The following is a 144,179-nucleotide window of genomic DNA, read 5'->3' as shown; positions in this document are numbered from 1 at the left end:
CGCAAGGAGGGGATCTCTACTTCTAATGGGAGAACAGCCTCAGAGTCATAGACTAGAGAAAAAGGTGTGGTACCTATAGGAGTACAGATAGTAGTTCTATAGGCCCAAAGTGTTGGATTTATCTATAGATGCCAATCTCTCCCAAACTTATGAACTATATGACGCAAGATTTTCAGCAATATTTTGTTGGAGGCCTCAGCTTGGCCATTCCCTTGGGGATAGTAAATAGAGGACCAGTGTTATTTTTTGAAACTTTTTGTACAACTACCTTAGGTCCTTATTCTTGAACTGCCCTTCATTGTCTGTAACAATAGAGTATAGGATACCATATTGGCAAATGATGTGATCTAGTATAAATAGTGCAACATGTTTTCCTATAGTAGCAGATAATGGTACAGCTTCAACCCATTTAGTGAAATACTTTGTTGCTATAATGATGAATTTATGACCGCTAGATGAGTTTGGATGAATCTTTCCTGCCAAGTCAAAGGCCCATTCCTGAAATGGCCAATATGTCACAGAAGGGATTAATTCTTGCCCAGGAGCATGTATCAAGTTTGCATGGAGCTGACATTTCTGACAGGACTTCACATAGTGAACAGCATCAGCTTGCATGGTGGGCTAGTAATAACCCATCCTAAGCAATTTTTGAGCAAGTGCAAGGCCATTAGAATGTGCCCCACAAATGCCTTTGTGGACTTTGGCAAGAGCCTTTTCAGACTCTTCTAGCTCTAAACACCTAAGCAGCATTCCATCTAGACCCTTTCTATACAAGTCACCAAAGACCAGTGTGTAATGTGAAGCATTACGGAGGAGTTGGCATTTTTGGTTGTGTGTGAGGGTTTTAGGGATAACCTGATCACATAGGTAGGAGAAGATAGTTGCATAGCAAGAGGAATCGTGACCTAAAATAGTGTAGATCACCTAGGTATCCAAGGAATCATAGGTGGGATGACGTAGTTCTTCCACCAGGAACTCAAATCATGATTCATGTTCTTGTAGTTGGAGGATAGATGCTAAGGTGGCCATAGCATCAGCAACCTTGTTTTCTGCTCTGGGAATCTGTTGGAATGTTACAAAGGTAAAATAACTCCTTAGAGCATCTATCAATTTTTTATAAGGAATCAACTTGTCATCTTTTGTCTGATATTCATTGTTCACTTGATTCACAATAAGTTGAGAATCACCATAGATGTGTAGTTTAGTTATCTACCATTCAAGAGCCATTTTGATCCCATTTGTTAAAGCTTCATATTCTGCCATGTTGTTTGTACAAGGGAACAAGATTTTGTAGGATTTGGGAATCATATATCCATGAGGGGAAACAAACAAGATACCTGCTCTAGCTCCATTTTGAGTATGAGACCCATTAAAAAACATTTTCCATGTTCTCTTAGTGATGTACATGATTGAGGCATCTAGAAACTCAATTTGTATAGGTGTTGTATCTTTAAGTGGAAAGTTAGCCAACTGGTCAGCTATGACCTGCCCTTTGATTTGCTTGCATTCAACATAATGATTGTCAAATTCAGAAAGAATCATCAACCATTTAGCAAGATGACCAGTGAGTGTAGCTTTACTTAATAGATATTTCAAAGGATCTATCTTAGCAATCAAGTGAATTGTATGTGCCAACATATGAAGTTAGATTTTTTGGGAAGCAAATATTACAGCAAGGCATGTCTTTTCTATATTTGTATAGTTTATTTCATAGGCCACCAAAGTTTGACTAACATAGTATATGGCTCTTTCTTTACCCATCTCATCAATTTGGGCTAGAAGTGCTCCTAAAGAAGAATCTGTAGCTGAAATATACATAATAAAAGGTTTTCCTAGGATGCTTGGCATCAAAACTAGAGTTTTTGCTAAGTAGCCTTTGAGTTGATCTAAACTCTGTTGAGAGTCACTTTCCCAAATATGGGCAAATCCTTTATGCAGATTTTTATTTAAAGCTTGAGCCTTATCAACCAATTGAGAGATAAATCTTCTTATGGATTGTATACATCCTTGTAGACTTCTAAGTTGATAGATATTCTTTGGGGGAGGCATATCCATGATAGCTTGGACCTTTTTAGGATCAACCTCAATGCCTTTTGCTGAAATGATATAACCTAGCAATTTCCTAGAAGTGACACCAAAGGCACATTTTTTTGGATTCAGCCTAAGTTGAAATTGTTCCATATGGTCCAATATTAGACTAAGGTCTCCAAGATGTGTGTCTCATTTTTTAGATTTAGCCAGTGTGTCATCAACATAATCTTCCATATTTTTATGCATCATATCATGGAAGATGGTTGTCATTGCTCTTTGATATGTAGCACCAGCATTTTTAAGCCCAAAAGGCATGACATTCCAACAAAATGTACCCCATGCGCATGTAATAGCTATCTTTTCTTGGTCTGCGGGAGCTATCTTGATTTGGTTATACCCAGAAAATCCATCCATGAGAGAGTACATCTCATAACCCGTAGTCATGTCCACTATCATATTGATATTTGGTAGTGAAAAGTCATCCTCGGGACATGCTTTATTGAGGTCTATAAAATTAGTACAAAATTGGATGGATTTTTCATGCTTAGAGATAGGTACAATTTTGGAAATCCATTCTACATAATCAATGGCTCTGATAAAGTTTGCACTTAATAGTTTTTCCAATTTTGCCTTGACCAGTAGGGCCACATGTGGATGCATTTTTCTCAACTTTTGTTTGATAGGCTTCACATCTGAGGAGATCGATAATTGATGCATGATGAGATCTGTATCAACCCTTGGCATATCAAAGTATGTCCATGCAAAGTTGATCTTCTTGTCTTGGAAAAATTGATCAAACTGTGTCTTTTCCTCATTTGACAAGGATTGAGCTACATGAATAATCTTAGGACATTCTTCTATACCCAAGTTGATAGGTTGCATAGGTTCAATGAGAATTGAAGATGTTTCTTGGAAATAGCTTGGCAAGCTACCAAGTACCTCATTTGCAGGTGCCTTAGAGAAGTTTTCACCATTAGATACGTCTTTATTTTTACTTTTTTGGGGATCAGACACTGTCACAATGTGGTTTTCGCCATTTGACTTCTTATTTTTTCTTTTAATTTTTTGACTAAGGTACTTGATATCTAATTCCATCATGTTAACCGTGGGTTCGCTGATGAGTTCAATGGTATTCAGGTAACAAGTGAGCTCATAATCATTTTGGAAAGATCGTATTTTAGGTCTTTGATTTTGGAGAGACCAATCTATGAGATCTAGGTGAACTAGCAAGAGTGAGGCAGAAGTTTCGATGTGATTGATATGGAAGGAGTCATCTCTGGTGACTTGTGAATTCGAGCCTATAAAAAATTTTGCAAAGGAGTCCTACTCAGGAATAGACCTAGAGGGACTAGTGTGACCCATTGAGACATGTTGTGAGTCAAACTCATCCGACCCTATACTAGACCATTCAACTACACTTGGTTGGGTTACATAGGCATGAATTACATCCACCCCTAGCTCGCAAGAAGTGTCTGATAGACTTTCCCACTCATACTCACGAGAATCTGTACTCTGATCCCTAGCTATGAGAAGAGCAATATTTTTTCTAATTCATCCTCTGTTCATGTCCTCAGTAGTAGATTCTATTGGTTCTTGTTGTTGGGAAGTGGAAGCTTCCTCATCATTATTAGTGGTCAATATTTCTTTTCTCCAAAGGAGGGAAATGAGAGGGAAAAAGTCTTTATCTCGTGAAGTAGTAGCAATCAGGGAGGTTCATCATCCTCTGATTCACTAGATATGGGTAGTCTTGGCCACATGTTGGTATGTCATTTTCTAGCCCAAAGCCTAAACTAGCAATGTCTTGAGTATCATGACCTTAAGTGTGACTTAAAGGTTCAACTAGACCATTCTTATGACCAGTTAAGGACCCATGGCCTTGATAGCCCATTTTTGTCAAAAAATTTATAGCCTTTGCCATATCTTTTAGGAGAAATAGGAGTAGTCATGGTAACTTCTTTGTCTTCCTCTCCTCTGTAAATCCAGTCTTTAATGGCTTGTTCTTCCTTTTCTACCTCTAGAGGTATTGATGACTGCACAAAAGTGCCAAAAATTTTCATAGTAGAAGTGGAAGGCTTCTTTGTGATAGTTGGTTTCCCATAAGACCGAGGAGAAATTAGAAGAGTAGCAATAAAGTCTAGAGTGTACTCACCCATACCAAGGCTCATCATTTTTAGTTTTTATTCACACTCTGTAAAGGACAGTGCTAGTTCATGTGAAGAGCGGTTGTGTGGAACAAGCATTTCAATAGCAGACAATGTGTTGATGGACATTAAGTTTTCATCAGGAAAAACTATCTCGGTACCATTGAATGGGAACTTGATATACTGATGGTAAGTAGAGGGCACTGCTTGCATGTCGTGAATCCATGGTCACCCCAACAACAAGTTATATGCAAGAGGTATATCTAGGACTTGGAAGACAATATTTTTTTCCACTAGACCAAATCAGATTGGTAGTATAATTAAACTCTTAGAAGGTCATTCAACCTCATCATAGGCTTTTATGGTGATTTTGCGTCTAGGATCAATGGAAAATTCTAACATGTCTTACTATTGTATCACATTGAATGAGATAATATTTAATCCTGCACCATTGTCTATCAGAACTCAATGGACGTGAGAATGGAAGATTTGAACTTTGACATGGAGAGAAAGGTTATGGGGATGACTAAGAGCTTGATCATCTTCTTCAAAAAAGGAAAGATAGTGAGGTGTGGAGATGTGGTTCACCATAGCTTTCTCAAGGATATCCTTGTGGAGAGGTGACAAATCTAACAACTCAAAAATGAAAATTTGTGCAGGGGTCTTTTGTAGTTGATTGACAAGGTCATACATCAAGGTAGAGATAGTTGATGAACTATTTGTCTTAGGACTTGGTTGCTTAGAAACATTGGCTCCTCTAAGGACAACTTTTGGATGGCTTCTAGTATCAGCATTCAATTTATCACCATGAGATGAAGGAGTAGCCCCTCTAAGTATGATCAAGGGTTCATGTTTAGTAGAATCTTGTGTTTCAATAGAACCAACACCTCTTAAGATAATTTTTGGTCTTTCATCATTAGTACCATAATCATCATATCTAGGCCTCATCATATTGACATTCTCACAAACAGGTTCAAGCATAGCAATGAGATTGTCAGTATGAGCATACGTATAGTTGATTTTAGCATCATGATTCTTCATTCCCACATTCATGTTGGTGTTTGAACTTTCTCTTTGATTATATTTAGGTAAAGGTTCCTTGAAAGCCTTACGATGAGCCCATCCACAACAATCTTCTCATCCTCGATGAGATCTTGAATAATGTCCTTTAGTTTAAAAAAATTGTCAATTGTATGGCCTTTGTTTCTATGATGGTTGCAATAATCACCATCTCTCCACCAAGGAGGTTTAACAGTGGGATCATATGCTCTAGAGTTGTCAGGTAATGTGATGATCCCACATGCAAGTAGGGTTTTGAGGATAATCTCATATGAATCTCCAAGAGGACTCAAGACATGCTTGGGTTTTTTTACAAGCTTGGCCTTGTTAGAATATTTTTTGGTAGATACCCCTTGTTCCTATGTTGCAAGTAGAGTGGTAGCCAAGTTGAAAATGAGTTCTTTAGTCTGCAGAATGTCCACAACACCATCATTTACTACATACTTGTTCTTATTCCAAGATTTATTCTTATCTTTCCAATTACCATTAGATTTATCCTTGATAATAGTAATCTCACTCTTCTTAATGGAAACATCTTCTATATGAAAAGCACTTTCAATCATATCATTAAAAGTGACGTAGATTTGTTTTCTCAAGTCATAATGTAATTCTGGAATGATACTAGACACAAAGATATCAATCTTCTCATGTTCAGGTAGTTGTCATGGGTAATTTGAATATATCTTTCTCCACCTTTGTAAATAAGTAACAAAATATTCTCCCACTTTTTGTTTCATGTTGCACAAGTCTAGCATAGTTATAGGATGTGAGATGTTATAAGAATAATGTTGGATAAATCATTTCACTAGCTCATCAAAAGATTTAAGAGGAGGTGTGATCTTGGTGAACCACTCCATGGCTTGACCATTTAAGCTTCTTGGAAATAATCACATGAGGTATGTATCATCAATTATAAAGTCCATACTAAGTGCATAGAATTGTCTTATATGGTCGTCTCCATTACCATCGTACTTATCATACTTCAGGATGTCAACATCTCTTGGGAATGGTATCATGTATAAATTCTTATCAAATGGAAACTCACATATCAACTCTATAGTTAAAGAGGTCTTAGGTTTCCCCTCTTCTTTCTTTAATTTGGACATTTGTATTTCCAAGTCTTGTATTCTTTGCATAGCCACTTCAAGGGGAGTGGGCTCCCTCTTTTGAACTAGATTTTTTACATCAAAATTAGGTGGTAGCTTGACTCCTTTGGAAGCAAGATGCATGAAGTATTGATCACCATTTTGTTCTAGTGACTTGAGCATCAATTTTTGAAGGAAATCATCTTGTTGAAAATTTATGAGATCTTCATTGGTTATCTCCATGTCTATATCACTCTCATGGTGGGACTTATGGGATTCATGTCCATTTTGAGATGATTTAGGAGGTGATACAAAACCACCATGATGTGACCGTGGAGTTATGGAGGGAGAATTACCCCCATCATTACCATGATTACCAAAAAGATTTATGTTTTCATTATTTCAAAGCTCACTAGTACTCGGCCCTCCAAAAATGTTGGCATTAAATCTTGTGGCAAAGAGAGAAGCTTGTTCATCCATATAAGCCTTTTTCTCTCTCTCTCATCATTGTAACCTTTCATTGTTTGCAAACAAAAATTCAAGTCATCGATTCCTTTCCTCCCTACTCATTGTGAGAGACACACTATTTTTTGACCTAATAGTAGTGAGAGGAGTGTCTCAAGTTCTGCCAAACTAGTTCATAGAGTGGTTATCCCCCTCTACATCAAAAATAGTTTGAGAATCAAAGTTTTGTTTGCACAAGCATCTAGTATGAAAGGATAACTCCATAAAGCTAAAGGAAGGGTGGTTTCCTTGGTTAATTTGCAATCTAGTTGTAACTAGCATGTAAAAAACACAATGCTCAACTAATAGGACAACACAAGATCACTAGAATTCCACACTAAGAAGAGAAAAATGTTCATTTAATGTAGGAATTAAGCATAGTAGTGAGAACGGCATCCAAGCAATTTATGACACCAAGGACTCGAGCCAAAGGAGCAGCAAGATAGCCATGTAGCCAAGAAGGCAAGTGGAAAAACATGTGAACAATTTCTCAACTTAAGTGTGTAATCTATGCATCAAGGAAGTACTTTCAGCTTAAATTGGCTTAGGACACACTGATTATGAACTAGAGTGATAGGAAATGCCTTAAGATAGCCTCTTACAGAATTTAGACCAATTATAGTGAGGACTCAGGATGACAATTTATTAGCAAAATATTGCAGATGACACTTTTCTCAATGGAAGGGCTTACACTTAGTAGCCACGTGATAGTCTTAGGTATTGCTAAAAGATATTGTGAATGGTACTTTTCCCATAGGTTATTTTATTTTTTTGTGTCCAAACACAAAGTAACACTAAGCAGTAATCAACAAGCATTTGGTTTGAAAATAGTAGGGGTAATTACATGTCTTAATCAGTTGAACAAGGGACAAAGCAACCTTGCCAATACATAGTTGTGATATTTGAAAACAATGAAAGCCTATGAATGCTATCATTGTGTTTGATGTTCAAGAACATTTACATAGGTCATTCACAATTGAAAAGATATGCCAAGTAGGTCTACCTAAAGGTCACGACTCATTACTCAACAACTTGGCCCATGCTAAGTGCCCTCAAGGGACATAAATGGTGAGTGTAAAATCTTGGGGAGATCCAGGTAACCCACTAGGATCAACCTTGCACCAAGAAGTTGAGTGGGTAAATATGGTAGCTACTAGCCTAGGGTGTTTAGAAAGGATTTCCATTAATAGCACTCCTCTTATCCCTGATATAGGACCCCTCCCCTTATGGTGAGTAACCAATCTCATGACCACAAGAGTACCTTAAGAATTCCTCCCTAGTGATCTCCTCATGGTTGAAATCCCACAAGTGATCACACTAGGTCAGATAAGTGCTATGTCTACCAAGGTTTTGTGTCCTTGATAGCCTTGAGTTTATAATGGGTCAGAATAGCCGGGTTCGCTTGTCCCCACTTGGGTCATTCCTCTTGGTTGCCCAAGAGCAGGCCCGCTAATAGATCTTAACTGTAAAAAATTGGATCCACTTTCAAGGGTCAAGATTTTTTATTCACCTCAAGGGTTAAGAGCATACTCTCCTATCTTGATCGTTTCTCCCAAACACGCCAAAAAGATTCAATTATTCCCTTGCTTTTGAAAATTCAAAGGTGGGTCAAGATTTTTGATTCACCACAAGGGTGAAGAGCATACTCTACTATCACCAAAGAACCTCAATCATAGGTTTAATGTGCCTAGGAAATGAAAACAACTAGTAAAGTGTCGCACATGAAAGTGAATTAACCCTCCTAACTTAGGCTAGATTTCAAAAATGAATGCCACAATTTAAGCAAAGAACAAAAGTTTAGGCTTACCTTGTTCGAAGCTAGCAAAGGCTAGGCGCATTTTTAAGGTCTTCACCTTCTTTTTTTATTTTTTCATCTTTGACATGTGCTCTGCAAGAAATGTTTAACAAATTCGTTTAAGAGTTTTTTTCTTTGGCATGTGTTCCTTTTTTTTGTTGATTTGCTTTGCGCTTAACGAGCAAGTAATGAGAAAATCCCTACAGAACAATATGGGTTAGGGCATAGTTACCAAATAAGATTGGAAACACAAAGTGGTTAGTTTCCTCAAACATTCAATTTATCCATTTTCACCAAGTGTATGCAAGGAATTGCAAGCTAATCACAAAATTATCTCTTTTTCACTCTTTGTTTTTGACTAGTCAACAAGATTCGATTTATTTCTCATAATTTTGGCTTAAAAAATAAATGTAAAAAAAAGAGACTCCTAATAAAAATGAGAGAGGTTTCTAAAAATGTAAGAATTTCAGTTGTATCTTCTCATTTTCTCATGTGGGACCCACTTTGTCAAAATAGACCATTTTTAGTAAATCGACTATTTGAGCATTGATATGACATAGAAATTAAAAATTCAAAGAAACAACCCCATCTATAATTTTCATACTTATCCAAAAATATAGATTTTATTGAAAAATTCACTAATTTTCACCCAAAATTGCATTTTTGTGAAAAAAAAAAAGAAATCATTACAAATCATGCAAATCAATGTGAATAAGTCTGAATTTTGGACTAGAGACTCTCTAGACTATCACCACCCTCCAAAAAAATATTTAGATTTTTATGACAAACGTTTTGGAAGATATGAGTAAATCTTTCAAATTTCTATTATTTTAATCCTCAACCAGTTTGCACGAGAGTTAGCCTTAATAACAAAATGAGAATCAAGTGAAAAACCAATTGATTAGATCTAATGAGTTGTTGTAAAAATCATAAATGAGAATGCAACTAACATTTAAACAAGAAAAATGGAGCTAGAAACTTGGTTTCTACCCCACAGTGGGCGCCAAAAATGTACACTATATTTTGTGTAACACTCTAAACCCTTCTATCCAAGGTATTCCATGAAATTGGAATGCTTAGATGCCGGCTTAGAGCTCCCTATCCATAGAATGCAAGAAGTTAGGATTTGAATATGCAAGCTCTTAGTTGACCCTTAGAAATGTGCTTCTTGCTAGTAAACCATGAAATAGGAGGTTCTTTTAGAGACGAGATGCAAGAGTGAAAATGTCCACCAAATATGCCTCAATGATGCAATGTAAGATGAAAACTAAGCTAAGATGAGAATGCAAAGTGCAACTACTCTAAGCATGGATGAGAGTATTACAAACCAACTATTAAGCTATGTGAGATAGAATTATTGCAAAATGGAAACTAGACTAGCATGCAAATATGAATCTAAGCTAAAATGCTATGGTATCAAGGAATGAAGACAAGAAAATGAAGTTCTCCACAAAGCTCCAATAAACCTGTTAGAAAACTTGTAGCATAACAATATTCAAGAGTGTGTTTTCCATATGAGAAGAGAGCCATCTTTTTAAAGAAAATTGGATGGTTGAGATCAAAAGACAAGAAATGGCTAATCAAGGGTGGAGAATAATCTTTGCCTAATTTTTAACATTAAAATGTGCTTAGTGAAAATAAAAGGCTCCACTCATAGAAAATTATGCATTTTTGTAGAAAATGATTGTGTTTTGTCAAAATGGGAGGCTCTCAACACATGGAAAATTACACCTTCATGTGTAGACAAAAATATTGTCAAAATGAGAGGCTCTCAACACATGAAAAATTACACCTTCATGCGTAGACAAACATATTGTCAAAATAGGAGGCTCTACACATGAAAAATTACACCTTCATGTGTAGACAAAATGATTTAGCCAAAATAGAAGGCTCATTTGTAGACAAAAATGCATTTCTTTTATTTATGAAATAAGAAATGTGTGTATGGATTTTTGAGAATCATATTTGAATTAAAAGGGAGCAAATTCTTTTAATCAAATATGTATTTAAAATATTATGGTCAAACTATAGGTTAAAATCAAATAAATTGATTTTACCTTATTTTTGAAAGTTTGTGATCAAACACTTGGTAACATTAGCAATAAATGCTACAAGGGGGTTTATGGTCTAGGTAACCATTTTTAGGTGATTACAATAATCACCTTGCCCTTCAACTTCTGAGGTGTTACCATCTTTTGTGCATCTTTCTCCAAGTTGGGTTTTACATTAGCCTCAATAATAACAATCTTTTTTTGCTTTGTTTCCTTAGGATTTGCAATGACTAGTTCCTTTCCTTTTCCTTTTTCATCCTTTTCAAATTTACCTAAGCCTTCTCCTTCTTCTTTATTGTCACCCTCAACACTCTTCCTTTTTTGTTTCTTTTATGCCTTGGGCGTGCTAGATTCAACAATAATCTCAGTAATACTATTTCATATGTGCCAAATTGCTCATCACCTACATATATCTCTTCATCCAAAAGTATAGTCATTACTATAGTAACCTCATCTACATTTACTTCATAAGGCATCAGCCTTAGCCATGCTATTTTTAGTAAAACTTTTTGCACATGCATAAAATTTGTATCTACAACAAAACATATCTCATCATAATACTTGTCAATGACTGACTTATGAATTCTCATTTGGTTTCTCATATTTATTCTAAACTCTTCAAAATAGTTATCAATTATTGCTTCAAAATTTTCTCCCAGCCTATTGATTATATCATTTATATCTACTCCATGGTAGGTCGGTTCCTATACCATACAATTGTTGTAATAGTAGGGAAAGAATTCTTAATGTATAAAAATATACAAACTATTAAAGATCCAAACTTACAAGAGGTATTCTTTACTTTTCTTATCACCTCTAAATTCTCTCTAAGTTGATGAAGTTGTAACTTGGAAAGGTCATAGGTATGATCCTTCTTTACAATCTTGTAGCCCAAATCCACTACTACACATGGTACACTATTTAGCCTGCTCGATTGATAAACCTTGTGTGCAATGACAAAAACAAAAAATAAAACTAATGGGTCCTTAATTCCATCAATTGGCATTCATTGACCATTCCATTTTTTCTTTGGTTAGATTTTCAATTTCTTTCTTTGTTGCACTCCTTATACTATTCGGTCGATCCAAGGTAGGGTACCTAGTTACCCAATGAATGATGGCTTTGTTAATCTTAATTGGCCCACCTTCTAACCATGCTTTCATGTTGTGAATGTGAACAATCGCAATCTTTATCCATTGGATCTTGAAAACCTTTGGAAAACCTAGGGCATGGGTAAGCCCTTTATCGGCAATGACTTTTTATTCATCTTTCAAGATTCCATTCAAACACAACTTCTCATAAGCTACCCTACTCTCAAAGTCTCCTATCACTCTGAATATGTAAAGGTAACAGGATCTTATATCCTGGATAGTCAATACCCTAGGCTAAATTAAAAATAATGCTCCAATGTCATCTTCAGTCTTTTCAATATTCACAAATTTTTTGAGACTTGGTGGAGGGCTTTGATCATTCCTAACAATTTGTGCATTATTGTGCTCCAACATTTCACTTCCTAATGCAATATTGAACTAGGGGTTTTTAATACCAAGTCTTTTTACAATATCTTCTCTGAACAATCAAATTGGCACTGAGAGTATTACTTACTTTTTTTGAAAAATATTCTAATGCTTGGATGTGATCTCTTGTTCCAATTTATTTTAAATCTCTCATGAGCTCTATAATCACTTGGTGAATGAAAATGAATGCCCAAATTTGATAAATACCCTCAAAAAAAATTAGGTTTTCAATTAATATCTTCATACTTGGTAGGCTTATGATAGTTGGCTTAGTCTTCATACTTGCTCGGTCAAGGTTACCTTACTCAACCAACACTAATTCATTCGATCAATCTGCCTTGATCACTTTGTCTATATTGAAAATCTCAGTTAATATAGATTGTATCTTTATTCCTTAGTACTCTATGTGGTAAATCATTTTCATTTTATTTCCCTTCTATGGATCTATTCTCAATGCATCTTTACTTATGTTGATATGAACTTTTGGCATATCTATGTTAGGAATTGATGTAAAATATATCATTGAATATACAGCTCCTACATACTTTCTTTATTTAGTTGGATGTGGTGTGATCACCTGATCCATTTGATTGGGTGATCTTAGCTTCACTTGCTCCACTACTTCCAGCTCTCACTATCTCTATCCATGTTTTCTTCCCTTCAACTTTTTCTTTTCCATTATTTGGTGTTGGTGCTCTAGTTCTATAGTTTCTTCTTATTTATCCAACTTTGAGACAATTAAAACATATTATTTCTCCATTCAACCACATCTTGTAATTTCCTATAAAATGTGTCTTGACGCAATTCTCCACAATAGTGACAACTATACCATGTATTGTAATCTTAATTGTAGGAATTGCATTTTCTTGATGCATGAACCTACTTCTCGAATGTCCACTTAGGTTTTATCTTGAAATTTCACTCATGAGCTCTATGCCCATACTTTTGGCAGTTGTAACAAAGACCTTGAAATTTAGGTACATTTTTGGTTGAGTCATTTCTCTTTGATCTACATTCATATGTTTGATGTCCTATTTTCTTGTAATAAAAATAATTCCTAGTAAATCTAGGTTTAGGAATTTGCATACCATTTTTGTTCCTACAGATGTTGGTTGTATTACCAAGTTTGACATAGTGATGACATGTAGGCTTGGATTTTTCATTTCTTTATTTTTCACTCTTCAATGATACTCCTTCTTCAATAGATGAAAAATGCTTGTTGTATCCTAGTCCAGAAGTGTCTTTCATTGATATGGTGATCTTATTAATTCTTTAAAGTACTTTGTAGCTTCACTTGGTTTGTTCATTCTTTCTAGGATTTCCTTTTCACTTTTCAATTCATTTCTCAGTTGTTCATTTTGTAGCCTTAAACTTTTGATTTCCATGTCCTTTTTGTTTGTTTCCTTAGTTAAAATCATCATTTGATTTATCATGTGCATCTGGTGGTTTGTGATCTTTTGTAATTCAAATGTTCTTTCTTCAAGTTTGATAACCATCTATCTTTTGTCTTCTTTGGCCATGATTTTAGCTTCCATTGTTTTCTTCTTTTGCTCCATTACCTCACATAGTACAACTGATTGAGTTTCCTTTTCTCTCTTTATATGTTTTATTTCTTTCCTTAGAGCAGAATTCTTCTTGAGTAATTGTTTTAATGCTTCATTGTTGATGCTAGTGTTTCCACTGTTAAGTAGTCCTTTTGTGTTAACTTCTTTGTATTGTGAGTCATTTTTCTAAATAACTATCTCTTTCCTTCTTTTCAAGGATTTCCTTAACTCTTCTTTTGTTGCTTCTAATTGTTGCAATATGATATGAATTTCAATCATCTAATTCTCAATGATTTTTATGATCTTATATACTTCCATCTCCATAATCAAATCCTCTCAAGTTATTAGGCTTCCTGAAAAAGAATTGTGCTATGATACCAATTGTTGGAAGGATTAATGGGAAACAAGATACTGAGAGGGGTGGGGGGGTGAACAAAGATCTTAAACTTTTACTAATAAAACCAAATCACTAAATTCACATCTAACATATCTCATATCTTAACTAAAAAACATAATCATCCATGAAAACTTCAACACATAACACAATGATTTGGTGACCTAGAAACACTTCAATGTGAAGGTAAACCTGGGGTGGGGATGAAATCCACAAACCTTTATTGTTGCAACAATAAAGTTAACATGATAGGGTTACAATGTTTGATCATAAAATATGATCTACCATATGAGAGGTCTTCTCCATTTAAATATTTAGAGACTATTAGGTATCACCTTGTTAAATGATTTTACACTTACAATAAAGTAAGGACTTTGCTATGAGGTTTACATAGATCTATTAAGATCACTATATTAAGAGATTTACCTTGATTCAATTAACTAGAACTAATTCAGTACTTGATCCTCAGTTTTCTCTGTAGTCTAGTTTTCAATCTCCTCTTTGCAATGTCTATGATATGATCTCCTAATCTGATATCTCTATTCATTCATTCACTTCTTTGATTGCCCTTGTCTAAACTAATTCCAAACTTAGCCTTTATGCTCTATATTTTCTTTGGTCACTCATGCACTTGCAAAATTTGTACACTATTTCTTGCTTGTATGCTCACACATGTTGGAGTTCTTTCTGGGTAAGGAACATATCAAGTAAGTTTAAACTTAATACTAGGAAGCATAAGATAGGGACAAGCCTAAGGATCAGCTAAATCCTATAATCAGCGGGGCTAAATCTTAGTTTTGGGCTAACATTAACAAAGTCATCAAGACTCACTTCACTTTAGGCACTGCAAGGCTAGGGCGGGAAAACCTTAGAGACTGACCTTCTTAATTGATATTCTTCTTATCATGACTATCCCTTATAGTAGAGATGGTCTATGTTCTTCTATGATTTGTTCATAAATTTCTTGATCACAATAGCTTACTACAACCAAAAAGTAAATGCAAATAAGCAATGACCAACACTTTTAGTTTTTTAATAAATAAAAAGGTAAATTGATTTTGTTTGTTTGTTATGTATTTCCTACAATTAGGTGAATCATCAACCTGTTCTTCAACTTTAAAATGACCAGTGTCTTATCCATGGGTATATAGAGTCAAAATCAGCAAACTTGGACCTATTTAATCTACTTGTAATTAAATTTTTCAACAATGAGCTCTAAATTTAATTCTTACCATATCCTTTTTATAAACCCTAAACCCTATCAATTACATAGAGCGATTATCTAATTCTTTGAATCAGCAACAATCAGTAAGAGATATACAATTTGTGTGAATTGCACTAAATTGAATGAAACTTGTTCATTTCAATCTCAAGATTATAGATATATAAGAAAGGAGACAAAACACAAAGACAAAAATATATATAGGGAAAATCCTTCTTATATTGATTTCCTCTGAAGTTGCTTACAAAACTAATAGACACTCGATGAATACTCAAAAACAAACCATTGATACTAGATATTCACTATATGTATTCAAGTATCCAAGAAATGATTACATTCACAAGATTACAGAAAATAATGGATGGAACTTTAAAAAGACATAAGTGTGTGCTAAAAAATGTGACCTATTGAGAGCATGAATCAACAAGCAAACATTAGTTCAAATCAAAACATGTCACAAGAATTCATCAAAATGAAGAAAAACTAAACTAATGCTTGCATGATTTTTGCAACTCTAAGCAGCCAACAAAACCAATCTTCAAGCCACCTCTACAACTCAACAAAGGCACCCATAAGAGGCCTTGTTAGTGTGTTAAGATGGAGGGTATGTTTGGTGTGCTCTCCCAAACACAACAATGGAGTGAATCTCTTGAGGGAATGTGCAAATGTGAGTGATGATGCAATATGAACCCTAAACTATATGAGATGAAGAACACTTCAAGAAATGGCTATGGAGAAAGCCATACTTCAAAGCATTCAATGATGAAAATATGAAATGTAACCAATAAACTAACTAGATATGTAAGCTAAGCTAAGATGTAAATGAAATGGAGATGAGAAAATGAATGTAAACTAAACCAATAATGCAAATGCAAAGCTAAACCAGCTACCAAATGGTTAGTATTCACTTAGAAATCTCTATGAAAATTCAAACTACAATGAAAACCCTAGCATGAAAACTCAAGACTCAAAATGACATGGTAACAATGCAATAATGATAGATCCAAATGTTTGAGACAAGCCCTCTATTTAGAGGCTTCAGGGAGGGCTTGGTGAGGTGGCATCCATGTAGATGCCACATAAGGTGACATGCAAGCCATGCAAATGGTCAAGAATTCAAAGTTTGCTCACACATGTGTGAGAAAACTTGAGAAGAAGAGTGGGAGACAAAAGAGTGCAAAGGGGAGTGTGTGGGCATGCCATCTCACACATGTGTGAGCATACTCTTAGGCTAATTAGGGGGATTAGGAAGAAGATTAGAAATGATTAAGTGGGATTAGACAAGAAGTAGGTTTAAGAGGATGAAAATTATGGTTATAGGCTAGGCTCTAGGTTAGGCTTAAGATTAAATTAAATGAAATTTAATTTAATCATGGTTTTAGAGGAAATAATAGGATGTGAGGATTAAATAAATAAAATTTATTTAAAAGGGAATGATGGAGGATCATGTGTTAAATTAATTTAACACATTAAGGTTAGGAGTATTTAAATTAAATTTAAATGCTTAGGAGAATGAACTCATTTAATTAAAATAATTTAATTAAATAAGTAGAAGAATGTGAGCAATATAATTAATTATGATGTCACAGGCAATATTAAAATTAATTAATATAGTGTTTAGGGACGATTTTAAGCATCTACAATAAGAATAATAAAAATCTACAAATAGTCAACCTCAACTCCACATCTTGGAAATCCATTTATAGGATTACAACAAGCTACAAAAGGGAGGAGGACACATGTCATAACAAGAATGGATATAAAAGGTGGCAAGATAGTAATAAAGATATACAACAAATTCTCACATTTTCGCTCAGAAAAAAGATGAAGTAGTTGAGAAAGTTAGCAAGTGAAAATTTATGTCATGCTCTTTGACTTTACTCCCCTTTGTCTTTTACTATTCTTAGTGAGTAATATCTCAGCTACTTCATGTTGGCAGGGCCTTGATCTCTCCCACTGCTTCCCAAACATAAATCTCTCTTTTTGTGGACCACTCCATAGTTTTAACCTCTTCTAAGTCCTGAGTGGCCTTAGTCCACCTGGCATCCAATATGGCTTTAGATTCAACAAAAAACTTGTTCAAGTCTACTTCTACCTTAAAAAGGGAATCAATTTATTTTACTATATGGGACATCAAAAGTATCTTCAAAAATTTCCACTATGGCCTCCTGAGTAATAATGGCACCAAAGGAATTAGACCATTCCTACCAATCTATCATTGTATTACTAGTGTCCAAAATTGATGGTATACAGGGTTCTATTCCCTAAGATAAGACTTTTAATTTTCCTTGTATAATCTATAATTTATTAGTGAAGAAACCAATCAATTCCTTAACTATCTCCAAGCCCTCCTTCACTGTGATTATCTTGTCAATCAAATCTAGCTTTTTAGCCATTAGTACAATGAGCCTCTCCAATAATTGTGTATATGGACCCCATAGATTAAATGTGAGTGATAGCCATAAAGTGTCTCATTGAAAAAATGCTCAGCACTCTATAAAGAAATATAAAAACTATGAGCTTGTTGTGGCATGTTCTTCAAAGTTTCAACCCTGTGGCTCAACAAGCTCTTAAGGATAGCTATCCTCACCTCATCTTCTTGCTAAGTAGATGGAGCATCAATACTCATTCTCCTTGGTTCTAATGTATCGTCTTCCCCAAAATTATCTATTTTGTTGGGGCTTCAATTGTGTTCATGGTTGGTTGTTGTTGATATTCCTATTCAAGTTCCTATCCTACAACAACCATGTGCTCTGCCTGTACAAGTTGCTCTTTGAGAAATGCAACCTCATTTTCAAGTGCTTGGACCTTAGCCTCAATCTCTACAATCCTCTCCTTATACACATGGCTCTTCCTAAGCTCATCTTCATAGAGCTTTCTTACATCAATATAATCATGTATGGACTTAGAAAGCCTAGTCTCCATCTCCTCTACCTTGGCCTCATTCATAAATGAAAAATGTTTCATGGCCTTAGAAATTTTTGTGTCAAGGGTACCTTATAGAGTACATACAATCATATTACCCTACTCAATTCTTTGAACATCCATTATCTTTGGTTTTTTTGATGATCAAGCCATGCTCCAAACTACTAGAGATTTGGTGTCTATATTAAAACTCATTCCTCTCTATAGTCCATCAGCACCAAATGCCTCATATGAGATGACATTCTCTTGCCTCCTTTCCTAGTCGAGCATAAATTTTTTCTCCAAATCCCATCTAGGCACTAACAACATGCCACTCCTCTATAAAACATCTCTTGCCTCCTCTAGAGTCGTGTTTTCCGTCTCAGGATCATAGGCTTGTAGTTTCTCTACCAGTTCTAGCTTCTGCATATCTGATTCTCCTAGCTTCATCTTCAGCACCAGCTCACTCTATTTTATCTTGTATAGGAAACTCTTGAACTAATTAGATTTGATGAATTCATCATCTTCTAGGAACTGTTGGGCCTAGATGATCCTATCATCTAGACTTGCTGCTACTAGTTCTATGTCAGTGAGTGTATTCTTAGCTGCATTAATCCTATCTTGGAGATGATTTTGCCTTAAGTTGGCAAAATACTGAATATTACCAGGTAAGATCTACAAAATCCTCTATTTTACCTCTGATGGGATATGGACAACTTTCTATCTTTTGTTCCCCTTTGTGACCCATGATGCTTTAAGGGCATCATCTTCTTCTATTTCTAGGTGACATCAAGTTCAAGGTTGTTTAGGTATACCCTTTCTTCCTCCCCTATAGGTTCTTTAGGCATCTTGGCCATAATCTCAGTATGGTCAATCACCATCTTCCTAATCCTCTAAGGATAGGGGACATCCATATAGAATCCCATAAATTCGGGATCAGCCCTCTTCATTTATCTTTCCACCCTTAAGACAAAATCTAGTTTTGCTAGCCTATCAGCTACCTCACCCTCTGCAACTATGTTTGAAATAACATCCTCATGGGATAATTCCTTGGTGCTAGCCAATACATAATTCCTTATCTCCTTTAGGGTGATCCTTATCCAGTTTTCAAGATCATAAATTCTATAAGGACCAGTTGACAAATAGTGGTGGTGGAGGAAGGCATGTATCTGATCAAGGGCCTCTTTTCCAATTGTAAAATCCCCCACCCTAAAACATCTACACAAGAAAGTGCCTTTATGCACTTTGGGTCATAGATACTCCCTATTGACCATAAATAACTGCCATATGAACTCCATTATATCCAACCTACGAGGAATAAATTTTGGTAATTTATGGGGTGGTTGAGGACAACCATAGACTCTCATCAAAGAAAAAGTTGGAAATAAGAAAATTTTGCCATAATTATGATCTAATCTTTTACTCTCACGAAGCAGGGTGGGTCTTAAAAGGCCTTTTAAAATCTCAAGTGCCCTAAGGTAACCTGGATCTAGCATTTTCATTATTACAACACTAAGATTATCAAATAATAAAATAGAATTTAAAAAATGATAATTATTGTCCCATACCCGTGTCCATAGCTAAACTAGTAGATCTCCATTTGCATCAGAAGTATGGTCAATGAAATAAAAACTTACATACCCTACTGATGGAGGCATGATCCAAGACCAAAATGAACACAAAAATGAAAGGGGAATATTATTATCAGAAGGGTTACAATGTTATCAGATTTTGGAGAAAACCCTTCTTGCAATACCTTCTCCCAAACTCCACCAAAAAATTGCCTTTACAATGCCAGAAATTTCCTTAAGTAAACCAAACTAGGTTTAAAGTTAGAAATAAATTTTAGAATATGAAATTTGGAATCCATCACCAAAATAGAAGGTTCTAAAAAACATGTCAAAAGTTAGTGTAAAATTAGAAGAATCTAGAAATGATAGTCCAACTTCCAAGAGGCATAACTTTTGATCTTGGACTATACATTTCCAGAAAGCTCTCGAAGTTCTCTATAGCCCTATGAATCATATTTTATTGTTTCCCATTTTTTGGGCCCATACAAGGCCATTTAGTCTCTCAAATCTGACTTTGAAGTGCTCTTAGGAGGTCTCCAAGCAACTTAAAACTGTAATAACTTTCAAACCATAAAGCCTTTTGACCTAATTCTTTTTTTGGAGTGCTTTAAATTACAAATATAATCATCCCTCCAAATTACACCCTCAAACTCATTACAATTATGGCTCAATTTTTTTAAAAAACCTATTTTCTACATTGGCACATATCCCAAGGTGCTCAAAAACTCTAACCCATAAAACCAATAGTGGAGCTATGAGAGTTGGAATCTTTATTTGACCCAAATGGGTATCTAAAAATGAAAAAAATTTAAACAAAAACTAACAGTAAACATATTTTTGGGTGATATAGGATTTGCCTTACACTACTAGATGCTCCTACATCAGCTACATTCTTGTAGAGGATCAGGTGCATCGGCAGTGAATAGTGATAGAACTTGAAATCTTTAAATTCTCCACTCTGAGCCTTGGAAATGTTTTCTTTCATCACCTCCAAAATGTGTTCAACATAGTCATACTCCCCCCCATGGTAGGAGTCTTGCACATCTCTAGAAATAATGAATTTAGCTCCATATTCCATGTTAGTTCCATCCTTACCAATCACCTTGTGGACACCATAAACTATCTTTACAAAGTATTTTTTAAATTTGTCCAAAGGCATTATTTTTTTCCTACTTTCTTAGGGTAATCAACCACATTCTTCAAATCCATGGGAATATGTTATAGCATAGACTTCCCAATGTAGGCCTTAGTATTTTCCTCAAACTTCCTCTACAAATCCTTCAAATCTACAAGTTGGCCCATGGCTCCATCCAATCCAAAAGATTCAATGAATGATTCATGGTCAAGTGTACACAGAATAGTTCCATATTTCCTATGGAAAGATTTGGTGGCTGGATTGTAGCAATGAAATAGGGCCTTCATCAAGTCCTTATCCACAAAAACTTCTAGGAATATCAATTTGTCTAGGTTCTTCTTCCATGGATTACACATAGGAATGTTCTTCTCTTTGTTATGGTGGAAGTATCTAAAAAATTTAGAACCAAAGATACTAGGGCATACATCATCTCTGCAAAGAGCATACAAGTCAACAAAGGCATGGTTTTCTGCAACCTTGGAGTTAAAGGAACCAAGGAAAAGCTTAATCCATTCTTCCAGTAACCTAAGGTTTCCTTCATCATGATTTTCCCACCTTAGAAGTCAAAGTCTCTACAACCCCCCCATCCGATGCTTGAATTTCTTCAACCTCTTTATCAGACGTCTTGATAATATTTTGGCAAAAACATAGTATGGACTTCAATCTCAGACTCTGAAAACAATTATCTGTATACATTGAAAGCTTTACAACTGCTCAAAATCTCTTTCTGTGTAAATGGTGAACTATAATTGGTAAATATGAAAGCCTTTATAACTCAATGTATACTATCAACGTTCATCTTTGCATTGATTTTTAGTATGCTTGAAACATAAGATTAGCTTATTCTATCACCTTAGGGGAGCATCGCCATTACTATCTAGCAATGCACTTTTTGTACCATATTAAACTATTATTGATCAAGAATTTCAATGTTGTTTCCAGCTTAGAAAAGTGATTAGCATGTTATATGTTTGAGTTATGGTCTATGATCTTACAATCACCATTGAAGAAAATGAGTCCTCGTATTATCTTATTAATGAAGAAATAGTTCCCTGATGTTACGAAACCTTGAAAAAACCCTTGTCAAACAATTGTGAACCAATGTAAAAACCCCCTATGATCTTACAACATATTAGTTACCATGGCATCAGAGCTGATTGTTGAATCCTTTATGATCTTACAGCAAGTAGCTCATATTGAAATGGTGTAGCATCTTATGTCAACCCACTTTACCCTATGATCTCATGATTACAATCATCTATCACTTTGTAACATCTCAATTTACCCTTTAAACTCATACAATTCTATGAGAAACTATTACCTTTCTCTACCGTAGCATCGCCAACTTTGTCTTTTACATTTACAATCTTATGATCGTGGCCTTTTTGTAGCATCAGAGCATTTTATCTGTTAGCCTAAGATCTTATGATAAATTGTCTATAATAATATCAAAGGTCGCATAATATTGCATAAAAATTTATGTAGCATAAAATTTTGGCCCCACCAATACAACTGAGCATCCACCTGGTGTGTGTTTCATGGTTGTTCAATCAAAATTGGGCACTTTTCATCTACCTAACAGTGTACTATCACTTTTCCCTATCATTTATCACCTTATATTCCTACAATCATAAGTGTCCCATAGCATCACAACATCAAAAATTTATCTTCATGACCTTACAATGCACATAGCTTCTTAACATCGTAGCACCTTCTTTCTTGGTCTTTGATGTCCCACTCAAATTCCTTGTCATAACATCATAGAAGAAAAATTGGAAACTATTCTACCCAACATACTATCAGATGATGCAAAGGGAAATGTAAGATTGAGGATCTTAACTTTCTCATCTGTGATGTTATGGCACATCACTTATCTTAAGATCGGGAAGCTGAAAACACTTCAATGTGGTCCTTCACTAACCCCTTCATCATAACATCATAGAAGACGATGTAAAAGATAAGTAAAATCTTGCACAGCTATAAAACCTAGGGTTAGGGCTAGATTCTAATTTGTTATGAATATTTCTAGTAATATTGGATGGAAACAAAACCCTAGGGCACCAAATTTTACACTTGGGGCAAAATGAAAAATAATTGGACTGGGGAAAAAACCATGTTAGGGCTTTTCTCTGTAAATGAAAAACTGATAACATATAAACCCTAACATCACAACACTCCTTTTAGAACATTTTCACCATAGATTTTGCAAGATTTAAAATAAGTGAAAATAAGGGCTACCAACACACACACACTATGATTCTAGGGTTAGAATCCTCTTTAAATATATGTTCTTCAAAAGTTCTATAAAATGGTTTGCAATCCATCTCCTTATGTCATTTCCATCTAATTGCTTGATTTTCATTCTTTGGGATCATTACCTTCTATAATGATGCATAACCATCATCTTAGTTGGCTCTACAATTATTGAATGTGATATAGAAGTTAGCCAAAATTATTTACATATGTGTTTGTGCTATTACAAACTCATATGACAAGATTGAATTGTTTTGCATCTTTTGACACTCAGTAATAGTGAATCATTCATACTGTCACTAGGGTTCTATATACATGTTTTTTAGGCAATGATTAACTTTTTTTTAAAAGGAAAAAGTGGCAAGCCACTATAATATTTTATTAATCTGATTCAATGAGGTCAACTGGGAAAGAATCAGTGAAGAAAACCCAACATCGTCCCTAATGTATACATAGTTTTAGATATTTTGAAAAAATAATTACAAAGGGTGAATCAAGTACCATCCATCAGTACATCTATAACTGAATATCACCTTCCTTCAAACTGGTATACATGAGCATGATCTAGCAAACTTATCTTCTTGAATTAATTTTTTGAGGGCAGTATGTTTCTCAATTATGGATAAAGGGTGAAGTGATGAAATCAACAACCCATCACAACCCAAATTCGAAAGAAAATTCGCAACATTGTTTCCTTCCCTATAGGTGTGTGAAATACAAACATCAAAGCACTTATCTAGGAGCCTCCAAATTTGAATAAGAATATATTTTAACTTCCAAGAGAAGGTAGTCCTATGAATACAAGCATTAATAATGACAGAGGAGTCCCCTTCAATATGTAGCAACCAAAAATTACCTTGTTTTGCTAAAATAAGACCAGCTAACAGAGCTTGTGCCTCTTCCATGAAATTTGTATTAATAGGCAAAGGGGATACTGTAATTGCCACAACATCTCCATCTAAATTTTTGATACATGCACCAAAACCAGAAGGGCCAGGATTACCTCTTAATGCACCATCAAAATTCAATTTCCAATATCCCTCATCTGGAGGCCTCCATCCTGTTTGTTTACGGGATGATGAAGAAGTGGAAGAATTACCAATTTTCCAACCATTTGGAATGAATAAATGTTTCCATCTTTGAATAATTTGAGAGTCCCAAGAAGTAACAATAGGATTAAATGTTGTCTTTTGCAAACTTGAATTTGTCACCTTGGAGATAGATCTTGCAATTCCCTCCAAAACAATTTCTAAGGAATGGCTCTCTTTTCTAAAAATGTGTTTGTTACATTTCCACCAAATAGCCCAAACAACCAATGTCAAGATACATTTCCAAAGGTTTGCAAATAATGATTTGGGATAAAGGACTGGCCAAGCTTGAAAAAGATCCCACATATTATTTTGGAGGAGTACTATAGTGCAACTTATTCAAGACAAAACTCCAGCATTGATAAGCAAATGAGCATGAGACAAAAAGATGATCCACTGATTCTTCACACTCATCACAAAAAACATAGTTAAAAGAGGAGGCAATGTGCAATCTAGCCAATCTATCACTGGTCAAAATCCTATGTTTTAGTGCAAGCCAAGTGAAACAACCTGCCTTTGGAAGTACAATATGATTCCAACAAAATGAAAATGCCCTACAGGTAACTTTATGTGAAACATTTTGCTGCAAAATTTTATAACCCTCTTTTACTGAATAATTTCCATCCTTAGCTAGAGCCCATAAAATCCTATCTTGAGATCCAGAAAAGAAGACTTGCCTGGAAGACAAAATATCTTTGAATTGTCTAATTTCCTGAGATGAAAGTGGTAAAATTGTTGGATCCTTCCAAAACACTTTCCCTAAAAGTTCACAAACATATGCCACATACTAATAAAGTTGAGTACCCTAGTGTAGTTCTGACACTTCAATAATATTCAGAGAAATCAAATTATTGGAAAGTGGAATTTGAACATTCCAAGAATCTCTCCAAAAGTTAACTTTAGTGCCATCATTAACTTCCCAAGAAACATAATTAACCACAATATTACGAGAAGTTGTCATGAAATCCCATATAACTGAACCTTTAGGAGGATCCAAAATAGAGAGAATTCTAGAAGGATCATTATTATCCAAATGCTTTTGTTGCATAATTTTGCACCAAGTGGATTGAGGTTTAGTGTACATTTGCCAAACCAATTTCCCACCAAATGCTTCATTTCTTTTAGTATGGTCATGCACACCTGCCCCTCCTACTGATGGAATCTATGACATGTCCTACAATGAAATAAGTGAGATCTTATGAGAATCATCCATATTACCTATCCATAAGAAGCCCTTAATCATTTTCTGAATTTGAACTAGAATTTTGGGGGGAGCTTTAAGAATAGCAAAAAAGTAATTTGGAATTGCAGCTAATACTGATTTAATCAGCAAGACTTTCCCAGCCAAGGATAACCATCTAACTTTCGAAGCAGTGATTCTACTCTAAATACATTGAATGACAGAGTCCCAATATGAAGATTTATTTGAACCCATAAAGAAAGGGATGCCCAAATAGATAGAAGGTAATAAATCTTCTGAGAAACCCAATATTTGTTTAATTTTATCATAAATCACTTTGTTTGTGTTAAAAAAATAGATTTTTGATTTCTGAGCATTAATGGCTTGACCTGACACTGCTGAATATAGATTGAGAACATGAAGAATATGCCTAGCTTCCTAAACATTTGACAATCCAAATAAAAGTATATCATCTGCAAATAGAGAATGTGTTATAGCAATATTTGTACCCAAAATAAGCACGCCATGCCAATTACTGAGCTTATGTTGATGTGAAATGGTCCTGCTAAAGGCTTCAGCCATAATGATGAAAAGAACTGGGGATAGGGGGTCTCCTTGCCTAATCCCTTGAGTAGAAGAGAAGAAGCCCGTCGGTTTACCATTTATTAATATTGAAAACCAAGCACCCGAAATACATGCCTTAATCCATTTGCACCAATTCTTTGAAAAACCCATTTTGGAAAGCACTTGCAGCAAAAATTTCCAACAAACCTTGTCATAAGCTTTCATCATATCAAGTTTTATTACAAAATTTGAGGAATGATTTGAATTTATAGAATGTAGAACCTCATGCGCCACTATAGCCCCTTCCATAGTTTTCCTTCCTGGAACAAATCCACCTTGTTCAGGAGAAATAATGTGAGGGATAATATGTTGCATTCGAAGATATATGGCTTTAGTTATAATCTTGTATGACAAATTACATAGTGAAATTGGCCTAAAATCTGCAAATGTTTGAGAATCCTTGATCTTTGGAATAATTGAGATATTTATGGTATTAAAATATTTAATCATGGTTTTGCACCTTCTTGATTCTTCAATAGCTGCCAATAAATCCCATCCAATGATATCCCAACAACTTTGATAAAATATAGTAGTGAAACCATCCAAGCCTGGGGCTTTATCTGAAGGAAAAGAAAAAATGACCTTGCAAATTTCTTGAATAGTGAAAGGTGCCATCAACATGTCATTATCTTGAGATGAAATCATATTTGGAATTAAATCAAGAAGTTCATTCATTTGTGAGTTAGAAGGAGAAGGCATGCTATTAGGTGCAAGGAGATACTTAAAAAACTTCACCCCTTCATTCTGAATAATATTTTCATTAGTAATAAGATCACCTGAAATAGCATCTTTGATCTGAAATATTGAATTGTTAACTCTCTTTTGTTTAGCTGAAACATGAAAAAAAATTGTATTTTTATCTCCATCTTGAAGCCATAGCTCTCTAGACTTTTGTCTCCAATAAGTTTCCTCTCTTGCACATAACTCATCCCAATCTTGCTAAAGATTCTTTTGAGAAACATATGTATCTTCATTCATACCATTTTGAATGATATGATTATATACATCTTCTAGTTGTTGTTTGACTGCTGATGAGAAAACACATTTTTAAATACATGCTGATTCCAAATTCTGATTTGAGACTTGACATATTTCAACTTCATAGCAAATTGATGTATTTTAAATCTATCCACATGAGGAGCCTCATTCCACCAATGTTGAACATTCTTCAAAAAAATTGGATGACGAAGCCACATATTTTCAAATTTGAAGGATGAATGGAATTGATTTTCACTGCTTTTGTCTTTGTAATTGAGAGTTAAAGATATAGGGAAATGATCAGATCCTGGTGATGAGAGAATATCTGAAGAAATATCTGAGCAACTCAATTTCCAGTCAAGTGATGAAAGAAATCTATCAAGACAAGCAGTGATATGTGCAAATCTAGCCCTTTTATTTGTCCACGTAAAAGATCCATTCCTTGGGTGAATATCCATGAGATTGTTATTATCCACAAAACAATTAAAATCTTGTAGAGTTTTTGGAGGCAGAATGATACCTCCTTTTTTTTCTACCTAAGATAATAAAGCATTAAAATCACCTCCTATAACTACTTGTTGTAGTTCTTGAATCTGAATAGAATGAGTGATAGTTTCCCACAAACATGCTTTATCTTGAGATGAAGAAGGTCCACAGACATTGATCAAAATAAATGATACGTCAAATGCAGATATATGCAGCATCTGCCAATTATTATCTTGTTGGATGAGCTGTACATTAACTCTGAGAGGATTCCAAAGTGTAGCAAGACCCCCAGAAGCTCCTATTCCATGAGCATGAAAGATTTCCATTTTTTCCATTTTGCTACTGTTTTGTCAAAATTATCTTGAGATAACTTGGTTTCCTGAAGCAAAATAATATCTGCTTGCATAGAATCAACCACTTGTTTAATTCTATGCCTTTTTTCAGAGGCATTGATACCCCTTACATTCCATGAGTTGATTTTCATTGTGGACAAGAAGAACATCGTGTTCTCCTTGTCGATCTTTTAGAAACAATAAAACTACTATCCAATGTTGTTTGGATACCAGCAGCAATCTTAGTCTTAGTCTTAGAACCCTTTGGCCTGCCTCTAGACTTAGGAGTTTTTATATTGGAAACCACTTTGGATGGAGTCTGTAAAATTGATAATGGTTGAATCTTGAAATTGTCTTGACCTTCAATAATAGTAGCATCATCCTACAAGGGCTGCACTTGCTCATGTTGATAATAGGGATCTTGAGAAATCAAATCAGTAGATTTTTGTATTTGCTGATAGATAATCATTTCTAGCCCGATAGAGTCTTCTAGAGATACTAATTCACCTGCAGCACCATTAAACTGAGATACTTGGACAAACTTGCTTTTGCTATTAGGGATCTGACCCAGAACCACTTTATTTCAAAATTGAAAATCTCTAAGCAATTTATCAATCAACAAGCAAGATATATTCCTCATCATGAATAGCTTCTTCTCTTGCAATACAAAAAATGATTGAATTGGCAATTTCAGTAATAATTTGATCACAAATAAAGCTCAATATTACAGGAGAAGGTTGAATAGATAAGTGTCGAATAGGCCATGTTAATAAGGAGAAACTCTTATTTTGGAAGGTAATCGATTGCAATTAATTTGGAACCAATAAATGATGAAATTTAGGCAAAATGGATAACCTTGGGGTCACATCAATAGGAGAATCCAAATCATCAACCGGAGCATCCAACAAAAATAACTTAGATCTATAAAAAGCCTGCTGGAAGAAAACCATGATCCAAAACATTTGTTGAAAGTTAATCATATTCATATGGTTGAATGCAAATGGGATTTGCATACCTAGCCCATTGTGCAAATAATTGTGTTCACATGGCATTAATTGATGATCCTTAGGCAGAAATTCTGACATACATTGAACATCCTAATTGTAAACTTTTTGAGAATAGTTATTTGGATCAGAGCAATGATTTGAACATACTGCTAAGACATCCACATGCCCTGTTTGGCACATATTGTTGAAATGACCAAGATTATCTTGAAATTTATTGACTACACTTGCATCCTGGATTATAACTGACTGTGACCAATTTACCCATTTAGATATGAGAGATATAGAAGAGGGATAAGATTTGTGCATATCAATCAGCAGACAAACTCTAGCTTCCAAATGTGGGCATTCAAAAGGAATAAGATCATGTTTTAAGAAAATACCCAACTTATTAGCTATAATTTCAATGATCTCTAGGTCATGATATTCCAGTGGCAAGTGAGGAAAAGAAATCCAATGAGGAAAAATTGAATATATATATCATGAGGATTAAAATTTGGAACCCCAAACATAGTATATAATCCAACTCCATGACAAAACCAACCTTTTTGATTATGAACAACATCTCTCTTTATTTTGGTGGTAAAAATGGCAATAAAACATTTGGATTCTCGATCAATGTAGAAAATATCCTTGAGACCAGACCAAGAATCAAATGCCCATTTCTTAATATCCAAAAACAACAAGGAAGAAGAAGAAAACTTACCAATGAGAGCTGATTGACGAAGCATATCAATTGAATGTTGTAACATGTGACAAGGGAAACTGACATGCAATTGATTGAGATCATGTTTAGGATTATGTGGAACTTGATCGACATTACTCTGACATTGATCAACATTACTTGGAACTTTCTTTCGCCAAACCTTTTTTGGAATCAAGGGGGCTCATGTGTTGACATTCAGAAACATCTTAGAGTTTGTACCCATCTTGTTTTGATTCAAACTATCTTGAAAATGATTTGAAGAATCAAAAGGATCTCCTTCACAGATATCAAATATGGGTTGCTTATTAATAAGCCTATGATTAAGTTTTCTGTGTGCCATGGATGGATGATATCTTTTGGATTAAAACCTCTTAACTTTCTCAAAAGTGGATGGTTTTGTCCAAAGCTTGGAAGTTACATTAACTTATCATTGTACTCAATTCCAATTGAATTGCTCAGCTTGTACATGTGTTTGGTCTCAACTAAATACTTGGCAATTGCTGACGTGCTCAGTATGAGATTTGTATACTTGACATTTAATAGATAAATCGGTCACAGTGATGATCAGGTAACCTTTCCTAGTAAATGACTAAGTATTTAGACACTAACAGACAACATAGGCTTAGAGATCAAGATAAACATCAAAATTGATGCCCTTTTTCTATGCAAATCCTTTTACAACTAATTTGGCTTTAAATATTTTCTTACATCCATCCTCTCCTTATAACCTATAAAGTCATTTATTATGTAAAGTCATTTTACCTATAGGAAACTTACATAAATCCCAAGTCTATTTTTTTACGAAGGAGTTCATTTCTTTTGTCATTGTAGAGTCACACTAAATCGTTGTATCCACTTGCACAACTTCATCATAACATTCAAGTTCACCAGCATCTATTAATAAAATAGAATACAAAGAGGAAAAAAATATTTTTGGAAGTCTACTTAGCATTTTTTATCATCTAACATTCACTAGGGTGTTTAGTATTTTTTGTTGCAGTTGTTGGAAAGCATGAGGGAATACTAGAGCATCATCCTATTGAGTATCATCCAACACTAATAATCATTTTCTTTCTTCTCATGTTATAAAAATAGAGCTTTGCACAACACTTTCTCATTGAGTATGACATCCCTTCTTCTTAAATTTTATGATTATAAAAATCCCAAAGCCTATAACCAAGTTCATCTTTAGCATATCCAACAAATACAAATTTCTTTGATTTATCTTTCATCTTGGTTCTATTTTCAGAATCTATATGTGTAAATGCTTCACAACTAGAAGGTTTTGAGAAAAGAATAACTCACCTTCTTTATAGTTCATTCATCCTCTGGAATACCACAACCCAAAAGAGTAGAGGGACCTCTATTGATCAGATATATAGTAGTATTGATATCCTCTACCAATATTTTTAAGGCCAGCCCAACATGCAACCTCATGCTCCTTGCACGCTCCATTATTGTCATGTTCATGTGTTCAACCACTCCATTTTGTTGTGGAATCCTTGGAATAATTTTCTTCCTACTAATACCATTAGTTGAACAATAATCTTTAAATTCATCATTGCAATACTCACCATTATTATCATATCTAAGACATTTTATCCTTTTACCAGTCTCATTTTCAACCAAGCATTTCCATTTCTTAAAAGTTACAAACACATCATATTTTTGTCTAAGGAAATAAACCCATACTTTCCTAATTAAATCATCAATAAATGAAACATAATAATAAGAGCCATCAAGGGAAGATACCTAAGCCAATTTCTATACATCAGTATACACAAGCTCTAATTTCTCATTTCTCTTTTCCTTCCCACTCTTCACAAAACTAACTCTCTTTTGTTTCTCATACACACAATTCTCATTGAAGTCCATATTGACACATTTCAAACTTGGTAAAAATTTGTTTGAATGAAGTAATTTCATACCTTTCTCACTCATGTGCCTGAGTCTGTTGTATCATGGTGTTGTATTAGAATCTACAACATCTATTTTTTATCCCTACTCAACTACAGCAATTATTCCTGAACATTCATTTTTCTCTAAAATGATTAAAGTAAAAGGAAAAAAATGACATGTACAAAGATATAAGGTGCCTACTTTCACACCTTTTTATACTACTAAGGAACCTTTTGAAACCTTCCATTTTTTATCATTAAAAGTATCTACACAAACTTTATCACTTAGTTTCCCTATTAAAATTAAATTCTTACTCAATCTTGGAACATGTCTTACTTCTTGTAGTATCCAATGATTCATATTCTACAACTTAATATTAATTTTTCCTTTTCCAAAAAATATCATCGGGTTCATTATACCCCAAATAAAAAAGCCCAAAATTCCCATGGACATAGTCAAGAAAATAACCTCTATGGGGAGTAGCATGAAATGAAACCCCTGAATCTAAAACCCATGAATCATCAACACTTTCTAAAGAAAGAAGAAAACCATCCTCTTTGGATTTATTACTTACCACATTTGCCTCTTTGTTTCCTTCTTGTTTATCTCCTTCATTGTTCTTATGAGTCTAGTAATATTTCTTCTTATGCCCTAGTTTCCCATAGTACTAGCAATCTCTTGGTCCACTAGATTGAGACCTCTTTTCCTTTTATTTTCCTCTTGATTTCCCACAATTTTTAGAATTATTTTCTCTCTCATTCGATCTACCTCTTCCTTGTTTATTCAAAACACTTCTTGATGTAGATCGAACTAAGATTTTTATATGAGTTTCCTCTCTCATAATAACACCAATCACATCATCAAATTTTAAGGTGTTAAATACATAAACAAAATTACTCATAGCCATTACCAAGCCATTCCAACTTTTAAGCAAAGAACACAAAATCAAGAGATCCCTATTCTCTTCATCAAAATTAATATTTAAAGAAGATAATTAATCGATAATTATATTAAACTCATTTAGATGATCTACAATAGATCTTCCTTCTTCCATCTTCATATTAAATAAATACTTCATGAGAAATACCTTGTTTGAATTGGAGGGATTTTTATATAGCTTCATTGGGGTTTGCATCAAATCTTTCATTGTCATATCTTTTGTAATATTAAATACCATAGTTTGTGCCAAACATAAAAGAATACTTACAAGTGCCTTTTGGTCCAAAATATCCTACTCCCTATCTATTATAGTGATCAGTTTCTTGGATTTTCCCAGGAATGGCTGCCATAAATCCTTTTGATAAATATAGTCCTCCTTTTTTTATTTTTCACAATTGAAATCTATTCCCATTAAACTTATCAATCTTTAGCTTACCCTTGTCTATCATCACTTCCACTCAATTGTGAGGCCTTCCTATAGAGGATAACTGAAAATGATTTTACTTTGATACAACTTGTTAGGATTAATGAGACATAAATAACAATTAAATGCAAACATATCCAATATTAGAAAATAATAATGCACACACAAGACACACATATTTTACGTGGTTCACCCAATCCCTAAGATACATCTACCAAACAACGAGTCAAGTATTTTTATTATCTAGTGATAACAACCTAATTACAATCTATAATCCCTTACAACTCAATACCACTATAAGAAGCTACTATCATGTCATCACACACTATGAAATCTCAAACCCTAAGCCATTTTATACAAAATGTTTTTCGATTAAAATTTAAGGCTAGAATAATTACAACATGTTGGCACGCAAAAAAAACCAATAAAATAGTTGAACTAGGTACCAAGGTATTATGGTGAGTGTACAGTACTATCCTGATTAATCACTATAAACTAACAAGATTGAGAGAGAGAGAGAGAGAGGGAGAGAGATGAGTGGGAAGAGAGAGAGAGGGTGATTAGGAGGTATAACTAGAGAGTGGAAAGGGATATAGAGAGGGGAGGAGATACCTATATTTTGTATAGGAGAGGGATTCAAATCTCAAATCCCACCCAATTCCTTTGGATAAGAATCATCTAACAAGACTTATATATCATTGCATAGGAGGAATTTTCCCAATTGAAATCCCAATCCAGGCCAATCAATGTGTCCTAAAGGATCTAGGGTCTATGGATCTCAAGAAAACTCTCCAAATGATAAGTAGGCATTTGGAGGGGCTAATGATTGTTTAAATTATGATGACAACATCTATAATAGAAAGGATAGTATCTTAATAATCAGAAACAATTATAGTGAGATTCATTGGATGGAGTGTCAAAATTTGGTGCTTATTGCATTATGGAATGGACCATATTCAAGTGATCCTAATCTAGCAAAATGGTCAGAAGACTTTTGCGGGGAACAAGTATCTCTATTGTATACAAGCATTCAATATATCTTCAATATAAAATTAATTCTATTAGGGATGGATTTTTTTTAGTGTCTTTATGTTTTTTATAAAGGATTCAATGTTAAATTTTTCAAATGGGAGCTAATTTTAGTTAGTCATCGATAAATAAAATATGATCTCTAACCTGGGTGTACATGTCATGAGCCATGATTAATGTATTCTTTCTTTATAAATAATATTCTTATATTTTTTATTTTTTAAAGTTAATATCTTAAATACATCATTATGATAATACTATTGTTAAATTATATCATTCAATAGCATAAAAATTATAATTAATAGTATTAAGGTTAAACTAATGGTCACCGAGCAAAGGTGTTGATCATTCATCTCTCATAATTATATTACGAATATTTTACTAATACAAAATACACTAATCAATTAAATACTATCACTCTTATGTATTATATTACAAATATCCTTACCATAAACTATAAATACTTTTCAAATAAATATAGTATAATTTTATAAGCTATACTAAAAGCAATAAATAAACATAAATCTAATTAACAACATAACAATGATAAAACATATATATTGGGGCACGACTTCTCACTTACGTCTACTCTAAACAATATTTATTAGGGTTAGGTTTAATTGCGAAAGGCATAAAAAAAAGTGCAAGTGGAGAAACAGGAAACAAAATTATTATTATATATATATATATATATATATATATATATATATATATATATTCCATGTGTGCATGAATACCCATCCAAAGGTTCAGATAGCCTCGAGCCAAAGTATAGTTGTTGCATCAAGGTACCATCAGATACCCATGGTCTCTATATCAGCCAGGTACCCTCAATCTCCACATAAAAAGATTGGATGTTAGGTCTTGTCCACATTACATCTGAGGACGCAGGCAAATATATCTTTAGGTATGAATAATATATTTATTTCCCTTTCAAATATAGATTCATCCAATGCAATACTTAAGGGGATAGATGTAATTAAATCTATCTGCAGTCCATGGACTAATATACTTTTAGTTATGAATATATATATTCATTCAATTCTATACTTAAGAATATAGATGTAGTTAAATGGAAAGTGATTAATGAAATTAAATTAAAAATGATTCATATGAGTTTCTTACATAGAGGAATAAACATTGAATCATATTGGAAATTTCATTAAGAGTAAATACATCATACAAGTCTTTATATATATATATATATATTTTTTTTTTTTTTTTTTTTTTACTTTTTCTTTTTTCTTTTTTTCTTTTTTTTTTAAATTTATTTATTTATTTATTTATACACAAATATAGATGTAAATATATGGAATGTAAAAACTAGATATATATATTGAATTAAGGGATACATGTATAATATATAAGGATACATTAATTAGGAACATATTCTCATTATAGTTCATAGGGTCTATTTCTCATCCACATTATGATATTTTAAGGTAGGGAGTTTGTGGAGGGAGAGGTGGAGTAATTTAGGGCACATGACGGATATCCTCCAGGGAACTGCTTGTAGTCTGTTTCACACACCCTTTGGCACTATAAGTCTTCCATCTTATGATGATCATAATAAGGAGAGAGAAAGATTCATGTGCCCTATATGAAGAAATCTTCCAGATGATTATGTTCATTGCATTAAACACTCATCTCCTCAAAAACCTTAATAATAATGATGGTCATAGGTTGCTAAATATTAGATGATTCCCTAACCTATGCCTAAATTTTGGATTTTTAGGTTAAGGGGTTAAAAAGGGAACATCACAAGTGGTATTGGGGCATGATCTTGCCATCCTGAAAAAATAGTAAATGAAGGGAGAAAAAATGAGCGAACAATTATCTAATGAACTTTGGAATATTATGGAACAGACAAATCAAACTCTAGTAGAGCAAATAGAGAGATCAAACCAAGCATTGCAAAACATGGGAAATTCCATAAACAATCTAAAAAACAATAATTCTGGTGGAAGAGACATAAGTTCAAACCACTCAGAAAATAATGGAGCTTCATCATCCTAGGTGCCCAAACCCCCTTTCTTACCTAGGGAGGACCCCTCGATGGAAGGAGAGGGACAAACAACCAATAATATTATTGAGAACACAAGAGCTTATGCTAGCATTGAACCAAAAATTAGAGAGCTAATAACATTTAGAAAAATTTGTGAAGCCAACAGGAAAGAAACTCCTAGGAGAGAAAGAAGACATCAAAATCAAGATTTTAACAGCAAAGTAAATAATGTAACACTTCCAAATTTTGATGGATCAAGAAAGTCCACTGCACGCGCTTGGCTACAAAAATTGAACACTTATCTTACCCTTAGCCCAATGACAAAAGAAGATGCACTTCAATTTGCAATTCTTCACTTAGAGGGCATGACACACAATTGGTGGCACCATGGCCTTGTTACTCAAGGGCACCAAAATATCACTTCTTAATCCTCTCAAAAACTCATTAAGATATTTGATAGAAGGCATCCCTAAGAGAATTTTGAGAAATTGACTCAAATAAGGCAACAAGGAACAGTGGAGGATTATATTAAAGAATTCTAAAAGAGTTCAGACCAAGTCACAAGAGTAGATGATGACCATTCCACCTACTTGTTCATAGAAGGATTAAAAGACTCATTAAAGTTTCTAGTAAATGCCCTAAAGCCTTCATCCTTAGACGATGCTTTTGAAATAGCTCTAAGACTAGAGATCTCAACCACAAATAACAAATCATGGAATAAGCCAAACACAAAATCTCACAAAAAAGATAAATTATACAAAAATTTTGTACCTACAAAAGAACAAGAGGAGCTAAAGAAAAAGAATTTATGCTTCAAATGCCAAGAACCATGGGGGCCAGGCCATAGTTGCAACCAAAAGAGAAATCCTTGTCACAATTGCAGTGGAGACTAGGTACCAGGACATAAATGTAAAAAGAGAGATCGCCTCCAAAGAATGGAAGAGGATCCTAAGGAAGAAAATAGCAACAAAAAGGAAAAATATAAAAAAAGTGATGAAGAAGAGGAAGAAGGAGAAGAATATGGAGTGATAGCCACTATTACTCAACCCTCTAAGCATCAAGTCTTAAGAATTAGGAGCACTCTTAATGGACAGAAAGTCATTGCACTGGTTGATAATGGAACATCCCATAACTACATTGATGAAAAACTAGTTAATAAAATGAAGTTAAAAACTGAAAGGTTCAAGGGATTTACTGTTGTTCAAGCCACTGGATCATTGGTATGATGTACAAAGGTGATTACACAACAAGGAATCACATTAGGAAGAAAACACACCATTAGAGAGGGCATGCATGTGGTTCCACTAGATTCAGTTATAATTTTGGGGGCTTCATGGATATTTTCTTTGGGATGATTTAAGTTTGACCTTCCAAACTTGAAGATCCATTTTGATCACAACGGGGAAGAAATAATATTGGAAGGAATGCCTGATAGTTCTACGAAACTAGTTTCATGCAAAAGAATAGAAAGAATATTACGGCATGGTCAAGGAGAGTGGTTTGCACAATGCTTAGTACTAAACAAATATACTCCACAAGAATCAGCCATCCATATAGATATTGAGCCCATTATTAAGAAACATCGAAGAGCATTTGAAGAAATTCCACCAGGATTACCACCCAAAAGAGGATTTGAACACATTATAGAATTGAAAAAAGATGCTAAACCAGTGATTACCACCCCTTACTGACATCCTAAAAAATATAAAGATGAAATTGAAAAATCCATCCAAGAACTCCTAGCAATGGGACATATTCAACCTAGTTCAAGTCATTTTGCATCACCATTGGTACTTGTGAAAGAGAAGGATGGGACAATGAGGATGTGTATAGATTATCAAGCACTAAATAAGAAAACTATTAAAAATCGCTATCCCATTCCTAGGGTGAATGAACTCATAGATGAACTTCATGGAGCAATGCATTTTTCTAAGATTGATTTACGATCAGGATACCATCAAATTAGAATGAGAAAGGAGGATATTTCCAAGATGACATTTAGATGTCATTATGGACATTTCAAGTTTCTAGTTCTACCCTTTGGCCTCACTAATGCCCCGGCCACTTTCCAATCATGCATGAATCATATCTTTTGGAAATAACTTAGGAAATTTCTCCTTATTTTCTTTGATGACCTCTTTATCTATAGTAGGTCATGGTCGGAGCACCTCCAACACATTGAAGAAGTCCTAAACATATTAGAATCTAAATCCTTATTTGTTTGGGTTAGAAGAAATTCTCTACCTGGGTCATAAAATTAGTGCCAAGGGTGTACGCATGGATGAAGAAAAAGTTAAAGCAATAAGGGAACAGCCAAAACCCAAGACCCTAACTCAACTTAGGGGATTTTTGGGCTTATGCAGCTACTACAGACAATTTGTAAAGAATTTTTCCAAGATAGCATCCCCTTTGACAGACTTAACAAAAAGGGAGAAATTTTGGATGGAATGGGGCAGCACATGAAGCTTTTGAAGAGTTAAATAAAAACATGAGCTCTTGCCCAGTTTTAGGTATTCCAAATTTTACACTACCTTTTGAATTACAGTGTGATGCTTCTGGTGAAGGAATTGAGGCAGTACTAATTCAAAACAAACATCCTATTGCTTTCAAGAGCAAAAAAAATTCAAAGATAGAAAGGCACTACTCAATCTATGATAAGGAAATGTTGGCTATCATGCACACATTGGAAAAATTTAGACAATACCTAGTATGTGGAAGGTTCAATGTTAAGACAGACCATAATAGCTTAAGGTTCTTCACGAATCAAAAAGACCTTAATTATCGCCAGCAGAAATGGGTAAGCAAGATCCAAGCCTATAATTTGATATTGAGTATGTCAAAGGAACCAATAATGTGGTAGCAAATGCTTTATCTCAATAAGGCCAATTGAACACCCTTACTAGTATCACAGGTGATTGGAAAAATGATATTGTTGCAGAATATGCTAAGGACCCAAGAACTAATGAGATCATGGAGGGAAATATAACCAATGATGAATTAAAAATAATTGAAGAATTCATACTATACAGGGGAAGAATACTGCTTACAACAAATTCCAAGGTTAAAGGAAAAATTATGAAGGAATACCACAACAACCCTTTATCTGGACACACTGGGTTCTACAAGACTTACAAGAAGATAAGAAAGAGGTACTCTTTGAAAGGCCAAAAGAAGGACATTATGAAATATGTCCAAGAATGTATCACATGCCAAAAGAATAAGTCTGAATAGAACCACCCATCTGGTTTATTACAACCATTACCCATTCCAAACCAAAAGAGGGAAAGTGTTTCCATGGATTTCATTACAGGGTTACCAAGAGTGCAAGAAAGAGATTCCATCTTTGTAGTGGTAGATAGGTTGACCAAATATGCACATTTCTTTCCAATGTCCATACATTATAAGGCACCACAGATAGCAGAGTTATTCTTCAAAGAAATTTTTAGGCTACATGGGTTACCAAAAAATAATATTAATGATAGGGATAACAAGTTTCTTAGCCTATTTTGGCAAGAACTTTTCCAATTAGCAGGAACTGAGTTGACTCCCAGCACTAGTTATCATCCCCAGACGGACGGACAAACCAAAATTGTTAATAAATGGATAGAAGGTTATCTCAGAAACTATATGACAGGATACCAAAATGCATGGATCAAATGGTTATTCTTAGGAGAATACTACTATAATAACACCCATCACATGTCCATTTGGATGAGTTCGTTTAAAGCATTATATGGATATGAGGCCACTACATTCAGAGATCTGATTATTCAAGAAGGCAAGGTACCAGTAGCCAAGGATTTCATCCAACAAAACATTGATATTATGAAAACTCTAAAGGATAATCTCCACCATGCTCAAAACCAATAGAAGATATATGCTGGTCAAAAGCGAGTGGAAAGGACATCTGAAGTTGGAGATATGGTATTCTTAAGATTATGGCCCTACAAACAATCTTCACTCAAGGTCAACAGAGCAAAGAAATTAAAACCACGTTTCTATGGACCATATTGGATCTTAAGAAGGGTAGGTGAAGTAGCCTACGAGATAGAATACTCAAGAATAGTAGGATTCACAATATCTTTCATGTATCCAGATTAAAGAAAGTCCTCAGGAAACATATAAGCCCTTGTGTTGATTTGCTGCCACTAGATAATGAAGAAAAACTCATCTTAGAACCTGAGGTTATTCTTGAAATGCGTGACAAGAAACTAAGGAATAGGACTATTCCATAACACTTAGTGAAATGGAAAAATTTACCCCTAGAAGATGCTACATGGGTGGGAGAAGAAGTCATTTCTCACTCAACATTGCTTGAGGACAAGCAAATTCAGGAAGGGTGAATTGTCATGAGCCATGATTAATGTATTCTTTCTTTATTAAACATGTGCTTATATTTGTTCTATTATTTGAGTTAATATCTTAAATACATCATTGTAATAACACTATTGTTAAATTATATCAATCAATAGCATAAAAATTATAATTAATAGTATTAAGGTTAAACTAATGGTCACCGAGAAAAGGTGTTGATCATTCATCTCTCAAAATTATATTACAAATATTTTATTAATAAAAAGTACACTAATCAATTAAATACTATTGCTCTTATGTATTATATTACAAATATCCTTACCATAAACTGTAAATACTTTTCAAATAAATATAATATAATTTTATAAGCTATACTAAAAGCAATAAATAAACATAAATCTAATTAAGAACATAACAATGATAAAACATATATATTGGGGCATGACTTTTCACTCATGTATGCTTTAAACAATATTTATTATGATTAGGTTTAACTGTGAAAGGCATAAAAAAAAGTGCAGGCAAAAAAATAGGAAACAAAATTATTATTATTATTATTATTATTATTATTATTATTATTATTATTATTATTATTATTATATATTCCATGTGTGCGTGAAGACCCGTGCGCAAAGGTTAAGATAGCCTCAGGCCAAAGTACAACCGCTGCATCAAGGTACCATTAGATACCCACGGTCTCTGCGTCAGCCAGGTACCCTCAATCTCCATGTAAAAAGATTAGATGCCAGGTCCTATCCACATTACATCCGAGGATGCAAGCAGATATATCTTTAGGTATGAATAATATATTTATTTCCCTTTCAAATATATATTCATCCAATGCAATACTTAAGGGGATAGATGTAATTAAATATGTTCACAGTCTGCGGACTAATATACTTTTAGGTATGAATATATATATTCATTCAATTCTATATTCGTTCAATCCTATATTTAAGAATATAGATGTAGTTAAATGGAAAGCAAGTAATGAAATTAAATAAAAAGTGATTCATATGAGTTTCTTACATAGAGGAATAAACATTGAATCATATTGAAAATTTCATTATGAGTAAATACATGATACAAGTCTTTTAATATGTATGTGTATATATATACATATATATATGTATACATATATATATATACATATATATGTATATAGATATGTATATGTATATATATGTATATGTATATATATGTATATGTATATATATGTATATATATATATATATATATATATATACATATATACATACATATATATACATATATATATACATATATATATCTATATACATATATATATATACATATATATATACATATATATATACATATATATATATGTATATATACATGTATATATGTATATATATGTATATATATGTATGTATATATATACATATATATATACATATATATATACATATATATATATATATGTATATGTATGTATATATACATACATATATGTATATGTATGTATATATACATACATATACATATATATATATGTATATGTATGTATATATACATACATATACATATATATGTATATGTATATGTATGTATATATATATGTGTGTGTATATGTATGTATATATATATGTATATGTATGTATGTATGTATATATACACAAATATAGATGTAAATATATGAAATGTAAAAACTAGATATATATATATAGAATTAAGGGATACATGTATAATATATAAGGATACATTCATTAGGAACATATTCTCATTATAGTTCATAGGGTCTATTTCTTGTCCACATTACAATATCTTAAGGTAGGGAGTTTGTGGAGGGAGAGGCGGAGTAATTTCGGGCACATGACAGATATCCTCTAGGGAACTGCTTGTAGTTTATTTCACGTGCCCTTTGGCACTATAAGTCTTCCATATTATGATGATCGTAATAAGGAGAGAGAAAGATTCATGTGCCCTATATGAAGAAATCTTCCAGATGATTATGTTCATTGGATTAAACACTCATCTCCTCAAACACCTTAATAATAATGATGGTCATAGGTTGCTAAATATTGGATGATTCCCTAACCTATGCCTAAATTTTGGATTTTTAGGTCAAGGGATTAAAAAGGGAACATCAGAGTACATTAAATCTTTACCAGCAAAACTAGTTCATTTCCAAATCTTAAAACGTATATGTTCTTCCATAGGTGAACTCATAGGAATCAAATACAATTATTTAAATTCCAATGACATCAAATTTAATTAATTCAGAAGTAGGAAAAAATATTTTAAGCCTATTAAAATTATCACAAACCAATCTATTTATAATATAAAATTTGAAAAATATGAGGGATGTATCCAAGAAATAATCATGATGGAATCTAATAGGACAACAATCACAAGGTTTGTTGAAAGGAACAAAAATCTTAAACATGTCTTTCCATCAATCTAAAAAATGAATAAGCCTCAACAAGAAAATCATTAACTAATAACTTGGATCATCAAAATCACCAGCAATAGAGAAGGAAGAAAAGAACAATTTAAGTATGCAAAAAAATAATGTTGCTAGTATAATATGCCACCTAGAAATGGACATAAAAGATGGAGAGATAGTGGCAAAAGATATGGAGAAAATAATCATTAACAAGGATATCGCCCAATCAAAGGAGAAACAAACAAACAAGAATCAAATAGAGGACAAATAACTCTTCTCAAGAGATTGCTATGAATATAGTGGGAAGCAATAGTGTTGAGAAAAATATAAACAGATTAAAAAAATTTGAAATTTGTATACAAAAAAATATATTTATAAAATATATTAGAGAAAGTATGATCATTCACAACAAGTTGATGCAAGATACAATGTTTATAATGATATTAGTGATCAGATAATCCTATGGGGAAAAGCCCATAAAGAGAACTTCCAGGCACTTGGTTTAACTAAGATGGAAGATAATTGTTCTGAACAAAATAAGAAAGATGAAATAGATAATATTAGTTCCCAGCCACAGAAGACATACAAAATATTGAAACAAGCAAGTATAGATCCAAACTAGCCTTTAAACTCAAAGGAGAGACTAAATGAGAATCATGAAAATAGATAGGATGGATCAAATAATGAAGAGGAAATTAATATCCCAGAACCTAAAACTTGGACATATAAGATAACTAAATATCAAAGTGGATAAATATTTGAACATGAGAATAATAAACTACTAGTGGTAGTAGTAGTAGTAGTAGTAGTAGTAGTAGTAGATATTGGCTTGGTAGGGTGTATCAACAAGGATCAAGAAGAAACTTTTCATAATGAAATAACAATAAAGACTCCCAATCTGAATGATTTAGGATACCTCAAGTTGACACCAATCTCATAAAAGTATTCAAAAGATATCATTCATCTCATAAAAGTATTCAAAAGATATCATTCCTAATGACACGAGGATGAAAATAGAGATGCTAAGAGGGAAAAGAATAACACACAAAAGACCAAAAGAGAGATAATAAGCTAGGGTTTATAACAAAAGATTAGTATATAAGATATCAATCAAATGTTAGAAAATGTAGAAATAGAGAATGTAGGAAAAGAAAATATAGAAATAGAAAGGCAACAAGATAACTAGACTACTAATTTTAAAATTAAAATAATTAGAAGCTATATAAGTTCTAGAAAATGCCACTAGGAAGTAGACATTTCCTCAAAGAAGAAAATATGATTGGTAAACAATATGGAAGAGAAGGGAAAAAAGAGAAAAAGTTTACTTCGAATCAAAGAGTGAAATTAGAACAAAAGATGTTCAAAACCAATTAATAGAAGCTGAGGAAACAACATTGAACAAAGTAAATATAGAAAATCGACTATAATTCCCCATTCCTTTGGATGAAGTTGACCTAGATGAAGAATTTTTCCCTGAGGATCTGAACATTGAAGAAGAAGATGAAGAAAGTGAAGAAGTGATGAAATAAAATGATGGTTAATTCAAAGAATCATGAAAATGGATGAGGAAGAATTTAAAGATAAGGAAATAGAGGATAATATATAAAAAACACAATTTAAAAGATACTAAGGGAAATAGTGAATCAATATTAGATAAAATCACAGTCTTACTCTCTTCAATAGGAATAGGGAAAGATAAGAAATCGAATTAAAAAAAAAAACAAGAGTATAATAATGTAAAAAAAAGGAAATGAAATAGAATTCACCCTCCCAATAAAAAGCAAAGAAAAGAGTAGGTAATTGTAGATATATTCCTATTGAGGTGGAGACAATTTTTAAGCAATTTGAATTGATAAATCAAGAAGAAATGCCAGATAAATGGTTCTTGGATAATCTAGATAGGAAGAAAGCAAGAAATTTTCAAAATTGGGAGGAGTTTGGTATCCAGAAATTAGAAGAATTTCAGGAAGATAGAGATAAAATAAATGGTGAAATACTAAAATTAAGAAAACAATAGGTAGAGAAATGGATGGGTTTAATAGAGGATTTAGTAAAAAAATTATGAAAGAATGGGAAAAAGAACATTCAGATAAAATGGAAGATGAATCTATTGTTGCAAGTGTACATAATACTAGTAAAAATCTAGATAATCTTAGTATTTTAGCAAACTTACAAGGTTTAGAACATCTAACATGTGGAAGACAAAGTAGAAAAAGAAGAAGAAAATCCTTATTTGAGCTTAGAGAAGCTAAGGGATTGGCTAGCAACCCAAAAAAAAGAGTTCCATTCTTATGAATGTAAGGGGAAGTTTTTTCCAACATAACCATGAAGCTAACTACATAGAATATTAGGGGCCTAAATGCCCCTAAAAAAAATTACTTACTCAAGCACAATTTAACATTACTTGAATCAGATATAGTATTAATAGAAGAATTGAAACTTAACAAAGAAGAAGAAGAAGAAAAATTTAGTAGAAAACTAGGTTCTTGGAAAACGGAACTAGTTTCTTCAGTAGGGGCCTCGGTTGGGACTGGTATTATATGAGACCCTAAGAGGGTAGATTTCATTCCACTTGTATCTAACAAGAATTGGATGTGGGGTAGAGTAAAAATCTTCAAAAGTGAAATTCAATTCCTACTTATTAATGTGTATGAGCCAAGACCATCAATGAATAAGAAAGAAATTTGGAATGAGATTACCAATTATTTAGATGCTAATACACAAGAAACTATTTTTATTTGGGGAGATTTTAATATAATTCTATATTCAAGAAAAATAGTAGGTGCACCTGGGTAAGGCCATAATAATGGCTCCCACTTTCCATCATGAAGAAATCATATGGAAAGTGCAAAAATCATTTCCTAGGGGCTTTGAATGAGGCGTACACTTTGAACAAGGCCAATAAGAGACCAAAAGTGGGCCAAAGGGGTTCATTCAAACCCCCTTGGGGCCACCCAAAATACTCCTAGGGGGATTCAAATGAATCCCACTTCGTATGAAACCTCTTTAAGGGCTTCATTTGAAGGTCCCAAAATATAAATTTTTACAAACTTCGTAGACTTTTTATCAAATTTTTCACTTTTGAGGGCTCAAACAAGGGATAAACAAGTCCATTTTCTGATACTAAATATATCACATTATTGTGCTCTTAATAAGATTTCTAATGACTATACTTTTAATATACATTGTGTTTATTGTGGTTTTTTTTGGTAATTTTATTAAATATAAGTTGTTTAGCCATTTCATAAATCTTTTTTTGAAGCTTTGAAAAAAATAGAAAATGGAAGAAAATAACTTTTTTTAAATATGTTCATCAAAGGTATGTCTATTACCTTTCTAGCAAAACAAGGAAAAATCCATTTTGATTTATACAAAATAAATGATATCGATCAAAATCAACCTATGTCTAATTTATCATTGGCATCAGTTTATCATCGAATAAAATCTACAATTGTTAACAAAATTGAATGAAACCAACTAAAGTTGCTAGGTGTTCATGTTACCATTCTAGCCTTGAAAGAATTTTTTCATTATCATTTTTCTTTTTTAAATGTTGATCAAAACAACCATCACTCTTTAAAAATGTTGATTTTCATATATACCACTTCTCGAAGGAGAAAGAAAAAGTGGACTTCAATCAATTCAAAAAATAAAATAAAAAATACTTTTAGAAACTAGAAAAAAAATTCTACAAATCTCTAGTTTACATCGTCTTCAAATTCTTTATAGTTTTTTAGTAATAATCATATATGAAAGTGAGTTTTTTTAAACAAATATTTGTTTTAGTGTCAAAGTTGGCCAAAAAGTGGGAACTATTATTGCGGGTCCACTTACCTACAACCATTAACTAGGTTATGTTAGATTTCAAAGTATGGTTCACAAAAGATAACCTTATTAACATTCCAATGTCTAATGGAGTCTTCACATGGAATAATAGATGAGCTAGCTTTCGTAATATAACAAAAAGATTGGATAGATTTATATTTAAAGGAAAATTAATCTCTTTTCAATATAGTAATTTTCCCTAATGCAAGATCTAATCACTATCTGGTTAGACAAGAAATAGGTGAATCACTAAAACCATCAAGAAATCCATTTAAGTGTGAAAACATGTGGTTTCTAGATAAACATTTTCTCAATAATATAAATCAATGGTAGCATGAAGAGAAATGTGAAGGATCAAGATGTTTTGTTTTATATCAAAGTTGAAATCATTAAGAAGAAAAAAATTTAAATGGAATAAAGATCATTTTAATGATATTTTTAAAGAAAATTTAGAGAATAAAGAAGAATTGAAAAAACTAAATGAAGAAATCATAAAGGTAGGAATGGATAATGATAAATATATCAAAGAAAAAGAATTAATGGCTAAACAAGGAAAAAGAAGAAATATTTTAGAAACAAAAATCAAGAGAAACATGGTTGTTAGGAGACAGAAATACAAAAAAAAAAAAAAAAAAAATCATAACAATACTATCAATAGAGGAAATATTAATAGAAAAACAAAAATCAAGGATAATGCAAGAAGGGTAATTGAAAACCCAAATGAGATAGCTAAAACCTTTGTCAATTATTATACTGAAATCCTTAATAATTTTGAATCATAAAATTTAATAGCTCAAAATAAGATGTTAGAATCTATTCCTAAAATAATAACTACAAAAGATAGTAGGAACTTAAATAAGAAATTTACCAAAGAAATTAAAGATGTCCTCGTTAAACTTAAACCCTGATAAATCTTCAAGCCCTGGTGACTTTCAGGCTTCGTTCTTTCAAAAATGTTGGGATATTCTCGGAGTAGACCTTTGGGAGGCTATTAAAGCAACTAGAAATTCTCGATCTCTACTAACTGAAATTAACAATACATCCTAGCTTTAATTTCAAAGAAAAATGAACATATGGATCCAAGAGATTTTAGGACTTTAGTTTTATGTAATACATGGTATAAAGTAAATTCCACCAAGATAACTCAAACGAGGTGGGGGAGATAAATCAATTATCCAACTAATAAAACATTTATCAACCTTATTAATCATTAACCATGTAAGAAATATAACCAGTAACCATAAGAAGATATCATTGGAAATTTGGCTAAGGTATATTTTTGATGATGTCATTTATGGAGAATATTTTTAGTATGAAGATAGCAGATTTTGAAGATTTAGTTAAGGCATTCATACTTAGAAAAGTATCTAAGTATCATATAGTTTATCTTGTAGAACAGATAGAATTTTGCCAAAACAATTTGCTGAGGAACAATTTGCTGAGGTGCATTGGACATGTGAAAAGTTAGGTATGGGTACATCAGACTGTAAGGGACACATGGTCAAGTTTGCATGTTATTGCAGTCAGTACGGAATGAGTTATGGGAAAATTGTCAATTATAGTGTAGTGTACATGAAGAATAGAGCATGTCAAGGAATTAAATATTTTGGGTTAAGGAATGATTTTGTTTACTTAAATAATTACTTAACTAATTAGGGACGACAACCTAGATGTTAACCCTAAGAGGGAAAGAGTTAGTAATATATTTTGTAAAGTGTGTAAAAGGTTGAAATACGACTGAACAAGAATATTATAATTGTAAAGGTAAATAAGAAGATTGCAATATGTGAAGTTTAGAGAAGTTTTGAATTATGATATAATAATATTTTGAGATGTGAATTCTAATGTATAATCAAAGGTATGTGAGTTTTGTGATGAGAAGCTAAAGCTATATCAGATATTGAAGATATCATATAACAACTCCTAACAAGGTTGAGGCTTCTAGCAAGGGCTAAGTCCTCTAATAAGGACCAAGACACTATATGCATTTAATAGACTCATAATATGATCAATATCTTTAACCAGATACTTTTAATTGGTGGATCATTTTGTGGGTACCATCCACACCATGGTTTTCCCTTGGCTAGGGTTTCCTAGTTAAAAAAATATGGTGTTATGGGTTCTCTTACTGCGTGATTATGTATCTATTCAACATTTCAGCACCCCCCCACCCTCCCCCTCAATATTTTGTATTTCTAACAATTGGTATCAGATAATAGTTACTTAGAAGAGGCTTAATAGCTTGAGTAAGATCCCTATGGATATGGAATAGTTATAGAAGTACTTAGAAGAAGCTCTTAAGCATATTGATTTTCTCACTAAAGAAAGAGATAACTTGAAAGAAAGATATGTAGATGCAAAAGATTATATTAGAAAGCCGAAAGACAAGATTGATCATCTCAAATCCAAAAAGGAGCCTAAAGATCAAATTAAGGATAGTTATGAAGTTTCAAGACTGAATAAATAAAATAAGATCTTGAAACATGAACTGGAGATCATTGAACTGAAATTGAGCTTAAAGAAAGATGATAGCAAAATTGAGTCAGATTTGAAAACTGATTATGCAAATCTAAGATCCCATCTTACAAAAGTTACATCTAAACTTGACTCTACCAAGTTGTAATATGAAGAACATGAGAATTACAACACTATTGTGAAAGGAGAGCTAACCCAGACTAAGAAACAATTAGAGAAGTTATATTCCAATAGTAGTGAGAAAATTGATAAGAAAATATAATTGTAGAGACCTTCTTATGATAAGACTAGTCTTGAATATTTTATTGGAGAAAACTTAGCTAAAAAATCTAAAGCTAGAAAGGAACCTAGTCTTGAAATTCATCATCATATACAAGAGAAAGAAGAACTAAACAAGGTTGAGCCAAATCAATATGATAATTAACCTAAGGAGATTGAACAAGTTGATCAACCTAAGAAAACTGAATTACCCAAGGAAGTAAGGTATGAATTAAAATGTAAATGCTTTACATGTAATTAAATTGGTCATATGAAAAAGGAATGCACAGGTAATCCATTTAAACATGTTACTAATTTTTACTATTATAATTATCATGGTTTTGGTCATAGAGAAGACAATTATAGGAAACCTAAAATTGATGTTAATAATAGCAATAGTAAAATGATTGGAGGTACTAAACCTATAGGAGAAATAAGGAGATATAATGAAGCAACAAATGGAACAAGGAACAACATTGTATGTTATAAATGCAACAACTTTGGACATATAGCCAAAAATTGTAGAGCACCTATAAACTAGCGTGGACCCATAATTGGAAACAATGCACCAGTATGATAGTTATGTAATAAATTTAGTCATATAGAAAGATTTTGCAAAATGAACTTAAGGAACAATACAAGGAATCCAAATTTTAGAAGGCAAATAGAAATGCCAAAAGGAATGGTAGCAACAATGACTATCAGAAAGAGAGCTTAAAGGAACATGTAGAAGAAATCAAAGAGGAGGACCAAAGATCCATTTAGTTCACATATAGTATTAAAAGAACAACCATTTGATACACCTGATGAAAGACTGAAGTCAACAATTGTATTTCATTCATCCTATTTGAATTAAGTACCTTTCTATTAAAGATCAAGTATCAAAAAGATGTAAGTGATGATAGAGTGCGTTAAGGTTTGCATAGTTAGTATTAGGTATAACATGATGATGTGAACCCATTGTTAAGAGTGAAAATGATTTGGAGATTGTATGTGAGTTCATAAAAGAAATTGAGTTTCCTAGTAACTAGAAAAAGGTTTTTGGTGATTGTGTACTTACCTAATTAATGCAGCGATAAATTGGAAGTAATTTAAGGTTGGAAATCAATTGATTGAGTACCATTCGAATGTGTAAGAGTTAAGGAATTTCTTTGGAGAAAGTTTAAGGAAAATTGAAAGAGTTCTCAAGTGGAAACAAAAGAAACCCTAGTTCTATGAAATTGAGGTATTTAAAAAAAAATTGAAAGCTTTGTCTATGAATTTGAATTTAGAATTTTTGGTAAACATGGATAGGAGTTTGATCCACAATGTTGAAGATGAGGCTACACCAAAGATCAATATTAATTCCATCAAAGCCTTAGAGGAAGACCCCTACAGTAGAGTTTTTTGTTATTCCAGACAGAGTATTACATTTGGAGAATGTAGAAAGCTATCTAAAAACCAAATTTGAAATTATTGGTAAGGGAAGAATATCAAAAGAATTTGATCATATCTACAACAAGGACATGAGTTTTAAGAATGGTTATGAATACCTAGAATAGAATGAAATGATTAAGATCCTATTTTCACAAGACTTTGACAATAAAGATTGGGCAAGGTTCATATTGAGTAGGATTCCTGATGGGATTTTCTAGTTAGGAGATAATCTGGTAGAAATATCAGCTAACCTAATTCATGAATTGATTGGATTATATAATGAAGGATGGATCCCAGTCAGTGAAAAAGATGTTAAGAAACTTGTGTTAGAAAACACCAAGTCTAAGAAAAATAGGAGAGGCATTGTGATAAGCAAGATAAAATAGCATGATGTAAGATTTATATGCAGAATTATGGCATCCAAGAAATGTGCTAGTTCCAAAGATGATGACATGGAAAAAGGATTCATTCATGTAATCTATAAAACGTGTGTGAAAGAGTTAAGGTCAATATGTAATAAACAACTTGGAAAGGATAAAGAGAGTAAAGAATAATCAATTCAAATTTAGATCACTGATCATTTATATGTTTTTACATTTGATTAAGAGATTTCTATTCCTATTTGGACTAAGTTGATTAAAAATGACAATAGCACAACTGAGAAGATAACTAATGTATATATAAGGCATCTGGTTAATAGGATTGATAGTAGTGTAGATCTTATTGTGAAACCATTCCAAGAAGAGATGAGACAAAGATGTAGAATCTCACCTTTACTTGTGAGGAAACTCAAGAATGATATATGTTACATGTTTGATACTAATTTTACTTACATAGAACCAATTGAACCAAGAATGACTTATGTTGAACCACTTGATTATGAGGTTACTGAGGAGAAAGTAGAGGGATATATAGAATTAATTCTAAAATCAGCTAGAGATGATGAATTTAATAGGTTTGGAACCTATGAAGAAATTAAGAAAACAACTACTTAAGCTTAGCTTAAGAAATCTTCAAATGAGAAGGTAGAGGATACAATGAGGAAAATCATGGAGGAAGCCCGAATGACCCTAGAAGAAGTAGTAGTACCAAGACAAACTATTACTAGAATCAGGCAAAGTGGTTAGGAAGGAATTATGTATGTGACACCACTTGCAACAATTGAACCATTAGAAGACATAATAGTTGTAGAACAACAAGAAGATACATCAACAATACCATATATTGCAGTTTCTCAAGTACAACCTATTATTGTATGACCAGTACTAAAGGATAAGAGTGAAGAGGGGGTCAATATAAAAAAAAAAGTACAAATTACAACCCCTCCTAGCACCAGAATGTCAACTAGATTGAATGAGGTAAAACAAGAATCAACTGAGCCATAACCTATGAAGAGGACTAAGAAGATGGCCAACAGACCAGGAAAGAGAAGAAAAACCTTACAGGTATTTGAGTTAGATTAATCTAAAAAAGAAGAGGAAGAGGAAACCTAGGACAAGCCTATTGAGAAGGTTGAAGTAGAAGCAAAGAAAACTTTGGCTAAGAAACCTTGGAAACCCAGAGTAGAAAATATTAGTGTGTAGATCATTAACAATAGAAATTTTGTATAGTTGAATAAGTATTATAGTTTGTATACCACTATGCATAGATTGAAACTAGAGAATGTTGTACTTAGGCACATGCTCCTAGAAAATAAAATATTGGAGGGTATACAAAAGGATATTCCATAGGACTTATACAATAGACTAATTAATAGAAGAATAAGAGTAGTAGAGGAGGATAAGAAAATTAGAGAAAAATATTATTTTTCAGTTGTCTTGTTGGTTTCTCAAACTCCCCTAGCCTCAAGAGAAGACTACAAAGGGGCTAAGAGTAAAGGAGGCCAAAAATCCAAAAGCACTAAAGCCAAAGAAGAAGTTGTTGTAGATATCCAATCAACATTGGTGGAGAAATTTTCTCGTAGCAAAAGAGTGAAAAGGAGAACAATATGTTTTCCTTGTCAACAATGAAGATACTCTCATGGAATGTTAGGGGCCTCAGTGCCCTTGACAATCAAAATAGAATCAAGAAAAAACTTAATTCTTCGCATGCAGATGTAGTTTTACTATAAGAAACAAAATTATCTCAAAAGAAATTCTCTAAAATTGCCTCTAATTGGTCAATTTGGTAGTCAACACATATACAAAAAATTGGAGCTTTGGGTGGGCTCACAGTATTGTGGAATCCAAAATCTATGCAATCGTACCTCATTGAGAAAACTAACAATTGGCATCTTACGCATATGCAACACTTCCACCTGTCCTTTTTTATCCTCAATGTTTATAGCCCAACACCTACTGTTGAAAAAAGAAACCTATCACTGGCCCTGTCCAACATCCTGCAACATCATCTTGATGACAATATTATCCTTGGGGGAGACTTTAATGTTATCCTCTCCATTAATGATAAATCTTAAGGTATTTCCCCTCCCCATAGACCTATGCTAGATTTTGGTTCCTTCATGGGAGATAATAACTTGCTAGACATTGTCCCCTAGAATGGTTTGTTCACTTGGACTAATAGATGCACTGGTTTTCTTCAAAAAATAGTGAGACTGGATCAATTTCTCATTTCCCAAAATTGAAAACTTCTTGATTTTACCATTCAATCTAAAAGCTTGCAACTGTCAGGATCAAACCACTTCCCCATTCAACTTCAAATTTCTTTCAATCAAGATAAAGCCATGCATAAGCACAAACCATCCTTCAAGCTTGAGAGCATGTGGCTTAGGCATCCATAGATTCTTTCCCTATTAAAACTCTAGTGGTTGAACTCACCCCCTGAAGGTGGGACTAGAATGTTCAAATTTCACAAAAAGATACAATTTTTCAAGTCTCAATTGAAGGTTTGGAACAAGGTGGTTTTTAAGAATGTGTTTGAGAAAAAAAGATTGTGGAGTAGTAGCTTATAGAGATAAACAATCAGATCATTCAACATGGCCTCGATCAAGCCTCTTTTCAGAGACAAAAGGAATTATAGGATGAATGGGAGGAATTATGCACAGGGGAGGAGGAATATTAGTGCCAAAAATCAAGATAATTATGGCTTTCTCAAGGGGATAAGAACACAAAAAAATTCTATTTGTCTATTAAATAGAGAAGGGCATCTAACTCCATTTTTATAATTCAGAATTTGGTGTCAAATGAGGAAATCGCTGATCCTTTGGGAATTGAAAGGGAAGGGCTCAAATTCTACAAAAACCTTCTAGATTCCCCATCTCCCCATTCCACTACGCTCGCACAAAAATTGGAACTTCTTGATGTTATCCCTTCTCTAATTTAAAACCAAGATAATCAACATTTGTTGGCCCCTTTCACCATTTCAGAGCTCCATAAGGCACTTTTCTCCATGTCAGCTGATAAGGCTCCTAGCTGAGATGGTTTCACACCTCTCTTTTACCAAAGATGTTAAGATTTTATTTTCTACCAATGGTAGAAGAGTCTCAAAAAAGTGGTGCCATGCTTAAACATTTTAATACCACTAACATTGCCCTTATACCAAATTCCAAAGATTCCTCTTCATTTGCAAATTTCTGTCCAATATCACTTTGCAATACTATCTACAAGATCATCACAAAGGTTATATACTTCAAAGTGCAAGTTTTGATTGAGAAGATCATATCTCTAGAGAAATATGGATTTGTTCCCCATAAATAGACTATGGAGGGGGCATTGGTTGTGCATGAAACCCTTCACTCTATTAATGCAGAACAAACTCTAGCTACTATAATCAAACTAGAATTGACAAAAGCATATGAAAAATTAAACTAGGATTTTCACTTCAAAGTACTACAGAGCTTTGGTTAATGGTGCAAATGGATTAGAGCATGTATTTCTAGGGCTTCCTTCTCTATCATCATCAATGGTTCCCTAGCTGAGTTCTTTGTTCTTCACAAGGAGTTAGAAAGGGAGATCCCCTCTCCCCTTTTCTATTTATCATAATGGTTGAGGCATTTAGTAGAATTATCAACACCAAAAAAGAGAAAAACCTGTGGCAAGATATTAGAATTGTTCGCATGTCTATTTCAATCACTCACTCCCTTTTTGTTGATGACTCATTATTGTTTGGTAGGTCTAATCTGCAAGAGATTAAATAGATTAAATTAGTCTTGAACCTATAAACATCCATATCAGGGCAATGCATTAATTCTAAAAAAATCAAAGTTGTTTATCCTCAATACTCCCAAGAAATTAGTGCTAGCATAATATCTATTCTTGGCTTTACTTTTGATGTTCTTTCATCCTCATATCTTGGTACCCCATTCTTCATGGGTTCTAACAAACTTTCATATTAGAATCCAATAGTGGAAAGGATCAAGAGAAGAATCTTAGCTTGGAAAGTTTGATGGTTGTCATTGTAAGGAAGAATTCTACTCATTAAATTTGTTCTTGCAATTATCCCAAACTATTTCATTTCCATTCTCCAAGCTTCTAGATCTATCATTCATCAATTAACAAAAATAATTAGAGCATTTATGTCGTCAAGTAACAGGACAAGTAAAACAAAGATTCTACTAATCTCCATCCAAGAGATGGCCCTCCATATGATGAAGGTGGCGCAGGGCTTCATGACTTGTCCTTTTGAAATAAAGCTTTTCATGGCAAGTTAATCTAGCATATGCTTTCTAGGCCCCACAATAAATGGTGTAAAATCCTACAAGAGAAATACCTAGACTCCCATGATCCCACATGGATCATGAAAGCTCTAGATCCACCTAAAGGTTCAGTGATTTGGGAGTTCATGATTTCTTCAAGGGATATCATCACCAAGTGTGTCTCATGGGAGGTTCAAAATGGAAATAGAGTGGACTTCTAGGACGATTCTTCAAATGGGTTGCCACCACTCAACCTCAATGAAAAATTGTTAGACATTGTTGCTTCAATTAAAAACTAGTGTGGTAATTCATTAGCCAACTATATCTCTAGTGTTGATCATTATACGGGTAAAGTTACATGGAAGGATACTGCAGATCTGACTATCCCCCAACCCCAAAAAATCCTCCTAAAAGATATCCTCATGAAGAGGGTTGTTTATCTATCCAACAATGAAGATTTCATATTTTGGGCTCCCTCACCAGATGGAAATTATACTATCAAAAGGGGTTACAAGGATCCTCAACCCATGGCTAATATCAAAAACAAACATAGAGCTTATTCCCTCTAGTGGAACAAAGTCATCCTCCCCAAAGCTGGTTGTTTTGCATGGTTGGCACTGAGAAAAAGGATATTAACCAGTGATAGATTATGTCATCTAAGTATTACACAACCATTCTAGTGTGTTCTCTGTAATACAGTGATGGAATCAATGGATCATTTATTTCTTTAATGCTCATTTGCTAGAGAATGTTGGACCTTTGTAATGCAAAAACTAAAAGTTTCTTTTCCCTTGCCTCTATCCCTTTGGGATCTATTCCAATCATGGCCAACTCTCTTTTCAAGATGATGCAGGAGCATCCAGAGGTATAAGGGCAATCCTGTGTCACCCAAAAAAATGTACTTAGACTTAGTTTTTGTTTCATCTGTTTTCATTTCTAGATACCCATTTGGGTCAAATAAAGGTTCCAACTCTCACAGTTCCACTATCAGTGTTCTAGGATAGAGTATTTGAACACCTTGGGATACATGTAAATGCCAAAAAAAATAGGAGTAAGTAATTGAGCCATCATTTTGGTGAACTAGGAGGTGTAAATTGGCCAGATGAATGTAATTGCAATTTAGAGTATTCTAGAAAAAGAATCATGTCAAAAGGCCCCACGGTTTGAAATTTATCGCAGTTTTTTAGTTTTTGGAGACCTCCTAAGAATGCTTCAAAGTCAGGTTAGGGGCATTAAATGACCTCAAAAAGGGCCGAAAAATGGGGTATGAGCGAAGCTGGTCCATAGGGCTATAGAACGCTTCGAGAGCTTTTCGAAAATGTAAACAGTTCGTCAATCAAAGCTACGGCTCAAAAGTTATGCCTCTCGAAAGTTTGGTTACCGTTTTTGGATTCTTCTAGATTTGCACCAACTTCTAACGCAGCTTCTGGAGCCTTCTACTTGGTCGGTGGATACCTACTAGCACTTTCTAGAATGTACTCCTAATCCTTAACCCTCCAGGGTCTATTTAAGGACATTTTTGGCATTGTAAAAGGTAGTTCATAGTGGAATTTGAGAGGAGGTACCAAAAGGAGAAATTATCTCCAGTCTTGTGCTATTGTAAGCCCTTAGGGCATGTTTTGAAGTCTATTTTCTCTGTACTGAATGTACTAGCTTATTTTCAAAGTTAATACAATTTCCCTTTTTCTGTTGTGTCCATTCTATGCTTGGGTTGTGTCTCCATCACAAGATCATTATTCTCCTCTATTTGGATGTGTGCACTAGCAGCTATCTTGTGGTCAATTTGGTGGGAGAGAAATAAGTGCACCTTCAGATAGCAATTCTTACAAATCAAATATGTCCTGACCTTGCTTGACAAATCTCTTTCTAAAATGGTCAATGTTGTTGCTCAAAGACTTGAAGGTAAGCATGCTTATACGAATTGGGATTCAAAACTCATTCAAGTGTGGAAGAGCCTCAAATTCCCATCTTTCCCCTTTCCTATCATTCATCACTCTGAGGCTTCTCTAAGATCATCCATCAGATGGTCTCCTCCTCTTAAATCTCAGTTTAAAATAAACTTTGATGGGGTGTCTAGAGATAACCTAGGGAGATTAGGGATTGGTATATGCATTAGAAATTATGTGGGAGATGTGACATCTTTAATATATTCCCTACTTCCCCTAATACAAATAACATTGTTGAGGCACTAGCTCTATTACAAGGTTTGGTTATTGGCAAAAAACTTGGTCTTGAACATGTTCACATCGAAGGTGATTCTTTTGTTGTCATAAATGCATGCATCTTGAAGAAGCTCCCGAATAGAAAGCTATCTTATATCTTCAATCAAATTTGGTCATTGTTGCATTCATTTGAAGAATGCTATATATCACATACACACATAGAAGGTAACAAACTTGCAAACTACTTGGCTAATTTGGGGTGTGATAATGTCATCATCAACACTTCTCTCTCCTCTCCCTTGGTTGAGTACTACCCACCCCTCTTCCATATTATTAACTCCAAGCGAGTTCAACTCTAAATTTATCCTGAGGTTGTAAGACTCATATAAAGCACTTGATTCATGGAAGCTTGTAAGTTTATTGACAGAAATATATGTTGTACCTCATTGATGCCTTTATTCATATTATCATAGTATGAATGATTTCTTTGCACTTCAGTTTGGGAAGTATAAAATGGAGCATGCATGTCATGATGTGTTATTTATTATCCAAGTCAAAGTGACAAAATTGGTTGAATACAAATCCTCTTCCATTGCAACTATAATAGTGTTATGTGTAGTTGAGGGTCCTATTTTCCACCATTGGTTCAGACATGTGAAGATTGGTTGGGAGTTACATTTAATCCATGAGGCTATGTTGATGAACTTTCCCACAATTATACAAGTCAATTATGTTTTCAACAGGATTCCCTTCAACTGCATTCTTTCATTGCAATGCTCTTGATATAGGGTCATGTCTATGTTGCTGGAACAACAGGTAGACAAGTGTTGCTTGGCCCTTTTATAGTGGCCTATGTCATATGAATACTTCTTTTTTATTTTACTTTTTTCACTTTGTATCTTAGTGATGATATGGGGTTTTCTTTTTTTATTCTTTCCCAATTGAACTCTTGAATCATATTTTTATTTTTAATATATTTGTGGCCTGCCACATTCACCCCAAAAAAATTAGAAAAAATCATAACAAAAAAATATGTGAGGTTAACAGTGATGACGACATAGATAGAATAATGAAAGGCATTAAACCTTTGTTGAGAAACAAAAGAAGAGCAATTTCGTTGATGGGTGAAAACTATGAAGAGGTGAATAAAGAGACTGGGTCAACAATTGTGACATTCATGACATCTACACCCATCATTTCACATCCTAGTAGAGCTTTAGGGGGGGGGGGGATCCATGTGACAAAAGTAAAGAAAACACCAACAGAGTCCACACAGTAAAGAAGACATCAGACTCTACAGCAGTGGCAACATTCATGACCAAGTCAACTCAGCAAGTATCCATTGGTATTGATAACATGTAGGTGGACAGTACAAAGATCACTTTAGATACTTTATAGGATCCATTCAAAGACTATAGCACTAATGTTGGCAAATTTGGTGAGCTACACTACCTTTGAGAAGGAATAAGAAGAAGAAAGGAAAAAGAAAAAGGAAGAAGAAAATAAGAAAAAGAAGGAAGAAAAAGATAAGAAGAAGAAAGAAGAAGAAGATAAAAAGAGGAAGAAAGAGGAAGAAATATTAGAAGCAGAAAAGAAAAAGAAACTTGAAAAAGAAGGCTTGAGGTTTTTTCCCAAGAATGCAAGTGCATATTGCATCCATTTCACTTCCCTCCTTTCCATGCAAATGCAGCACATCTTTATGTATTCCACCAATTCATTTCAAAGCATATTGCATGCATTTCCTTCATATGCAATTACATATTGAGAGTAATTACATGTAATCTCATTCTCCATCCTCAATTACATATAATTCCATCGTTTATATGCATTTACATATAAATCCATTTCTCAAACCCACTTACATGTAATCTCATTTTTTAACCTAATTACATGATTACATCAAGCCAAGATTACATGTAAATCACTTTACATGTAATTGCATTCGGAGAATCAGACTTTGGTAGAAGGTCACTCTTTATACACCAAATTTATCATTTGCACACATCAATATGCATTGCAACTTGGATTCTTGGCCATACCCACAAAAACCCATCATTGCCCACATGCAATCCATCCTCAAGAGCCCAATTTTGACCCTTTTTCCCAAATACATATGCTTTCTGGTTCATTTCTAGCTATCATATGTGTTCCATAAGTATCTACTTCATACTTTGAACACTCATCCCTCATGAAATTGTCATTGTAACTCAAATCCCAAAGTTTTCATGGATCTGATTTCATTGAAAGATGTTTTCATCTTCATGTTGCAACACACTCTTCAAGATATGTTAGAACTTCTTCAAAGAACAAAGACATCCCATCGAGAAGATATGCTTTGATCCTCAAGAAGTAGTAATTTTTTGGTCTCCATTTTTCCAATGGTTATCTGAGAACCTAAGTTTGTTTGGGAATGCACCAAGCACTTTTCTTTTTAAAAAAAGAGTTAAAGTTGCTAATAGAAAGTTGTTCTGAGTTTACATTCAGACACCATCAAGAAGGTTTTTGAAGTGTCAAAGATTCTAGAATGTGCCAATCTACAAAGGAGAATTCACAACAACTGTCGAACAAGGAAAAGCTTGATCACATCAAGTTTTCAAATGACAACTAGAAACTCATCAAAGTGGATGCAACGATGCATAATATAGGAATCCCCGATCCTACAAGAATCACCAAGTATAAGGCCCGTCAGAACAATCCCTAGGATTATTTCAATTCTCTTTCATCTTCTTCCTTCTTTAGCTTTCATATTTATACTTGGAGAGAATGAATTGTATGAAAACATGTAATTACATGTAATTTGATTTCATGTCCTCATGACATGCAATCCAATAATACTTCTCACCTAGTTTTATCAAGTCAAAGTTGGTTGAGTTGCTCCCACTTTTTCCTCTATTTTTTTCTCAACTCCTTTTCCCATATAAACAAGTGCCCTCTCATTGTAAAAATCATATTTTGTTGTATGCAAGAAAGCTCTACCAAACTTGTGCAAGAATAACTTTGATTATGTATTACCAATTTGGGAGAAAAGTGAATAAAAGAAGCAATTGGATTTGAATTTTTTACTAGAAGTAATTGTGATAGAGAAAACTAGAAGCTTTGACTATAATTTGTGCCTATTGCCTTTGGTTCATGTTATTATTGTGTGTTCAATAATAGAGCATAGTGAGTTAAGAAGCAATCAGGGTCGAAGCTTTGACTGGAAGTGGTTGTGGTAAGGCATAGACTAGAAGCTTTGGCTGTAGCTTATGTTACCATCTCAAATTGACAAAAAATAGTTATAATTTCCCAAGTTCTGGAAGTCTTTGCTCCCCAATGGTAGAGTTTTTTCTTATAGAATAGATCAAAACAAAAAATGAGTTATAGAATATAGATCATCTACTTCTAGAAGTCTTTGCACCCCAACGGTAGTGATTTTTCTAATAAATTGGCCAAAAAAGACTTAGAGCCAAATTAGTATGCTTTCAATCTGCCTTTGAGTTGGTGTTAGTTTATCAATATCACCATTTCTAGCAACTAGATAGAAGTGTAGTTAGAGATTTCATCTTGTCCATTACTCGCTCCGTGGATAAGTGATTCCTTTCCTAAAAGTTAAGAGGAAAGAATATTGGTAACACCCCTTACGAATCTCTTAACTTCTTGCTTACCTTGAGTTGATCCAAAGAACGGTGAGAAGGGGGAGCCTTCCCTTTAAGGCAGGAGAGACTTTATCTCATACACTATGGCTAGTCATCTTATTTTGTGACTGAATTTTTAAAAAATTGTCGGTTATAAAATATCCACCCAACAGTTGATACCTATTGGAGTTCTGTCAGCTTCTGAAACTCTTTCTATTAGGCCAGAAGGACCTAAAATCATCTTTTTTTTTTGGTTTGTTTTGTTCATGTTTCACTCCATTTTGCTCAGGAGTTTTGTCCAAAAATTAGCAGAGCTCAAGCAGGTCTTCCCTTGATAAGTAGGAGATAATTTTCATATCAAGTCAAATTGTGATATTGCTATCATGATTAAATTGTGTAATTTTTTAGTCAAACTCATTGACCCCTGTTTCATGAGTAGTGATTCAACATGAATCCATCTCTCATGAGAATAAATAGAACACTTAACACTCATTGGATCTAGGTGATGCTCACAGAGGTGAACCATCAAGACTTTAGGGGGCTTTCTAATGAATGGTTCATAAGGCACAAAACTTGGTGAAGGTTTTACAAATGGGGTTGCAAGAGGAGTGGGTTTAACCATGGAGGGAACTTCGTAGTAAAGCACGCTCAAACTAGAGTAGTACTGGGATGGGTGACCTCCTGAGAAGTCCCGGTCCTTCACCTCTATGAGCATCACTTAGGTCCAATGAGTGCTAAGTGTTCCATTTATTCTCATGAGAGATGGATTCATGTTGAATCACTACTCATGAAACATGGGTCAATGAGTTTGACTCAAAAACTACACAGTTAAATCCTAATAGCAATATCACATGTCTTCCTTTTTTCATTCAGGCCCGAGATTGCCCCTTTTGGATCAATCTTTGGATTTTTTTAGATTTCTTTTTGTATCACTTCCTAATTCTAGTCCAACCCTTCTCGTTGCTTTGTTTGTTAATTACTTTATGCCTATCAGGATCCCTCCATGGTGGTGGGAAAGCATTATCTTTAGGCATCAAACAATTTTCAAAGTTTTTTCACAAAATTTGCTTTTCATTTGGTATGTGAACTGCAAAGATCCTTGCTAGGGCTTCAAATTGATTTTGAGAGTGGAGAGGCATTGAAATGGTATTGTATACTGAGTTGTATGTTGCCTTCCCATACTTCATATGAATAAAATGGTTTACTTATTTTGCATGTTTCAGTTCATTCGCATTACCAAAGTTTCTATTTTTCACTGTATTATCATAGGAGAGCACCATTTTTATAAATTGCTAAATTTTAACATAAATTAGAGAGTAGACAAATTTTAACATAAATTAGAGAGTAGACTAATTTTATTATTAAGATCTTTACAAAATAATTTTTTTAATCACTAAATTTCATATTAAATTCAATATAATAAATTTTATTAAATTATTAAACAATCAAATACTCTTAATATATTCAATTTTTCTATCTATCTATCTATTTATCTGTCTATCTATCTATATCGCTAAATTTTAACTTATATTAAAAAGTAGACTAATTTTATTATTAAGAACTTTATAAAATAAGTTTTTTAATTGCTAAATTTCATATTAAATTCAATATAATAAATTTTATTAAAATTACACATAAATATTGTTAAACAATCAAATACTCTTAATATCTATCTATCTATCTATCTATCTATCTATCTTTGTTATTCCAATTAAGCATACCTTCTAAAACATTTTTCCAGATCCAACATGATTTTACATCATGAAAAGGGGACATCTCCACCCCATCCTTTTTTTTGAAAATTCACAGAAGACTTAGGAGAAACTCAAGGACATCGGACAAAAAAGATGAGATAGGCAACATTAGGACTTAAACAAGTGTCCCTTAATGTCAAGTATTTGATGAATAATTATAGTTATAATATTAAATATAATTTAAGGACAATAGTAAACAATTTTTTAAAGATATGATAATTTAATAATAATATATATATATATGGATTATTTCATCTAAATAAAATATTGTTTTATTATTATTATTTTTAGATTTTTAGATTTAGTAAATGTACTATATTTTCATTAAAACCCTTATTTAATACAAATTTCTCAAAAAATTGTGTATAAGAAGAAAATTAATTTTAGTAGTTTAGGAACTTAAAAAATGTGCATATATACTTTACAAAGAAATTATTTTTTTTTTAAAATGAAAACACACTTTGTTGTAATTGGTTAATATAGTTTATTTTATACTATAAAAAAATATTTTTCTTTTATAAAATTCTGTTTTTAAAATTTTAAAGTGGACCCCTCTTTCATATCTAATTAATAATGAATATTGTTACAATCATGCTACATGCTCAAAATCATATATGTCAAAACCTAGATTGATTTTTATTATTATTTGTTGTAATTAATTATTATTGTGTATTAAGCTTGAGTAAATTTGAACCCGACACCCCCGCGAAAGAGGCTCATAAGTTACCATTGTGTTGTAGGCTCTTGCCTATATTAGAGTTTATATTTAATTAGATATATCTTTAAAAAATTATTTTGCTTTATTTTATAAATTTTTATTCAAATTTAATAAATATATTCTATAAATGTATATTTCAAATAATGTAATTATAAGTGTCAAATGTTGAACTTTAACTTGTTTGATTTTAATTTTAATACTAATATGTGAAATGACGCTTGTTTAATTTACATCAATATATTTAAATCAAGTTTTAATTTATTGAATATTTTGTTTTAAAGTTTAAAATAATTAAATTTGTTTTCATTTAAACGATGTTTAGTTAATGTATTAAATATCAGATATTATCTTGTTTTTTATTCTACATATTGTAATATGGCTCCCAACAAATCAACTTCAGAGTAATGAAAACACGTGACTCATAATGGTCCTAATAAAGCTCATTATAACTTGTGTCCAAAAGTTATTACTAGATTTATAACAAGGGTCATGGATCATATGTTTGGTGTTTTGGGGGGTAAAGGTGGAGGTGTTATTGCATGTCCAAGTGTGACCCAAGAGCTCAGAGCTATTTTAGAGAAAGGGCATTCGTCTTCTATTGCTGAAAAGATGAAGAAGGCACAAAATAAACAAAGAATTGAAGATGATGTCTCTACATTCACATATATACCCTCATCTTCATGTCTACCTCAAGTTGTAAAGGCATCAAAAGAGAGGTGGAACATTGAAAAACTTTGGGAAACCATGTGAGAAAGAATGAGTGGATGATTTATTAGCAAATTTATTCTATACAATTACGATTCCATTCAATGTAGCAAGAAATCCACTTTTTTGTGCTAAATTTCAAAAGGCTGGAGAGTTTGGCATAGAATACATACCTCTCTTCTGAGGCTTTCAGAACAACTCTCTTGGAGAGATTAAAAGATAGTCACTAAAAAATTAGTTGTGGTCAAAGCCTCTTGGAACGCAACATGTTGCACAATATTGAGTGATGGATGGTCAGATATATGTCAAATGTCATTGATCAATGTTTTAGTGGCTTGTCTTGAAGGAGTTATCTTCTTGAAGGTTATTGACACTATGAATCAAAAAAAAAATTGAACATATATTTCAAATATTAAAGGAAGCAATTCTTGAAGTAGGGATTGAAAATGTGGTTCAAGTGGTTATAGTGCAACAAATTGTGTGGGAGCTGAGAAGCTGATTGTAGAGAAGTACTCGCAAATTTATTGGAGTCCATGTGCAGGTCATTGTTTGGATTTGTTGCTTCATGACTTGGGGAAATTCCCTTAGATACATGAAGCAATTCATAGACAAAGAAAAGTTGCAAATTTCATACGAAATCGTCATTTCACATTGAGTTTGTATAGGCAACATGCATCTATGGAGTTGTTGAGACCTTGTGATATAAGATTTGCTTCATTTTAAATCACTTTGAAAAGAGTGGTTGAAGAGAAATCAACATTGAAATCTGTAATTTGCTCCAATGAGTGGGAAAATTCTACACTCTTTAAAAGTTTTAAGAGGAAGATTATAGAGCAAATTGCTTTAAATAACAACTTTTGGGAAAGTTGGGCAAATGTTTTAAATATATGCGAGCCAATTGTTGATGTGTTATGTATGGTTGATGGTGACACTCCTTGTCTTGGAATGCTTTATGAAAACATGGACCATTGCAAGAAAGTTATTCATAAAAGACTAAATAATGTGGAAGCAGAGTTCATAGAGATATGAGAGATTCTTAATTTCAAATGGAGAATTATGCACACTCCTTTACTTGCAACAACTTGTTATTTGGGGCCTAAACTACTTCACATTGATAGAGAAGGTGATGCTGAAATTATGGCAATGTTTATGAAGCCATTATGCACACTCCTTTACTTGCAACAACTTGCTATTTGGAGACTAAACTACTTCACATTGATAGAGAAGGTGATACTAAAATTATGGCAATGTTTATGAAGCCATTAGTTTATTTGAACTAGATCCATCAATTGCATCTCTAATTAGAGAACAATGTTTGAAATACAAGAAAGTGGAAAGGATGTTTGGAATAGGAGTAACCAAATATGATATGACATGAGATGAGGTATCTGGTTATAGAAGGTGGATGAGCTATGAGACAAAAACTCTTGAACTTTAGCAATTTGTGATTTGAATATTGAGTCAAGGAGAAAGTTTGTCAGCTTGTGAGAGAAATCAGAGTTGCTTTGACCACATCCATTCCAAAAGAGGAACATGTTGTTGTCTAGAAAATTGAGAGATCTTGTCTATGTTCACGGCTATTTAAAATTGCTCATGAACAAATCAACAAATGAATCATCTTTACAAAAACGAGCTTTAGAAGACATAGCAATACCAAATGCAAATGAGCCCGACTGTTTTGATGAGGAATTGGGTAGTGATACTAATGATGATGCTACACCATCTGAGTCAAGTGCTCTTGATGACTTGAGTTTTTTTTTTCTTTTTTACTTGATGGAGGGTTCAGGCCTACAAGGCAACCCAGCAAGGTACGAGGCCTATGAGCTACCAACTAGCAAAGGTCACCATTGAAACGATTTAGGAACTCGATACAAACCCACTCATACCTGAAACCTCTTCAGCTTAGAGCCAAGGATTGAAGGGCATCTATGCCATCAAAATCACCCAAGGCACGATCCTAACCCAATCCCTTATGGTGTCAAAGTCTTTCATTCAACAAGACTTGATCCCTAGTGGGCTCTTTGTGAGCCATTCAACTTCACCAGTAGACCAAGTGCCCACTGACTGACTTAGAGCTTTTTTGAAGTTATGAAGTCTTTTAACTTTTAAGTTTTGATTGTAACTTTGCAAATAAAACACATCTTTGCTATTGTGATTTCACATATTTCTTATGTTTTATACTTTATGAATGTGTCATCATGATTATAAAGTTGTCAAATCTATCTAGCAATTTTAACTACTTTGATAATTTATGGGATATATTGTATATATTTAAAAATAATTAAAATTATATAGGCGAATTTAATTCAATTTTTACTCGGCCTAAACTTCATTCAAATTTTATACTTACGGAACTTGAATTTGAATTCGAACCTTGTGACTTAGAGTTTGACTATTGAAATGTAGTTTATTAAGGTTCTATTATTTTTAAATGGCATCTAAATTTGAATTTGAACCTTGTGACTTAGAGTTTGACTATTGAAATGTTGTATGTTAAGGTTTTATTATTTTTTAATGACATCCTTTATCCATGTTTTCTTATGAATGTAATGTATAGATGCTAAATTTTCTATATATTTGAAAATTTCCCCAATATTTATGTAGCCATCCCCTTGATCATCCTCTTGTGGCTCCCAAAGTTGAGGGGAAAAAACATTAAATTAAATTGTTGTCCGGTAGGCTGAAAAATTCAATAAGCTCAAAAACTTTTCAACTATTATAAGCACATTATTATCTTTGCAAAACCTTTGGAAATATTGTATTTCCTTATTAATAGTTTGTGTTTCCATATAAAAGAAAAAAAAATTCACATATTTGTTATTTTCTATTTTATTTTTTTAAATCGATAAACGGCCGAGGCCTTGATTAATTTTGTTAATATATTAAACAAAATACAATAGCTTAAATCTGTTCAAATGGGCATAGTAGGAAATGGGCATGGTAAGAAAGAACGGAAAAGAAAACCTCCAATCTAATCCAAGACAAGCGTCCTATATTATTACCTAAAATGAGCTCACATATTTTTGAGCTACACCATTTTTAAACAAAAAAAAATTGGTCCTAATTTTTTTTTTTTCTTTCCCAAAAATCTGTCCATGCACTAGCTGTTTATTTACAAAAATTGGATTTGCCAGTTAATAAGTCTTTAAAAGAACTAATTTGAAAAATTGAGAAAAAACTTATAAAAATACATATATTAATACAGTTTATCCTCATTCAGAGCTTATAGTCCTAGATTTTTTAAATAGATTAATTAGCCAACTATTCCATACTTTTCTTGAGTGTGTCTTCCATGACTTGCATCCTCGTAGTTATGAGGTGGATTGCAGCATTGGCTGAAGAAAATGCTCCGTGAAAGCTCTCTTTAAAAGAGAACGTCTCCAAGTCTCTTACCATCTGCAGCAAAATCTCACCTATATCTGCTTGCTTCTCCATCAAACAGTGGTAATAGACTCTAGAACAACGCTTACTGATTTCTTCATTAGCAATCTCAGGGCAGTACTCATCATCCAGCCATTTACGTAAAGCAATCCTCAACCACTCAGATTCCTGATTAGCATGCAAGCAAACCAGTACTAAGACAAATCAATACATACTGATGAATTCAAACTGATTCAACATAGCCACATTTAAACAACATGATAAATTCTTGAGAAAGAACAATTTTGAGTGCATTTCCTGCCACTAGCATGTTTGGACTGGAGAAAGGCTGCTTTTTTGCAATTTACAGGATTTATTACCAACAAGCCATAATCAATTAGCTGCTTACATTGCATTTGCATCTGACAAATCTATGCGAAGAAAAGGTAGTTCTACAATCAAAAAACACATATTCCTCAACGAGAAGACTGCCCCGATTATAGCCATTTACAGGCTCCTATTACCAACAAGCCATATTGTCTTAAGTATTTGATTTAAATAAATCTACCTCAAGTATACACAGTCTGTGATTAAAAGCGTCAATTAGCTGCTTAAATTATATTTGCACCTGACAAATCTATGCAAAGATAAGATAGTTCTAAAATTGAAAACCACATATTCCTTAACAAAAAGGTTCTTAAGATTATTCATTATAGCCTCTCTTCATTCTCTCGAAGATGTTAACAGGGCAACACAATCACCCAGCATATTGTATGTCAAATCAAAATAAGACTACCTCAATTTATTCAATTAATATTAGAACACTACTAGACTGTAACTATCTGGCCATACTCAACATAAAACGGTTTTGCTATGATAAACTTGCAACACTTCTGACTAGCAACAGTACATGACAAGATCCTTTATATTCTATTAAGTTTCCCAGTTCAAGCTATAATCGTTTACATACAGGATTGAAATTCATACTTCCAAATAAATACACCCACGTGTAATCTATGATCAATATCTATATACTACGATCACATTAACTTTAATTCAAACAGAAAAATAAATACAACCACATGTAATCGATGATCACATTAACTTTAATTCAAACAAATATAACTACACCCACATGTAATCTATGATCAATATCTATATGCTATGACCACATTAACTTCAGATTTTAATTGAAACAGAAAGTTTGATCTATGTTTCTGCAGAATGTAATTTGAATCAGTACTTTCCAGTCTAAATTGGATGAATGTTGAAAAGTCAGTAACTAACATTATAATGATTCCTGTCTGAATCATTTGATCTTTAAAATCAAGGCTGCTCATGCTAGCAGATAAATTATCCCAAAACCAACAAGTTTTTTTAAATTTTCTTCTTACGACTGAATTTTGTCAAAAAATGTGTTATTTTTTACCCAAAACTATTGGAAAGTCAAGACACCTACGGATGCATTCCAAACATCTAATGTACTCTCAAATTACATGGAGGAATTTAGAGCCCCAACCTTCTTTCTGATTGTCCTTAATTTCTTCTTTTGATTTGACCAACTCTAAGATAAGAGACTAAATTTCATCCTTCGGCCTGTCTAACATTACTTCGGCCTGTCTAACATTACATGTTTATTTTGCAACTCTTCCATGTGACATTCCTGATATCATTTAAACTTAAATCATTTTTTTATGTTTTCAATCTTCTAAGAAAGAATGCTGAACTTCCTACCTTCAGCCCAAATCATCAAGCTCGAGATATAAATTTAAACTTGAAACTATACAATCATCCATATATCCCTTTTCAACCAATCTCTAACATCAATATCAATGTTTTCCACAAAAACCAGTTACATCCATGATTCTCATTTTAATTTAAATGAGGTTAGCACTTCAAGAAAAAATGCCTTCAAGTTGTGTTCTTCCTTTCCCAACTCAAAACATAACAAATGAGTGGGCAAGTAGATCTGAAAATTACTTCGGTGCAAGAAATCATGTTTGATTTTCTTAACCAGAATGAAAGATACTATATGTTATTTGGTTTTTACATCTCAAAAATCCATTAATAGCATATTCAAGTGGTCAACTTTGCATGAAAATATCTCCCTTGATATTGCTCAGATACACCAGTGTAACCACATTCCAAAAGGCTATTGAATAGTACTTTCTAATGACAGTGTATTCACCTCAGAGTGGCCCGTGTGATAGAAGACAGATTTGCAATTCAGGCTTTTCTCTTAGAAAATCAATATTATGTACCTTCAAAGTTCAAACCTCCTTTCTCCCACTTTTGCCAAAATCACTGCTCTAATAGCAATGTTGCAGTCCAAACATCCAAAATTAATGCAAAACACAACTTTATGCACAATAGATGTATAAGAGGTAATTGGCTCTAATGCTCGATATATTCAGAAATACAAGGATAAATAGAAATACCCTTACCTTAAACTATTCCGTGAGTTATTACACCAAAGCATCCCCCTTCTATGAAATCTTGAACTGTGACATGAATATACTCAATAGAAGCAATGGATAACTAATTTATCTATTTATTTTATACAGACTCATTATTTGTTGAGAAGGCTTTACAAACTTTCAATTAGCGAATGCAATGAGCAAGAGTAAATCTCATTTCAAATCATAGAAGTCTATAAATGTGGGTAACCTTTTCATCAAAGCGAACTAAATTTATTTAATCAATTTATTGCCTAGTCATGTGTGCCATATGTCAAGTATCTATACCCATTACTATAATAATCCAACGTTACCAGGTTATTGGGGTACTGTGCCGATATCCAAACCAAATTTGTACGAGGCAGAGTTTCCAGACTGAATGGTACCAAACCCACAGCCAAAAAGAGGGAAAATTATTTATTTAAATGAAAAAAATTTGATGAGTAGAAATTAAACTCTAGTCTAAACTAAACTAACCCTAAAAGGTGACTATTGAGTCACCAACAACACAAAACAAAAGTAAAAACTGCTCTTTGTATTCCTCACTCACCCAAAGCTCCATTTCTATCCATTGCTCTAGGTTTGATATAGAGTCCGGGCAAGTGAAGAATGAATGGTAGGAATGGAGATTGAGCTTTCCTTTTGTTTTCTATGATTTCTATGTTGTTAGTGACTTGATAGTTACTTTTTATGGTTAGTTTAGGTCAAATTAGGATTCACTTTATTTCTTTTTTTGTTACTTATGTTTGTAAAAAGAATGGGAAACAGCAAAAGCCAAGTTAAAAAATCAGTGAAACTGCTGACCCAAACCACAATCAGCGACTTAGAACAGCACAATGCCCTGAGTTGGATAACACCACATCCAATTATGTCCTAAAATCCAACTTGTCCTAGCGTACACAACTCAGAAACAAGTAAAATTATTAGAGAGAGAATATCCTAAAAGAGATGATTACCGACTTCAAGAGAGGTCTGTTTTGAAAAAAAGATGTTCCAAGACATCCTGCAGCCTAAAACCCCAGCAGAAGTTCTCTCTACAAAGAGAAAAAGAGAACCTTCAAAACAACAACTAAAATGAGATTCTCTAGGGGATAATAGATAAAAAGATTCCACCAATGTCATTTCTCAGTCATCGACAGAAAGAAAGTAGCAGAAAATATGGGGAGCTTGAACCAAAAGAATTTCCAATTTTGAAACAAGATGCTGCAAGTGATTATATGTTTGGGCACTACATTTGTCAAGGAAATTTATCACATAAAGCAGAGACGGTCAAAATAAACATCATTTCTGTTTAATATTGAATACTTATGATAAATTCATTTTAATCATTTTTTTAAAAATTGCATGTGTATCAAGAAATATCCTATACTTCTGTACACACTAAAATTGGTAACATCTATGAACTAAAACTGGCATCCCCTCTGCCTGTGCCACATCCTCCATTTGAATGTGCCTAAAGCTCCTAACCACTGGGCCATTGACCATACAGCTACAAGTAGTTGCACTGGAGTTGAGGCTAACCATCTGAATTGAAAAATGAAAAAACTAGACAAATTAGTTGCTAACTTGATTCTATTCAAATTTCAATTTGTAAACATTAAAAAGTTCTCAAGAGTTCAAAAATATTACATAGGAAAAAGACTGTTTATGATCTCTCTTACATTTATATTGCACTACAGTCTCCTTTCTATACATTGTGATAATCTGTATGCAAAACAAGGATCTTGCATGTACTAAAGTTATGCTCCACCAAGCTTCTAGGAGAAGGGAAAACATGTTTGGAACATATTTTTAGAGGCCATTTTAGGATGACAGTTGATGGCTCAATAAAAATAGGGAAAGTTTTAAAACTGAAGGAAATTTTTGAACATTCATATGATAAGATTCAAAAGGCATTTATCCTATACAGTATAGAATCCTTAATACACAATATTAGAGTTGAATTGAGATTTCACATGAGAATGAACACAAAGTAATATATTCTGAAATTCAAAATTTAATTGCTTCCGTAATTCACTATCAATGTGTGTACGATATAAGATTTATAAAAAAAATGCCAAAAGGCTGCAGTTTGAACTACAAAATGGCAATGTCACAAATGCCTATTGATAAAAAGTATGAGCTGTCCCTAACCAGCATTTGCCAACAATGTATCAAATTTAGAGTTCAACTTTGCCACTATGAGGAAATAGTAAATACCTCATCCAATTGCACTCCAATCAATACCTCTTGTGCCTTCTCATCAATCTAGGTGGCATTTTCAATATCAACATCCCACCATAAACCTAGAGTCTGTGATACTTTGGAGTCTAATGACCCTGAATTCACAAAGCACAATGTCTGGCCACCATGTAATGCCTACCCCTAGTTTACTTTTCAGATTGTATTGCCGGATTCTTTTAGGCCATTTTTGCGATTATGTTTTATGATTAGCGGTACTTGGTTACCTGATTTGACTAGATGTATTTCATATTCAGTTGATATATGTGTTGAGTTACTTAGTTAGTTCACGTGTTCATGATTATTATTTTGATAATGATACATGTATGTTCATATAATGATTTCAGTTATTCCATGATGATAGTTAGATGGATGAATTTTATGCAGTTTCTATGGTTACTTACCCCATACTTGCATGTGTATGGTGTACTTGTGTGTTTTACTTTATGACTGACATTTCTGATATGGTTGAGGGAGGGAGTCATAGTCACCTGCTAGTCGGGATCTACACAATGCACCACTCCCCGCCATTGCCTGTTTAGTTTAGATTATATGTGTATGTACATGCTCGGATTTTATGTAGATTGTAGGTACCAGGCATCAACTTCCCTGAATTGCCAGGATGAGCATGCCCTATCACAGTGTCTCAATGGTAAAAAAGAGGAGATAATTCTTGAATCCAAATCCTAACCCTAAGCCAATTGTCCTAGAAAGTAGGATAAGTGTCTGAGTTGTTTACCTTTCCGAATTCGTCAAGTGACGTGAATTCGTGATTTTGACCCTAGAGTTTGAATCTATGCTCTGTTCTTTATGATGGGTTTTCATATTTAGTCCTATGGGCCTATTGTGATTATAGAAAAGGTATATTTAGAACAACCTGAAGGATTTGAAACTCATAACTCTAAAGTCTTTGTTTGCAAGCTCAAGAAAGTTTTATATGGGCTTAAACAGGCTCCAAGGGCATGGTATGAAAGAATTGATAAGTATCTCTCTAGTTTAGGATTCTCCAAGAATGAAGCTGATTCAAATCTCTATTATAAAAAGGATAAAGATGATCTGATAATTTACTAACAACAAGTGATGATCATCTTATAGATCAATGCAAGAAAGATCTAATCAGAGAATTTGAAATGATAGATTTAGGACTCCTTCATTACTTCCTAGGACTGGAAGTATGGCAGAACTCTGACAGCATCATATTTAATCAAGGAAAGTATACATTAGACATCTTGAAGAGATTTGGATTGTGGAACTACAAACCTATGTCTTCTCCTATGAAGACTAATCTACATAAACTTAAGGAAGCAGCAGCAGAATCACCCTCATAGATTCTACTCTTTACAGACAAATGATTGGGTCTCTTATGTACTTGGTAAATACAAGACCTGATATTTGTTATGTTGTTAATGCTTTAAGTTAGTTTATGTGTGAGCCAAACGAGATTCACCCAGTTGTAGTCAAACACATCATAAGATACTTACAAGGCACTCTTAACCTTGGGCTCAAGTATGAGAAAGTTGACTTGGACTTACATGGGTACACAAGCTTAGATTGGGCTGGAAGTGTTACTGATAGGAAAAGCACTTCAAGATAGTGTTTCAGTTTAGGCTCAGCGATGATATCTTGGATATGCAGAAAGTAGGCATCAGTAGCGCAGAATTCCACAGAAGTTGAATACATCGCCACAAGAATAGCCTCTCGGGAGGCAATTTGGCTTAGAAAGTTACTTGTGGGATTATTTGGTCAACCCATGAATCCTACTATTATTCATTGTGATCATCAAAGTTCCATCAAGTTTTCTGTGAATCCAGTTTTTCATGACAGATCCAAGCATATTGAAATTCCTTACCATTATGTAAGAGATATGTTAGATAGGAATACTGTAACATCCAAATTTTCAGGTCTTAATTAATAACTAACATACTCAAAGAAATACAGTTATCACTTCATCATCATAGGAAGTCAATTAAATCAATTTCGTTCATATTAAAGGGATTGACAGTTAAAATCAGTTAAACAAAATTTCTTAACTAAAAACTTGAAACACCATCAAATGAAATTACTACAGAAATTGAAATCCACATACCATGGAAATTGAGGTCAAATTCAAAACTAGGGGTGCTTCTGCAACCACCCGAGTTAGTCCACAAATACCTCTATAACAATATCACGAAACGACTTCTATCCAACATTGTTAAATCAAAATCAAATGACGATTATCATTAAATACCACTTTATAAAATTTGGGGCATCACTTACCACTGTAATCATTAGGGCATCGATTACCATTGGAATCTTTTAGGGCTTCTGATACCATTGTTTCAAATAGGGCTTCCAATACCATGGATTCAATTAGGGCTTCCGATACCACTGATTCAATAGGGCTTATGATACCACGGATTAAATTAGGGCTCCTAATACCACTATATCATTTAGGGTTGCAGTCATCACTCAATCAATATCAGATTTTTTTTCCTTCAGATTACTTAACTGTGATAGTAACTCAAGATTAGAAAATTATACTTATATTCGATATTCATATAAATGAAAAAAAACAGTCCATAAATTTATCTCTTGCATCTAGGTGTAACGATGAAATAACTCAATTAATCTTACCTTCTTGTATATTAATCATAAAAGTGATAATACATGTTTCTGATAACCAATTGAATGTATGACTTATCTTTGTCCGATGCACGTCCGATAACTTATGGAGAGGTGAAACATTGTCAGGGGCTTAACCACCCAACCTCGGACCAAATCTTATCCCCACACAATCTCTAAGGAGAAAGGCCCTCCCTGCCCGAAACAGACAGGGGTCATCTTGCCATCCACTGGGCATCTTGGTATTTTAACATACAACTTGGTAGCAGGAGATCATAATTCATGCATGAGCTATTGATTAATCCATATTAAAAATGATAAACGTTGTTATGTCATGATTGATACTGATTCATGTTATTGATGATTCCTTTTTCTCACCTCATCACCCATCTCCTTCGCTACACAGTTGGGTGAGTCCCAGGTGTTCAGAACTCTCAGAACAACCGGTTCTGTCAAATATACAAGAAAATTACATGCATCCAACATTTCACAATCAGTGATGTTCTTAAAGGATTCCAGAATTTGTTTCTAATTTCTAGTGGCATAATTACTTATGGATCCATACCATGTTTACTTGACTTCCACTTGCCAGGAACAAGGTTAAATTCAAAGGTGGTCAATTTGTAAATGTCAAACTAAATATCATCATGATAAATATTGAGAATTGCTGCTATGAATTTCAATGTTATTGAACTTTTTAATTCAAGTTTTATTGCATTCAGAAAACTCCCTGCAAGAGTTACTATTTAACTCTTTTTATGATGATTCTAGAAAACTATGAAAGTTCTGAAGAAAATCATTATCAATTACATTAATTATACAGCAAAGCTTATAACGTGATCCTGAACAAGAAGGAACTTTTCTGAGTCTAGCCGACTGCTATAGAAAATCAAATATAACCTGCAATCTATTGTTGTGGAGTTCATGAAAGCCATCTACAAGTATTCATATAATGATTCCAATTTTATTATCAATCTCTCTTGACCTAGCCGACTAAGGATGGATACTCAATCAGAAAAGAAAAGAGTTGGAACATATTTGATTTATTCTCTGACCTATCATTATGTACTGATTGAAAATAGAAATTATACTCAATGAAAAACGAATCAGGAATTACAATGCTTCTATGGTTTCCAATCTTGGAATGAGAAATCCGACTACAGTCGACTTATTCTTGAAAGAGAAAGAAAATAGAATCAAAACCTGTGACCTGGGAAAAAAATCTGGCTCTTCCTGCCCTGGAAGGAACTCCCGTTCACCCATTAACTTGAGACTTATTTGCAGATTTCTTTCACTGGCGAATTAAGGGAAACTCAAGGCAATACTGGTTGATGAAAATCGGAATGATTGTTCAACTGAAAAAGGTTATACTCGGCTTGAAAAAGCAGAAGCAATGCAGGAAGAAAAAGAGTTGTCTCAAACATGATACATGATACTCTTTTTAGTGGTCAGCCGTGACCCTTTGGCTACCATCGGTTTCAAGATAATAAACTATTCGAATTCCAAGATGACCATTCGAATACATCATAAATTCAAATTTAAAGATAAGAAAAATAAAAAGGTTGGAAGAGAAGTTGGAAAGATTGAAAAACAATTCGAATTGCCAAATATTAAATTGATTAAGAGAAAGAATATTAAAATGGAAAGAATAGAATTGGAAGATAATAATTCCATTATTATTAAATTTCAAACTTTATAATTCAAATGCTATTATATTTCAAATATTATTATTATAATCTTATATTTATAAATGTAAATATAAACATCACTTTAGTAAATTATTAAAATATAATGATGCCAAATAATTTTTATATTTATATGCATGTATATAAATATTTATTAAAATAATATGATGAAAAATAAATTAAAAAGTAAAATCCTTTGAGATACATTTCATATTTTAACCCAATTATTTTCTGAATTTATTTATTTAAATAGCTCATGTGGGTCCCACAGATGTATCCTATTTCAAGTCGCCAGGTCCTCAACCCATTTGCTCAGTGATGGTGATGCCCTGCCTAATTCTTTTCTGACAATGCTTCCACCCCTTTTGATGTGTTTTCATTTCACCAGATTATAACAAATTAAACTGCCAACTGACTTCATGTGAACCTCACCGGCTATATTTCATATTAGGTAAAAAATTGGGATGTAACAAATACTGTAAAATTAGAATACATTTGCACTGCAAATCAGACAACAGATATTCTTACCAAACCTCTCTCGAGTGAAGATAGATCACTTTAGGAAAAGATTTGGTATGGTTGAATTATAATACATTTGTATTCTTTAATTATTAATGAAATTATTTTGACTTAAAAATTTTACTGTCAGGCTATTGACTACTATGGGCTCCACCATTTGTATTCATTATTTAAGAGGTGACGATCTCTAATATAATGAACACTTGTATAAAAGACATTATGAGAAATGACGATCTCTTAAATAATGCACTAACCAGTAGAGAACTACTGTTAGATTTGGATGAGTTCGAGATCACATTGTGATATAGACATTTCTATGCCTATGAGTCACAACCTGGATAAAGGAAGAATTTAATCATTCTCCAAATTTTATCCTATGAACTGGTAGATCTTAACTCAGGATCATATTGTGATATAGGCCTGCCAGTACCTATGAGTCACAACTCGGATAAAAGAAGAATTTAATCATTCTCCAGATTTTATCCTGTATGTTGCATTTCATGCAATACTGCTATCACTAGTATAAGTGATAAGTCATATCACAGGTATAGTAATATGACATAGTATCATTTGTTCAATGATACCACATGCTTAGAAGATTCATATAGATATAGAGTATCAATCTATGCTTATTCATCTTGATGATGCTAGATATGTTATCTCTCAGTATGATTATCAAGTTAAGAGGGAGTGTTAATTCTGTAACTCTGGTAATCATGACTGATCTGAACTACAGATCATACAGATCCTGTAATGCATGAATATCCTTAGTCAGATTTTCCTCTTTAATAACCTTAGATGATTAACCTTATCGGCAGCCTCCTTAGGAGCATTTAGTAATGTTCTTTTGCATGATTGTTGTTAGTATAATTACTAACTAATTATGTTTTCTAGGAGATGTCGATCATGGAATATAATCAATAGTTTATTCATAAGGGCCAACCTAGAAAGAGACATGTCCTTTGAAAGGACATGCCTCTTGGGTGCAATATAAGTATGAGGTAAGAATGAGGTTAGAGAACACACAATACACAACCAAGTCTGCTCCTGTACATTACTGCCTTATGCAATTTATTGCAGGGATAAAAAGATTTCCAGAATAGTTCTTATACTATTGGTAACACTTCATACAAGTCTGATATATAAAAGATCATCTTCAGCAAGTAGATTAAAGGCATGGTAAAGTTTGGTTGTTCAAAATTTGCAGAAATTTTACAATTTCAAGGACAATATTCATTCTCCTACAATCGTACAACCTAAATCAGGCCATGAAATATGTGTGGTCATTTCCAGATCAGAATTATCAGCAGATCAGTTGTGAGCTTCATGGAAACGACAGTGCTTTATGACAAATCAAATTGATGCACTTTGAGAGTTGTCAGATGGCAGGGTGATCTTGTTTGCAAGCCAGGCGAAGGAGTTAGAGATTTCTCCATATTTGTTTTTAGTAATTATCAGCATTGCAAATAAAACTTATTGGGACTACCTACATAGCTGGGAGTTAATCTTATTGTGTTTTATCTACAAAAACCTTTTTCTGGGAGTAAGAACTGGATTCCTGGTATGCCTACTCCTGTTGTGGTGATTTATTTCTCTCATTTTGAAGAGATGAATTACTCTTCATAATAAATCAGAATTCTGATATTTCTAATCACTCCTTTATATTTTTGCATTTCAAGTTCAAAAAACCATATTTATTTGCGTACCATGCCTGGCAAAATTCAAACTACCATTGGCATTGAAACTTAAAACCCAAACTCCTTCCAAACAACACAAAACATCTCCAATCAGCAACCAAACAAACCAGAAAAATTAGATCAGATTTGATTGGGGATCTTCCACTGGTAACGGCAACCAAACAAACCCTTGATGGAATGTACAGATGTGGATAATATATTTCTACCCTTTATTTGAATAATATAGAGTTTATTACGAGCAACAGTCAGATTCAGAGATCTGCAATGATCATTTTTGGACTGAATGACTGCTATCCCACACCAAGGCAGCAAACTAAACATTTAATCTTCAGACCACATTGTCTTCATTCACATGTCCAATTGAGGTCTGTAGAGTTCAGTGTCACATGCCTGAAAGAGGATATTTGATATTTCCAAATGACAGAAATCACCATCCATCCTATGCCTGCTCACAATATCAAACTCAGCATTCCAACAATCCTTCACTTCCCACATTGCCATTAGAAAGAGAATATAGCAGAAATGGAAATGTATTGCAGCATTATGCATTGCCTAGCTGGAAGCTACGAGAAGAACCATGAACTTCACTACATTTTGCAAAATATTATCATCACATCCAATTTGGTACTCCATTCAACCCACATTAAATACCTTTAGCACTCCAATTATGGTAACTGGCATTGAGATAATAAATCACGCAGCAGTTGTGAATAGCAAATGCCATCCATTCCCAAACCAATCATCAAAGATAAACTTCTGAAATTTATGTTTGGCCAAAGACTTCATACCTTTCACTACTCTTCAGTCCTCAACTCCAACATGAGATATCTTAATGAAAGCTCCAACAAACTAGCTAGGGCAGATAAGTTGCACTACCAAATCTAGTTACCCTTAGGGTTTTCGTCCTGGGGTTGCCAACCCCAAAGAATCCCTCCAAAAATCCAAAAGGAAGAAAATAATTGAATCATATGAAAATGAGCCTTAAAATGTTCTTTTATAATAACCCCTAGGAACCACTAAAACTTTTTGAATTTCCCACTCTCTTAACATTTTATAAATAATCTGGAAATAAAATGAATTTACTAATCTCCTTTAATATTCCACTTAAGTCACTTTATAAAACTTTATCAAATAGATTAAACAATATAACTCATATAGTATGCTCCATCCAATAATATTATAGAATTCCCTTTTAGTTGACTTTAGCCTACGAGAATAAAATAGGCAATTGGTTGCTTCAGATTACTCCTCAGGAAGGGACATTACAATCCTCCCTTCCCAAGTAACAACAAAAGCAGAAATTATGACTTTGTCCAAGACCTTATGTTGATTCTTCATCGAGGTTTCTATTGATTCACATTTCTCTAAAATAGATTTAAAATTGGAATTGATTTGAATTGGACAAATTTTTAATCTCTTGGTTAGAAAGTGAGCCAAAGTCTGGAGCACTTGGGCATTCTTCTAATTGAGGCTTTGAGGTTGTGACCTGATCTCTCTTTCTTTGCCTTTTTCACTTTGATTCTCCTCATCCTCCTCAAAACAATCCTTCTCTTCTCGCACCTTCTCACCGCTTCTATGTGCACCTATGTGTGCAACCCTATTGGGGGCAATTCCAGATACATGTGGTGTCCCTTGTTCAAACAAATTAAGCATAACTTTTTCATTAAAATTACATCTCAGCTTCATATAATTTAGGATTCCACAACCTGCCCATATTTCTCCATTTTGTATTCAAGAAAGATACACCATTTTGAGTGTACTTCCATCTTTGTTCTTTATCTTTGGACTGTGAATGAAAGCTTCACATCCAAACAGCATCAAATGATTGTATGAAATCCTCTTACCCTGCCACACCTACTCAGAAATTCAAAAATCCAACCGAGATGATGGACCTCAATTAATTAAACATACTATTGTATTTATTGCCTCTGTCCAGAATTCATTTCCCAAACTTGCAGTTGAGAGCATGCATGCTACAAGCTCTTTCAAATATTGTCCTAGTCAAACTCTAGACTATTTTCTTGTGGTGAAAACAGAACAATTTTTACACATTCTCAACACAGAATTAATCTGTGGAACATAATTCACCACCATTATCCATCTTCAAACACTTAATTTTATTTCCAAATTGGTGTTCAACAAATGCTTTAAAATTCCTAAATTTGTCACAAACTTCAGCCTTTTTATTTAACATATACACTCAAAACCTTCCCAGTGCAGTCATTTAGAAAAGTAACAAAATAACTAAGCCCACCAATTGAGTTTCTTCTTCTGATGTTACTTGGTAGAAAATATGGTCCTAATCTGTTTATAATATATAGTACATACAATGCTCACACATCTCCAAATCCACCAACTATGGCCTCAAAAGTTGATGTTTTTTGTGCAAAATCTCAAGACCTTGCTTGCTCATGGGACCAAGCCTCTTGTGCCAAACTTTGTGTCATTGTTTGCAACTACTATGGAAGCTCCTACTTCAGTGTGACTTTTTAGCACATACAAAGTGCCTAATATGCTGCCCCTATCAATTACTAAGGCTACCTTTGTCACCTTCAGTGTACTTGATTCGAAAGTAACTTTACATCCTTGAACCCAGCTAAAATCAATTATCTTTTGACTTGAGGGACACATCTAACATCCCGTAGTAGCCATCTATGTGACATATCTAACATCCTGTAGCAACCATCTATGGGACATATCTAACCTCCCGTAGCAGCCATCTATCTTCAGTTTTTAGTTTAAACAAAAAATCCCCTTTGCCAATAATATCACAAGAATTATTATCACCAAGAATAATCTTACCAAAATAAACACTTTCATAGCTTTTGAAATACTTTGTGCATGAAGTGACATGAAATGATGCTTCCAAATCAAGCACACAAACATCAGTTGTAGAATCTCCTATTGTTAGAAAAGGAGCACTTACACCTTATTCATATTTTGAATTTGCTTCATTTTTCTTCATGATTTTAAGCCATCTTAAATGACCAGTGATTTCTTTTGATGTAGCATTGCTGGTCATAGCAAACCCTATCCCTACCTCTTGACATCACACTTTTCTTTTAAATGTGATCTCCCCCTGCTGCCAATTGTCAAGGCATCGCCTGACGAAGCTCCTTGATTCTTCCTACTAATATCCGCACTAAGAAGAGTCTCAACAACATCATCCAATTTTAATGCACTTCCCTTCTTGCTGGACACTGAGTTGCTAATTGCCAAACTACTACTTCTCAGCTATCAGGTAGAGAGCAAAGTAACAAAATGGCCTTGATTTCATCATCCAAGCTTATGCTCAAAGTGTTAAATCCTAATAACTTGATCATATTAATGTTCTGATTTTTCAGATTAGACAGATCTAAAATGCATGAAATTTCCTTTATACATGGCTTCATAATAAATACATCTCCCTAGAGCAGATCGGCGATTTACTAGGCATATTTATGTCTTGTATTTGACTATTGTAGTTAATGAATCGTTAACTCTTAGTTAATGCATAAGAGTGCCGATTTATGGAGTAAATTAAATGTGTTCTATGGAGGGCCGACCTAGAAAGGGTCATGTCCTTTGTAAGGACATGTCCCTTGGGTTCACTATAAGGGAGAGGCAAGGATGTGATAGAAGACACATTTTACACCCAAGTCTGCTCTTCTAGCACTACTACATTGAGTCATTTTATATCAGGATTAAAACAATTTCTAGAATTATACACCATTCTCCAAGAACATTTAATATTCTGTCCAAAATACCTAAGGACCATTTCCAGCAAGGTTGAAGGTAATATATCAGTATTATTTTATCAGAATTTGTTGAAAACTTACATGGTATCAGAGCTTTGGTAGTCGAACCCTAGCTCTGCAAATTGATAATCAGAATTAAAACATATATAAGCAAACATCCTTCTACCTAAATGGCCAATGCAAGATAGATAGATAGATAAAATTTTAACGTCCACGAGGCCAAAAATAGCCTATGGGACAGCAAGACAACTCAAGCAGACTTAAGTAGCGCTGTTCGCCTCTTGTGTAGACTAATGATGAGCCCCCCCAATTGCTCAATGTACTCTTCGTTGAACAGGTTATGCCAAGAACTGTCACATATAGTATCCGCAAACTTATCCCTGCTATCCTTGTAGGCCTCACATTCTAGAATAAAGTGCTGTTCAGTTTCCACTTTCCCAGAATTGCAAAATCTGCAAATTCTCTCTTCCCAAGCCTCCTTTGGCCTCTTCCAACGCCCGGTCTCACAACGAAGTTGGTGAGAGTTGGTTCTCAGCTGAGCAATAAGAATTTTAGCTCTCCAAGAAATGTTGGCTCCTATGTACACTTTTTCGAGTTGATCACAAGTGGGGTTGAACTCATTTATATAATATAGTTTCTTCCTCCCAATCTCGCTTCCCCAATTTCTCTTGTAGAATTTCTCCATAACAAAGACCTTTATTTCTTTATTACTTGTGGGGCACATATTGAAATGAATATTCCATTTATTCATCCACTTGATGTTTTGTTGCATCCATGTCCTTTTTCGCTTACATAGTGTGTCACTAAAGACAACTTTCGGCCATCTATCCTCTTCCATTTTTTCGATTCTTTTTAGATAGCTTAAAAGGCGAACCATAGCAAGTGCCTCAATAGGCGCAGCCCCCATTTCACTTAGCATGATGTCATATGGAACAGTGCTTTTAATTTTAAACTTGCTTGTAAACAAGCGCTTTTGGATTCCTTCGATTTGTTTCATGAAAATTCAGAATTATGATGACTCTTGAAGACAATGATGTAATACAATTTGTTGATAAAGAATCCAAGCAACCTGATGCTGATCCTCATAAAACTATCTAGATTAAAGAAAATAGGAAAGCCATGAAAATCATATTAGATGGAGTTAAAAATGAAATAGTACCTAACAAACAACATTTAATATGATCAGTGCATTATTAAATGCATATGAGGTTAACAACGCAACTAGAACCCTTGCACTAAAAAGGCAACTAAATCATATAAAAATAAGGAAGAGACAATCTATGAATTCATACTTCCTAAGGGTGGCTAGTCTAAGAGATGAACTTGCAAGTATAGGGACCATAATTGAAGACAAAGAGCTGTCACTTATGGCTATAGATGGGTTACCGGAGTCATGAAAAACATTCTCACAAGGAGTAAATGCTTGAGACAAGCTCTCAGACTTCAACAAACTTAAAGGAGAGTACCTTCAAGAAGAATCTAGGCAACTTAAGAAAGGACTAAAATCGAAAACTAGAGTTAAAGAACTTCATGTTCTCAATACAAATTCCTACAAAGGAAAGAAGAAACACTTTAAGAAGGCCCCTCAAGGAAATAACAAATCCAAGAGGGACATATCTAAAGTCAAATGCTTCAAATGTGAGAAACTTGGACATTATAAGTCAGACTGCCTGAAGAATACAAAACAGCATGTAAATTTCACAAAAGTAATTAGGACAAAAGAAGACTATGATATTGAAAATTATGCACTGTATTCAACGCTATCAAATGAAGTATCAAGGAAAGCATGGGTAATTGATAGTGGGTAATCTCGACACATTACAGGATACAAAGAAGTACTAGACTCAATATCAGAAGAAGTTAATGATGAAGTTACCATAGGTGATAATTCCACTCATTCTGTCAAAGGAATTGGGAACTGCACCTTGAAACTGAAGTTGGGTATTTCTCTTCATCTCAAAAAAGTACTCTATGTACCAGAAATCAAGAGGAATCTAATCTCTATTACAGCACTTGAAGATGATGGACATAAGGTTGCATTCATGGACAGTAATGTAATGACCTGGTCTAAGAACCCTTTATTTAAGAAATCAAAGTTGATTGGTCAAAGAAAGGGATACTTCTACGAATTAAATATTGAACCTATTCAAGCCTTAATCCATGAAGTTGTTGATATAAACGAAGTATGGCATAGAAGGTTAGGGCACCTAAACTTCAAAGCCTTATCGACTATGGAGAAGAGGGTTACTAGTTTACCTAAATTAAATAAAGATCATTCAAGCATATGCAAAGGATGTACACTAGGTAAGAACACCAAGAGTCCATTTCAAAATAGCACTAGAAAAACTAACAATGTTTTATAATTAATCCACTCAGATTTATGTGGACCTATGCCTGTTCCTTCTCTTGGAGGATTTTTGTACTATGTACTCTTTATGGATGACTTCTCTAGGAAGACATGGATTTACTTCTTGAAATGTAAAGAATCAAAAGAAATCCTTAAAAGATTTAAAGAATTAAAATCCTTATCTGAAAATTTATCAGGACAAAAAATTAAAACTCTTAGGACTGATAATGGAGGGGAGTATGCTTCAAATTTGTTTACGAATTTTTGTAAAGAAGTAGGGATTAAGAGGGAGTGTACTATTCCTTTAAACCCTCAACAAAATAGGGTAGCAGAAAGAAAGATTAGGACAATTGTGGAAGCTACAAGAGCTATGCTACTTGACCAAAATTTAGGATCCTATCTTTGGGCAAAAGCCACATCTACTGCTGTCTATATTCAAAACAGATGCCCTCACTCCCACCTCGGAGATAAAACTCCTGAGAAAGTCTTCTCTAATTTTAAACCAAATATCAGTCATCTTAAAATATTTGGGTGTCATGTTTATATTCATATTCCTAAAGAGAAAAGAACTAAACTTGAAACTTCAAGCAGAAGAGGTATTTTTGTTGGATACAGTGAAACATTCAATGCATATAGAATTTACATAAATGTTCAAAAAAACATTGAACTTAGTAGGGATGTAATATTTAAAGAAGATTTAGCATTCAAAAGAGCCCTAAGTTATGAAGATCCTTCACATATATCTAGTTCTGAAGAAAATCATGAACCTGCATTTCAGAGGGAGAACATTGAAGAAGTTGAATGTGAAATTCAAAATCTTAATCTTGAGGAAGCTCAAAATCCTAAGAAAAGAACACTTTGGGCTATTAAGACTGTAGAGGAAGCACAAGACTTCGTTGCACCATCTGGAACCTTCAGAGAAAGCAAAAGACCCAAAAGATTCTCTAGTTATGCTGCAAACATGAGTGATTTATCTAAATCAAAACCAACTAATGTTTCAAATGCTATTAAACATACAACTTGGAAGGATGCTATGACAGAAGAATATTAATCCATTATTAAGAATGATGTTTGGGAAATTGTTCCAAGGCCTAAGGGAAAATCTATTGTTTCTTCTAGATGGATATTTATAATCAATCATGTTGTTGACGATAGCATTGAACAATAAAAGGCCAGATTCATAGCTCGAGGATTCTCTCAAGAGGGAATTGATTATAAAGAAACCTTTGCTCCAGTTGCCAGATACACCTCTATAAGAGCAATTCTAGCTATTGCAATATCGAAGGGATGGAAAGTACATCAAATGGATGTGAAAACAGCATTTTTGAATGGAAAGATTACTGGAGAGGTATATTTGGAACAACCTGAAGGATTTGAAAATCATAACCCTAAAGTCTTGTTTGCAGACTCAAGAAAGCTCTCTATGGGCTTAAATAGGCTCCAAGGGCATGATATGAAGGAATTGATAAGTATCTCACCAGTTTAGGATTCTCCAAAAATGAAGCTGATCAAAATCTCTATTATAAAAAGGATAAAGATGAGATGATAATTTTAATTCTGTGTTGATGATTTACTAATAATAGGTGATCATGATGTTATAGATCAATGCAAGAAAGATCTAATCAGAGAATTTGAGATGAAAGATTTAGACTCCTTCATTACTTCCTAGGATTGAAAGTATGGCAGAACTCTAATAGCATCATACTTAATCAAGGAAAGTATACATTAGCCATCTTGAAGAGATTTGGAATGTGGAACTCCAAACCTATGTCTTTTCCAATGGAGACTAATCCATAGACAAACTTAAGGAAGAAGCAACAGCAGAATCACCCTCCATAAATTCTACTCTTTACAGACAAATGCTTGACTCTCTTATGTACTTGGTAAATATAACACTTGATATTTGCTATGTTGTTAATGCCTTAAGTCAGTTTATGTGTGAGCCAAAGGAGATTCACCTGGTTGCAGTAAAACACATTATGAGATACTTGCAACGCACTCTTAACCTTGGGCTCAAGCATGAGAAAATTGACTTGGACTTGCATGGATTCACAGACTCGGATTGGGCTAGAAGTGTTACTGATAGGAAAAGCACTTCAGGATGTTGTTTCAGTTTAGGCTCAGCGATGATATCATGGATAGGCAAAAAGCACGCATGAGTAGCACAGTGTTCCACAGAAGTTGAATACATTGCAGTTGCAATGGCTTCTCGGGAAGCAGTTTGGCATATAAAGTTACTTGTGTGTCAACCCATGAATCCCACTATCATTCATTGTGATAATCAGAGTTGTATCAAGCTTTCTGTGAATCCAATTTTTCATTACAGATCCAAGCATATTGAAATTCCTTACCATTATGTAAGAGACGTGGTAGACAAGAATACTATCAAGTTAAGATACATTTGTACTGCAAATCAGGCAGCAGATATTCTTACCAAATCTCTCTCTCGAGTGAAGATAGATCACTTCAGAAAAGGACTTGGTATGGTTGAACTATAACTCATTTGTATTCTTTGATTGTTAATAAAATAATTTTGTGTTAAATTTGTATTGTCAGGCTATTGACTATTATGGGCTTCAGCATTTGTGTTTATTATCTAAAGAGGTGACGATCTTTGTGATAATAAATAGACATTATATGAGATGACAATCTCTGAGATAATATTCTATAACAGTACGAAACTATTGGCAGATCTGGATGAATTAATTGTCATACTGTGTTATAGACATTTCTATGGCTATGAGTCACAATTTGGATAAAGGAAGAATTCAATCATTCTCCGGATTTTATCCTATGTACTGGCAAATCTTAATTCAAGATCATATTGTGTTATAGGCTTGTCAATGCCTATGAGTCACAATTTTTATAAAGGAAGAATTTTATCATTCTCTGGATTTTATCCTGTGTATTGCATTACATTGAATACTATTATCACAAGTATTAGTGATAATCTATATTATAGGTTTAGTAATATGACAAAATATCATGTGTACCATGATACTACATGCATGGAAGAATCAGATAGATATAGAGTACAAATCTATGCTTAAAAATGTTGCTAGATATGTTTCTGTCATTTATATTATCAAGTTAAGAGGGAGTGTTAAATCTAGATAACTTGATCATATTAATGTTCTGATTTTTTAGATTAGACAGATCTAAAATGCATGAAATTTCCTTTATATATGGCCTCATAATAAATACATCTGCCTAAAGCAGATCGGCAATTTGCTAGACATATTTATGTCTTGTATTTGACTATTGTAGTTAACGAATAGTTAACAATTAGTTAATGCATAAGAGCGCCGATTTATGGAGGAGTAAATTAAATGTGTTTTATGGAGGGCCGACCTAGAAAGGGTCATGTCCTTACAAAGGACATGTCCCTTGGGTTCACTATAAAGGAGAGGCAAGGATGTGGATAGAAGACACATTTTACACCCAAGTCTACTCTTCTAGCATTACAACATTGAGCAATTTTATATCAGGATTAAAACGATTTCCAGAATTATACACCTTTCTCCAAGAATGTTTAATATTCTGTCCAGAATATGTAAGGACCATTTCCAGCAAGGTTGAAGATAATATATCAGTATTATTTCATCAGAATTTGCAAAAAACTTACACAAAGAAATTAATTGGTTGACCAATGATTTAAATTTGTTTAAATAGTTTGACACAACTTCACCTTCCTTAATCTTCTTGTATAACTTTTCTTTTGATGTCTTCTGCATTGCAACATTGTTGTTGAACAACACATTGTTGGACAGAGAGAATAATGGTTGCCACTGCATTCTGGTCCAAATTCTCCCACTCCTTTTCAGACATCACAATTGGCTTCTTTGCTTTTCCTTCAAGCATTATTCTACAGTCATTTTGAACTAGCAGACACACTATGTATAGCTTCCACTTTTCTCAATTTCTCCACAATTTTCCTACAACTTCTTCTTCACTCTGTTACCAATTGTTGAGTTGAGAAATAGATTGAATATTTAAATTATACAAAACAACAATATGAAAAACAGAGACAATCAAAATATAGACATAATTGTTGGGTATATGTGAAGCCCAACAGCTTCATTATTTTTATTATCATATTTTACTATTGTTTCCCTTCAAATTGTTATGACTCTTCAATTCTTGAGAGTCTCTATAAATATATGTAATTGGAGGCTTATTGACATTGTATTCAACAAGCTAAAGCTACAGCTGTGATGTAAAGACGGGTTCTAATTAATAGAAATTCCCCTAATCAGTGTGGATGTAGTCACAAATTATGGTGAACCGCAATAAACACTTAGTATCAAAGCAAGGTAGAGTTGTTGGGAGCGATTTCAGTGGTTAAAATTCCAGAGTCGTGGAAGAATTGAAGGTGCAGAAATTCTATGGACAGAATTTTGGTTTGTGGGAAGTACAGTTACAATCGTTGCTGATTAAGCAAGAACTTGCACTTGGAATTGGGGAAAAACAAAGAAGCCAACTTCAATGAAAGATGAAGAGTGGGAAACTCTTCATGAAAAGGCAAAGGCAACAATCTTTCTCTTGTTGTTCCAAAATGTTTTGTTCACTATATTGATGAGAACACAACAAAAGTTGTTTGGGACAAGCTCAAAGCCATGTATGAAATGGCATCAGCAACAAACAAATTTTCATCATGAAGAAGCTCTATAAGCTCAAGATGAGGGAAGGAACCACTATGTCCAATCACATCAACGAACTGAACACATTATTATGTCAAGCCAATTAGGTTGGTGTGCCTCAAAATGATGAGAACAAGGTTGTTCTCTTGTAATGTTCTTTACGCGATAGCTGGTATGTTGTGGTGATAGCAGTAAGCACTTAGGTTTCCGGTAAGAACAAGTTGGTTTATGGTAATGCAGTAGCTACTCTTCTGAACAAGGATATGAGGAGAAATAATAAAGAATCCTCATCCAGTGAAACTTTAATGGGTAAGTACTGAGAATAGAGGTAGGAGCCACAATAGAGGCAGAAATAATCATCATAGAAGATCCAAATCAGCTAGGCGTTCCAAGTCAAAGAAGAGAAAAGGAGATTGCTGGTTTTGTGGCAAAGTTGGCCATGTCAGAAAGATTGTAGAAACTACAAGAAAGCACAAGAAAGAGTGTGGGACAATGATGCAAACATAGGCTATGACAAAGATGATAGTGTCTTGATACTATCAACAAGTGAGACTACTTTAGCCTCTTGGGTATTGAACTTTGGCGCTTCATTTCATGCCTCCCCACACGTAAAATACTTCACAAACTATCAAGAAGGTAAGTATGGAAAGGTATATTTAGGAGATAATAAAGCATGCAAAATTATTGGCATAGGTGATATTTTGTTGTCATTGAAAGGTGGTAAATGGTTGTTGAAAACTATGCATCATGTTCCAAAGTTGAAAATAAATCTGATTTCCGCAAGTCAGCTCTACACAAGGTTTTCTTATGCCTTTAACAGACACATGGAAAGTTACAAAAGGATCTATTGTAATTGCAAAAGTAGACAAAATTGGTAGTTTATACACTATAGAAAATATCGTTGAAGTGGGAGAAGCCATGACAGTTGTGGATAGTAATTCTTAACTATGGCATCAAAGACTTGGTCACATGAGCAAGAAAGGCCTTGATGTTATGCATAAAAGGGAACAATTACCAGGGCTGGAAACTATTGATTTACAATTTTGCCAACATTGCCTTTATGGAAAATAGAACAGGTCAACTTCTTGAAGTCTGGTCATGATAAGAAAAGCACACCCTTAGTGCTGGTCTACTCCAATATATTCGGACCCACCGAGGTAACCTCCATTGGAGGAGCAAATTACTTTGTAACATTTCTTCACGATTGCACAATAAAGGTGTGGATTTATATGTTGCATAAAAAGTCTGATGTATTCAATAAGTTTGAGATTTTCAAAGCATCAGCTGAAAATCAGATTGGTCATAAGAACAAATCTTTGCAAACTGATAACGGCGGTGAGTTTTGTTCACTAGAGTTTGATTCATTTTGTGCGGATAACGGCATCCATAGAATAAAGATTGTTCCTTTCACTCCTCAAGAAAATGGAGCAGCTGAGAGGATGAATTGAACAATTCTTGAGATAGCTCGATGTATGCTCTCTAATGCTGGTTTGGGCAAAGAATTCTTGGCAGAGGCATGTAATACAATAGTTTACTTGATCAATTGAAGTCCCTCATCTTGATTGGGTTTTGGCATATAGGAGGAAGAATGGTTGGGTAAGAGAGTTTCTTATTCTCACATCCAGGTACTTGGATGTGAAACATATGTTCATGTTCCCAAAGAAAAGAGGACAAAGCTTGATCCAAAATCTCAAAGAGGCATATTTGTGGGTTATGGAGAAGACCAATTTGGTTTTAGAATTTGGGATCCAATTGAAAAGAAAATCATAAGGAGCAGAGACGTAGTCTTTAATGAAAAGATGTTTCCAACATTTAATACAGAAGAAAAAACGGCAAGTGAATATGTTCCCTTCTCCATTTTTTACAACAATAATAGTAACGATAGAAATTTGCAGAACATAATTCCTCCAAATGTTGTTTCACCTACATCAGTTTTAATGCAGCACCAGTATCTTCATGATCTATTGAAAGTATGTGGAACTAAAGTGATGAACACTTCAATAACATTGGTGCACAGAACAATGACTTTGATTAGCAGTCAAATGCGATTTGACAACGACAGAGATCACAATAGAGATAATTCCCTATTTGAACAGGAAGGCACAAAATGATTACAAACAACGTATGATGATCACCACTCTCAGCTCAAAAATGTTGTAATCTGAAGTGTTGATATCCAAAATGATATACACCATAATACTCCCTTAGCCGTCAAATTCCCTGTGGCGATAGAGATGCCCACCCTACCCCACCCTATAGACCCCAACATTGGAGACCCACACTACAGGTGTCGACATGATAATGTCCCTTCCTGCAATGGTAAGCCTAGTCCTCACTTGGCAATTCATAACCCCGACAGTGAATTTTCTCAACCACGAGGTGTCTCTTTTCTACGAATGGGCACTGCAACCCATTCCTATTGCTCTCTCACATGGTCGAGATGCAACGAAAGCTACCTGCCTATTGATTTTCTCTATTAGATTTATTGCTTTAATATACTGATTTTTGTATAGAGTTCAAGCTTTAAGAAGATTATAAATATATAAACTTTGATATATGTGTGTGTGTGTGTGTGTATTAAATACTTATAAACTTGTTTAACTATCTAACCATAACTATTTGTAGAACCCACAACAAATGTTACTTCAATGCTAGGTAAGACAATATAATCCAATGGGAAGCACCGATCAGAAGTTTAAGAGCAACTTGATTATTTGACAAGAAAAGGCGACCCGAGATGACTTTATTTCCGAGTATGTGCAATCAACGCAAATTCCAAGTACTTGTAGTAAATTGTTCACTATGCAATATTTGTTGTTGAGCGTTCGTTGTTGACAATCTGGGTTCCACGCTTCACATAGCAGACTTGAGTACCAATAACATATGAAAAGAAGAGAGTGCAAGTGAAACTACAATGTGCAATGATAGTATCGACCAAAACCAGCCACTGCTGACATAAGAAAAATGGTTTTTTTTAATTGATATGTTTGATGCAGGTTACAATTCATATTTGTATTAGCCTGAGGAGTCACGTTCCTGCTAGTAGTGAATTCCCATGGAGTCACATCCATCATGTATGTGACTCTTGGGTCACTTTTATTAATATAAACAATTTACAATTAAATTACTGACCATTGGTTAATCGCTCAAACAATAATGTGAACAGTCAGTCAAAGACATGTTTGGTCAGTCAGTATTTTAGTTTGTTGTTATTATTATTGTATAAAGTTATTAGAATTATCAAGTTTATATATATATATAATATTATATTTAATTTATACAATAATAACATATTGAAAAATCATGATGTCATATTACACATATTTATATTTTCAATATCATTTTATCCTAACTAAACTAACACATTAACACTCCATCTTAGTTTGGAAGGATAAAAACATGAACCATTCGAAATGACACACAAGGAAATCTTTGATCAGAAGATTTCCAACATTTTGATATCACATTTGATATCATAAGTATTGGTCTTTTAGAATATAACACATGTTATTCACCAATTACTCAAAATTTTGATATCACATCTCATATCGTGAGTGTTTGTCTCCCAGAATATTGACATTCGATATTCACCAAGTACTGTGAGTAATGGCCTTCCAAAACATCACGACACATGATATTCACCAAGTCCTCTATGTAATGGCCATCCAGAACATCCATTTGCACAACATTCACCATGTACTCAAAAAAATGTTTACAACGTATGTGCACACGCATTCTCATAATGCTTACCATATAAACATCCATCATGCAATGTATAATCTATCATGATCTACATAGACATCATAAGATATCCATCATAATAGAAAATTAAGTTATTGTAAGATCGTCGCCTTTCAATAACTTCTACAAATACAAGTGATGATCATTTGGAAGTCATCGCTTCCTCATGATGTACCATGGGGCTATGCCCATTAAGGCCATAGTATCTCACAAGGACTTTTGAACTCCCTTTGAATATCAATTATCTAATCTCCTTATTCAAGCTTGTCTTTGAAAAAGTGATAGACTCCCTCTTCCTGCAATAACATTCTCAAAAAGAAAGGATAAAGGTACATTACACTTATAATATGTCTTGAAAAATGCAATCAAATAAATATGATTTTAAGGTTAGATTTACAGAAAAAATATACTACAATAATTTGGTATTCTGAGACTCCATCTCAAAAATTGTTACCAAGCAAATTCACTTTAAAAAAAAGGCATTTCACATTTATTTTGCACTTTGATGAAGATGATAAGGAAGTACAAAAATCCCTCTTAATCTAATATTGCACGTGTTATGGATATTTGAAGTTCACTAAAATGGACATCTTTCTAAATCTATAGCCAGATTGGACTTTGGCAAAGAATGCTTGATGTTTCAAGCTATCAGGGCATTGAAATGTTGAGTGACCATAGTTGTCACATCTAAAGCACTGCATTTTAAAGTAATCTACATGTTTCCTTTTCGCTTTGAATTTAGGTTTCTTCCTTTTATCAACTTGAGTTGTGAGAATTTGAAGATCACTTCCTGTAGGAGTATCATCTTGAGATACTAACATGCACTCCTCTTGTATGCAATCATCCTTTAGTTAAGCAAGTTTAGGAAGATTGGATCGAGAACATACTCCTTGTCTAAAAGTTGCCCATGATGGTGGTAATCCTTTTAGTGCTATCATGGTAAGTTCTTTGTCATCATACATGTGACCAATTGTAGAAAGTTCGTTCCTTACATCTATTATCCTCACAAAATTTGAAGCGATGGATTTTCCTTTATTCATCTTTATGTTGGAGAGTTTCTCTTTCAATGTGAGAATTCTCATTGTATTGTTTATCTCAAACATTTCACTAAGTGCTTTGACCATTTCGTGTGTTGTGTCTAGTTCGGTAATGATGGGAAGTAGATGATCCTTCATCCCATCCACTAGTAATTGCATAGCTCTAGTATTATCTTTTTCCCATTTATTTAATTCATCACTCCCTTTGGGTGGTGGGTCTGATTTTTCCATAAACGATTCTAAAGCATGCTCCTTTAAGATCAACATTATTCCAATTTTTAAGCCGCAAAATTTGAGTCGCCTTCAAGTTTGTCTTCTAGTCTCATACCATTCACCATTTTGATAGATAAGAAATTTGAGTGCACTAGATAGATAAACCTAATTAGGATTGTCTCTTTAACTTGGCTCTGATACCATTTTGATTTTCTATCAGATTTATTGCTTTAATACATTGATTTTTATATACATGTTCAATCTTTGAGAAGATTATAAATATATATATTTTTTGATATATATATATATATATATATATATATGTATGTATGTATGTATGTATGTATGTATGTATGTATTACATACTTATAAACTTGTTTAACTATCTAATCATGACTTTTGTAGAACCCACTAAAAATGTTACTTCAATGCTAGGTCAAACAATATAATCCAATGGGAAGGCATCGATTAGAAGTTTAAGAGCAACTTCATTATTTGACAAGAAAAGGCGACCTAAGATGACTTTATTTCCAAGTATGTGCAATGAACGCAAATTCCAAGTACTTGCAGTAAATTGTTCGCTATGCTATAATTGTTGTTGATTGTTGTTGAACATTCATTGTTATTAATCTGGGTTCCACGCTTCACATAGCAGACTTGAGTACAAATAACATATGAGAAGAAGAGAGCGCAAGTGAAACTGCAATGTGAATTGATAGTATCGACCAAAACCAGCGATTGCAGACATAAGAAAAATGTTTGTTTTTCTTGATAAGTTTGATGCAGGTTACAATTCATATTTGTATTAGCCTGAGGAGTCACATCCATCGTGTACACAACTCTTGGGTCACTTTTATTAAAATAAACAATTTACAATTAAATTACTAAACATTGATTAATCACTCAAACAATAATGTGAACAATCGGTCAAAGACATGTTTGGTCAGTTGGTATTTTGGTTTGTTATTATTATTGTATAAAGTTATTAGAAGTATCAAGTTATATATATATAAATAATTTATACAATAATAATAATCACATATTGAAAAATGATGATGTCATATTACACAAATATAAGTATATTTTTAATATCATTTTATCCTAACTGAACTAACACATTAACACTACCCTGCTCACAATTTGGCTCCATCTACGAGTGACATGGCTTCCAAGCGGGAACCTCACCCACAGGTCTATTTGTTGGCAATTTGGCTAAGAGGATGTATTAGGATGATATAAAGTTGTCATTTATAGCAACATACACCTACTATGAAGAGGGCAAAATATGCTATGGAGTTTTGGATGCTTGGACTTAGAAAATTGTCTAGGTGTTATTCAACAGAATAGTGAACAGTCAAGGTATTCATTTTAGCACGGTTTACTGGAAGCAATTGAGGCTATGCGCAGTTGAGGGAAGGTAGTATAGGATGTATACAGCATGTGGTTAAAAGTTCTTAATAAGATTCGTTGTACGAACAGAGATATAGACATTTTTCCAAGTACAAGTCATGAGAGGTAGAAAAGAGTAGATGGCAGAGTAAAGGCGTTTTGGTTAAGAGATTGTTTTGGTCTAGCAAAACAATGACTTAACAAGGTTGGAACAACATCCTAGATGTTAACTCTCACTTAGCAAAAAATAATTTCAAATTTTGGGAAATGTGCAAGTTATTGAAGGCCGATTGGTTAAGCAATTTGGTATTAAGGGAGATAGTTTTTGTTTGTAACAAGTGTGACATTGTATTGTAATGATATAATTTTAAAATGCGCACTTTGTATGATCAGTGTTTTCATGTGAGCTTGATGATAGTACAATATAGTATGGATGTATGATCAGTTTTGAGAAGAGGGACACAAAGGACAAATCAAATATTGAAGATATCAACATTGTCAAAAAAGTTTTTGTATACAGATTGTACTATTGTATATGCATGTTTGGGTAGTGGGCTCAGCTTGCTAGTTTTGTATTGCAATACCAACTCCTAACAAGGTTGAGGCTTCTAACAAGGAAAAATACACTTTGCAGATGTAATAGACTCCTAAAAGGGTCAATATCTTTCAAAAGATACTCTTGATTAGTGGATCATTTTGTGGGTACAATCCCCACCAGGGTTTTCCCTTGGCCAGGGTTTCCCTAGTTAACAAATAATGGTGTGATGAGTTGCATTATCTTATGGTTATGTTTACTTTTCAGTTTGAACATATATGCAAGTTTAAAGTTTGTTAATGATATCCATAGTTGGGAAAAGTTTGTGGAAAACTAATTCACACCTCCCTCTCAATAGTCCCTATTTCTTACAATTGGTATCAGAGCACAGATACTCAGACAAGACCTAACAGCTTGAGTAAGATTTTTATGGATATGGATCAACTTCAAAAGAATCTGGAAGTGCTTGAGAAACTTGATGTAGTTAGAAAAGAAAGGAATAAAACAAAGATACAACTTAGAGATGCACAAGATTTCATTCAAAAGTTGAAAGAGCAGATTGAATCATCTAAATCCAAGAAGAAAGAGTCACATGATCAAATCAAGGATAGTGATGCAGTCTCTAAGCTTAAAAGGAGAATAAATTTTTGAAACAAGAACTTGAGATTACCAATCTTAAGATGAGCTAATGGAAGATGAGAAGAAAAGTCAATCAGATTTGAAATTTGAGAATGCAGATCTGAAATTCAAACTTACCAAAGTGACCTCTAAACTTGAGACTACAAAGCTACAATATAAAAAACTTGAGAAGTACAACATTGTTGTAAAAGGAGAGTTTACACAAACAAAGCAACATCTTGAGAAGTTATATTCAAGCACTAAGAAACTCGATGAGCATATCATGGTACAAAGACCTGTTAGAGATAGAACAAGAATTGGATACATCGAAGGAGAATCATCTAACAAATCTGAAGTTACTGAGGAACAGAATCTAATGAACCAACAACCTGATCAGCAAGAAGATCTTAACAAAGAAGTACTTAATCGACCTGAAGAAGTAAGGAAACAATTTAATGGAAAATGTGTTGCATGTAATCAGCTTGGACACATGAAGGACTGTATAGGTAAGTATACTAAACCCTTTTTTGGTTGTTGTTATAACTTATAATTGCTTTGCTTGTGGACATAAATCTAATGAATGTAGGAAACCTAGATATAATAGTAATAATAGAATGTATGAAAGTACTAACCCTGCAGCTAGTAGACCATTGGGAGCAACAAATGTCACAAGAAATGGAGTTATGTATTATAAGTTCAACAATTTTGGACATATTGTTAGGGATTGCAGATTACAGACTAATCAATTTGGACCTAGATATGGAAACAATGTTATAGCATGTCAGATTTAAGGAAACCTAATCAGCAAGAAGATCGGAAAAAGGTACTTAATCAATCTAAACAACCTAAAGCAGTAAGGAAACAATTTAATGGAAGAAGCTTTGCATGTAATCAGCTTGGACAAATGAAGGACTGTATAGGTAAGTATACTAAACCCTTTTCTAGTTATTGTTATAATTGTTTTGCTTATGGACATAAATCTAATGAATGTAGGAAACCTAGATATAATAGTAATAATGGAATGTATGAAAGTACTAACCTTGCAGCTAGTAGACCATTAGGAGTAACAAATGTCATAAGAAATGGAGTTGAGTGTTATAAGTGCAACAATTTTGGACATATTGTTAAGGATTGCAGATTACAGACTAATCAAGTTGGACCTAGATATGGAAATAATGGTATAGCATGTCAAATTTGCAACAATTTGGGACATACAACAAGGTTTTGTAGAATGAACAGTATGAACATGAGATCACAGAATATAAACTTTAGAAGGAATACAAACAGCAATGTAAGAAGGAATAAGAATGTGAAAGGAAAGCAAATTGAAAGACTAGACAAAACATTTGTTAAAGCAAGATTACCTACAAGCACTCGAGTATGGGTAGAGAATACAAATGAAACATCAAAGAAAAACTTGATATCAATTGTAGTAGCTGAAAATCCCTTGTCAACTTAAGCAATCAATTCATTAGAGAAGTAGGGGATAATACACTTGAAAATTCATCAAACCCTAAAATGATGACATAAAGTTATGCGCACTTAGGATAAGCATAGAAATGATGTCTAGAAGCTACAGCTAAGAGTGCACAAAGAACTAAGATAATATATGAGCATAAGAAAGGAATTTAGCCTACTGGATACAAAATCAGCTTTTTGAGTTTTGTGTACTAGCACAATTCATGCAAATTGGATTTGAGGTAAATATAAGGATTATAATCGAAATAATTAACCACCATTCGAGTGTTTGGAGCCTAGAAGAACTTGTGGAGATTAGAGAGTGAACTGAAGGTGATTTTAATCATTTGAGAAACAGATTCAAGCAAATTTACACCAAGCCCTAAATCTGTGATATTGAGGTATTTATTCACATTGTTGAGGTTAATCTATGAAGTCATTTGAAATTAAGAATGGATCCATCTCTATTGCATTATATTATGGAAAAGCCAAGGTATAAGTTAAGAAGAGTTCAATTGCAAATATGGAAAATGACCCTTCTGGGGCATTTTCACAAATTCCAAACGGAATGTTAATTGTGGAGGATGTAAGGTCTTACATACATTGCAAATTTGAAACCGTAGGGGACTTCGATATTTCAAGTGAGTTTGATAAGGTATATAGACAAGACATGAGTTTTAAGGATGAATTTGAGCACCTAGGGCAATTGAAGATTGCGTGGTTTATATTCCACCATGAATTTGATAACGAAGAATGGGAAAGAATGACGCAAGGAAGGATAAGGAAAACTAGGGCCAATGGCACACCCAGTTCTCTGAACCACCCTGCAAGAGTTAACACAACGGAAGCAAACACAAAAAACAGCAACCAAAGGAGGAAGAAGAGTAAAATACTTTTATTGATTCTTCAAATATTTAACATACATGCCAACTGTAAGGCCTTCTGGGTTACAGCCAAATACAAATACATTCAAGTCCAAGATCCAGCAGCAAATTCGCACTTTCCAGTTTTGGTCTCAAATCATCTCCTAAAACTCTTAACCGCCCTAGCTCCTAGCCTAAACACTCTATTTATACTAGCCAAAATGGCTTACAGATCATTCTAGAACATGGAGAAGCCACAAGTCGGCTCTTAGCAAACATTAAATGAAAATAAACCTAACATTAAATACACAAGTTGGCCTGCATTAGCAATTAACTGTTCAAAAATCGATGTCCGAGCAAAATCACGATATCTCCTGGCTCTAATTGCACTAGAACTTGCGCTTCAAACTGTAGGTAGATATTTAGATCCTCTACAACCCCTTAAGTGCGCAAAGTCTAATTCATCAAGGAAAAGTGTGCATCCAACCTAAAAGTCAAGCACAGAAAACTATCGCACAAAACTGCCAGAAATCAATACTCCGGGAGAATTGCCATATCTCGCAACTCATAAGGAGTTAAAACTTGCGCCTTGGACCATAGATAGTACTCTAGGCCCTCTTCAATCCCTAAAGTACGCAGCTTTTCATTCATTATGGAAAATTAGTTACATGGTCTGCAACAAGCACCCAGAAACCAGAAAACACATTTCAGCAGAACACAGTTTCAGCAGCAAGATAAAAACTAAAAACATGCAGGATAGCAATGAAACCCAGGATGCTCCTGAATCAGACAACCAAGGTTGGAAGAAATGATTCTCCTGAATCATTGAAATGTCACAATCTGAGCTGAATCCAACTCAGATTGAGAAATCCATGAAGCATCTTCCATAGGTTTGTTCTTTCACTTCACCAGATATTCATAGTAATCTTTTCCTTTTGTACTCTTACCAATTCTCTAATCCGATATCTGTTCAACTTCTTCAATCTGCTTCTTAGGATGGTCCTTTGATACAATAACTTCATCATCTGACTCATGATACTTGTTTAAATCAGCAACATTGAATATAAGAGATATATCCATGTCATCAGGTAACTCAATTTCATAAGTGTTTCCATTGTCAAACTTCTTCAAGATCTTACAAGGTCCAAACTTCTTCATCTTCAGCTTACTGTATGTTCCAACAAGAAATCTCCCTTTCTTCAAATGAACCATCACCTCATCACCAACTTGAAAATCATGATGTCTTCTAGACTGATCAGCATTCTCCTTATACTTCTGATTACTTTGTTCTATCCTCAACTTCACTTCCTTATGTAAAGATTTCATAAAATCAGCAAATTCTTCTCCTGCAGCACTTCTCTTTTCTTCACCAACAACATCTCTCAAATCTGATACTCCTCTAGGCTTCATTCCAGTAACAATCTCAAAAGGTGTCTTCCCTGTACTCCTATTCACAGAATTATTATATGCAAATTCAGCTTGTGCCAATACCATCTCCCAATTACTTGGCTTATTCCCAACTAAACATCTTAGCAAATTACCCAAGCTTCTATTCACAAACTCTGTCTGTCCATCTGTCTATGGATGGAATGTAGAACTAAACTTCAACTCAGTGCCCATCTTCTTCCACAAAGTCTTCCAAAAATAATCAACAAACTTACTGTCTCTGTCAAAAATAATACTTCTTGGTAATCCATGCAATCTCACAATCTCTTTAAAGAAAAGTTCAGCAACATGCTCAGCATTCGATGTCTTCTTACATGGTATGAAATGAGCCATCTTAGAAAATCTGTCTACCACAACAAATATAGAATCATACCCTTTCACTGTCTTAGGTAATTCAAGAACAATAATAGGTGTATACAAACTAGTATTTTGACTCACTCCTTTTGCAACTTGACAAACTCCACAACTCTCTACAAATTTTTAAACATCCTTATACATTTGTGGCCAATAATACTTCTCTTTTAGCAACGGGTTTACCTTCTTGACTTAATACAGCTCCGATTGCATTACCACTTGCATTACATTCAACTTGAAATACTTTGTTGAAATCAGGCAAAGCCAATACAGGTAATTCAACAACCTTTTGTTTCAAAGTCTCAAAACTCTTATCAGCTCAATGTGTCTACTTGAATTCCTTTTTATCTCCCCTCATTATTTCAGTCATAGCATCACAAACAGAACTGAAATTCTTTATAAACTTTCTATAAAAACTAGCCAAACCATGAAGTGATCTTACCTCACCCACATTCTCAGGTGTAGGCCATTCCAAAATTGCTTTAACCTTCTCAGGGTCCATCTTCAATCCATCAGCTGAAATTACAAATCCCAAATACACAATCTCCTCTTGCATAAAAGAACACTTTTTCAGATTAATCAGCAACTTTTCCTCTTTCAACCTTTGTGATACTTGTCTAATATGCTCAAGATGTTCTTCCTTAGTCTTACTGAATATTAGAATGTCATCCAAATAAACAATCACAAACTTATCCATGAATCTTTTCAGAACTTCATTCATCAACCTCATGAAAGTACTAGGTGCATTGGTCAAACCAAAAGACATAATCAACCATCCATAGAAACCATCTTTTGTCTTGAAAGCAGTCTTCCATTCATCACCTTCTCTAATTTTGATCTGATGATAGCCACTCTTCAAATCAATCTTGGTAAAATACTTTGTTCCACTCAAACAATCCACTATGTCATCCATCCTTGGCATAGGAAACCTATATTTCACTGTGATTTTGTTAATAGCGCTAAAATTAGTACACATTCTCCATTCTTTTTAGGTGCTAATATAGTAGGTACAGCACATGGGCTCAAACTTTCTCTGATCAAACCTTTCTGCAACAACTCATGCACTTGTCTGTTAAGTTCTTCATTCTCTATAGGTGTCAATCTATATGGTGCTTTGTTTGGCAAACTAGCTTCAGTAAATCAAATCCATACAATGACTTATACTTCTTACTAGAGGTAAACCATCAGGAATATCATTAGCAACAATATCTTTATATTCATTCAACAATTACGCAATTTCTGTTGTCGCTCTGTCATTACCAACTTTTGCTGCTTGGTCATTACTACCAACACTCGGTCCTCTAGGAACTATAGCAAAACAAACTTGATTCTTCTTTACTTCCTTTTCAAATTGCTTTCCATTAATCATGCAAACTTTTATTGCAGTACAACTGACCTCATCTGGACTTTCAATTAAAAGCAACAATATTTGTTTCTTCACATTTACCCAAAGAGTATATTAATTCAATCTTCCATCATGCACAGCATATCTATCATATTGCCAAGGTCTACCCAACAAAATATGACAACAATTTATGGACATAATATCACACAAAACTTCATCAAAGTAATCTCCAATTTTAAACTTCACAAGGCATTGCTCACTTACCAATATCTTATGCTCATCTTTGATCCATGAAACATGATAAGGTTTGGGATGTTTCAACCTTTGCAACTGCAACTTTGTAACCAGCTCTTCTAATGCCAAATTTGTTGAACTTCCACTATTAATGATCACCTTACAACATTTTCCAGCTATCTTACATCTGGTCTTGAAAAGACTTCTTCTAAGGACAAGTTCCTCATCACTTCCTTTATTACATAAGGTTCTTATCACCATCAAATTCTCTCCAGCCTCAGGTCCACTTGGTGAACTCTCAATGTCTCCTTGAATCACAACATTTCTATTATTCTGCCTGCTTTCAGAGGATCTACATTCAAAGAATCTATGTCCTTCTTTACCACATCTGAAACAATTACCACGGAAACCACCTCTAGGATAAGAATTACCTCTTCCTCAGTAAGATCCAATACCTCCTTGGTATGAGCTACCACCTTTGTCTTTGTCATCGTATTCTTCCATTCAGATTTGCCTTTATCTTGCACAAAATTATCAGATCTACCACTTTCACTATAAGATCTACCTCTACCTCTCTGAAATCTACCACTTCTGCCTCTTTGTCTTTGTTCATGCTTCTTTATCAAGATCTCCTCAGCTTTCAAGGCATATTGATATGCTTCTTCTACACTTCCCAACTTCACAAAACTTATTTCATCTTGAATTCCAAATCTCAATCCATTTATGTACCATCATCATCCACATGTCCATATCTGATGTCCAATCTATAGAATTCTTTAGTATACTCTTTCACAGTCATGTCCTTTTGTTTCAAATTTTGCATCTTTCTCAACAAGCTAACTTGGTAATCAACAGGAAGGAATTTGTTCTTTACCTTGTTCACCATCTTCGACTAAGTTTTGATCTTCTCCTTTCCTCTCCTTTGTCTATCAGTTTGCAAATGCTCCCACCACAGCGAATCATGACCTTTCAGCTTAGTAACTGCAATCTTCACCTTCCTATTATTAGGAGTGTTTTCATACTCTAAGAACTTCTCCATGTCTGAGATCCAATCTAACACAGCATTGGTATCTAATTTTCCATCATAAGGAACAACTTCTACAACAGGTTTTGAATTTGCCCTAGACAACACTTGCAACAATCTTTCCTCATCTTGATCTTCTTCAAGTTCCGGATTCAAGTTTGGTGTTTTTGCTTCATCATCACTTACATCATCGAGATGTGCTCCTCTCTTTTGGGTTGTCTCCACAGCATCTAATCTGGCTACAATTTGTCTCAATTGATCCAATATAGTATTATCAGCATTTCCTCTACCACGAACCATCTTTACAAATCAAGTTCCTGCAAGATCGTAACCCTCTGCAAGTTGTAGGTCAAATCCGCAAATCTACAACCCGACAACCAATATCTGAATCAGAGTTCTACACGATCCAATCTCCACAAGGACGAACCACAAGCTCTGATACCACTTGACGCAAGGAAGGATAGGGAAAACTAGGGCCAATAGCACACCCAACTCTCCGAACCACCCTGCAAGAGTTAACACAACGGAAGCAAACACAAAGAACAGCAACCAAAGGAAGAAGAAGAGTAAAATACTTTTATTAATTTTTCAAATATTCAACATACATGCCACACTGTAAGGCCTTCTAGGTTACGGCCAAAGACAAATACATTCAAATCCAAGCTCCAGTAGCAAATTTGCACTTTCCAGTTCTACTCTCAAATCATCTCCTAAAACTCCTAACTGCCCTAGCTCCTAGCCTAAACACTCTATTTATACTAGCCAAAATGGCTTACAGATCATTCTAGAACATGGAGAAGCCACGAGTCGGCTCTCAACAAATATTAAATGCAAATAAACCTAACATTAAATACACAAGTCGGCCTGCATCAGCAATTAACTGTCCAAAAATTGATGTCCGAGCAAAATTGCGATATCTCTTAGCTCCGATTGAGTTCAAACTGTGGGTAGATATTTAGGTCCTCTACAACCCCTTAAGTGCGCAAAGTCTGATTCATCAAGGAAAAGTGCGCATCCAACCTGAAAGTCAAGCACAGAAAACTGTCGCGCAGAACTGCCAGAAATCAACACTCCAGGAGAAATCCCATATCTCCCAACATAAGGAATTGGAACTTGTGCCTTAGACCATAGATAATACTCTAGGCCCTCTTCAATCCCTGAAGTGCGCAACCTTTCATTCATTATGGAAAATTAGTTACATGGTCTGCAACAAGCACCCAGAAACCAGAAAACACAGTTTCAGCAGCAAGATAAAAACTAAAAACATGTAGGATAGTAGTGAAACCCAAGATGCTCCTGCATCAAACAACCAAGGCTGGAAGAAATGATTCTCCTCAATTATTGAGATGTCACAACCTAAGCTGAATCCAACTCAGATTGAGAAATCCATGGAGCATGTTCCATAGGTCTATTCTTCCACTTCACCAAATATTCATAGTAATCTTTTCTTCATATGCTCTTACCAATTCTCCGATCCAATATCTATTCAACTTCTTCAATTTTCTTCTTAGGATAGTCCTCTGATACAATAACTTAATCATCTGACTCATGATACTTGTATAAATAAGCAACATTGAATATAGGAGATATATCCATGTCATCAGGTAACTCAATTTCATAAGTGTTTCCACTATCAAACTTCTTCAAGATCTTACAAGGTCCAAACTTCTTCATCTTCAACTTACTATATGTTCCAATTGGAAATCTTCCTTTTTTCAAATGAACCATCACCTCATCACCCACTTGAAAATCATGATGTCTTCTAGACTGATCAACATTCTCCTTATACTTCTGATTACTTTGTTCTATCCTCAACTTCACTTCCTTGTGTAAAGATTCCATAAAATCAACAAATTCTTCTCCTACAACACTTCTCTTTTTTTCACCAGCAACATCTCTTAAATCTGATACTCCTCTAGGCATTATTCCAGTAACAATCTCAAAAGGCGTCTTCCATGTACTCCTATTCACAGAATTATTATATGCAAATTCAGCTTGTGCCAATACCATCTCCCAATTACTTGGCTTATTCCCAACTAAACATATCAGCAAATTACCCAAGCTTCTATTCACAACCTCTGTTTGTCCATTTGTCTATGGATGGAATGTAGAACTAAACTTCAACTCAGTACCCATCTTCTTCCACACTTACTATCTCTGTCAGAAATAATACTTCTTGGTAATCCATACAATGTCACAATCTCTTTAAAGAAAAGTTCAGTAACATGCTCAACATCTGATGTCTTCTTACATGGTATGAAATAAGCTATCTTAGAAAATTTGTCCACCACAACAAATATAGAATCATACCCTTCACTGTCTTAGGTAAACCAAGAACAAAATCCATACTGATGTCACTCTAAGGTTTCTCAGGAACAATACTAGGTGTATACAAACCAGTATTTTGACTCACTCCTTTTGCAAGTTGACAAACTCCACAACTCTTTACAAATTTTTGAACATCCTTATACATTTGTGGCCAATAATACTTCTCTTTTAGCAAACTCAATGTAACTGTCCAGAAATCGATGTCTGAGTAAAATCACGATATCTCCTAGCTCTGATTGAGTTAGAACTTGTGCTTCAAACCATGGGTAGATATTTAAGTCCTCTACAACCCCTTAAGTGTGCAAAGTCTAATTCATCAAGGAAAAATGCGCATCCAACCTAAAATTCAAGCACAGAAAATTGTCGCGCAGAACTGCCATAAATCGATACTCTAAGAGAATTGCCATTGGTGAGAGTCATTCATGATCCATATTCATACCATCTTTTCACCATTTTACATACCATCATATTCATTTCCATATTCTATTATATTCCATTTCATCCATATTTTTATCATCGTATGTTGCATATGGTTAAATATAAATAAGGAATACTTAATAAAGTTTTTAGATATATTAATGAAACTTTATAATTGATTGATTTTACTAATCAATATTGTTATTTTATGCCTTGAAATATATATATATATATATATATCTTGGAGCATATAATACAAGATATGTGGACTTATGGAAAAGAGAAAAATCTGCCAATTAAAAATATCATAGTCTGTTTTGTGTTTCAATTTGCAGAAAAATGAGGATGAGTTTCAAAAATCCACGATCTGGGTTTTGTGCAGAATGAGGCCACTTAACTTTCCCCGCGGTAAAATCTTCAAAAACTAAACTGTTTGGAAGCTACATGCAGTTTTCTAAACATCATAATTTCTAAATTTACTCCAACAAATGCTCCACGTTTTTCTCCAATAAGTTATGGCTCTATCCATGTGGGAATTGATCTCTGGAAGATTCAATTTGCTGGGAAACTTGTGGTACAGATTTTTAGATGGCTGGAGAAGATTATAACCATTGCATACCTAGTTTTCTATCGTTGTTGCAAAAGATTTGGAGTATGTGGCCAACACATTGTACGTGAGTCATTCCATTGTGATCTTTGTTGGTTGGAGGAAAACAAATATTATACTATCCTTCAAATAGTTTTAGTTTTTTATATGAATGATATTTATATATATGCATCTTCTCTAAATGGGAGATATACTGATATCAAAGGAAAACACAAGCTTTTGTACACAGATCTTCCTATAGCAGAATTTTATGTGAATTCTATATTTTTTTATGGATGAATAAAATATCATTATTTTAATCACAAAAGAGTAGAAGGGAATTCATGTTTCATCACCAGGCATACTAAGGAGGCAGGATCCACTTCTTGTAATGACTGGTGATTTAGTTTGGATTGTTTCTATGTTTTTATTTTTGATTTGTTATTATTTTGATTTTATTTCATACATAGAATTATCTTTGGTTTGTGTTTGTTTGAGATTTAAATGCAAATTCAGATTTGTGTGCTTCTTTATTTAATTATTGTAATATTAATTTCTACATTAAGACTTTATTCTTTCTATTCAGTTTTAAATAGTTTTTCTTTAACAAATTTCGACTAGCTCCTATCGCTAGGAAGTGATAGTTCCTATCGCCAGTTTTGTTTGGTTTGTTGTAGGTTTCCTCCAATGCGTTCTAGCTGCACTCATATCTACTTAGCATGCTATCTTCATCCCTTGAGCATATAGCCATTATACCTTTCATCAGTCTATGACCCCGGATTGATATTTAAATGTGAGATGAACTGGCTTTAATCTTATCAATTATCCTTAATATTTGTACCACAATTTCACCCAACAGCCATATTTCCCAACTCATAAGGAGTTAGAACTTGTGCCTTGGACCATAGATAGTACTCTAGGCCCTCTTCAATCTCTGAAGTGTGCAACCTTTCATTCATTACGGAAAATTAGTTACACGGTCTGCAACAGGCACCCAGAAACCAAAAAACACAGTTTCAGGAGAACACAATTTTAGCAGCAAGATCAAAACTAAAAACATGCAAGATAGCAGTGAAACCCAGGATGCTCCTGCATAAAAGAATCATCTTGAGTAGAATCCATAATAACAAATTTTGAATTGGAGATCAAATCATTGAGATATTGAATGACCTAATCCATGAAGTGACAGGTTAAACCAACAAAGGAAAGATGCCTATAAATGAGAAAAATGTAAAGAAAACAGTACTGGAAAACACAAGGACGAAATGGAATGGTAGAGGTATGATGTTAAGTTTGATTAAGCAAGATGATGTAAGATTCATTAGCAAAATCTTAGCATATCAGATGAGTTCCAGCTCTAGGGAAGATGAAGTCTCAACAGACTTAATTAATGCAACATGTAAGATGTGTGTTGATAAGGTAGAAATCAACCTTTGTGAAATTCTGAAACAGCAACTCTTTGACAATCTTGAGAGGATAAAGAAGAATAAATATGCAAGTTTTAGATTTGGATCTTTGATAACCTACTTATTCTTTCAAATTCTGAAAAGATTCTCTAAAATGCCCCAATCAAAATGAAAATCAGACAAATGCACGCTATAGGAAAACATCAGAGGACTACATGGTTAGCAACATAAACAGTTTGATAAGAACCTTTCAGACAGAGATGAAGAAGAGAGTAAGAATACCCAAGACAGTTGTTGAAAAGTATAAAGAAGAAATATGTTTTATGGCAGAAACTGACAAGACTTGTATGTTAGCAGTTGACTCAAGAGTTACGATTGTGGACCCTTTAGGTTATGAGGTTACAGAAATAGAAATTGATGAATATGCTGAGGAAATCCTAAAATCAGATAAGGATAATGACAATGAGTGATGGGGAATGGCAGAAGAAAGATTGGAAGAAACACAACAACTACAAATTTCTAAATCAGCCAAGAAGAAAGTTGAAAATGTTGTAAAGAAAAAGCTCAAGGAAGCTCAGATGACAAAGGAAGAGTATGTTGAAGCTAAGCAAGCAGCAGTTGAGATGAGAGCAAACGGACAAAGTAACATTTTGTTAGTGCAACTTTTGTCAGTAGCATCTGCTATAAGTCCACCACCACCACCACCTACCCCTGCAGCGCCAAGTCCTATTAATGCCATACCATCAGCAGTAGAAGCACAACCGGAAGAAGAAGAAGATGTAACAGTAATTAGTGAACTGAGCACTCCTGCAGTTACTAGGAGATCTACAAGGACCTCTCCATCGGTGACTTTAGCTCTTGTCAAGCAAGAAAAGGAGGATGTGACAACTAAAAGGTCTAAAAGAGTAAAGTAGATGGCTACCGGTCCAGGACCAAAGAAGAAGCCCAAAGGGTTGATGACTTATGTTGGGAAGAAGACTACTGAAAAGAAAGAGAAAGAGACACCACCAAAAAAGATGACAGGTCAGATCACTCCACTATCAGTTGAACCTCGAGCCAAACCACAACAAGAATAGGAAAGTGGAAGTGAGAAGAAAAATGGAAACCAGAATTAGGAAAAATGAGTGAAACAAATATGACAAAATGGAATTTTGACAAAATTAAAACAATTTTATGACAATTATGATACAAATCATAGAAGAAATTTGGACATACCTATAATAAAGTATATGATCAAATTCTAAACACCTCTTATCAATTTGCATAGACAAATACCTGAAGAAATGTATTAAAGAGTAAAAAAATCCTTATTAAGAGCAGTAGAAGAAGAGAAACAATTAAGAGATGTATAAAGAAATGTTGCATACTAGACAATGATGAGAAAATGGAAGCAATCAAGCAAAAGTTGAATCCCTTACTAAGAGACAAAACGAGAGCAATTAAAATCATGGAGGATTGTATCAAGAGATCAAAAGAGAAACAGAGAAGGGTGATGAGTGAACCATCAGCAACAGCAGAGCCACAAGACAACACAGTGGTGAATACTAAAGATGCACCTAATGAGCAAGATGACAACATGGTGATAGGGGGAGCTACAATTACAATAGACACGAGTGAAGATCCCTTTGCTAGTACTATAGAAGACCCCTTTGCAGGGCAACAAGGCTATAATGTTGGCAATTTGGTTACAGGCAACATTGTTGATTATTCCATCTCAGAGGAAGAAGACAATACAAAAGAGAATCAAGACCCTATCGGTGTGCGCGGACAAGAATCACCAAAAGAGATGTCATTGATACCTAGTTCTATGAGCACAGAATTTGATTTCTCACCACATTGGTCAAACATAGTAGATGAAGCCACATCCATTTTTATTTCATTGAAGGAGGAGAGAGAAGAAGAGGAGAAAGAAGAAGAAAAGAATAAGGAAGAGCAAGCAAAGACTGATCAGATCTATGCCCATCCATCACAACCAGAAGAAGAACAGAGGCCTACTACTGAGCAAAGGCAGATAGCAGTTGTATAGACACCTACAAAGGCAGCAGATACTTCATCAGCAAGTACTTTAAGGTCAGCTCTTGAAGCACTGTTTACGGGTTTGCCACAAGATGTTACCAAAATGTTTGATGGTAACATGGATATTCATAAGTATATCCAATTGACAATTTCAATAGGGAAGATTGCTGAAGAATCCGGAAAGATGAGCAAGAGTGCATTAGGCACACTTGAAAGAATGACTGAGAAAAAGCAGAATACCATTCAGTTACAAATTAATGAACCTGATGTAGAGAAGAGAGCTGAGAAAACAATGGAAACATTTGATAAGAAGTTCTCTACATTAGTGGAAGTTGCAGCAGTGAAGGCACAAGCTACACATGATGCAAAATTATTCAGGGCTATATGCAACAACGTTACCGGTGATTTATCAGTCCTAGAAACTTGTATCAAGGAATTGAGGAGATGCGTGCAAGAAGGCAAGGACCTATATGGAAAATGTGCACTATCTTTTGAATACACTCAAGGAATTCAGAAGGAGATCAAAGTCAAGGAGGCAGAACTAAAAGGCATTGTGGATGAATTCAAAAATCCAAATGCACAAATTACTGATTTGGAGAGAAAAATAAGCATGCTCATGATGAGCTGAGGCTACTGGAATTGCAGAAGGAAAGAACCATGAAGAATTTTTCACTGTTAAGGGAACACCTTAAAATGTGCACTATCTTTTGAATACACTCAAGGAATTCAGGACGAGATCAAAGAAAAGGAGGCAGAACTGAAAGGCATTGTGGATGAATTCAAAAATCCAAATGCACAAATTACTGATTTGGAGAGAAAAATAAGCAATGCTCGTGATGAGCTGAGGCTACTGGAATTGCAGAAGGAAAGAACCATAAAGAGTTTTTCACTGTTAAGGGAACACCTTAAAATGTGCACTATCTCTTGAATACACTCAAGGAATTGAGAAGGAGATCAAAGACAAGGAGGCAGAACTGAAAGGCATTGTGGATGAATTCAAAAATCCAAACGCACAAATTACTGACTTGGAGAGAAAAATAAGCAATGCTGGTGATGAGCTAAGGCTACTAGAACTGCAAAAGGAAGGAACCATGAAGAATTTTTCATTATTAAGGGAACACCTTACATTGAAAATTGATCAAGTACACAAGCAGCTCAAAGAATACACAGATGCAAAAGAATCTTATGGTAGACTACTATATTCCGATCTCAATGTAGTTGAGTTAGCATCATATTGCTTATGTGCATTGATCAATGTGTCTAAGGCAGTCAAGGACACATGGGAGGAGTTCACCAGTCTTAAGCAGAATTTTGGAGAGTGCATGGCACTCATGAGAAGAAGGTAACAAAATTTTGACATGTATATAGATTTTGACTCACCTTGCCATTGATGTCAAACGGGGAGAGTATTGGATAAGAAAATTGTGAAGTATAAGGAGTTATAAGTAAAATAAAGTATAATCAAAGGGGTAGTATAGTATGAATATAAGATGGTATACATCTTGAAGATGATCCACAGTTTTAAAATTTTCACAAAGCCGCAATTTTGTAACTTAAGCCAATTTTCCCATATGTTGCCATCAATGCCAAAGGAGGAGATTGTTTGCAATTTGGCTAAGAGGATGTATGAGGATGATATAGAGTTGTCATTTATGGCAACATACACCTACTATGAAGAGGGCAAAATATGCTATAATGTTTTGGATACTTGGACTTAGAAAATTGTCCAAGTGTTATTCAGCAAAACAAAGAACAATCAAGGTATTCATTTTAGCACGCTTTACTGGAAGCACTTGAGGCTATGCACGTTTGAGGGAAGGTACTACAGGATGTATAGAGCACATGGTTAAAAGCGCTTAAGAAGATTCGTTGTATGAACAAAGATATAAACAATTTTCCAAGTACAGGTTATGATAGGTAGAACAGAGCAGACGACAAAATAAAGGCAATTTTAGTTAAGGGATTGTTTTGGTTTACCAAAATAATGACTTAACAAGGTTGGGATGACATCCTAGATGTTAACCCTCACTTAGCAAAAAGTAATTTCAAGTTTTGGGAAAAGTGCAAGCTATTGAAGGCCAACTGGTTAAGCAGTTTGGTATAGAGGAAGATAGTTTTTGTTTGTAATAAGTGTGGAATTGTATTGTAATAATATAATGTTTGAATGCACACATTGTATGATCAGTATTGATGCGAGCTTGATGATAGTACAATACAGTATGGATGTATGATTAGTTTTGAGAGGAGGAACACAAAGAACAAATCAGCCATTGAAGATATCAGCATTGTCAGAAAGGTTTTTGCATCTATACCTTTTGTATATAGATTGTATTGTTGTATATGCATGTTTGGGCAGTGGGTTCAGCTTGCTACTTTTGTATTGAAATACTAACTCCTAACAAGGTTGAGGCTTCTAATAAGGCCTAGTCCTCTAACAAAAAAAAATACACTATACGGATGTAATAGAGTCCTAACAAGGTCAATATCTTTCACAAGATATTCTTGATTAGTGGATCATCTTGTGGGTATCATCCCCACTAGGGTTTTCCCTTGGCCAGGGTTTCCCTAGTTAACAAATAATGGTGTTATGAGTTGCATTCTCTTATGGCTATGTTTACTTTTCAATTTGATCATATATACAAGTTTAAAGTTTGTTAATGATATCCATAGTTGGGCAAAAGTCTGTGGAGCACTAATTACACCCCCCCCCCAACTCTCAATATTCCCTATTTCTAACACTATCTACCCCCTACAACACACGCACTTGAACAGGGTGTTGAAGTCATAGTCACACAGCATAGTCGTCCATAAACTCAAGCCCACGTAGAGCATTTGTATGCCAACATAGGCCACGTTGGCAGATTTGAACATATCAGAAGCCATAATGGTATGTTAAAAACATCTAGTGGCAAGTTCAAATCTTCCCATTCACAACAAAGAAGTCACCGCAAAGTAGGGCATCACTCTATAAATGAGCAATGTCATCACAAATATTTGATTTCTCAAGAGACCCAAAATTTACAGAGTCACCATTTGAACACCAAAAATAGTAATGCAAGTGTATCCATTCAAATTCAAATATGGAGATTGTACAAAAGATCAATATTGATCAAGCTAAAGCACAAAAGAGCCATCAAACTTCTTCAATGGGCAATGATTATGAATGAAAGAGAAAGAATTCTCAGGAAATAGATTAGGGACATGTTGATGACAATATGCAAAAGGGGGAAAATGTTTAGGGATTAAAAAAATCCACTAGACAAAGAAGACTTCCAAACAAATTCTCTAATTATGAGCTTCTATATTCTGAAGAAGCAAATCCAGAATTATTGCTTTCAGACCAAGTTGAACCAACAAGTTTTAAAGATGCTTGTAAAGCATCAAATTCTCACAAATGGGAGGCAGCTATGCAAGAAGAGATGGACACTCTATTGGCAAATGAAACTTGGGATTTGTTTCCATTACCACCAAATCAAAGAACCTTGAAAAATCATTCGATTGAAAGATGAAGGCCAAGGTCAAAAGATATACAAAGTCAGGCTGGTTATTAAAGGCTTTGATCAAAAAAATGGAATTGATTTCAATAAAATCTTCTCACCCATGGTCAAGGCGACTGCTATCTGGGCAATTCTTGGTTTAGTTGTTAATAACTTTGAACTTGAACAGTTGGATGTTACAACAGCCTTTCGTCATGGTGATTTAAATGAAGAGATTTATATGGTGGAGCTCGAGAGACTTGAAAAACATGGATAGGAAAATTGATTTTGGAGATTGAGGAAGAGGTTGTATGAACTCAAGCAAGCACCAAGGTAGTGGTACCTCAAGTTTGATAGCTTCATGACTGAAAATAACTTTGTTCATTGTGAATCTGATCTACTAAAAGAAGTTACCTAATGGCTCTTTTGTTCTTCTTTTGCTTTATGTTGATGATATGATTGTAATTGGTTCTTCCATGAAGTTAATTTTTGAATTAAAAGAGGATTTGTCACAAAGGTTTGCAATGAAGGACGTAGGGGCAACAAGATGGATACTTGGTATGACCATTATCTGTGATAGACACAAGACAGAAAAAGAGAGAGCGAGAGAGAGAGAGAGAGAGAGAGAGAGAGAGAGAGAGAGAGAGATCAAGTTATCTCAAGAACATTATGTTCTCAAGGTTTTGGAGAGATTTGGCATGGCGGGTGCCAAACCAGTCAGCACTCCTCTTGTTGATCACTTTCGTTTATCTTCAACCATGTATCCCGAGACACAAGAACAAAACTATATGAAGAACATTCCATATTCTTCAGCAATAGGAAGCCATCTGTATGCAATAGTATGCACTCAACCAAATATTGCCCAGGCAGTAGGAGTAGTGAGCAGATTTATGAGTAATCCGACAAAACAGCATTGGGTTATGGTTAAATGTGTAAAGTTTTATTATGCTATGATCTTGATTGGTGTAAATCTCAATTTTATAAGTCTTGATACTGTAGGTGATGAGATGCCATTATTTTATTTCTGGGTGTTTTTGATGATTTAAATAAAATACTAAAATAGTATATATGTTTCTGATTTTTTTTTATATGTATTATGATCTGCAAGTGTGAGAGTATGATTACCACTGTTATTGATCTACTTCACACACTGCAAATCATAATATATATAAGTATGAGTGCAGTGATAAGCTGTGATGAAAGGTCGCGTCCAAAAATAATCCAACGACCATGAGTCGGGTCACGTTGGTTCGCGGTGGAAGGCAGATTAGTTTATATTCTTTTTGTTAACGCTTCCACCCATGGTGGTAAGCAAGCACTATAATCTGCGATTATAATTGTGAGTATAATTTGCCATTGACAGTATAAGACAATAATAGTCTACATGCGCATTATATGGCAGATATAATAATCAGTGCTATCAGTAGTATAAGATAATCATCAGTATTATAAACTAATTACATTACTTAGTCTAATTTTAATATATATATATATATATATATATATATATATATATATATATATATATATATATATATATATATATATATATATATATATATATATATATATATATATATATATATATATATATATATATATATATATATATAATATTATATATATATATATGATAATAGTAATAATTAGACATATATCTATATATAAAATATATTTATATAAATATATATAATTACTGTGATCAGTTTATAAAAAAATTATTTGAGAATAATCATAAAAATTACAGATTCAATTTCACATAAGCTAACATTCTTAACACTCCCTCTTTAGCAAGGGAAATTGAATTTAACTTACACAATAAGATGTAATCAACATTATGTTTTAAACTAAGGGAGAGAAAGAAGAAAGAAAACATAATGGATTTTCATGGTGTCCGGCTATCGCCCAAAAGACCCATGAAGGTTATCAATGTGTCCGGCAAAATCCAGCCCAAAGAACAAGGATAACCCAAAATTTCAAAACAATGGGTTTTCATGGTGTCCGGCTATCACCCAAAAGACACATGAAGGTTATCAATGTGTCTGGCAAATCCAAAAGATAACAACAATTTCAACCATTGTTTTGAAAATAGATCAACTAAAATAAAGTTGTCACTTTATCATAGGATCAGAACACATGAAAGGTCGTCACCTTTCTCAAGAAAAGTCGTCACTTTTCACAATACAAGCTTGCAAGCAAAAATAAGAAAATAATTTGTATTCATGAATAATAAATGCATTTACAATAATATCATACCAATTGTTTCTCGGAAGTACACAATTTTCAACTTCGCAAGAGGTTTGGTGAAAATATCAGCATTCTGTTCATTTGTATTGATATAACTCAATTTAATGATATCTCTGCCGACCATGTCTCTTATGTAGTGATAGGGAGTCTCAATATGCTTTGATCGATTGTGGAAAACTGGATTTTCTAATAGCTTGATACAACTTTGATTATCACAATGAATCACAGTTGGTTTTAGAGGTTTCCAAATAGCCCAAATAGAAGTTTTCTTAACCAAACTACTTCACATGCTCGCATGGAAGCGGCTACATACTCGGCTTCGGTAGAACTTAAGACAACAACTGGTTGTTTTCTGCTGAACCAAGATATCATCGCTAACCCAAGACTGAAGCAACAACCTGTGGTGCTCTTGCGGTTAGAGGAACATCCTGCCCAATTTGAGTCAGTATATCCTTCCAAATTTATCTCAACTTTTTCATACTTTAATCCAAAACCAATAGATCCTCGTACATATCTTAATACATGTTTTGCAGCCATAAGATGAATCTTCTTAGGTTTACACATGAAATGACTAAGAACATTTGTAGCATAGCATATGTCGGGTCTGGAATTCACAAGATACATAAGAGATCCAATTATTTGTCTGAAGAGAGTAGGATCAATGTCCTCAGATTTTGATGCTTCTTCTTTTAGTTTGTGTAAGTTTGTTTCCATCAGAGTAGATAAGGGCTTACTATCCATCATTCCAAATCTAGTCAGAATATCTTGAGTGTACTTTCCTTGATGTAAGAAAATGTAGTCTTTTTTCGGATTAACTTCTAATCCCAAGAAATAGTGTAGTAATCCTAAATCTTTCATTTCAAATTCAGCTGTCAGATCTTGCTTACATTTTTCAATTAATTTATCATCATCTGTTATTAACAAGTCGTCACATATAGAACAAGTATTACCATTCCATCACTTGTGGTTTTGAAGTATATGTTAGAATCGGCTTCATTTTTTGAGTATCCGAGTTTGGAAAGGTAGTTATCTATCCTTTCATACCAAGCTCGAGGAGCCTGTTTGAGACCATAGAGTGCTTTCTTGAGTTTACATATATATAAATTTTTATCTTTTATGGTGAACCCTTCAAGTTGTTCTATGTAGACTTCTTCATTAATGACCCCATTTAGGAAAGCAGTTTTTACATCCATTTGATGAATCTTCCATCCTTTTGATACTGCAATTGCAATAATTGTTCTTACAGAAGTGTAACAAGCTACTGGTGCAAAGGTTTCTTCATAGTCAATGCCAGCTTTCTAGGAGAATCCTCGAGCAACAAATCTAGCTTTGTGTTTTTCAATACTTCCATCAGCGTCGTATTTGATTTTGTATAACCATTTTGAAGATACAACTGTTTTGTCTTTAGGCCTAGGTACAATATCCCAAACATCGTTCTGAATTATGGACTTGTATTCTTCTACCATGGCATCTTTCCACTCTTGTGACTTTAGGGCTTCTTCAGCTGTAGATGGTTCGATTTTGTTTATCTCAGTTATAAGAGTAGTATAACATGGTTGATTTCGAGTTCTCTTATTTTCTTTTGAGATCTCATCTGGTTCCACATTGTTTTCTTCAAGCATCTTCCTTGCCCATAATGGTCTTTTCTTCCCATTAGTTATATCTGGTTCTCTTTCTTCAGGTGTATGCTCCCTCTGATTTTCAGTTTGTCTAGTTTCCTCATTATCTGAGATTGGTTCATCTTCTATGCCGGTTGAAAGTTTTAAAGCAAAATCCTCTTCAAAAATTACATCTCTACTTATTTGAACTGATCTTTGTCCAGGAATGTAAATTCTATAACCCTTGGAATTTTCACAATATCCTATAAATATACCTCTCTTCCCAGAAGGTTCAAGTTTAGTCCTCTTTTCTTTGGGTATGTGAATGTATACTGGACATCCGCATATTCTAAGATGACTTAGATCTGGTTTGATCCCTAAGAAGACTTCTTCAGGTGTGGTATTCTTTAGAAATGAATGTGGACATCTGTTTTGAATGTATACTGCAGTCTTAGAAGCTTCTGCCCAAAATGAGACATGCATATTTTGATCATGTAACATAGCTTTTGCAGCTTCAATGATGGTTCTATTTTTCCTTTCTGCGACTCCATTTTGTTGAAAATTATAAGGTACTGTATACTCCCTTTTAATCCCAACAGAATTACAAAAACTTTTGAAGATATCTGATGTATATTCTCCTCCATTGTCTGATCTTAATGTTTTAATCATTTTACTTGTTTGATTTTCTACTAATGCTCTAAAAGTTTTGAATTTTGATAGAACTTCATTTGATTCTTTGACTTTCAAGAAATAGATCCAGGTCTTCCCAAAAAAATCATCAATGAAGGATATGTAATAAAGAAAACCTCCTAAAGAAGGTGTGGGCATGGGTCCACAAAGATCTGAATGGACTAGATCCAAAACTGATTTTGACTTATGTTCACTAGAGGGAAAAGGTTTTTTTATGATTTTCCCTAGAGCACACCCTTTGCAAGTTCCTCTATGAGATGAGTCTAGTTTAGGAGTACCAGAAGTTATCTTATCTAAATTAGGAAGTGAAATAAACCCAATGTGCCCAAGTCGTCTATGCCATAATTCATTAACATTGGAAGTTTCAAGACTAAGAGCTTGAGTTTGAATATTGCTTAATCTATATAATGTTCCAAATCTGGACCCTATGATAATAGCATTTTTCATATTTGAGTTATTATGCCAATATAGTACTTTGTCTTTGTTGAAGGTGACATGATATCCATCATCTGTTACTCTTGAGATGGAAATTAGGTTCCTTTTTATGCCTGGTACAAATAAGACATCTTTAAGATTAGTGTGTAATTCCATCCTTTAATTTTATAGAACATGTCCCAATACCTTTTACAGGATAGGTAGAATTGTCTCCAATTGTAACTCCTTCAGTGATATGAGTTCCAAATGTATCAAACATATCTCTGAATCCAGAGATGTGATGGGATGCACCACTGTCTATGATCCAAGCTTCTTTATTTGAATTTACTTCACTTGAAAGTGCAGAATAGTATAGTTAATTTTCATCTTCCTTTGTTTCAGCAAGAGAGGCTAGAATTTTCTCTCTTTCTGAAAAGTTTCTGAATGTGTGTCCTACTTTCTCACATTTAAAACACTTAACATGAGAATGATCTTTCTTAAACTTCTTTTTATTATTATTATTGAATTTCCTCTTCCTTGAGATAGTGTGAAGAGCCTGATTTTCTCCCTCTTGATTTGAAGTGATCCCTCTAGAGATTAGCCTTGATTCTTCTGCTATGCATTCATTTTTCAATTGATCAAAAGTAAGAATAGAGGGTCTGCTTACAGCTTGTATGAAAGTATCCCAAGACATTGGAAGCCCTCTTAGAGCTATTAATGAGAGTTCTTGATCTTCAATTTTGTTTCCAATGGAAGATAATTGTTTCTTTGTTTCAGAGATTTTCTCAAAGTAAGAGTGAATAGAATCTCCTTTTTCCACTTTAGTATTCAGTAATTGAGATTTTAAGGTGATTAGTCTACTTGAGTTATTTATCTCAAATGTATTTTTTATGGTCTGGAATACTTCATATGCACTTTTGATTTCTAATATGGAAGGAAGGATGTGATCTTTAACTGAATCAACAATGATTTTCCTTGCTTTGTTATTTCGTCTTTTCCAGGTGAGTTTTTCGGTTTCATCTTGAGGTATTGGGATATCTTTTTCAATGTATTCTTCAAGTTCCAGTTCTTCCAAAATCATAATGATACGGGTTTTCCAAGAGAAGAAATTTGATGCACCTTCAACTCTGTCTTCCACCCTGACATTATTTGCCATTATTTCTTCCTTCAAAAATTGAGATTTCTCTACCAATTTTGCTCTGATACCATGTAAAGTTTTATTATGCTGTGATCTTGATTGGTATAAATCTCAATTTTATAAGTCTTGATACTACAGGTGATGAGATACTGTTATTTTATTTCTGGGTGTTTTTGATGATTTAAATAAAATACTAAAACAGTATATATGTTTCTGATTTTTTTTTATATGTATTATGATCTGCAAGTGTGAGAGTACGATTACCACTGTTATTGATCTACTTCACACACTGCAGATCATAATATATATAAGTATGTGTGCAGTGATAAGCTGTGATGAAAGGTTGCGTCCAAAAATAATCCAACGACCATGAGTCGGGTCACGTTGGTTCGCGGTGGAAGGCAGATTAGTTTATATTCTTTTTGTTAACACTTCCACCCACGATGGTAAGCAAGCACTATAATCTGCGATTATAATTGTGAGTATAATTTGCCATTGACAGTATAAGACAATAATAGTCTGTGTGCATTATATGGCAGAATAGAATAATCAGTGCTATCGGTAGTATATGATAATCATCAGTATTATAAACTGATTACATTACTTAGTCTAATCTTTAATATATATATGTATATATAATATTATATATATATATATATATATAATATTATATGTCTATAAATATATATAATTACTGTGATCAGTTTATAAAAAAATTATTTGAGAATAATCATAAAAATTACAGATTCAATTTCACATAAGCTAACATTCTTAACAAAATGGATCTTGAGGTATCTTAAGGGTACTTCTGAATTTTGTGTTGTGTTTTATGGCAAGGATGCATCATTAAGAGGATATAATAATTCTGATATGGCTGGGAATTTAGACAATAGAAGATCCACTACTAATTATATTTTTGCATTTGTTGGAGTAGTGATCAATTGGGCATCAAAGTTGCGACTAGTGGTTTCACTTTTATCTATTGAAGTTGAATATATTGCTCTCATTGAAGGGGCAAAAGAAATGATTAGGTTGCAACGTTTGTTTGGTGACTTTGATTGTCCTCAAAATGGTTTTGTTTTGTTTTGTGATAGTAAAAGTGCTATTGATTTAGCAAAGAATGCAGTTTTTCATAGCTAGACTAAACATATTGAAGTTCGGCATCATTTCATCTAAGGTACACTTGTAGGAGGACAAACTTCAAGTCATGAAGATTAAGGATAATCCAATTGATGTACTTACAAAGATTGTTCCACGAAAGAAGTTCGAGTTTTGCCGAGCCTCTCTTGGCATTGTAAGGAAATAATAGTAGGGGAATATAGGAGAGTCTCACACATTACGGTAGTTGAGCTTCAAGCAGGAGCTTGTTGGGTATATGTGAAGCCCAACGACTTCATTATTTTTATTATCATATTATATTATTGTTTTCCTCCGAATTGTTATGACTCTTCAATTCTTGAGAGTAATATCTGTAATCAAAGGCTTATATACATTTTATTCGACAAGCAAAGACAAGAATTCTAATTAATGGATTCCCCTGTTCAGTGTGGACGTAACCACCAGTTGTGATGAGCTATGATAAACACTTGTGTGTTTTAATTATTTTGTTGTTTTGTAATTTTCAATTTACACTTTCAACATATCTTCACAATAATGCGGTTAATCATGTGTTTCACCCTTAAACAATATATTACAGTTTATTATGGGTTTCGCCATTAAAGAATAGATCCACATAAAAGCAGGGCAATATCTTATATTCAACATTAGAGCTACTCCAAAGCACTTCACGTCATTTATACAAGTGTTTTAACTCTACAAATATGAAGAGACAGCAAGTAGATGACGAGGACGAAGAAGAGGAAAGGTCAAATGACAACTAAACTTCACACATTCAACTCTCGCCACCTCTCACGTTAAACTGAGACTGAGCTAGTTTTCTCCATCTTTTAACCACTTGCTGCAAGAGCAGTTATAGGTGTTGGGCATAGGAATAATGTTTACGTATTGTTTTTGGGGGGTATTTTAATGTTTTGTTATTATTAAATTTTAGGGCATGTTTTTTAATGTTTTGTTATCACTTTAGTAAAGGATTAAATAAAACCTTTACAGGTCTGGTGGTTGCCAAAAAACAGTTTTTAACTGTTTACCTATGTTTATATATTCTCTCCAAAACCTCTGGGAGAATATGATTTTTTCTTTTCTGGTGGGAAGAAGACTGAGAAAGAAGTTGAATGATATTGTTCATGTTCTGTGAAATGAAATAAGAGATTAAAAAAACTTTGGTTTTCTTGCAATTGCTTTTATTATTTTATTTTTGTTTAATCTTTGTGTGTGGAGTCTCAATGTTTTAAATTTTATATTGTAATGACATCTTTGCAGCCAGGGCACGGGTTGTTGAACTACCGCCTGGAAAATATTTTGAGACATCATGTCTCCTACTTGTGTAATCTTCATGTGAACGGACCAGCACATATTGAAGAACAGGTAGGAAGAATGTACCATACTTCTTCTGGTCGAGTGCAGGAATTGGCTGCAAATAGAGGTGGCACATGTGTGGTGAAAGGGCAGCATCTCTATGTGCTTGTCGTAAATGAATGGATGCAACTTGTAAGGTGTTGTTTGTGTTTGATTTCATTCATCTCATGACGTTGTTGTAGTTTTCTCCAGTTTCTTCTTTCCTTCTCATAGTGAAGCTACTACAGACTTTATTCTTGTTTTGTCCTCATCATATTGGTATCAAAGCGAGACAAGGTCTTGTTGGGAAGTGTATGTCTGTAGAAGAATCACAGGCTGAAGCTGAGGCTCACACCATGCCTCCGAAAAGTATGACTCCAAATGCCATCAAAAAGATGATGGAGGAACTTCTAGAAGAGAAGTTGAAGGAGTTCAAGAAGGGGTCCAATGACAAGGATAAGGAGAATGAGATGGAAGAAGGTACTAGTGGAGATGAAGAAGGAGAACAGCACCAAGATCCACCAACGGAATTGCCTACAGATCAAAAGGCATCTGTTGATGCTTTAAAGTCAATAAGAGGAGATGTTACTGACAAGCTACCTACATATGGAGGTAGTCTCAATAGTGAGGGAGAGATTGAATGGATTGAAGCAATCACCAATCACTTAGAGTTGAATGAAGTTCCAAAGAATGATAGGGTAAGGATTGCAAAAGGAAAATTGAGAGGATTTGCTCTCTCGTGGTGGAATTATATTCAAGGAGAAAGGATACAGAATAATAAAAGTCTGATTTCTTCATGGGAAGTGATGAAGGCAAAAATCAAGGCACAACTTCTACCTGTAGATCATGAAGTGAAGTTGTTCAAAAAGCTGCAAAGCCTAAAGCAGCGAGAGATGAATGCCTATATAGAGGAGTTTCATAGGTTAACTCTTAGGACAAAGAAACAAGACAAGGCTCCGGAAAGAGTGGCCAAGTATTTAAATGGTCTCAGAATGAACATATAGGAGGAGATCAACCTCTTGGCCCCAGATACATTGGGTAAGTGTTTTCAACTTGCTCTTAAAGTTGAAGAGAAGCTGAAGAGGAAGGGTGATCAGCAACAAGGAGGGAGAAGTGGAAGGAATGACCAAGGTAGGGGAAACTTCAACAATAGAGGACAAGGCCAAAGGTCCCAAGGCAAGTCTAACCCCAAGGAGCAAGCAGGTGACTCAAGTAGCAGAGGAAGCTATAGTGGAAGGGGATCTAATGGAAGAAGGTCAGGTGGATCAGGCAGAGGATCCAGGTTCTTGGGAATGAAGTGCTACAATTGTGGTCAGATGGGAGACCCAAAATATAAGTGTCCACAAAGGGCATCTACTTCCCAAAATGGTGAAAGGAGAGTCACTTATGTGCAGGAAGATAATGTGAGTATGAACTCACCAGAAGTTCAGTTGATGATGGAGGCTCATGGAGAAAGTCTCATGTTAAGGACACCTCTTAAGGAACCGGTGAAAGAAGATACCACTCAAAGGAGGGCTCTTTTTCGAGTTCAAAGAAAGGTGAAAAGCAAGTTGTGCAAGGTGATAATTGATTTGGGTTCCACGGATAATATCATCTCACTTGAAGTTGTAAACAAATTGAAGTTGGAGAGACTTCCACATTCTTGTCCATACAAGGTCGGTTGAACAAAGGGCAGCAAGAAGTTGTGAATGAGCAAGCTTGGGTAGAGTTCAGTAGAGGGGGCTATAAGGATAAAATATTGAGTGATATCTTGCCTATGGATGCTTGTCATCTCTTGTTGGAAAGACCTTGGCAATTCGACAGGAAGGCACGCCATGATGGTGAGAAGAATTCTTATAGCTTCCAAAAGGATGGAGTAATATACAAATTGAATTTTGAAGGAGAAGAGAAAGGGGTTGGTCAAGTTGGACCAAGTGTGCTGATGGTGGGTAAGAAAGAGTTCATTAATACTCTTGAAGAAGAAGATGGAATAGGCTTTGCATTGGTGCTGAAGCCTAAAGAAGATAGGAAGAAGGAAAGTAGAACAGCAAGGCCGAAAGAAGTTGAAGAGTTGTTGAACTAGTCCAAGGACATCATTGTTGAGGTAATGCATAAGTCTCTACAACCGATAAGAGACATAAGTCACTAGATTGATCTTATTCCAAGAGCAGTGCTACCCAACAAGGCAGCGTATAAGATGACACCGCAGCAGAATGAAGAGATTGCTAGGCAAATACAAGAGTTGCTTGACAAGGGGTTAGTAAGGAAAAGTCTTAGCCCATGTGTCGTACCCTCGGTTCTTCCTCCAAAGAAGGATGGTAAGTGTCAGTTGTGTACCGATTCTAGGGCCATTAATAGGATAACTATAAGATATAGATTTCCTATTCCTAGAATAGAAGATTTGTTGGATTGTTTGAGGGAAGCTCATTTTTTTTTAAATAGATCTCAAAAGCGGATATCATCAAATAAGGATACAAGAGGGGGATGAATGGAAGACGGCCTTTAAAACTAATGACGGATTGTATGAATGGTTGGTTATGCCATTTGGTTTATCTAATGCTCCTAGTACATTTATGCAACTAATGACTGAAGTTTTTCAGGACTTCATTGTAAAGTTTGTTGTGGTCTACCTTGATGACATTTTGGTGTATAGCAAGAATAAGGAAGAGCATTTGCAGCATTTAAAGATTGTTTTGCAAAGGCTACAGGAACAAAAGTTGAAGATAAATTTGGAGAAGTGTGACTTTTTGAAACAAGAGTTGGTGTATCTTGGATTTGTGATATCCAAGGGAGATCTAAAAATGGATCCATCGAAAGTGGAGGCCATCCTTAATTGTCCAACACCAAGGGCTATTAGAGAGGTTTGAAGTTTTCATGGCTTGGCCACATTCTACAGGAAGTTCATAAGGAACTTCAGCAACATTTGTGCACTGATTTTAGACACCATCAAAGGAGGATGTAAAATGAAGTTTGAATGGAATAGTGCAGCAAATAAGAGTTTTGAGGAACTCAAGCAAATGGTAGCCAAGTATCCTATTCTTGTAATTACCAGATTTTAATAAAGTTTTTACAGTAGAATGTGATGCTAATGGCTTTGCAATAGGGGTTGTTCTTAGTTAAGAAGGCAAACCCGTTGCATTTTTCAGCAAGACGCTGAATGAGGCAAAGAAGAAATATTCTTCTTATGATTTGGAATTGTATGCCATGGTCCAGGCATTAAAAAAATGGAGGCATTAATTCCTGCCTATGGAGTTTATTGTGTATACTGACAACCATGCTCTTAGTTTCTTGAATGGACAGGAAAAACTCAACCACAGGCACATGAAATGGGTTGAGAGTTTGCAGGCTTATACCTTCACAATCAAGCATAAGAAGGGACAAGCCAATAAGGTCGTTGATGCACTTAATAGGAGAGTGCTAACAGTGCAAGAAGTACAACTCCAAAGCATGGGTGTAGATGCATTGACGGGAATGTATGTGGAAGATGGAGATTTCAGCGAAGCATATGAGGGTTGCACTAAGTTGGAAGATAGTTTTCATTCTAATTTTTCTGAATTCATTGTGCAAGATAAACTGATGTTTAAGGGCAGCCAACTATGTATTCCCAAATGTTCTATGCGAGACAATGTCATTAAAGAGAAACATTGTAGAGGTCTCAGTGGTCATTTTGGACTCAACAAGACATTGGAATTGGTACAAAGATTTTATTATTGGCCCAAGATGCAAACAGACGTCAGGAAATTTGTGGAAGGTTGTCTTGTATGTCAAAGGGCAAAGGGAGTGTCAACAAATACTGGAATTTATCAGCTTTTACCCATACCAAACAAACCTTGGGAGTGTTTGAGTATGGATTTTGTGATGGGATTACCAAGGACAAAGGCAGGTTATGACAGCATATTTGTGGTTGTTGATAGATTCAGTAAAATGGCTCACTTTATTCCATGTAAAACCACTAATGATGCTAGTTATATTGCAGGACTGTTCTTTAAAGAAATAGTTTGTATTCATGGTTTGCCATTGACCATTGTATCTAACAGGGACAACAAGTTTGTGGGTCACTTTTGGAGGACCCTATGGAAGAAGTTGGGCACGAATTTGTCTTTCAGTTCAGCCTATCATCCTCAAATGGATGGGCAAATTGAGGTGGTTAATAGATCTTTGGGAAACCTTTTGAGATGTTTGACACAGGAACATGGAGGTAGTTGGGATGCCATCATACCTCAAGCGGAGTTTGCATATAATGACTCAGTGAACCATAGCACGGGCATGAGTCCTTTTGAAGTTGTTTATGGGAGACATCCAAGGGGAGTTTTTGAACTCAGGAATATGGACGGTTTGGAGAAAAGGAGTGGACATGCAAAAGAGTTTGCTCAAGCAATGGTGGAAGTACATAAGCATGTGAGGAAAACATTGCAACAAAATAGCCTGAAGGTGAAGGCTAAGGTAGACTTGAAGAGAAAGGATGTACAGTTCCAAGTTGGGAATTTGGTTATGGTACCCCTGAACAAAGATCAGTTACCTCGGGGCAGCCATACGAAGTTGATGATGAAGAAGATTGGACCGTGTGAAATTCTAGAAAAGTACGGAGAAAATGCTTACAAAGTGGCATTGCCTCCAGATGAAGCTATTTCACCTATCTTCAATGTCTCAGATTTCACATTGTATAAAGGATCTAATGATGATATTGGTACCGCTGAACCCACACATGAATCAAATGACTGGACTCAAGAATTGCCTTCTAAAGAGAAGTCGTAGATGGAACACATCATCAACAATAGAGAGGCCATGAGGACAAGACATAAAGTGCACATAGAGCAGTTGGTCAAGTGGAAGGGCCTTCCAGATTCTGAAGCCACTTGGCTACCGGAAACAGAAATTTTGAGGTAAGGTGGTGATCTACAACAGTTGGCCTCCAAGAGGACTTGAGACAAAATTTACCCCCGGGAGTATGCTGCAGGAGCAGCAATAGGTGTTGAGCATAGGAATAATGTTTACGTATTGTTTTTGGGGGGTATTTTAATGTTTTGTTATTATTAAATTTTAGGGCATATTTTTTAATGTTTTGTTATCACTTTAGTAAAGGATTAAATAAAACCTTTACGGGTCTGGTGGTTGCCAAAAAACAGTTTTTAACTGTTTACTTATGTTTATATATTCTCTCCAAAACCTCTGGGAGAGTATGATTTTTTTCTTTTCTAATGAGAAGAAGACTGAGAAAGAAGTTGAATGATATTGTTCATGTTCTGTGGAATGAAATAAGAGATTGAAAAAACTCTGGTTTTCCTGTAATTACTTTTATTATTATTTTTTTGTTTAATCTCTGTGTGTGGAGTCTCAATGTTTCAAATTTTATATTTTAACGAAATCTTTGCAGCCAACGCATGGGTTGTGAACTGCTGCCTGAAAAATATTTTGAGACATCATGTCTCCTGCTTGTGTAATCTTCATGTGAACAGACCAGCACATGTTGAAGAACAGGTAGGAAGAATGTACCATACTTTGCTTCTGATCCAGTGCAGGAATTGGCCGCAAATAGAGGAGGCACATGTGTGGTGAAAGGGCAGCATCTCTATGTGCTTGCCGTAAATAAATGGATGCAACTTGTAAGGTGTTTGTGTTTAATGTTTCTGTCATTCATCTCATGGCATTGCTATAGTTTTCTCCAGTTTCTTCTTTCCATCCCATAGTGAAGCTATTACAGACTTTATTCTTGTTTTCTCCTCATCACCACCCTCCACGCAGAGAAGACAAAATAAGCAGCAGACACAAAAGAGGCATACAAAGCACTCTTTCGAGAAGCACAAAACGCGTCACTGAGTTTCGCTCCATCTTAGACCTTCTTTAAAACTGCTTCAACATAATTTCCATTGAGAATTACTCCGTGCTCTACCTCCAGATTTAATCTACGAAACTTAAGCGGAACGGTCATTTACTTATTCAAAATTTGCTGAATTTTTTCCTTTATTTTGCTGCCAATGATGTACTAGAGCACGAAACAAAAATACCTGGAGCGCAGTAGAGGGTGTCATCCACTCATCTGGAATTCTCAAATCCTTCACATACTCATCATTGTCTTTGTCCTTCCCCGAAATGGAAAGGCAGACGAATTTTGAGAAAATCGGTCCTGCTTTTTCAACGGCGAATGAAAGTGGGCTGTAAACAGTTGCGTTTTTCAATTTGCCATGGCCAATTGATTTATGGAACTTCCACAGCGGAGAAAATGCGAGGACACTCGGCAGGTTCGAACCTTGGACAAAGATTTTCAACATGATAGGAGAAGGCTTCACTGTTGTTTTTTCCTCGAGTCTGCGGCGGCTCCCAACAAAACAACGTATTAGGACATTAAAAAACATGGAATTGATTTGTCTCCATTTTCTGTCTTTTGGGTTGTAGCTGCGACGGTGTGTTCACGATAAAAATCATGAAATAGTTTTTGGTTTGATTGTACATTCAATTATAAATTTAAAGTTCTAAAAATCTTTAAAATTTGAATCTGAATAAATAAAATAAAGAATTATCATTAAAAAAAATTATAAATTTACTTTTAATTATTTTTTTCAAAATCAAATAAAATACTTTTTAATAGATTAAATAATCTAATATTTATATTCATATTTATTTTATTTTTAATATTAAGTCCTTAAAATATTATGAATTGATGAAAAGATGATCTAATATTTATATTCATATCTATTTTATTTTTAATATTAAGTTCTTAAAATAAGGGAAATTAAAAAATCAATGAGCCTTGTACTCAACAAAAATTGATCTTAGGTGGACTCACTTTGAGCCATTTAACTTCACCAATAGACTAAGGGTCCATTGACAAAAAGGATAGTTTTCAATGTTCTACCATATGAATGAGTGACTTTTGAAATGGTACAAGTGTCACATAGTGGGTAACTAATTGTCATGAATACTATAACAAAAATAAGAAATTTAAGCTAATTTTAATTTTGTTGTAAAAGTTATGTCATTTTTTTCTGTTAATATTGTAATAAAAGTTATATAATAATATATTAAATAATTTAATATTACAAAAATAAAATACAATTCAAATTAAATTCAAGTTTATATTTAAGTTTATAGTTGAGTTTGGAATTAGATGTTTTACATTAAGATCCAAAATTTGGAAGGAGAGTACAAGTGAAAATAATAAATACATATAGGTGGTACAACCTTTACTCAGAAGGTGTTTTACCTTAACCTTTTGAATACCTGCTACCGGTGCCAGTAAGCTGAGCATAAGATTAGGGATTGTTCCTTGTTAGACCATAACCATCCCTCTGCTTCGCAAACCAAGCCTGCTCCGGCCGCTAAGAAAGATGAATGGACTAAGGTGGTGAAAAAAGGGAAGAGTTTGGTTGCAGCTAAGGCGAGCTCTATTCCTGTGGATCATGGTAAAGCTAGTTTAAGCCAGATACCCATTGAATCCCTAGTTCTATTGCTCCCTCTGCCTCCTATTTCAAACCCTAGAGGCCAGGGGACAATGGGATTTCATACCCTAGACCCGTGTCCTCTTTGGCCTAGGCGCCGCAAGCGGCATCAATGATTGCTCAGCAAAAGCTTCGTCGGTCTAGTAGCCTAGATGGCCGCAATGAGTTTTTTGACAATGGGGAGAAGCTTCGAAGGGTTATTGCTATTGATGACCCTTCTTTTGAGCAACCCTCTTTTTTGCATAATAGTTCTCCTCACTTGGGGATGAGGATGACATGCAAGTTGGGTTACCATGAATTGCATGTCATGGAATGTGTGGGGGCTAACATACCTCCCTAGAAAATATTCTATGCGTGAGAACAAACGTCGGTTTGATCTTGATGTGCTTTGCCTTCAAGAAGTTAAAGTGGTTGGGTTTTTTCTTACCTTGGTCTATCGTGTTATTTGGTCGAATAGTACCGTTTTTGCTTCTCAGCATGAAGCTAGTCAAGGTGGTGTTGTTACTCTTCTCTCCCCTCACTTACTTTCCTCTATTATTTCGCATGGTTCTGACCCTATACATAGGGTAGTTTGGATTTTGTTGTCTTTTCAGAATCACTCTTTTGGTATTGTTAACATTTATGCTCCCAATGATGTTGTTGAACGTTCACACCTATGGCATTGGTTGGCAGATCATGTGCCACCTGTGACATTGGTTTTATGTGGGGACTTCAATATGGTTAAGCTGGCCTCTAACAAGGAAGGCCTTATGCCCTTTAGGTGGGCAGCTGGTGAATGAGAGGCTTGGTTTTACATGCAAAATAAATTAGGACTTTTTTATCCTAATGTTACTTATTGCCGCCTTGATGGGATTTGGCACACTTGGTCCAATTTTCGAGTTGGATCTAACAGAGTTTTTAACAGACTTGATAGGGCTATAATTTATGCACAGTCCTTTTTTTCCTTTTCTCAAAAGCATGCTTTGCCTCTCATTCCTCTGCCTGATGTGATGTTGTCAAATCATTCCCCCATCCTCTTTTCCATTACCTGGCAGACAGCTAAGCCTCACCGGTAGAAAACCTAGTTTTACCTCAACACATCTCTATTGTTCCATCTACCAACTATTGCTCACATCCTACAGGTCTGGAATCTTGAACCTTGACCCTACAATCACCTTGTTGGATTGGATGGTGGAATGATGATATCCTTCGTACTGCGAGATTTCTTCGCATTTATGGCAGACAACTTGCTATGTACCACAGGCAATCTTATGAAGCCACTACTATTGATTTGTGTACAACCTCTGAGGCTCTTGCCATGAATCTATTTGATACGGATCTCCAAGTTCAGCTTGCCAACCTTCGGCATCAAAAGTAAATTGCAGACAGTTATGCTACTAGGGGAGCTCAAATCAAAGCCCATCTCCATTGATTGGAGGTTGACGATCAAACTTCCAAGGAATTTTTTAGTGCTTTGAGGACTCGACATTCTATTGTGGGTATCAAGCACATTTGAAAAGATCAACAAGTTGTCACTGACCTGCCTAATATTCTCTAAGCTTTTGTGTGTCACTAAGAGCTAGTTTTTACGGCTTAAGGGCCCTCTATTGTGTGTGATCAAGCACTACAAGCCTAACTTGTTGTTACTCCCAATAGGCTAACTCCTGAACAATATGCCTTTTGTGAAAAAAAGCTTACTCTTGCAGACTTAAAGGAAGCTATCTTATCCATGGTTGTTGACAAAGCCCCTGGATGTGATGGATTCCCTTATGAGTTCTACAATACATTTTGGGATGGCATTGGCCCTAATCTACTTCAGGTTTATCTCAAGAAGCTTACAATTCTAATTCATTAGGCAACATTATCAACAAAGGGAATATTAGATTCATACCTAAAGCTAGAGATCCTAGAGAAATCTACAATTGGAGGCTCATCACTTTGTTGAATGTCTCCTACAATATCATTGCCAAAGCCCTCTCTCTTAAAATTTGACATTTGCTCCCTCAGATTGTTTGGCCTGAACAAACTGGCTTCATCAAGTCCTGTTATATCTTAGACAACATCATTTCTATCTGGGAAGGAATGGAATGGGCCAGGCAATCTAAGCAGCAAGCCCTTTTCGTGAAGATTGATTTTACCAAAGCATATGACCATATTGAATGGCCCTTTATTCTTGCTATGCTTCAAGCTCTAGGTTTTGGCCCAATTTTTTGTCAATTAGTATGGATGTTATTTAGGGATGCTTTTGCTTGCATCACCATTAACAGTCATTAATCTGAAGCTTTTGGGCTCTTCGGATCTATTTGCCAAGGTTGTCCTCTTGCACCTTCTCTCTATGTTTTGGTTATTTGCTAGCCAATGTCATCTCTCGAGGTTCAGTGCATGGTATTTCTTTACCAGAGTTGACCTCTCAGCTGGTCAATGGTCATTTTGCAAATGATTCTTGTCTCACCTTGATTGAGGATGAGGAAAATATTGCCAATGCTTTGCAGTGTTTACATACTTTTTGTCTTGCTTTAGGGTCTGATATCCAATGGCACAAAACCCTTTGCTACAGACAATCTTTTACACCAAGCCCTCTTTGGTTGTAGTAGTATGGATGAAAATGGGTTCAACATGGAAAAAGTTTTAAATTTCTAGGCATTCCCTTTGCTTTCCAAGCATCTCCTTTGGAGTTGTGGAATGTTGTGCTTGCTCAAATTGAGAAGAAGCTGAATATTGGATCATTAAGCCCCTTTCACTTGCAAGAAAGTTTCACATATGCTCTAAAGTGTTTGTTGCTACTCATGTATATTATTCTTCTTGTTGAGCTCCCTCCAAAGCCTTGTACCCTAAGCTTGAACATCTTCTCAGGGACTTTCTCTGGGCCTCTAATGCTATGCATCATGACTTTCACAAAGTGGTCTAGGATTTCTATTGTTTACCCAAGGATTTTGGTGGTCTTGGCTTCCTTTCTACCCACAAGCAGGGGATAACTCTCTATGCCAAATGGGTCATATGGGCTCTCATAGGAGATGAGGCCTGGAAACTTTTATTATGTCATTGCATTTCTTCAATCTTTCTGGTTAACCATCCAACCTAGAAGGGGATTGGTTTTTCAAACCCTTCTTGTGACTCCAGAGCCTGTTTAGATTCAGGGCACTTTTCCTGCTAAGCGTATTTGGAAATTCTAGGAAGCCATTAAGCCTTGGTTTCACTGGATCGTTAATGGATTCAAAGATGGGCTCTTGATGAATCAACAAAACCTTTGGTGGTTGCCCTTGTTTGCCATTCAAGGGGTGCCTTTAGCCAAAATTCAAGGAGTCAGTGCTCTGCATTTGTTTCATAGGGGCCTCAAGACACCCAAAGATTTATTCTCCAGGGTTACAATGAGCCTTTTCTCGTGGGAGGATTTTTAGGCTTATCCATCCAAATCGACAGATAATTGATCTTCTAGTTTTTGCGATTCCTCCCAATTTGTTACACAAACTTGGAATTTAAAAATCCCGTCCATGGTGGAAAGATTGGAAGTGGTACCCTGCCACTCCAATGGCCAACTACAAGCCTAGGCTGAAGTATTGGTGGTTGGTGCCCCATCTTCCGATGGTTGATACTCTTAATCAGTGTTGGCATTTGTGTTCTTCTCATAAGACTTGGAGTCTTAGATTTGCCATTGTCTAGCATGCTATTACTGAGCCAGAGATTGCTCACTTTGTTTGGTGTCTCCTCTTCCAGGGCTTGCCTTTGGGTCCTCAGCTCCGACATCTAGGAATTCCTGATCCTCTATGCCTTTTTGGTGGCCAACCTGAAAGCTTTCTGCATATTTTTTGGTTTTGCAGAAGAGCTCAGAATTATTGGCTCTAGATTTTTTATTTCTTCAGGGCTTTTCATCTAGAGGCCTTCACTTGGAAAATGGTGGTTATAGGTGATGCTCCCAAATGGTGGTTCTAAGTGATGTTCCTAGACTCCCTTTTACATATGCCTAGATTTGGCATGCTTTCAAAATGGAGCTATTGTTCACAATCTGGAAAGATCACAATGTTGTTTTATTCTCTCACAACTTTCTTAATATTTATGTTGCAATGTACTCTAAAGCACTTATATGTAATAATGGCATGACGAAAATTCAAGTACAAAATGATAAAGTCATGTTGGAAGTGGCTCATCTATAGGAGCTACTTGCTCACTGGGTAAACGCCCCTTGTACGGTTGCCCGTGTGCCTCTAGATGCTTTATTTTATGACCATACTCCTCCTTGTGATCAACAGAGAGGCCAGAGCGGTTCTGCTCACCGCTCATAGACCCCCAGGTCGCAGCCCCCTTATCGCTCTTACAGTGGAGGCTTTTGTGGATGTCATTGCTTAACCTCACCTCCTTAGAGGTTAGGCTCAGGTTGGTCCCCGGTGGCTTCCCCTACTAGCGCTAATGTGTTTGGCCATCTTCTCCCTGTGACCCCAAGTGGACGTTCCCCCAACTTCATTTATCCATTTATCCTCCCAAGGTCGAGGAAGATAAAGATGATGTTGTTGCTGATGGTTGGGTTCCCCCTGAGCCAACCACTAACCCCAAGGATTTTCGAGGTTCTGATGGCAAAGACCGTCCTTCGGCTGGCACTACTCTCATAGCCTGAAGTTTTATATTTTTGTTTATATATGTTTTTTTGATGAATAGTTGATCTTTGGCCTTGGGCCATATGAACTTGCAGGGTGATCTTGTATCCTCCGGCCCCTTTATTGTGAATAGGTATCTTTAAAATTTTAAATTAATGGAAAAGGGGTATTCATCAAAATAATAATAAATAAAGTAAATATTTTATTCATGAGATAATGCAAAAAATTAGGGCTTAAATGGATAAATATATGCAATACAACTAAAAAATGGCATTAAAGTTATTTGGCGCATGGAATGTTGAGTGTAATCTATAATGTGCTATCACATTCACTTTGATGGAGTACTAATTAGTTTCCACCAACCACAAATAACTTTTTTTAGATGATTGTAATATGTATAAAGTTTTCTAATTTCTTTATGTCTTCTAAATATTATGTAAAATATATGATTGGATGAATTGATTTTGTATTATAGAAACCTTATTTTCTCTCCATCTTCCATTTTTATTGGCAAATAGTTAGCTACAAACAAAAGAAATCTTTTAGATTATGAAAATTTTGATTATAAAGTTAAAGTAAACACAAAACATATTTCTTATTCTCTCTTTTTTTTAAATAATATATTATTTCAAATAAAATTTGGATTTTAAAACAAGTGCACATGCATATATACCATTAATTGTACTTTTTCCAAATCTTTTGGCCAGGGAAATAATTGACTTGTTTTTATACGAGGATTTGTTCTCTATCTTTTGAAACTTTTGTAACAAATTTTTAGTGTTTTATAATTTGTAATTAAATTGTAGATATATAATGTAAAAATGACATTTAAATTTTAGAAATTTTTCATTGAATTATATTTCGTGATTTATTTATTGTAGAAAAAAGGTCTTTCATATTTTTGGTTGGAGTATTAGTGTCATGATATTCAATATTCAAAATCTAAATATATCAATTTTGAGTGCATATATGATCTATCGTTTTAAAGAGAAGACAATCTCCACTTGATACAATGGATTTGAGATAGAACTAAGAATTTCTAGATAAATGAGATCATTATTTTTTTAAACTAATTATATTTTTAAGTTTGAATGGTATTAAACAACTAATTTTATTTTTTCTATGATAATTTGTTTAATTTATCACAATTCATATAGAAATATAGAAATATTGCTCATTGTACTTTTCTTCGTAAATTGTTTACTACAAACAAAAGAAAATCTAAATTTTGAAACATTAATTATCTCATAGCTTAACTATTACAATTTGAATAAAATCATACTTCAAATAATGTTTAGATTTTAAAAATAAAATAGACAATTATTATGTGAAATTTTTGCTATGTATATATTATGAAATTTTAATGACATTGATAATGTGCACATTTCAAAATATTTGATTTTCTTCTTAAGCTTATTTATTTTCTATCATGTATTTTATTTTATTTTTTCAAATTTTTAAAAGAAATTATATATTTCTTTTTTTTAAAGAACAATATTTTATGTTTTGAAAAAGAAGGCTCTGCTCTGACATTATGACGAAAAATGTGAATTCATATCCCAAACCCATTCACTCCTTCACGAAATCATTTGTGCATCAGCAGAAAACTTTGCAGCAACCCTCTTTGGTAACCAAAAATCAATTCAATGTCCTCTCGCAATCAAAAACAAGGAAAAGCATAACCAGCAAAGCTATCAATAACAACTTTGAAACATTTGTACAACTCCACTCCAGCCGAATCTCAGAAATATGGGAAAATCAATCTCTCCAAGCAAAAGATGGTTGGCAAACAGTGCGGAGTCGAAAAAATCGGACCCATTTTTAGCAGAAGATAGATATCAGAAAAGGAAAAAATCCAAAGGAAAAATCGTATCTTCATCAAATTCACTCTGTGGAAAATTTTGAATCTAACCCTAGCTCTAAATCTAAGAAGAATCCACTCCAGATGGAACTCCCAAAACAGCCATATAGGATATCAGAAGCTAATGCAATCCCTATTGGAAAAAGAATGGGAAATTTTCACATAAATTGGAAGGCTCCATTAAAGCAATCCAATGAAAAAGAAAAGAAAATCACCAATACGAACAGAAGGAAATTGGTATATATACCTCCACACCGAAAAAGAGATCAAGCAAAGCATAAAGAAAGGACTCAAGCTGGCCCTAACCTAGTAGACATCGAGCTGCAAACATCTGATGAAGAAATTATTATAAGCAACCCCTATAATGAAAACAGATGGAAGGATTGTGAAGATAAAGGCATCTATATATGTTGGAATGGTCTGTCAAGGAAGGGGTCCAGTCTGGTGAGCATCATTACCAGGAAATGGGGTGACAAGGTAAGTACCCTTAACACTTTTGCAAATAAAATTTGGTTTATATTATGTAGAACTAAACAAGAAAAGGAAGAAATTTTGAAATTTGATAAACTATTTTACAAAGGCCATCATATTAAATTTCTAAAATGGCAACCTAACTTTAATAAAAATCACATGGAAAGCCTGGAAGAGATTAAATGGATGGAATGCAAAGAAATCCCATCAGAATTAATGGAAGAAACCACCATTAAAAAAATTGGCAATTCATTAGGAAATTTAATTGGATTTGAAGATAACCCTAATAAAGAAAATAGGATTAGGGTTTTGATTAAATCTGATCAAAATCAACCTATAAACAGGAAAATTATCACAAATCATTCCATATATAAACTAACATTTAAAGTATACACAGGAGAAATCCATAAAATTTTAGATGTTAACTTGACCAAATCTCAAACTATCCAAAACATTAAAAAATAGTTAAACACCAAAAGAAATTCAGGCACGAAGGCAAAAAGTAAGGAAACAGATACTGCAACAACTCCAGCCTCACAAGAAAAAGGAAAATCTTTAGATCTAAGGCCCCTGGATAGTGAGATGGAAATATTAACAAATGAAGAAAATGGGGATAAATCAAGGGAGACAGGAGTAGAAGAGCAGATCAGTTATCAGCACTCACTTAACAAAATCAAGAATTGCAAGGATTGTCAGAAAGAAAAAGAGAATATAGAAGAAATGGAATCAAATATAGTTAAATTAAATCAGCTTTATCATTAAATCCTACTAATACAAAATGACTTGATCGATCAGAGTTTATTAGCAGAAGAGTCACATGAGATACATAAAGGAAAAGAGATTCAAGCATTCGGATCAAAAGGTACATAAAAAATAAGGGAAAATCAGATGCCAAGAACAAAGGAGAAAATAGAGTCGATACACTTGGGATCAACTAATTTCAAAACAAAAGAGCAAGGGACAGAAAGTAGAATAGAACAAGCTTTAGAAACGAGGCAAGAAATGGATAATACAAACAATGAAAATACGGAAGAAGTGAACATTCCACCAGCAGATTCAGTACAGTGGAGCAATATAACCATCAGAAAGAAAGGAAAAGGAAAAAAGTATAAATTTTGGAAAACCCCTAGTAATGGGAAAGATATGTTTGAATCAGATAAAGAAGTTAATGGTTCAGTCAAAAAAGTAAATCCAAGTTCAGAAGATTTAGAATCCTGGTGAGAAAATGAAGAAGGGCAGAGTCCCATCAATATAGATGGCCACAATAGGAATGAGGAACTAAAAGACACCCAAACAGAAACAGAAGAGAATCAGAAAATTAGTAAGCAATTAATCTCAGAAATAATCATAAAGGATGTACAGGAAGGGGAGGTCTCTTTAATAACAGAGAAGGTATGGGAAGAACAAAATATTGACAAATTATGTATTGCTATGAATCAAGAAGGATTGAAAACACCAATTTGTGGGAAATCTAAGCAGAAACGTGGAAGGAAATCACTTAAAGAACTTAGAGAGGCAGCAGGATAGGTTAAGGATCAAACTAAGATCTCTAACATACTGAACAATGGGAAGGGGAAGTTCCTTCCCAAGGAGCAATGAAGATAACAACCTAGAATGCTAGGGGCCTGAATGCCCCCAAAAAAAAGCGCTTATTAAAGAGTAACCTCAACCTTTTCGACTCAGATATCATACTAATACAAGAAACTAAACTCAGTCAAGAAGAATGATTAAGAATGAGTCAAAAATTGGGAAAATGGACATCAGTATTCTAGCAGTCTCAAGGAGCATCAGGAGGAATAGGAATACTTTGGAACCCTTGCCAAGCTAATATGGAACTACTTTCTCTACAAACAAACTGGATGGGAATGAGAGCTAGCAGCACAAAATCAGAGCTGTAAATAGTAATTATTAATGTATATGGACCAACCTCAACAGATGATAAACAAATAGTCTGGAATGAGATCAGCTCTTTCCTCAGTTCAATGCCAAGAGAAATAGCCATTATAGATGGATATTTCAATGCAATTTCAAGTAAGGAAGAAAAACAATGAGGGATGAGCCAAACAAACAAAGCCACGGAAGGATTTAAAAATTGGATTAAGAAGGACTCTCTCTTAGACATAAAAACCAAGAATGGAATCTATACATGGAATAATCATAGGAAAGGATTCTGTTATATTGCTGAAAGACTAGATAGATTTCTTCTAAAAGGAGAACTAAAGATGAACAGTTTGATAACATCAGATATTTTACCTATGGCAGGGTCAGATCATTTTCCAGTAAAAATGGAAATCAAGGAACAAAGTAAACCAAGTAGAAATCCTTTCAAATGTGAGAAAATGTGGTTTTTAGACAAAGCTTCATGGAACAAATCAGAAACTGGTGGAAGGAGGATCAATATGAAGGATCTAAAATGTTTTGCCTGGTCTCTAAACTTAAAAGCCTAAAACATAAGATCCTAAATTGGAACAATCAACATTTCAAAAATATATTTAAAGAAAAATTAGACATTGAAGATAAAATGAGTAAATTAAATAAAGAAATTATTATGAAAGGAATGAATAATGAATCATATCAATTAGAAAAAGAATATCTTCTAAAACACGAAGAAATTCTAGTAAAAGAAGAAACATTCTGGAGGCAGAAATCTAGAGAAAAATGGCTCCTCGAAGGAGATCGTAATACAAAATTTTTCCATAACAGCACCATTAACAATAGAAATTATATCAATATAAACAAAATTAGGAATCTAGAGGGAAGGCAAACCGAAAATCCAATAGAAATAGCAGGAATATTCACTGAATACTTTCATAATTCTCTCAATGACTTTGAATCATCTAACAAATGTGATCAAGAAGAAATGTTGAAACATATTCCTAAGTTGATCTCAGAGGCAGATAATAAATTCCTTAATGAACCTATCTCCCTCTCAGAGGTCAAGACAACACTCTTTAGTATGAACCCAGACAAATCCCTAGGTCCCGATGGCTTCCAAGCCTTCTTCTTTCAAAAATGTTGGGATATTTTAGGAGAGGACTTATGGAAAGCATTAGAAGCAACTCGTAAAGGAGGTTCCATCTTAACTGAAATCAATCATACATTCTTAACCCTTATACCTAACAAGCAAGCAAGTATTACACCAGGAGATTTTAGGTCTATTGCATTATGTAACACTATTTACAAAGTGTTTTCAAAAATTCTAGCAAATCGTCTTAAAAAATTCTTGCCCAAACTTATCTCGGAAGAACAAACTGGATTTTTCCTAGGTAGATCAATACTTGATGGCATATCAATCATCCAGGAAACCATTCATTCTGCATTAAAAAATAGAGAAGTTTGTATGCTACTCAAACTTGACATTCAAAAAGCATACGATAAGGTAGATTGGAGATTTCTATGCAAAACTTTAGAAGCTTTTGGTTTCTCCAAACAATGGATCAACATTATCTATCAATGCTTATCAACCCCCAAAATTTCTATCCTCATCAACGACACCCTGGAAGGTTTCTTTAATATCTCAAGAGGCATTAGACAAGGAAATCCCATTTCTCCTTTCCTATTTATCATAATGGCAGAAGCCTTTGGAAGGGCTATTAAAACAACGCAAGGAGAAAGAAAAATTATCGGGGTTAAAGTCACTAAAGGAGTTGAAAATACTACCCACCAACAATTTTCAGACGACACAATCCTTGCCGGAACAAGCACATTGGAAGAGATGGATCAGATACATCACATCCTAAATACTTACTCAAAGGCATCTGGGAAAATGATTAATGTCAAAAAATTAGAAATCTTCTTTCTAAATACTAAATTAGAAATGGAAAATCTAATCTATCAAAAATTAGGATTTAGAAAAGGTGAATTCCCATTCAGATACTTGGGGATCTACCTGGAAGAAAATAAGCAAAGTAATTTGGGATGGGAGCAAATTATTAACAAAATTAACCACCAAACTGAATCCTGGAAAGGAAGATGGTTAACCAAGGTAGGGAAAGCAACTAAAATTAAGGCAGTATTGACAACCATCCCTTCTTATCAATTATCATGTTCTTATCTTCCAAAACAAACCAATGCTAAACTAGAAAGTAAACTTCGTAACTTCTTCTGGAAAGGACTGGAAGACAAGAAAAAAGCAGCTCTAGTCAGTTGGGAAAAGATCTGTAGACCAAAAGCAAATGGAGGATTAGGTGTCAAACACCTCAAATGGCAGAACGAAGCATTAGGAGCAAAATAAGTATGGAGGCTCTACCAAGAAAGCGACAGGAAATGGGCAAAAATTTTATATAATAAATATCTCAACCCTCTAGATAAAACTTCACTCTTTAGAATGAATTCTCCTCCCAAAGGATCGACTGGTTGGAACTTTCTTTTGAACAATAGAAGTTTGATTTCTAAATATCTGACATGGGATATAGGGAATGGAAAGGAAGCTTTGTTTTGGGAAGATTCCTGGAATGGAAATCCTCCTTGATTAACTCAAACTTCTCCCCTAAAACTTTATTACAACTAAAAACCCTATGGGGCACCAAAGTCAAAGACTATCTAGAGGAATTCGAATCAATTTGGGGGAAAGTATGGAGATGGAAATTAGTTTCAGAAACTGACATCAATCCAGAAGACAATGGAAAATTAGAGCTATTACTAAAAAATCGGACCATAGCTAGTAAAAACAAGGAGGACAAACTCATTTGGGCAGCTTCAAAGGATGGAAGCTATAAAGTTAGAGATGGATATAGGATAAAAACCAATTCACAGCAATGGGATGTCAACACCCTACCTTTGAACCTATGTTGGGACCCAGCAAATCTTCCTAAAGCGGGAATGTTTCTCTGGGCAACTATGCAAAAGAAAATTCTCACAAAAGATAGGATTAGGAAAATGGGTTTTGAAGGACCATCTAGATGTCCTCTCTGTAAAGAAGAAGAAGAAAATGTAGAGCACCTCTTATTCTCATGTAAATTCTCTTAGGAATGTTGGAGATGGATACAATGGAAACTTAATTGGTCTTCCCCTATAGCAAGAAATTGGGAAGATCATTTGATGGGATGGCCAAAAGAGGATCCTAAGAAAATATATGGAAAACTCTGGAATATATCACCGGCAATAGTCATGTGGGAAATTTGGAAAGAAATTAATCGCCGAATTTTCTTAGATCAATCTCTCTCAGAAACTGCTCTATTCTCAAAAATAGAAGTAGCAATCTCAGAAGTCATGAATAGTGATCTTAGAAAAAGAGCTAGAGAAGAGGGATCCTTCTCTGACTAGGATGCAAAAATTAAAAAGCTATGGCCACTATTAATTAATCCCCCATTAACATATAAAAAGAAAAATGACCTTTCTAGACTCTCTTGCAAATGGGAGCCTCCCCCATCTGGGTGGAAGAAACTAAATTTTGACGGGGCATCAAGAGGAAATCCTGAGAAAGCAGGAATAGGATGTATCATTAGAGACGGATCAGGAAATTGGATTACTAAAAGATCAAAATCTTTAGAAATAATTTTCAATAATATGGCTAAACTAGCAACAATAGAAGAAGGAATTAATCTATGTATTAAATCAAACATTAAAAAACTTATAATAGAAGGGGACTCCCAAATTATTATTAATGCACTTCGAAAAGGAAGCACACCAAACTGGGTGCTAAACTCTAAACTAGAAGCAATTATAAAGTCTCTCTCGACATTTGAAGATATAAGATTCACTCACATATTCAGAGAAGGCAATAGAGAGGCCGATAAATTAGAAAATCTAGGAGCTAATGGTATTAATTCTCTAACTTTCAATCATTAAAATCCGCACAAACTAAAAGGGACTAATCATAACCTTACCAACCTCAATATCTAGTAAGATTTCACATGCATTTAACAGAGTACCTATCTATGGGAAATCCCTTACTACCGCCAGTAATCTTTTCGATATAATGATCTTGAGAGGAGTCCTATAAATCATTTGCATGCCTCTTCATTATTAGGTATCTAGAAAATTTGACTCATCTGCATCGGCTATTTTTAGGGGTTTTCAATACATTCTCTCAGCATTTGAGTTTAGCTGCAAACTAGGCAACGGAATAGGCTAAAAATGGATTCGAACATTAGTCTATTTCATACTTATGAAAACCGCACGATGGCTTTCTGTGGGCCAATAACGCAAGAGTGATGGAATAGGATTTTAAGGCCCATAGATGACATGAGCTGTGTAGTAGTCAGTCGAGTTTTAGGAGGAGTATTCAGTTATGACTACTCTTGGAGGACTAACAGTGACATAGTTGGGCTATGGATAGGATGTTTGGCTCAGGCAAGAATTGAAAAATGGGATATCATTAGGATTACCCACAATATTTTTGACCCTTGCTAGCTAGTGGGCTTGGAAATTGCTATAGCAAACATTGACGCTCGGCTCTGAATTCCTCTCCGAGAAGCATATATTGAATTTGAGGTCAACAGTCAGGAACTAGAAAGGAGCCCAAGATGCCCTTGCATGGTTATTAGGGATAATATCAAGTTTTACAATGAATGGTCGCGTATGGAGACAAGCATAAATTTTCTGATTAGATGGAGGGGAATCATCGAAGATCAAGGAAGGGACTGATTGATTGGTTATCTGAGGGCATATGATGCCTATATCCAACCAAATTTGGATTTCAACAACATGGAGGAAGTGGAATTCTGTCTTCCAAACTATGACAAAACCAGTAGGAATAGATCAACATTTGAGTTGAACCCCTTGGTTCAACAGCTGGCTCTCTGCATGAAGCATTAGAAATTATAATGGTACTCAAAAAGGAAGTAATCTAGTGGTTAATATGAATACTATCATAAATCAAATTTTGGCTTGAATCACCCGATTTTAAGCAAGGTGATTCTGTAGATAAGTCGTAAATGTTAAAACTTCAAGCGAATATGGCTAATACTCTGTTATCATATGTATCCCTCTTTTAAAACAAGATATAGTGGTTATTGTACAGACTAGCATATATTAATAGAATATATATTAAAAATTTACACAGTTGCATGTGGAGTTGGAATTTGCTTTGTGTGTATCTATTTCAATAACAGGACAAATTCAATAGATTAAAATACTAAGTTTTTATGTGTCAATTTAGATAGTACTCCATGTAATTGAATTTTTGAAATCTGTAAATACCCAGATATTATAGATGGATTTCGGTTTGCCTTTCCCTGGATTCTAGTTTAATTCAATTGGTGAAACAATCTTCATCTAACCATGTAAGGAAATTAATCTTTAAAAGATTAAAGAACTTGGTTCACATATGTAATGTTATCTTTATTTCAAAATCTCTAACACTATAACATTAACTAAACAATTATAAAAATTTATTCAAGATAGACCTTTTAACTATTAAAAATCTAATTAAGGGAAGTACAAAC

At 34.3% G+C, this 144,179-nt stretch overlaps 1 protein-coding gene across 1 annotated transcript; it reads right to left on the bottom strand.

Moving 5' to 3' along the window:
- Positions 1–67,328: 67,328 nt before the first annotated feature.
- LOC149539667 (plant/protein) lies at positions 67,329–128,849 on the bottom strand. The gene is made up of 2 exons (XM_089800891.1): positions 128,461–128,849; positions 67,329–67,733 (listed from the first exon to the last, which is right to left on the bottom strand). The coding sequence occupies exons 1-2, from the start codon at positions 128,806–128,808 to the stop codon at positions 67,446–67,448; spliced, it is 636 nt and encodes a 211-aa protein (XP_089657017.1). The 5' UTR covers positions 128,809–128,849; the 3' UTR covers positions 67,329–67,445.
- Between the last annotated feature and the right edge of the window lie 15,330 nt (positions 128,850–144,179).

The sequence above is a fragment of the Cupressus sempervirens genome, chromosome 9 (genome assembly GCF_028749045.1).
Source record: "Cupressus sempervirens isolate cs-2001-9-10 chromosome 9, ASM2874904v1, whole genome shotgun sequence".
Lineage (NCBI taxonomy): Eukaryota > Viridiplantae > Streptophyta > Pinopsida > Cupressales > Cupressaceae > Cupressus > Cupressus sempervirens.
The sequence above is the reverse complement of the archived record's forward strand: the minus strand, read 5'-3'. Positions and strand labels throughout refer to the sequence as shown.

Coding starts and splice junctions, on each gene's coding strand:
- LOC149539667 (XM_089800891.1), bottom strand. CDS start 128,808: ATGTTTTTTAATGTCCTAATACGTTGTTTTGTTGGGAGCCGCCGCAGA. Junction 67,734..128,460: donor CACCCTCTACTGCGCTCCAG/GTATTTTTGTTT, acceptor CATGCTAATCAG/GAATCTGAGTGGTTGAGGAT.